The sequence below is a fragment of the Bufo bufo genome, chromosome 1 (genome assembly GCF_905171765.1).
Source record: "Bufo bufo chromosome 1, aBufBuf1.1, whole genome shotgun sequence".
Classification (NCBI taxonomy): domain Eukaryota; kingdom Metazoa; phylum Chordata; class Amphibia; order Anura; family Bufonidae; genus Bufo; species Bufo bufo.
In genome coordinates this window covers 44986899-45131077 of record NC_053389.1, presented here as the reverse complement: position 1 = coordinate 45131077, position 144179 = coordinate 44986899, and the positions used below count along the sequence as shown (strand labels likewise).

The following is a 144179-nucleotide window of genomic DNA, read 5'->3' as shown; positions in this document are numbered from 1 at the left end:
CACCGGTGCCCTGCTCAGTATATGGAGGGAACCATGGTCGCCTCGGATCCAGTCAGAAAACACACAGATACACAGCAATGTCTGCACACTTAGCTGAAGGGCTGCAGCCGCAGTGAAGACGGATCCAAAGACAGGCTGGCAATATCCGGAGTACTTGCTGCAGCAGAACACAGGTCCAGTGAAAGGATAGCATACAAGGGAAGATACTCAAGCAAGAGCTACAACCCAAATGAGAAATATAATCCACACCTACAATAGGGGGAGGGGGAATATAAAGGCAGGGGAATCAAACGGAGGAGGAACAGCTGGGAAGGAAACAGAAAACTCCTCCCAGCTCTAGTAGTGACATCATCACAGGGGTGGAGAAACAGAGCTGTGAGAACGTCCCAAAGCTCTGGTAGTGACAGGAACCCACTGGCAGTAAGCAGCTGACAGCCCAGAAACGCGGTACAAGTTTAGGGATAATCCAAGAGGGGTAGTCAATGTCCAATCCGGGTCGAGGCAGGCAGCGAAGGTTCAAAGGCGGAAGACAGTCCAAGGGTCAGTAACCGGGAAGGATACAAAGGAACAACAGGCAAATAGGAGGATCCGCAGGGAGGCTAGGTGTTCACCATAAGGTGGAATAACTCAGCAATGAACCAGAGCTCAGGCCAGGTCTTTATAGCTAGGGAAGGTAGGACCACCCCCTGGTCCCCAAGGCAACCAGGAGGCCTCCCTCCCTGGGAACCAATGGCAGGCGAGGAAGATGGAAGGTGTGTACTGGGAACCTCCCCCAGCAAGGCTCACACCTGACAGCCGGATAATGCAGGAACGCTATGCTCCCGGGGATGCGCGCGCAGCCTACGTACTGCGCATGCGCACACGCCGCGCGACTCGGGCACCAGGTGTTCTACCGAGCAGAAGGGGAACCCGTGCCCTGCGCCGTGCCCGCGGTCCCCGAGTAGGGGTAACACCACCTGCTTCCTGACAGAGCCCCCCACCAAGGAGCGGCATCCGGACGCGACCCTGGGATGGCCTCTCGGGGTGAGCCCATGCACCTTGGCGGCCGCATGGACATTCCCCGAGGGCTCCCAGGAACGCTCCTCGGGACCGTACCCCTTCCAGTTGACGAGATACTCCAGGACCCCACACCGGCGGCGGGAGTCCAGGATCTCCTGGACTTCGTACTCGTCATCGTTGTGGTTTCAACAAGAACACGTGGAATACCGGGTGGATTCCCAGGGAAGTAGGCAACCGGAGCTTGGCTGCAACGTTGTTGACCTTACTCACGATCTCGAAGGGACCAAGGTAAAGGGGTCCCAGTTTTCGGGAGGGACAGGACAGCTTGAGGTGCTGTGTGGAAAGCCACACCTTGTCCCCGTCTTTGTATCTGGGGAACTCTGTGCGTCTACGGTCTGTTGCGTTAGGGTCCGCCTCAGTTCTCGTAGGAGCCGGAGCCGTTGAGCCACTTCAGGCACCGGGACATCAAGGGGGAGATCCGGGAGAGTTGAGGGATGATAGCCGTAGTTGGCATAGAATGGGGAGAGCCCGGTGGAGGAATGAAGCTGATTGTTGAAGTAAATTCCGCAAAGGGGAGATGGCTCACCCTGTCGTCTTGCAGATGGGATATGTAACAGCGAAGGAACTGCTCGAGGGTTTGGTTGGTTCTTTCGGTCTGCCCATTGGACTGGGGGTGATAGGCAGAAGACAGGCTGCGAGTGATATGAAGGCTACGGCAAAACTGGGTCCAAAAGCGGGAGGTGAATTGCGAGCCCCAGTCTGAGACGATGGAATCAGGGAGGCCGTGCAACCGGAACACGTGTTGGAGGAACAACTTCGAGGTTTGTTGAGCCGTCGGGAGACCGGAGGTCGGAATGAAGTGGGACATCTTGGTACATCTGTCAACCACCACGATGATGGTGGTACAGGCTTGTGAAGGTGGTAAGTCCACAATGAAATCCATGGCTATGTTGCGCCATGGAAGGGTTGCCACTGGCAGAGGCTGTAATAACCCAATGGGTTTTGAGGTGGGACGTTTGTAGAGTGCACACACGGAACAAGACTCGATGAAGGAGCGTACGTCGGCTGCCAAAGAGGGCCACCAAAACCGACGTAGGATGCATTCCGTGGTGTTGCGCCTACCTCGGTGGCCTGCTGTGGGGTGGTCATGGTGATGCTGTAGTACAGGCAGTCGCTGGGAGACTGGGACATAGATCCACTGTTGGTGGTAACGAAGCTCCTGCTTCATTGGCAGATGGGCTGCCTCCTCTGGAGCTGGCGTGTTGGCCCGTCGGATCCTCTCGATCAAGGAGTGTTGGGTGGCTAGAAAGTATGCGGCTGGCAGGATCGGTTCCGGAGATGCAGGATAGGCCTCGGAGGAGCACATACAGGACAAGGAATCAGCCATGCCGTTCTTGGATCCCGGTCGATAGGTAATCTGGAGGCGAAAACGGGAGAAAAAGAGAGCACACCTGGCTTGTCGAGGACGCAATCGCTTGGCACTGCGGAGATACTTGAGGTTGCAATGGTCGGTGTACACCGCAACAGGGTTTTCGGCTCCCTCCAGCAAATGTCTCCATTCCTCCAGGGCATCCTTGATGGCCAGCAGCTCCCTCTCACCCACATCATAGTTGCGTTCGGCCCCGGTGAGTTTGCGGGAATAAAAGGCAACGGGATGGAGAAGCTGCTTCTCCCCTTGGACCTGGGAGAGAACAGCCCCGATAGCCCCCTCGGAGGCGTCGGTCTCCAGAAAAAATGGGCAAGAGGCGTCCGGTTGTACCAGTATAGGTGCCTGTGTGAACAGCCTCTTGAGGTGCTGGAATGCCTGTTGGACCGTCAGGGTCCATTCAAACAGGGTGTTGCTCCTGATCAGTGCAGTGATGGGAGCGCAGATCGCTAAAAAGTTCTGAATGAATCGGCGGTAAAAATTGGCAAAGCCAATGAACTGCTGCACCATCCGCCGATTGCGGGGGACAGGCCAATTCTGGACGGCCTGGATCTTCCTGGGGTCCATCTCCACTCGGCCTGGGGATAGGATGTAGCCCAGGAACTCGATGGACGAGACTTCGAAGGTGCTTTTTTCAAGCTTGCCATAGAGACTGTGGGTCCGCAGACGCTGGAGCACCGATTTGACATGCCGTTCGTGTTGTGGCAGTGATCTGGAAAAGACAAGGATATCGTCGACATATACCACAACATGGGTATCCAACAGGTCACGGAAGACGTCATTGATGAAGCACTGAAATGTGGCAGGGGCGTTACAGAGCCCGAAGGGCATGGCAAGGTACTCGTAGTGCCCAAACCGTGAGCGGAATGCTGTCTTCCACTCATCCTCCTCCTTGACACGAATGAGATTGTAGGCCCCCCGGAGGTCGATTTTGGTGAAGAAACGGGCATCCTTGACTCTGTCCAGCAAGTCGGGAATGAGGGGGAGCGGGTACCGGTTCTTCTTGGTGATGTCGTTCAGGGCCCGGTAATCGACACAGGACCGGAGACCCCCATCTTTTTTCCCCACGAAGAAGATGCCAGCCCCGACTGGAGAGGTCGAGGGACGGATGAACCCCTTTGCTAGGCTCTCCTCTATGTAGTCCTTCAGGGCCCTGGTCTCGGGTTCGGACAGATTGTACAGGCGCCCGTACGGCAGTGGGGCTCCAGGGAGCAGGTCACTGGGGCAATCATAGGGCCTGTGTGGCAGCAAGGCGTCTGCTCCTTTTTTTTTCAAAAACATCTGCATAGTCCCGATATTTGTCGGGTAGTCTGTGTTCAACGGTGCCCAGAACCGTAGGAGGGCTTGGAGCCGGAGACGCGTGAACAGGAGGACCAGAGGGGGGTGTGAAGGTGATGGAGCCAGAGGTCCAGTTGATCGTGGGGTTGTGTCTCCTAAGCCAGGGGATGCCCAGAATGACTGGAAACAAGGGGGAAAGCACGATGTCCCACACGATTTTCTCGAAATGGTAAATGCCGATGCGGAGGAACAAGGGATGGGATTCCATGGCCAGATCCTTGTCCATAAAACAGCTGCTTGCACCCGAATCAATGATGGCAGAGAGATCAATATTGTTGTTGCCCAGCTGCAGGGAAACAGGGATGGTGAGATGAGACGAGTTGTTATACATAGGTAGGTTAATGCATACCGTGGTTGTCTCCGGCCTACCTGTAGGTGGTTTGATGGGACAGTCCTTCAGGAAATGGCCCGGTTTTGCGCAGTATAAACACAGATGCAGGGTTCGTCTCCTGGTTCTCTCCACCGTGGACAGTGGACCCCAAACAGCCCCGATCTGCATCGGCTCCTCCTGGTTACCGTCTGCCGCCACAGGAACAGGAACCGGAAGGACTCCGACCAGCGCTCCGGTAGAGGCGGGGTCTGTTATCGCTCCTGTCGTCTCTCCCGGAAGCGGCGATCCAGGTGGGTTACGGAGTCCATCAGGCCCCCCAAGGAGCCCGACACCCCGATGCGGGCGAGCTCATTCTTGAGCTGCTCGGACAAGCCGATGCGGAACTGGTCAATCAAGGCCACCTCGTTCAAGCCCATATCCGGAGCTACCTCACTGAACTCCATGATGTAATCCTCCACTGGACGTCTGCCCTGGCGGAGGGTGCGCAAGGTACCCCTGGCGGTTGAAGAACGCAGGGGGTCATCATAAAGTCTTGCTGCGGCAAAGGACTTCCTCGGCTTGTAGGAGTTGGTGCGCCCAGGTCTGGGGAGGCCCTGAGAGCAAGGAGATTGCCGTGCGTACCTTGACGAAGTCCGTGGCATATGTACGAGGCTTCAGGGAAAACAACAGCTCACAGGAGATGATGAAGGAGCGGTACTTCCTCTGATCGCCTGAAAACCGCTCAGGGAGGCTGACTGACGGCTCGCTAGAGACCACTTCCAGGGTGCGCGCCGGCGTAGGGGGAGGCGAGGGTGGTAGCGCGGTGCGCTCTGCGATGCGTTGCTCCTGTGTGGCAACCCTCTGCAGCAGGTGCTCATGACTGGCCTGTATCTCTTGGAAGGCCTGCGTCATGAGGTTAAGTTGCTGGGTCAGGGCCGTCATGGGATCCACTGCTTCTGCGGGTTCCATGGTATAAGGCTAAGTTATTCTGTCAAACGTCCCAGGGAGCCAGTAGTGGGATGAGGAACCCACTGGCAGTAAGCAGCTGACAGCCCAGAAACGCGGTACAAGTTTAGGGATAATCCAAGAGGGGTAGTCAATGTCCAATCCAGGTCGAGGCAGGCAGCCACGGTTCAAAGGCGGAAGACAGTCCAAGGGTCAGTAACCGGGAAGAATACAAAGGAACAACAGGCAAATAGGAGGATCCGCAGGGAGGCTAGGTGTTCACCATAAGGAGGAATAACTCAGCAATGAACCAGAGCTTAGGCCAGGTCTTTATAGCCAGGGAAGGTAGGACCACCCCCTGGTCCCCAAGGCAACCAGGAGGCCTCCCTCCCTGGGAACCAATGGCAGGTGAGGAAGATGGAAGGTGTGTACTGGGAACCTCCCCCAGCAAGGCTCACACCTGACAGCCGGATAATGCAGGAACGCTATGCTTTCAATGCAAGTCAAGACGGATCCGTTTTGAATAAATAATGCAAACGGATCCGTTATGAACGGATACAAGCGTTTGCATTATCTGTGCGGATCCGTCTGGGCAGATACAAGGCGGATCTGCACCGAACACCAGTGTGAAAGTAGCCTTACAGATTAGGGTTGATAATCCACTTTGTTCACCAGCCATGGCAGGTGCCCCATCAGTAATAATCCCAGTAACTTTGTTCCAAGGCAGTTTCATGTCATCTATGGCAGAACTAACAGAAACAAATAAATATTTTTTGCAAATCTGACCAGTGTCACTTTAAATGGTGATAACTTTAAAACGCTTTGACTTATCCAGGCCATTCTGAGATAGTTTTTTCGTCACATATTGTACTTCATGACACTGGTAAAATGAAGTCAAAATTTTATTTTTTTATTTATAAAAAAATACCAAATTTACCAAAAATTTGTAAAACATTTCAAATTTCCAAGTTTCAATTTCTCTACTTTATACATATATAATACATAGTAATACATCCAAAAATAGTTATTACTTTACATTCCCCATATGTCTACTTCATGTTTGGATCATTTTGGGAATGATATTTTATTTTTTGGGGATGTTACAAGGCTTAGAGGTTTAGAAGCAAATCTTGAAATTTTTCAGAAATTTTCAAAAGCCCAATTTTAGGGACCAGTTCAGGACTGAAGTCACTTTGTGAGGCTTACATAATAGAAACCCCCCAAAAATGACCCCATTCTATAAACTACACCCCTCAAGGTATTCAAAACTGATTTTACAAACTTTGTTAACCCGTTTTTGGGCAATTACCTTGGGTAGGGTATGATTTTTGCGGGATGAGATGACGGTTTTATTGGCACTATTTTGGGGTGCGTGTGACTTTTTGATCGCTTGCTATTACACTTTGTGTGATGTAAGGTGACAAAAAATGGCTTTTTTTTTCACCGTTTTTATTTTTTTACGGTATTCACCTGAGGGGTTAGGTCATGTGATATTTTTATAGAGCAAGTTATTACGGACGCTGCGATGCCTAATATGTATACTTTTTTTTTATTTATGTAAGTTTTACACAATGATTTCATTTTTGAAGCAAAAAAAATCATGTTTTATTGTTTCCATAGTCTGAGAGCCATAATTTTTCAGTTTTGGGGCGATTACCTTGGGTAGGGTATGATTTTTGCGGGATGAGATGACGTTTTTTTTGGCACTATTTTGGGGTCTGTGTGACTTTTTGATCGCTTGCTATTAGACTTTTTGTGATGTAAGGTGACAAAAAATAGCTTTTTTTACACCGTTTTTATTTTTAGTTTTTTACGGTATTCACCTGAGGGGTTATTTCATGTGATATTTTTATATAGCAAGTTATTACGGACGCTGCGATACCTAATATGTATACTTTTTTTAAATTTATGTAAGTTTTACACAATGATTTCATTTTTGAAGCAAAAAAAAATCATGTTTTAGTGTTTCCATAGTCAGAGAGCCATAATTTTTTCAGTTTTTGGGAGATTACCTTAGGTAGGGTATGATTTTTGCGGGATGAGATGATGGTTTTATTGGCACTATTTTGGGATGCGTGTGACTTTTTGATCGCTTGCTATTACACTTTTTGTGATATAAGGTGATAAAAAATTGTTTATTTAGCACAGTTTTTATTTTACATTTTTTACGGTGTTCATCTGAGGGTTTAGGTCATGTGATATTTTTATAGAGCCGGGCGATATGGACGCGGCGGTACCTAATATGTATATATTTTTTTTTATTTATGTAAGTTTTATACAATAATATCATTTTTGAAACAAAAAAAAATAATCATGTTTTAGTGTCTCCATATTCTGAGAGCCATAGTTTTTTTTCAGTTTTTGGGCGATTATCTTAGGTAGGGTCTTATTTTTTGCGGGATGAGATGGCAGTTTGATTGGCACTATTTTGGGGTGCATATGACTTTTTGATCGCTTGCTATTACACTTTTTGTGATGTAAGGTGACAAAAAATGGTTTATTTAGCACAGTTTTTATTTTTTATGGTGTTCATCTGAGGGGTTAGGTCATGTGATATTTTTATAGAGCCGGTCGATACGGATGCGGCGATATCTAATATGTATACTTTTTTTTATTTATGTAAGTTTTACACAATAAGTTTTTTTAAAACAAAAAAAATGATGTTTTAGTGTCTCCATATTCTGAGCCATAGTTTTTAAATTATTTGGGCGATTGTCTCAGGTAGGGGCTCATTTTTTGCGGGATGAAGTGACGGTTAGATTGGTACTATTTTGGTGGGCAAATGCCTTTTTGATCGCTTGCTGTTGTACTTTTTGTGATGTAAGGTGACAAAAAAATGGTTTATTTAGCACAGTTTTTATTATTATTTTTTTACGGTGTTTATCTGAGGGGTTAGGTCATGTGATATGTTTATAGAGCCGGTCGATACGGACGCGGTGATACCTAATATGTATACTTCCCCCCCCCCCCTATTTTTTACCAATTTTTTTTTTACTTTATTTGGGGAAAATGACGTTTTTGTTTATTTTTACTTGAAACTTTTATTTGTTTGGGGGGGAAACTTTATTTTTTCAACTTTTTTTTTCATTTTATTTTTTGTCCCACTTTGGTACTTGAACTTTTGGGGGTCTAATCCTTTGCAATGCATTCCAATACTTCTGTATTGGAATGCATTGGCTGTATGAGTAATACAGTGTGTAATACTGTGTGTATTACTCATACAGCTTCCGGCCGACACGGCTCATACAGTATTACTCATACAGCGATCGCCGACACGGGGGGGTCACGGAAACCCCCCCGCGCTTTGAGCCAAGGTGTCTGCTCAATGATTTGAGCAGGCACCTTGTTCCGATCACCGCCCGCCGGGCGGTGGTGATCGGAAATACACATGACGTACCGGTACGTCATGTGTCCTTAAGTACCAGGACAACATGCCGTACTGGTACGTCATGTGTCCTGAAGAGGTTAAAGGGACACTGTCAGGCCTTCTGAGCATATTTAGATCTTTATATGCCCTCCTAGGTCTTGTAATAAGTTTCCAATTCATATAAGTATTATCCATGTGCGCATTGTAAAACGTAAAAAAATAATCTTTATAATCACCTGTCAATCAACTGTCCTTTGTGCCCAAGGGGCGTTCTTTGCGCCGCATTTGTGCCCAGCCGCGCCCCAACTGCCGGATCCTTAGAGACGCCCATCTCATTAGAATTCACTTCGCTGGGCGGGATTTTCCTGTCCCCGACATCCGGAGATCCCGCGCATGCCCATGATCCGGCAGTTGGGGCGCGGTTGGGCACAAATGCGGCGCAAAGAACGCCGACAGGTGATTATAAAGATTATTTTTTTGCGTTTTACAATGCGCACAGGGATAATACTTATATGAATTGGAAACTTATTACAAGACCTAGGAGGGCATATAAAGATCTAAATATGCTCAGAAGGCCTGACAGTGTCTCTTTAAGGCTCGGGAGGTCAAGTAGCTCTTCAGTCACATTCATTTTATCGTCCACCCCTCTCATAAAAATCAGCAACTGAGCTGTGTCGGAGATGTCCGTGCTTTCATCACAGGCCATTGAAAAGAAGTCAAAATCAACTCCTTTTGACGTTAACTGTCTCTTAATATCTGATGAAATTTCTTAAATTCTCCGTGCTACAGTGTTACGAGCCAGGCAAATGTTGGACAACTCTTGCTTCTTCTCGGGATAGATATTCTGCACCATTTTCATAACGCATTCTAAAGTCACCCTCAGCAAAAGATTTGCAATTTTTAGCAATTAACGTTGCCACCTCATAGCTAGCCCTTATAGCGTTTTCATTTGACTCACGGGCTCTTGTAAAAAAAATCGCTGTTGTGACATTAAAACAGCTTCAAGTTGCTTCACCTTGTCACTGCGGTCGCGCCCCGTTAGCTTGTCGTATATGTGCTGTGTCTCGACTGGTAGTGTCTCTTGACAGTGAATTCCTTATAAACAGCCACAGTCTCTTGGCATATCAGACAAACACAGCGATTCCGTATTTCAGTTAAAAAATATTCCACTTTCCACCTGTCCTGGAAGCGGCGTCCCTCACTGTCAACTTTTCGTTTCTTATTTGTAGTTGCCATTATAAAAATTGGCCAGAAGGGGAGAAGTTATGGAGAGCGTACAAGGAGCAGAGGGTGGAACAGCAAAGATACTGCTAAACACCATAACACAGGCAGACAATAGCAAGCTGTGCAATAGTAACACATCAGATATGGAATTATAGCACAGTGATGGACAGTGAGGAGTTAATGAAGGGTATGACAGCTTGCTATCACAGATTCCTATTATGCGCCCTTGCCTGCTTTATTATACATGTATCCTGAGTGCACAGCCCTGCCTGCCTATCAGTGTGTTTCTTTTCTTCTTCAATAGGCTCAATAGCCCTTAATGGTCGCCCTTGTGGCTGTGTGTGGAGGCGCAGGGAGAAGGAAAGCCCGAATATAGATCTTACGGACTTACGGCCCCCCCAGTGAGTCCCCGAACGCCGCTCAAGACTCCTTGGATCTCTCGCCGCGGGACTTGACATCATCAGCCGGCGCAGGGAGAAGGAAAGCCCAAATCTCGCGACGTCCGAGATCTCTAGAGATTTGGGCTTTTCTTCTCCCTGAGCCGGCTGATGACGTCAAGTCCCGCGGCCAAAGAACCCAGGAGTCCTGAGCGGCGCTCGGGGACTCACTGCGGGGGCCGTAAGATCTATACTTCGGCAACTTATCTGTGGGGCCTTATCAGTCCGGAACGCGGGCCGCAATTGGCCCGTGGGCCGGACTTTGGACATGCCTGGTGTAGGGAGTGTAATAGGAAGATGTTTATACAAAAAACTTTTCAGAGATCCAAAAGTCCTTTTAAGGACTATTGTGTGTGACAGCAGCAATATATATTTTTAGCGCATCCTGCGCTAAATACCGTGTAATAGGCCGCTGCGGACAGTTAAATTATTCGCACCACATCTCCTGTGTAAAGCGTGCGCATCCCTAAAATATCAGTGATATCCAGTGTACTTTTTCAATAGACGGTGTCCGCTGCAGACAGTGAGACTAGCTGCGCCACATCTCCAGTGTAAAGTGTGCACATCCAAAAAATATCAGTGACATCCGGTGTACTTTGTCCGTAGACGGTGTCCGCTTCTGACAGTGACCTTACCTGGGCCACATCTCCTGTGTAACGTGTGCGCTTCAAAAAAATGTGACATCCAGTGTACTTTGTCAGCTTTGAAACCATACTCCCCCCGGAACCCAAAGACTTTGGTTTCCCGGAAGCAACTCAGCAGGTCATGGGAATAACGCTGCTGGATCCCGGTTGGTCATCGTTTATGGTCGGAACTACGACGGTATCTGATCATCTTCGAACCTCCGACTTTCTTTTTAGATCGATGAAAACATTCTTGGCAAATGCTTTCGCTTTGGTTCGTCTTGCGCCGGTCCAAGAATTTCACCTCTAGCGGCGCAATACGGATGCCCCCGGCCGTCCCTCTGAATCACAGCCCCAGTTCCGAAAACCAACAAAATAGGACCGGAGTCCAATTCCATTATTCCTAGCTGAAGTATTCAGGCGACCCGGCCTTCTTGGAACACTGTACATTTTTTCAATGGTCAGCTAAGCAGCAGGCACGCTTCCATAATTTATTAAATGGTCAGCTCAGCAGCAGGCCCTTGCATATAATGTTTTAGAGGGTCAGCTCACCTGCAGGCCCTCACCTACCGTACAATCTTTTAAAGGGTCAGCTCACCTGCAGGCCCTCACCTAATTATACCTAATAGGTAAATTGCGCGCATGCTGCCTTGCTTGGATGTGGTAGCTGTAGTCGTTCCTCAGGCTCTCTCTCCGGAATCGAACACTGATTCCCCCTTACCCGTGGTCACCGTGGTTGGCGCTGAAAATAACATCGAAAGTTGATAGGGCAGACATCCGAATGGACCGTCGACGTCACGGGGACGTGTGATCGGCCCCAGGTTATCTAGAGTCACCAAAGCGGCAGCAGGCCCTCGCCCATAATGTTTTAGATGGTCAGCTCAGCATCAGGCCATCGCCTGTAATGTTTTAGATGGTCAGATCAGCAGGCCCTTGCTCCTAATGTTTTTGAGGGTCACCAGCAGGCCATCAATCCTAATTTTTCAAGGGTGTGTATGATGCCCTCCTTTATGTGTAATAAAGGGTGTATTGTAGTGACGGTTCCTTGTAAGTTTTGGAAGCCCTTTCTCTTAGTGCATAGGCTTTATGAGTGTAGGAGTCCCACTACCTGAACAATTGTACCACACTGTGAATGAGGCCCTCCTTTATGTGATATACAGATTATATCGGATGCCTCTTCCTTGTAATTTTTGGCAGCACTTGCACTTTATATAAAAGTAAATATACATTTTTCCTCTAAAATCGATTTTATCTTCGGTTTTGTGCGTATTTTTGTCAGTCTGTAAAAGTGGCGTACTACTCGGACAACATGGTTGCCAGCAGCGACCTGGGAGTCCAAGATGCATCCAGACATCCTCCCCATGCTGTTCCCGAACCATTTCGGTGGTGTTTCTGTCAATTTCTGACCTTTTCCTATGAACCAGGCACCCTCCCCTGTTCAGAGCAGGGGGTCCCTTTTTTAATGCTCGGGTTCTCCCATTGACTTCCATTATACTCGGGTGCTCGGTAGAGCACCCGAGCATCCCGATGTGCTCGGCCCGAGCCCCCGAGCACTATGGTGCTCAATCAACACTAATCCTGATGCATACTGAACGGATTGCTTTCCATTCAGAATGCATTAGGATAAAACTGAAGCGTTTTTTTTCCGGTATTGAGCCCCTAGGACAGAACTCAATACTGGAAAATTTTAACGCAAGTGTGCAAGTACCCGAAGAGAGAAAGGAGACGGCACGCCGTCTACTCAAACAGCTGATCGGCATGGGTGCCCCTACAGTACCCTAGTAGTAATAATTTAACCATAATGCTCCCAGTGGCTCTAATGTCCCCCTGTAGTGCTCCCCACTAGTTCGAATATATAATGCTCCCCCCCATAGTGCCAGTATATATATAATGTACCCCGTAGTGCCAGTATATAATACTCCTCCATTCCTCCCCAGTAGTGCAAGGTGTATATATAATGATCTCCTTCCCCCCTTCCCTGGTGCCCTCAGCAGTGCGGACATTTAATATAAAAAAAACAACAACACCTCACTCGCATTTCCCCCGCCGCTGTCTGCGATGTGTTGCTGCGTCCTGATGCATGCAGTCCCAATGACATCACCACTCCTGCTCCAGGTCTCATGTGATCATGTCATCATGCGAGACCCAGCGCAGGAGGTCGCATTGATGTCATTGCGGCTTCTTGCGCTGTTCTAATGCCTCACTGTCACGATCAGTGTGGGGGGAAACTCAACACTGAACACAGGAGAGAAGGGGAACGGTAACTGGGCCTGGAAACTAGGGAAGGAACAGGTCACCTCATAGACAACCCTAATCCAGGCCCTGACTATCTGTCAATATGAATAGACCTTGAAGGTAGGAATATTCATATGCAGGATACCTAGGCCCTGATTTCCCTAAAAGACCCTGGAATAAGTATAGAGCCAGAGACAACCCATTCCTCCCCAGATGGACGAATGGAAGTCTCTGTCTCAGGCCCAGATACAACAGCAGGGAATATAACAAATACAAACAAACGCGACACTTAACTTCTGTAGAGATGGAAGAACCGGAACACCAGAGAGGATCAACCACATAGTCAGAAGGGTGGGGTGAGACTATAAAGGGTAGAAGTGATGACCACTGAGTAACAGCTGAGAAAAGGAAAGTGGTCATTAACCCTATCATAACTGAATCAAGAGAACTCAAGGAGGGACCGTGACACTCACAGGCTTGAGACCTAGCAGCCTGAGGCTTGTGAAGTTGGACGGCTATGAGTGCACCCACCTTTATGGGTAGCGAAGTGACGCCCTAGGCGGATGACTACTCTCCCCTATCCATCGTCCGGGCCCTAAATAAGAGCACATTACCGCAGGAGGTATAACAGGAGAGGACTATAACTCCCAGCATGTCTAAGCCATTATTATTTAATATCAGAGCACATTACAGGGGGAAGTATAAGAGGATGGGACTACAACTTCCAGCATGTCCAAGCCATTATTATATAATATCAGAGTAAATTATAAAAGGGAGTATAAGAGGAGAGGACTAAAACTCCCAGCATATCCAGGGTGTTGTAATGTACCCTGATATTACATAATAATGGCCTGGACATGCTGCGAGTTGTAGTCATCTCCTGTTTTACCTCCTCTTGTAATGTACTCCGATATTACATAACAAGCTGGACATGCTGGGAGTTTTAGTCCTCTCCTCATACCTCATCTTGCAATGTACGCTGATATTATATAACAGGAGGTATAAGAGGAGAGGACTACAACTGGCACTTACATTGAATCCTTCACTTCTTCCCATGCATCACTGGTCTTCTTCTTCATTACTTTACTGCACTGCTTAGCTCCGCCTCTTGTTCTGGTCCCATGATGGTGAGGTAATCGCAGGTCCTTCATCCCCCTCTTCTCTGCTGAGCTCCGCCTCCTGCACGTGACATCATGGCAGGTCCTACAGCTCCAGTAGAAGATTGCTGCTGATGTCCGGAGCTGTCAGTATGCAGAGTAGCACTGTGGTAATGACTTGTATTATGTGTATAGGGAGGAGGCCTTACACTGCATTGTAAAGTGCAGCTTTTCAGCTGTCCGCTTCCAGGGACGTTCATCTGAACAGCAGCACTGAAGCAGGGGGCCCCTTAGAGGATGGGGGCCCTGGGCAATTGCCCAGTTTGCCCTCCCATAACGCCGGCCCTGCGGACAGCATGCATCTTTTGTGTCCCTATTAAAGTAAATGGGTCTGCATCCGATCCGCCAAAAAACTAAAATGTCCATTGAAGGGTTAAAAAATAAAAAAAAATTAACTCACCTCATCCACTTGATCGCGCAGCAGGCATTGTCTTCTTTCTTCTTCCTGCAGGACCTGCAAAAGGACCTGCGCTGATGTCATCGCGCTCACCATAGCCTAGCCAGCCAGGGAAGAATGGATATGCCCCCAATGTCTGAAGTGAGACAACCCCCTTTAATCTATTAATTGGTAACTTGTCCCATGCAGCCATATATTTCAACTTATGCGCCAAATAATAGCCCCTTAGATCTGGAAGAGACAAAGAGGGCATTTATTTTTTTTTCTAAATATTTTTTATTCAGGAAAACATTGATTAACAGCAGACAAATATAAAAAGAAAGACACTTGGCAGATACATATGTCATTTCCAGATACACGTACAATAGAGTGTCATATATTGCATAAGGTAATAATATTTTCCAATTTTCCATTTTCTCCCACCCACCTCCCCCCTCCCGTAAACTTTTATCACCCCAACTATGTGCCCCAACTTTCGGTCAAGTAAAAGAACTTTCCATCAAAGATGTCTGCCTCACGGTCGCATGCAGGCCTCTATATCTGTATCCTGAAGGAATCATGTGTACACCTCTAGTTAACGGAATTTACCATCACGGGGTATCTATTTCCAGTGCACCTAACGTCCCCTTTATCTGTTCTTCCAGATACCATTTAGTGTAGCGAAAGGGCTTCAGACCTCCTGAATTTCAATAGGAGTTAGAACGTGGCTGATAAATTTCCTCCACTTACTGAAAAAAAAGGATTTCGTGGATTTATCTTTATTGTTCTTAGCCTCGATTCATAATGCCCACTGTTTCATCTAAAGTTGGAATGGTGGGAAATATCCAGTGTCTCAATATCGTTTTTTTTACTGCTAATAAAAACAGATGAATACCTTTGACATGTGTGGAGTGAGTTATTTCCCCCTTAGTGTCCCAAGGTATAGTGAAAAATACAATGTAGTGGATTCAATTGTACTTCCACTCCCCAAATCTGTTTCATGAGTTCTAGCGCACCCCTCCACAGGGGAGTTAAAGACGGGCAGTTCCACAACCCATGTAACAGATTGGCCTTCTGGAGTTGACATTTTGGGCACCATCTAAGGTAGTGTGCTGGACCATCCCTATAAGACAAGTCAAACGCATATGTTGCTTTGTGCAAAATCCTAAAATGCATTTCCCTCCAGGTCTCATTTCCTGTCGCCTGCCTCACACGTTCCAAGCCTTCCCTTAACTTTGGGGTCAAATCATCTTCTTCCAGCTCAACTTCCCATTTCTGAAAAACTTTTGCTTCTATAGGAATCGAATGAGTATTTTGAATTTTCCGGTACAGATCTGAAAGAGACTTATTCTGAGTTCCCATTAGAGCATCAAACAAGACTCTCCTTTCCTGGTCACCCATGTCTAGTGACTGAGACCGGCAATAAGAATTCACTTGACTATATGGGAGAAAGTGTGAGGGAGGCAACCCGAACTGGGACCTGATATTCTCCCACGACAGTAACTCACTTCCCATAGGATTAAGCAACTGTTTCAGGGTAGTAATTCCTTTCCCTTTCCAGAGTGTAAACATTACAGATTGTCTCCCTGCTGGGAAGGCTGGGAGGGTCCATAGTGGCATGTATGGGGATAGATACATAGGTAATCGAAAAAGTTTACGAATCCCTCTCCACGTGGCCAAAGTGTCTTTCAGAAGCGTATATTTCCTCAAAGCCAGAGGAATGTCTCGGATTCTGGTGTGTAGAATAGCACTCAATTCCCATGGAGCGGCTAATTCCTTCTCCAAGGGGGTATTAGAAAAGTTTGAGGAACCAGATATCCAATCTCTAATATGTCTCCAGAGGGAAGCTAGGTTATAATTCCTGATATTAGGCATCTGTATGCCCCCCTCCCACTTCAATAGACAGAACTTCGCATATGCGATCCTCGGTCTCCTACCTCGCCATAAAAAGCGTGAGAAAGCCTTTTGGATCCTGGCAACATCCATATGTGATATCAGGAGAGGAATTGTTTGCATGGGATAAAGTAATCTAGCAAAGCTAACCATCTTCACTAGATGGGCCCTCCCGAATAGAGACAATGGCAAATTCATCCACTTATCAAGTTCTTCCTCTATTTTTCTGATTAGTGGACTATAGTTTAATTTATAAAGGGACAGCGCACTTCTACCTATTTTAATTCCTAGATAGGTCAAATATTGGGGGACTACCTCCACCTCCTGGAGTATAATTGGTGCGGTGCGATCTCTAGTAAATCCTTTTAAATATAGCAATTGACTTTTGCTCACGTTCACCCGATAGCCTGTCACCTCCCCAAAATATTGTAGGGAATCTAACACTTTATTAAGATCTGTTTCTGGAGAGTTTAGGAAGACAAGTATGTCGTCTGCGAAACATATAAGTTTAGTTTCTTTAGTTCCCACCTTTATCCCTTGATACACATCAGAATGTATCAGGAATCTAACTAAAGGTTCCAGGGCTAAGTTAAAGAGGAGCGGGGACAGGGGGCAACCCTGTCTCGTGCCCCTGTGGAGGCGGAAAGGCGTCGACAGAAAACCAGGCAGATGGACCTGGGCCATTGGGCCAGCATATAATTTATCTAGGAACGTCCGGAAAGGTCCTGTGAAGCCAAAGGCCTCCAACGTTTTCCAAAGCCAGTTCCAATTAACATTGTCGAAAGCCTTTTCCGCGTCCACAGACAGCAGAGCAGGGCAACCATCTGGACTCTGATTATAAAAAAGGTGATCTTGTATCGTTAAGACTGTTCTGATATTGGTGACTGCTGCTCTCCCCTTTGTAAACCCGACCTGGTGTGGTCCGATCAGGGATGGCATGAGATCAGCTAGTCTATTGGTCATTAGCTTAGTTATAATTTTAAGGTCCTGGTTAATTAGCGATATTGGACGGTAAGATCCCATCTGAGCAATATCTTTACCTGGTTTAGGAATCAGTTTGATATGGGCCAGCTTACCTGTAGACATAATGTCCCCCCCATGTAGACATGAGTCAAAAAGCTCCTGCAGAACTGGTGAGACATCTGCCGCAAGGGCCTTGAAGAACTCCGCCGGGAATCCATCCGGACCCGGAGCTTTCCCGTTACCAAGTGATTTAATGGTACCCTGGACCTCCCCTACTGTAATTGGCTTATTAAGGCTATTTAACATATCTTCTGAGAGTTTGGGGAGAGAGACATTAGCTAGAAGTTCTTCCGCTCGTGTCTGGTCAAACTCGTCTTGGGAATAGAGTGCCTCATAATATTTTCTAAAACATTCAATTATGTCTTTCGGGTTAGTGAGCTTTTTCCCTTCTTCATCTAAAATTGATTTAATGGCAGGGTTATAGCGTTGTGTGTTAATTAAGTTAGCTAGCATTTTACCTGCCTTATTGCCATATTTAAACAACTTGGCCGAGTGATAATCCATATGGAGTTTGACTTGTTGCTCTAGCTTGTAATCAGATGATTTTCCTATTTCATGACATAAAGTCATGATTTTATTAAAGACACGGAGGCGAGTATTGCTATTCTCCTTCTTTACTCTGACCAATAGCGGCAAAGAAAAAAATTAACATGTGACCAAACCCCTCCCCATAGTCCTAGTATAATAGGTAACTCCTCCTGTAAAACCTCCTCTTTCTTTGTAACAAGAGTCCCAAAAGTCCCAACGAAACTGGAAACCGAAACATTCCGGACATCACGGGAAGGAACCGCCAGTCATCTGGGCGCGAACCAGGAACAAACCGCAACGAAGTCTTGACAGAATAGTCCTCGTCCCGTCCACTTCAACGATCGGCTGGAACCGAAACTGCCGACCCTCCAAAACCTCATGCAGAACAACGAATACTGCTCAACATTTCAGTCTCAACCTAAAGGATGAAAAAATAGAGAGTGATAGGAGACGAATTGATACAGGATATCCAATCTACATGGTTGCGCAAAACCTACTCAGGAAAAACTCACAGAGTTAAAACATAATGCTCAAGACAAAGCAATCCATCAGACATGTAATCATAAATACTTACATAGGGAGGGAAAAATAAGGGAGGGCAATACTCGCCTCCGTGTCTTTAATAAAATCATGACTTTACGTCATGAAATAGGAAAATCATCTGATTTTATTACAAGACCCGGAGGCTCCTATTGCAAGTTCAAAGTCTAAGACACGTTATCAATGATGGAAGAAAACACATGAGGACTTGGTCTAAAATAAAACTCCCTGAACGTGGAGACACTGGACCAATCCGCCAACTTCAAAATGTCTTCAAGTCTGGCCCCAGAAACCGCCAACGAGGTAGCAGATGCCCCCCTAGCGGAATGTGCCGAAAAAAGAGAGACGTCCACGCCCGACAACTCCATGATCCACTTCATCCACCTCGCCAACGTGGGAGTAGTCACCGGAGCAAAAGGCCGAATCGTGGAAAGGAAGAGCTGCGGAAGCTCTCGAGATCTATAAGGAGAAGTGCGAACTTCATATTCCTTAAGGCACGCCACAGGACAAAGCGAAGGCGAAGCAGGAAAAACCGGATAGGAGACCGAGCGTATGTGGGTCTTAGTCCTCCTAGAAATGTCAAACGTGACCCCTTCCGGGGTGTAGGAGCGGGCATCATGATCCAGAGCCCTGACATCGGACACCCGCTTGCAAGAAATCAAACAGAGAAGAGTGACCAGTTTCGCAGACAACTGCCTAAGGGAGAGTTCAGAATTCTGGGGCCAAGCAGACAAAAAGGAGAGAACACGAGACACGTCCCAAGTGGTGGTGAACCTTGGTCTCGGAGGTCGAGACATACGCGAGCCGCGCATCAGCCGGCAGACCAAAGGGTGTTGACCCGCAGGCATCCCGTCAAAGCCTTGGTGAGACGCTGAGATGGCAGATCTGAACAGGCTGATGGTGCGATACGCCTTGCCCTGGTCGAAGAGGGAAGACAGGAAATGTAAAATCTCCGTCACAGGTGCTGAAATGGGATCCAAGTCCCTAGCCAAGCACCAGTCAGCCCAAAACCCCCAGGCTGATCTATAAGATCTCCTGGTTCCTGGGGCCCATGCGTTCTCCAGAAGGACTTTAGCTGTACCCGAAACTCCCGGGACCTCCCAGGGTCCCCTGAAATCCGTCACGCCAGCAGGCGCAGTGTCCCGTCCAGGAGAAGAGGATGTGGCTGGCGGCGAGGGTCGCGGAGGAGAGTCGGCGACGTCGGGAGAAGGCGAGGGATCTCTACCATCATCTCCAGAAGGTGGGGGAACCATGATTGGGAGCTCCAAAACGGGACCAGCAAGGTCAGTTCCGCGACACACCGGCGCACTTGAATGAGGGTCCGCGGAATCAGTTGGAACGGCGGGAACGCATAGAGGATCCCTCTGGACCAATCTTGGAGGAATGCATCCACGGCCTCGGCTTCCGGATCCGGGCGCCAGCTGTAAAATCGTGCCAGTTGCGTGTTCAGGCGCGAGGCAAACAGGTCGATACAGCAAGGTCCCCAAATCGACATCAAGGAGCGGAACACCATTGGATCTAACTGCCAGTCGCTGGAATCCGAAAGATGACGAGAGCTCCAGTCCGCGTGGATGTTGTGAACGCCCGGAAGGTATTCTGCCAAGACCACCAATTCCTTGGATAGGCAATAGTCCCAGAAGTCCTTCGCCAACCGTGATAAAATGGTGGACCGGGTTCCTCCCATGCCGTTGATGTAACGTACAGCTGACACGTTGTCCATACGCAATTGAATGCAGGATCTGGCCGTGTCCCTCGTGAAGCTCTTGATTGCAAAAGAGCCCGCCAACAGTTCCAACGCATTGATGTGGAACCCCGTCTCTATTTCTGACCAGCCTCCGCCCGTCGTGATTCCCTCGCAGTGAGCCCCCCAGCCCGATAGGCTGGCGTCCGAGTCCACCACGAAATCCGGGCGCTGACCAAAAATCGCCTTGCCGTTCCAGGCATGCAAGTTGTGGATCCACCAGGACAGCTCCTCCCTGGTTTCCTCGTCCAAGGGAATCCAGTCTGCGTAGGAAGCTCCCTTCCGTAGATGAGCGATTTTCAGGCGCTGGAGAGCCCGGTAATGGAGCGGGGCTGGGAAGACCGCCTGGATGGATGATGCAAGAAGGCCTATTATCCTCGCCAGCTGACGTAACGGGATACGGGGGGACGATCTGGCTCTGAGCAGTTCTTTGCGAATCGACCGAATCTTGGCCGATGGTAAGCTGAGGGTCCCCGCTGTGGAATCCACCATGAACCCGAGGAACTCCATCTCTCGGGATGGAGAGAGACAGGACTTCTCCCGATTGAGCAGGAACCCCAGCTCTGAGAGCAGGTCCATGGTCCAGCGAAGGTGGTCTAGTAACACCGAACGGTCCTGAGCCATGATCAGGATATCGTCCAGATAAATGATGAGGCGAACTCCCCGACTGCGGAGCCAGGCCATGGCTGGACGCATCAGTTTGGTGAAACACCATGGAGCCGACGAGAGGCCGAATGGGAGGCACGTAAACCGCCAAACGCTGCCCTGCCAAGAGAAACAGAGGAGATTTCTGGACGCGTCCTCTACCGGTACCGTAAGATAAGCGTCTTTTAGGTCCAATTTGACCATCCAATCGCCCATCTGCAGTAAATCTCGCAGTAAGTGGATCCCCTCCATTTTGAAATGGCGGTAAACGACAAACGCGTTGAGAGCGCGTAAATTGATGACGGGTCTCATCTGACCCCCCTTCTTTGCAACCAGAAAGATGTTGCTGATTACCCCGTAAGGGGGTCCCGGGGCTGGTTCTACTGCCCCCTTGCGGACCAGGTCCGACAACTCTGAGTCCACCAGAACGCGGTTCTGTTCTGACAACACCACCAGGTGTGGGAGAGAAATGGACAGAGGGAAAGACGTCAGTTCTATGTGAAAACCCCTGACCGTGGATAGGACCCATTGGTCTGAGGTGATGCGGGACCAGGCCTGAGAAAAGAGACGTAGTCTGCCCCCTACACAAGCATTTAAAGAATTGAAATGGGGCAGCGGTCTTACCGTAGGGGCGTCTGAAACCGGGTTGTCCTCTATATCCCCTGGATCTCCAAGGATTTCCTCTGGATGGAAAGAAAGGCGCAGGATCCCGCCTGTGCTCCTGGAAAGCCGGTCTTTGTGAGGAGCCTCGACCCGAGCCACGGGACTGGTACTGGGCGCGGCCGGACAGACGGCCCCTGAAACTGCCGGCCCTGGTAGAGACCCTACCATGGAAAACTCTTTTCATGGAACTTTGGGCCTTATCTAGGGCGGTGAAAGCGCCTACATAGCGGCCTAGGTCCTTGATGAAGGACTCTCCAAATAGTAGGCCTTGAGCCTCCTTTCCCGTCTCTGTCAGTGCCAGGTTTGCGAGTTTTGGTTCAATTTTGAACAAGATGGCCTTGCGCCGTTCCATGGATAGGGACGTATTCACGTTGCCCGTAATGCAAATGGCGCGCTGCACCCATTCGCGCAACTCTACTGGGTCTACCTGACCGCCCTCAGCCTTAGCTGACTCCGCCAGATCAAAAATCTTGGCTAGAGGGCCGAACACGTCCAGGAGCTTGTCCTGGCAGGAGCGCAGGGCTGACTCCAGGCCCTTACGCGGGTTCCAACCCGCTTTAGAAAGGAATTAGATCATTTTCGGATCCACAGACGGGGTATCGCAGACCTTGTTGGGGATGATCGGTCTGGGGCATTCCGCCCTGAGCTTATTGCGGGCCTCTCTGGATAGAGGGCACCGCACCCGCGCCTCCAAATATTTGGACACATGGTCCAAAGGTAGCCATTCCGCGGAACGCGGGTGATGGAGCGAGTCAGGGTTAAATAACGGGTCCCCAGAGGGGTCCACCAAATCTGCAGGAAGTGCGTCTGCAAACGATCTTTGAGTACTACACCCGGGTATCGGGTTAGATTCCATGACCCCGGAGGGGTCCTGCTCTGCCTCCTCAAAGGCGTCATCAATAGCCTCCTCCTCAGAACCGACCTCAGAGTCGGTAGCCCAATCCTGTTGTGCTCTAGCACATTTCCATTCTCGTGTGCGTTCTGCCTGACGCGGACAGGCTCTCTTGCGCGAACCAAGCGCGCCAACATTGGTGGCAACATCATCACCAGTCAAGGTTGTTCTGGAGGCATGCGGCCCAGGCCCGGCTGGTTTGGAAACCGTAACGGGCTGCGGCATACTAGAGGTAGCTGGATGGGCAGCTAGGGCCTGTGCAATGGACTGGGATATGACAGATGTCATGGATCTCATAGCTGCTGCAATGGCATTTGAAACAGACATCTGAAAAGCCTGAGATTGATTTGCCTGCATTCTGCCCTGATCAGTGTGCACAGAAGGGGTTAAATCAGCCAGAGGAAGTTCCTCCTCTGCTGAGCCCTGATCACTAATGTGGGACCTAGGCATCTTCTGGCCCTTGTATTGCCCCAACTTCCTGATCTTAGGATGTAATATAAGATGGGATGCCCCTATGGATTGTAGTTGGTGAATGGCAGGGGGATTTGCCCCAAGCCAACGGAGAAAAAAGGACAGCGCTGGAGGGAGAGGGAAAAGGTACAACCTGTCTGCATGCAGGAAAACGCTGGCAATGATGTTCTGAGCGCAAGTAACCGGAAGCGCCCGAAATCTCGCGAGATCTCGGGCGCCGCGCTCTGAAGCAGAGAGCCGGAGGCGGGAAAATCCCCCGACAGGAGAGAGATCAAAGTAAACGCCGCGTCAAGCGCAGCACTGGAAATCCCCTGCTCTGAAGACAGAAACAGGCGGGGGAAGAGCCAATATGAAGGGGAAGAAGCAATAAGTACCCGTATAGGGGTACAGGGGTGCCAGCAATATATATAATGCCTAAGAAGGGCTAAAAATAAGACCCATAAAGATATAGGCAACCTGTAGGGGAAAAATCCACACCACAAATAGAGCCAGCAGGCTCCCCCAAACAAAGCTTAAGAAACCACAAAAGCCTATAACTATATATGTATATATATATAACCCAACACAGTATAGTCACACAGTATAGTCACAGTAATGCTTTGAATGTACTTATCTCTGCGGTCAGCAGCAAAGAAAGAGGAGGTTTTACAGGAGGAGTTACCTATTATACTAGGACTATGGGGAGGGGTTTGGTCACATGTTAATTTTTTTCTTTGCTGCTATTGGTCAGAGTAAAGAAGGAGAATAGCAATAGGAGCCTCCGGGTCTTGTAATAAAATCGTAATTGTGTTTTGCTGTCACCCACTTAGTCCTATTTATGTCGGTTGGACTCGCCAAGTATGAAGTGTAAGCAGAGCGGACCTCATCGGTGGCATGCTGGAGCCCTAGCCATATTTTCCTTTTTTTCGCTGCTGTATATGAAATGATATTACTGCGAATAACTGCTTTAGCCGTATCCCACAGGAGGCAAGGATTATCACGATGGCCCGAATTATTGTCCAGGAATTCCCACCACCATCCTTTCAATCTATCTAAAAAATCATCATCAGACATAAGGTAGCTAGGTAAACGCCAAACTCTATCAGTGCCTCTGGGGGTGCTTTCTGCAATAGTGATGCACACCGGGGCGTGGTCAGATATCACCATATCCGTGATCTCAGCCTGAAGGACTTTTTTCGGCGAGGTCAAGGCATAGTCGATCCTGGACCACGACCGGTGAACATGCGAAAAATGGGTAAATTCCCTTTCTACTGGGTTCAGGAATCTCCAAATATCTATCAAACCTGTGGATTTAATAAGAGGTTCTAAAGAAAATCTTCCGCCCCTGATAGGTTGCGTAGATTGGAGCGAAGAGTGCGTCTGTTTCCTATCTTCCTCTAGATTATGCACTGCGTTCAGATCTCCCATAACTAAAATCTGGTTTCCTGCCTCCTGTAGAATCTGGCTTTCCAAGGCCCTAAAAAAGGGGGCCTGACCAGTGTTAGGTCCATATACATTGAATAGGTCTATTGGACCCGCGTCTGTGGACAGTTTAAGATGTATAATCCTGCCTTCTTCATCACATTCCGTAACGATAACATTATGGCTTACTCGCTTATGTATGAGAATTATCACCCCCGCTTTCCTACCACATGATGGGGATCCCATGACATGTCCTACCCAAAGACGTTTCATGCGCCATAGGTCAGCCTCCCCAGGTGCGTTTCCTGCAGTAATGCAATATCTGTTTCAATTTCTTAAGGTGTTTGAGGACCATCATTCCAAGTAACTATTTTCATAATTGGTTTCGAATAAAGGGTTTGCAGAGGGTATCACCTGGTGGAGGCCGCCCACAGTCACTTATGCTAAATAAAGACAGTGCAGAACATCCATGGAGCATGACCGTAAAAATGGCAAAAAACATTTCCCCCAACCTGTAAACAACAGCATTAACAAAAAACCATTGAGTGAGTATAACCCACATAAGTCCGCCATAAGGCACTTTAGACTTCACTTTTTTCGCACTGAACTGGTGAGTACATTCAGACTCTGTCCCGCCAGATTCCCTTCTGTGAAAATACATTTTACATATAACTCCACAACCCATAGATGAATAACCGACAAGACCCTCCACTCTGTTCTCCCCTCTGCTTTCACTTGAAGGTATATATCTAAATGACCATCTAGAAGGTAGTGGTATGGGAATAAACATAGTCCCGACAAGATCAGGTTAATAACTCACAAATTATGTATATTCATTTTTCCGCCATAGCTGTTTGTTATAGCAGATATCAATCCCAGTCTGATCGGGATACCTGGCTAAAGGCTTCGCCGGGCCTATTCTGAGACATGTCACCAGGTCTCGGTGATAATTGATCCCCAGAGCGTCTTCCCCTGGGTGAAGTACGGCCCCTGGGTGTTGATCTGGGCCTCGTGCAGTCCGAGAAGTCGCCGTCTTCTAAGGCCTCTGTCGCATCTCTCGGCGTTAAGTAGGTGTCAGTTCCTCCATTTTGTTTAAATACACGCAGTACAGCCGGATAAATGAGGGCAAAGTGGATTTTCCTCTGGACCAACTGTGTGCATATCTGGGAAAACGCTCTCCTTCTTTTAGCTAATTCCATAGAGTAATCGCCGAATAAAAGGAGCTTATTTCCTTTAACTCTGAGAGGTTGAGTCAGGCGTCTGTACTTCCCCAGGATGGCCTCCTTGTCGGCATAGTTGAGAAATTTAACAATGACCGGTCTCGGCCTGGATGGCTGGTTATCAACGCGTGGTTCTCTGGGGGGGCCAATTCTGTGGGCCCTTTCTACAGTAAGCGGCGACTCAAATCCCAACGCCTGTGGGAGTTCAGAGGAGCAAAAGCGCGCCAAATGATGTGCTGGGATATCTTCAGGGAGACCCACTATGCGAATATTGCTCCTGCGGAAGCGATTCTCCAGGTCCTCCACTTTATCTCACAGGGCCTGGTTAATACGAACTATGTCTCTTACTTGAGACTGAGTTTTGCAAAGCTCGTCTTCCAGGGTCCCTGTCCTTTGCTCTAATTCCCTAATATGGGAAGAGTTCTGTGCAATGTCCAGCTGTAACTGTTTCATAGTCCCAGCAATAGTGGACTCCAACGTGGCCTTAATATCTGGGGCCAGTATTTGCGCCACCCCCAATGCAATTTCCTTGCTAGGGAGCTCCAGCTCCTGAAGCTGCAGCGACTGCTGCGATTGTGGTGGCAATTCCCCACTAGACGAATCATCTGCCTCGGGGGGTAGGGGGGGCTGTGAAGAGGAGCGGGTTGTTCTCCGCTTACCCTCCGCCATCTTGTCAGATCGCGTCCGCGCCGATTCCAGCTGCAGGAGTGAAGAGGTCGTCAGTGGGGGGCCGTTGCGGACCAGGTATCTGTCCATGAGCCACCCGGTGCAAGGTAGGTAGCTGCGGTCCCGCTTCTGGTCCCGGCAAACCCCCGATATATAGCAGGGTGTACGGAGCTCCTCCACCGCACGTCCTTACATGTGCGCGCCGGAACCGGAAGTCCATCAAGAGGGCATTTTTACTGCAAGGGGGCACAAAGAGGGCATTCTTACTATAAAGGGGGCACAATTCATTATGAGGGAGGTACTAAGGCAACGTCACTACTGTGTGGAGGACACTAAGAGGAAAAATGACAGTAAGGGGGCACTAACAGGGCATCCTTACTGTGTGGGGGCACTAATGGGGCATCCTTACTGTGTGGGGGCACTAATGGGGCATCCTTAACTGTGTGGGGGCCTTGGGCATGACTACACTGACGGGGCACTAAAAGAGCATTTTTACTGAGCAGGGGACACTAAGGAGGTAGACCTATTTTAAGGGTGCTCAAAGGAGTGTTCTTCACAGTGTGGGGATGTAATTACCATGTGCCACACAAAGGTGGCACTGTTACAGAATTCGGGCAAAAAGGAGACTAAGGCCTCTTTCACACTTGCGTTGTCCAGATCCGTCGTGTACTCCATTTGCCGGAATTACACGTCGGATCCGGAAAAACGCAAGTGAACTGAAAGCATTTGAAGACGCATCCGTCTTCAAAATGCGTTCAGTGTTACTATGGCACCCAGGACGTTATTAAAGTCCTGGTTGCCATAGTAGTAGTGGGGAGCGGGGGAGCAGTATACTTACAGTCCGTGCGGCTCCCGGGGCGCTCCAGAATGACGTCAGAGTGCCCCATGCGCATGGATGACGTGTCCATGTGATCACGTCATCCATGCGCCTGGGGCGCCCTGGCGTCACTCTGGAGCGCCCCGGGAGCCGCACGGACGGTAAGTATACTGCTCCCCCGCTCCCCACTACACTTTACCATGGCTGCCAGGACTTTAGCGTCCTGGGAGCCATGGTAACCATTCAGAAAAAGCTAAACGTCGGATCCGGCAATGCGCCGAAACGACGTTTAGCTTAAGGCCGGATCCGGATTAATGCCTTTCAATGGGCATTCATTCCAGATCCGGCCTTGCGGCAAGTGTTCCGGATTTTTGGCCGGAGCAAAAAGCGCAGCATGCTGCGGTATTTTCTCCGGCCAAAAAACGTTCCGTTCCGGAACTGAAGACATCCTGATGCATCCTGAACGGATTTCTCTCCATTCAGAATGCATTAGGATAAAACTGATCAGGATTCTTCCGGCATAGAGCCCCGATGACGGAACTCTGGGCCGGAAGAAAAGAACGCAAGTGTGAAAGAGCCCTAAGCTGGATCGGGCGGGGTTAGAGGCGTGGCATGGTGTAAAAAAATTAATCGCCACGTACACAGAAATTGTCCGTCTTTGTTTTTTTTTTTTTATAACAGGGGAGGTAAGTATCACCTAGATCTGTGTGAACACTGAAAGGCTCTGCACAAGTTGCGACTCCGGGTCATACACTGTATATGTTGGAGAGAGTTCCCCTTTAAGCGTGTGCCTTTCTGGTTGCTTTATAAACCAGTTGTTTCCTGTGGAGGATACGTGCTCCCATGAAGGGTAGCAGAGTCTTTATCATCATCCATAAACCATATCAAACATTGGGTTAATGTGTAAGCCCTGGTTGATAAGGACCTTCGCTTCTGGGCTGGGAACATTTGAGCTCAGCTGCCTGAATTCCCCACAAGGAAAGAAAGATACGAGGAAACCTGAGATACAGACGCTCAAGAACCCAGCATGGAGGCTCCTCTGGATCTTGGTCCTACTGGCACTGAGGAGGCAGAACCTGAAATCATTCAGACTTTGCATGGATGGTCAACCTCTGGTGCACCACCGGGGCCTGATGTAGCGGAGACGGAACCTGTGGAAGACCAGCAGCCATCGCTCCATGACACAGACCCATCATCATGTTCATCCCCCACCAATGGGCCTGACTCTGGCCTCACCGACATGGACTGCCCCATCTGTTTCAGCAGATATGACAACTGTAGGGTTCCCAAGGAACTGTCCTGCAAGCACAACTTCTGTGCGGTCTGCCTTAAACTGCTGATCTGTAATGAGGTGGGCACCTGGCGGATCGTTTGCCCCATCTGTAGGGCTCTTACCCCGGTTTTTGGAGGACTCGTATGCACTTTGCAAAACCAGGAGTCTCTTATGAGCAGGCTGGAGAACCCTAAGCCCAAAGTCGAGGTCCTTCAGCCTCCAGAGGTGGTTTTAAGACTGGACGGCCATAGCCAGTGTGACCCAAGGGACGACGAACGGCATGGGAACCTGAGAATCGCGACTAGGAGGCTCGTCATACTATTGCTAATTTTGCTCATTGTTCTCATTATCATCATGCAGTTTCTCTACACGGGGATCATAAAATGGGTTCTTGGCTTCACCCTCGGCATTGTCGTCATTATCACCGTCCTGCTCTGCTTCAACCCGAACTGCAGGATGAGCTTTCCCTGGGCGGCCAATCAACAAAATGGACAATGACGTTGCCTCAACTGTGTGAAGTATAGACTGAAACGCGCAGGGTTAGAGACATGGAATGAAATGCATTGCGTTAATGCACAGACTAAACCGCGTTAGGTCGATGCTTGGACTGAAATGCATTTGCACGATGGACAGACGACATTAGGCTGATACACAGCCTTCGATGGGGGAGCATGCCACATCGACTGACATGTGATACATGCACAAACTGAAATGCGTGAGCTGCAAAATGTACCTTGTATTGACTGTGGCACAATCGAATTGTCTACATTAGGACTGCACTCATTCCCCCCAAACCTCAAGATGGGTCTGGTGGACAGTCACGATACTTCTGTCTGGGTGAAGCAAGGGTTGAAATGCATCATACATTGGTAGAGAGGTAAAAAAGGCTAATGCCTAGACTGAAACGCGTGAGTGTAAAGTCTGCCTTGCTTGTTTAAAGAGAACCTGTGAACTCTCCTCCCTCTTTAAAATAACAATGCTGTAGCATCTGTTCTTATGACTCAGTGTTGAGTTGTTCCTTTGTTATTCCTACTAGAAGCAAACAGTCCAGATGCAATGAAGGTCCCCATGGGTTCTACCAATTGGGGTGTGTTCCTGCACAGTGGATTGGATAAATGTCCGACTGTGCAGGGATAACCCCCCCCCCCCCACTTCAACTGGTACCACCCATCTGGACCTTTATTGCAGACTGCTAGCAATTCATTCAAAACTTCTAGCAGGGCACAACATAGAGTCATAAGAATAGAATTATTATTACCCGGTGAATGCACGCGGTTACTAAAACATACAGCAGAGGGGACGGGTCCTCTTTAATCCTGTGCAAATATATTGGAGAAGCCACATAAATATGTGTTTATTTAATAAAGGCATGTATATACTGTAACCATAGCAACCAGCGACGCTATAAGCTGCCCGGGGATTGGTTGTTTCGTTTTTTTCCCCGGTATAGTGTCATTTTGTATTTTTGTGTATTTTTGTATTTATTCAATAAAAGATGCCAAATGCATCCCCTCCCGTTTTGTGTATACAGCTCCTATGCAAAGCTAAGTGTCTCCATGGTAACACACAAGCTGTGTGTAGCCTAGTCCTGGGCCTGCTTTACGTTTAGTAGGGAACAGACGGAAGGGGCTCTGGGTGCCGTATACTCCCATAGGGAGCCGTGCATGTCCCTCCATATAACGCCATATGGACGAGGCATAGCAAGATGAATATAGACAGGGAGAAGATGGTCGCGGAATGGGGAGGGGAACTGAATTCGTGATTTGGTGTTGTTTGGCCGACAGCTATCACTCCTGATCCCCTATACACTTGCATCCTCGGCCATTCGGGAATGATAGCTATCAGCCGAACAAGTAAGAAAACGTATCTCCCTGAGAGCAAAAAGTCTGGGCGGTTAAATTCCAACATGCCCTATCCCTATTCCCCTCCCCAACATGTGCCATCAGGGGGGAGTCAAGAGGTTAGATGTACATCCTTAGGCCTCAAGCAGGCGGCCTGTGCCCGTATTCCGGCCCGCAAACAGCGGGTCCGCAATATAAGGGCACCGGTCGCTTGTGCACCACATCACAGATACAGACCCATTCACTTGAATGCGTCCAGAATCCAGAAGGTCGGTGCGGAACGGAGGCACGGAACCCCACGGACACACTACCGAGTGCTTCCATGGGTTTTCTCTCCGTGCCTCCGCACCGCAAAAAAGTAGCGCATACACTACTTTTTTTGCGGTGTGGACCCCATTCAAGTCAATGCATCCGCATAACGCGGCCCTACGGTCGGGTGTCCGTGCATTGCGGACCCTGCCGGCACATGTTCGTGCGCCTGAGCCCTAAGTTCTGGATTTTTTTTTTATTCAGGATTCTAGTAAAATGTGTCGAAACCCTTGGCAGGAGCCATAGCGGCTTAAAGGGGAATTCCGGTTAGATTAAGTTAACCCCTATCCACAGAATAGTCGAATAACTATCAGGATAACTACTCCTAGGACCCCTGCCGCTCACGAGAACGCTCCCCCCCTGCAATGAATGGAGCGGCCGGTCACAGATGTGCGGGGCCGCTCCATTCATATCTATGGGAGTTACGGAGAGTACAGTGCTCGACTATCTCCGGAGCTCCCATAGAAATGAAGCAGCGAATGCCCGCTCTGGTCCTTGCAGGGGGTATGGGGTCCCATGATGTTTCGCTGTGCCTAAGACATGTGACCGATTCGCTGTACTCGACTATCTCTGGCTTTTCCCTAGAAATTAATGGAGCGTTCTTTTCTGACCAGCCGCTCTGACCATTTCAGGGGGGGCTCCATTGGTTATGGGGCCCCCGTTCTTGTGATTTTTGGGGTACCCAGCGGTAGGACCCTCACCGATCCTGTGGATAGGGGATAACTTTCTATAACTGAAATACCCCTTTAATGTAATTCAAGTCTAGGGAGTTGCAAAAACCTCATACAGCTTTTTGCTGGATTTTTTTGCCACTTCCGAAACACAGCACAGCCGTGTCGTGGGAGACAGCACCCTAATCAGTCCGTTTATTGATGCCACGACTCCAGCATCCCGATCACAGCGTCAGATTAGTTGCACCAAACACACAGACATTGTCTCCATGTTACACCGTCCTCCTGTCTGTACCGATCTCCAATGTAAAACCTGCAGAGCGCGCCTGTAGCGACACCCGTTACGGTAATGGCGACTATCGCTAGAGAGGAAGATCTGACAGATGTCTGACCGATGTGGAAGGCTTCAACCAGTACGGACATTTCTCTCACTGACTGTTGCCAGAAATCATCGTCTTCTATTGGTTTTACAGAACCAACCAGTATGATAAACTGGAGCAAACTGGGCTCCTGCATAGGGCAGCAGGGTTCAGGGGCAGCAGTAAAATAGATGGTTGGATTTTTTCAGGCTTCGTGGTTATTTGCTTCTCCATAAGAGCTTATTCATTACACTTGTTCACACAGGAGGCCGGGCCAGCATTGTAGCTGCAGCTTATATTAACCCCTTCCTGACGGACACTGGGTCTTTAACCCCTTAAGGACACAGCCTTTTTACACCTTAGGACCAGGCCATTTTTTGAAAATCTGACCAGTGTCACTTTAAGTGCTGATAACTATAAAACGCTTTGACTTATCCAGGCCGTTCTGAGATTGTTTTTTCGTCACATATTGTACTTCATGACACTGGTAAAATGGATTAAAAAAAATAGTTTTTTTTGCACCAAAAAATACCTAATTTAACAAAAATTTGGAAAAATTAGCAAATTTTAAAGTTTCAGTTTCTCTACTTCTGTAATACATAGTAATACCCCCAAAAATTGTGATGACTTTACATTCCCCATATGTCTACTTCATGTTTGAATTGTTTTGGGAATGATTGTTTTTGGGGATGTTATAAGGCTTAGAAGTTTAGAAGCAAATCTTGAAATTTTTCAGAAATTTACAAAAACTCAATTTTTAGGGACCAGTTCAGGTCTCAAGTCACTTTGCGAGGCTTACATTATAGAAACCACCCAAAAATGACCTCATCTAAGAAACTACACCCCTCAAGGTATTCAAAACTGATTTTGCATACGATGTTAACCCTTTAGGTGTTGCACAAGAGTTATTGGCAAATGGGGAGGAAATTTGAGAATTTCATTTTTTTGTCTAATTTTTCATTTTAACCCATTTTTTCCACTAACAAACCAAGGGTTAACAGCCAAACAAGACTGTATCTTTATTGCCCTGACTCTTCCATTTACAGAAACACCCAATATGTGGCCGTAAACTACTGTATGGCCACACAGCGGGGCGTAGAGGGAAAGGTGCGCCGTTTGGTTTTTGGAAGGCTGATTTTTATGGACTGGTTTTTTGACACCATGTCCCATTTGAAGCCCCCTGATGCACCCCTAGAGGAGAAACTCCCTAAAAGTGACCCCATCTAAGAAACTACACCCCTCAAGGTATTCAAAACTGATTTTACATACGTCGTTAACACTTTAGGTGTTGCACAAGAGTTATTGGCAAATGGCGATGAAATTTGAGAATTTCATTTTTTTGCCTAATTTTCCATTTTAACCCATTTTTTCCACTAACAAAGCAAGGGTTAACAGCCAAACAAGACTGTATCTTTATTGCCCTGACTCTGCTGTTTACAGAAACACCCAATATGTGGCCGTAAACTACTGTACGGCCACACAGCGGGGCGTAGAGTGAAAGGTGCGCCGTTTGGTTTTTGGAAGGCTGATTTTGCTGGACTGTTTTTTTGGCACCATGTCCCATTTGAAGCCCCCCTGATGCACCCCTAGAGTAGAAACTCCATAAAAGTGACCCCATCTAAGAAACTACACCCCTCAAGGTATTCAAAACTGATTTTACAAACTTTGTTAACCCTTTAGGTGTTGCACAAGATTTAATGGAAAATAGAGATACAATTTCAAAATTTCACTTTTTTTGCAGATTTTCCATTTTAATATTTTTTTTCCAGTTACAAAGCAAGGGTTAACAGCCAAACAAAACTCATTATTTATGGCCCTAATTTTGTAGTTTACAGAAACACCCCATATGTGGTCGTAAACAGCTGTACGGGCACACGGCAGGGCGCAGAAGGAAAGGAATGCCATATGGTTTTTGGAAGGCAGGTTTTGCTGGACTGTTTTTTTTTACACCATGTCCCATTTGAAGCCCCCCTGATGCACCCCTAGAGTAGAAACTCCAAAAAAGTGACCCCATTTTAGAAACTACGGGATAGGGTGGCAGTTTTGTTGGTACTAGTTTAGGGTACATATGATTTTTGGTTGCTCTATATTACACTTTTTGTGCGGCAAGGTAACAAGAAATAGCTTTTTTGGCACCGTTTTTTTTTTTGTTATTTACAACATTCATCTGACAGGTTAGATCATGTGGTCATTTTATAGAGCAGGTTGTCACGGACGCGGCGATACCTAATATGTATATAATTTTTTTTATTTATCTAAGTTTTACACAATGATTTCATTTTTAAAACCCAAAAAATGTTTTAGTGTCTCCATAGTCTAAGAGCCATAGTTTTTTCAGTTTTTGGGCGATTATCTTAAGTAGGGTCTCATTTTTTGCGGGATGAGATGACGGTTTGATTGGCATCTATTTTGGGGTGCATATGACTTTTTGATTGCTTGCTATTACACTTTTTGTGACGTAAGATGACAAAAAATGGCTTTTTTTACACCGTTTTTCTTTTTATTTTTTTACGGTGGTCATCTGAGGGGTTAGATCATGTGATATTTTTATAGAGCCGGGCGATACGGATGCAGCGATACCTAATATGTATACTTTTTTTTTATTTATGTAAGTTTTACACAATGATTTCATTTTTGAAACAAAAAAAATCATGTTTTAGTGTCTCCATAGTCTAAGAGCCATAGTTTTTTCAGTTTTTGGGCGATTATCTTGGGTAGGGTATGATTTTTGCGGGATGAGATGACGGTTTGATTGTTACAATTTTGGCGTACATGCGACTTTTTTGATCACTTTTATTACCTTTTTTGGGAAGTAAGGTGGGCAAAATTTCAATTTCATCATAGTTTTTTATTTTTTATTTTTATGGTGTTCACCGTTCGGGTAAAGTAACATAACCGTTTAATAGATCAGGTCGTTACGGACGCGGCGATACCAAACATGTGTAGGGAATTTTATTTGTTTCATTTTTTATCAGTGATAAATGTGTTTTTTGATTTTTACTTTTTTTTCACTTTTATTCACTTTTTTTTGACCCAGACCCGCTTGGTTCTTGAAGATCCAGTGGGTCTGATGTCTGTATAAGGCTACTTTCACACTAGCGTTCTGCTGTCCGCTCGTGAGCTCCGTTTGAAGGGGCTCACGAGCGGAGCAGAACGCTTCCGTCCAGCCCTGATGCAGTCTGAATGGATGCGGATCCGCTCAGACTGCATCAGTCTGGCGGCGTTCAGCCTCCGCTCCGCTCGCCTCCGCACGGCCAGGCGGACAGCTGAACGCTGCTTGCAGCGTTCGGGTGTCCGCCTGGCCGTGCGGAGGCGAGCGGATCCGTCCACACTAACAATGTAAGTCAATGGGGACGGATCCGCTTGAAGATAACACAATGTGGCTCAATCTTCAAGCGGATCCGTTCCCCATTGACTTTCAATGTAAAGTCTGAACGGATCCGCTCAGGCTACTTTCACACTTAGAAAATTTTCTAAGTTTTAATGCAGACGGATCCGTTCTGAACAGATGCGAACGTCTGCATTATCGGAGCGGATCCGTCTGATGAAACATCAGACGGATCCGCTCCGAACGCTAGTGTGAAAGTAGCCTAATACAGTACAGAACAATATATATTGTACTGCACTGTATTTTACTTACACTGAACAGATCTATGCCTTTCAGCACAGATCTGTTCAGCACCATGGACAGCAGGACGCCTGAGAGGCGTCCTATTGCCATGGGAACCTTCCCCGTCTGCTCAGAACTTCGCAGACGGGGAAGGGTAAGGAGGGGATCTCTCGGGGGGCTGTCTGGGGGCTCTCTCCCTCTCCATCGGGGGGCTGCAAAGGCACAGCAGCCCCCCGATGGGAGAGGGAGGGAGCTCCCTGCGCTGTTAACCTTTTCCATACAGCGGTCCGTACGGACCGCTGTATGGAAAGGGTTAAACGGCTGACATCGCATCGCAGATGTCAGCCGTTTATACCAGGGTGCCAGCAATGTGCTGGCACCCTGGTATACCCACTGAACACCAATGAATTTTCAAGGGGAGGCGGGCGGGGGATCGCGATCCCGCCTGCCGCACCGCCCGCCTCCCGCACCGCCCGCAACCCTCCCCCTGCACCTCCCGCCACCATAAAAATCATTCGGGGGTGCAGGGGGGGGTGAATAAAACTTTTTTTAGGCATATAAAGTTTCTGATCCCTGCGGTCAGGGACCGCGGGGACCAGAAACTGCAGAAATCGCAGCAAACCGCAGGTCTGAATTGACCTGCGGTTTGCCGCGATCGCCGACATGGGGGGGTCACGGGACCCCCCCCGCGCATTTAGCCTAGGTGCCTGCTCAATGATTTGAGCAGGCACCGGGTTCCGATCACTGCCAGCCGCACGGCAGTGATCGAAAATACACAGGGCGTACATGTACGCCCTGTGTCCTTAAGTACCAGGGCACAAGGGCGTACCTGTACGCCCTATGTCCTTAAGAGGTTAAAGATGGCGTGCGCTCGCTAGCACAGTGGCACCCAGGGCTAATTTCTGCGATCAGTGATGACTGCAGCATCTGAAGCAGCTTTCCCCGAGAGCACCTGGCTCCTGGGGCCTGAACGGCTTTCCCGCGCTGAGATGGGGGAAGCCATTCGTTCTGTGTAATAGTCCGGGTCTCTTTCAAGAAGTCCAGCCTATTACAGCTGTAGTTCTTATGGAGGCCTGCAGGTGGGGAATCTGCTATACATTGCAATGATAATTCATTGCAGTGTAAGGCCTCTTGCACACGACCGTATGCCTTCCGAGATATACGGTCCGTGTACATATGTCCTGGAGCGGCATTGATCGTGCACACGGGAGCGCACAGCATCATAGATTACAATGATGCTGTGCGCATCGGGCCGCCCGCAGGACTATTATCCTGCACTCATAAGATCATATGAGTACGGGACAATAGCCTCGCAGGAGGCCCGACGTCCACAGCATCATTGTAATCTATGATGCTGTGCGCTCCCGTGTGCACGATCAATGCCGCTCCAGGACATATGTACACGGACCGTATATCTCGGAAGGCATACGGTCGTGTGAAAGAGGCCTAAGGCAGAAGCATTCTGAAGATAGGATGTTAAGGTACCCTGGGGGGGGACTTAAAAAAAAAGGAAATTAAAAAAAAAAAATATAAACATTCAGAAATAGCTAATAATAAAAAACATCATTAACACCGCCGCGTCTGTACTATTAAAATATAAACATATTTATTCCATACTGTGAACGCTATAATGGAAAAAAATTCTAAATGGTTGATTCACAGTTTCCTTTACCTTGCCCAAAAAAAGGTAATAAAAAGTGATCAAAATGTCAAACACTCTCGGAAACATTATCAATAAAAACTACAGACCGGCCCTTAAAAAATTAGTTATAGGGGTCAGAATATGGCGATGCAAACCAAAAACTTACTGTGATGCCGTACAAGGAATGGGCATCGCAGTGCGCATGCGCCGGCCGACGGACTGAGTGCACAGGAGCGGGATCTCGACGAAACAACAAGTTAGTAGATAGGCGGTCAGGGGGGAAGCGAAGAAAAGGCTGAGCTAGCAGGGCACCTACGAGGGTAACGCCGCCCCTGGGCACTTGCGAGCCTCCATTTGCATATGCTACTAAGAAGTTTTTTGCTGGTTTTATAAGTCCAGGATTGATGCTAAAGGTAACGTTTTTATTAACTGTAAGGATGCTAGAAAGCTATGGGAAGGGTTACAAAGGTGAAATGTTGATGACGGACTCCCTTTAAGCTAACAATCTGAGTTTACACGTTTTTATAGCCTTAGCTGAATGACAGCAGTCTTTGCAAATGGTTTACAGCTTCAGTCTTGAGCTATTGACCATCCATTCCCTTCACTTATACAAGTGTCTCTAGTCCTGCAAAAAAACATATTTACTTGATCAGTTATCAGTGAGCGGCGAGGTTAACCACGGGCGTCGCGTTCCCTGTAACAGCGGAACACAACACAATGGAAAGTATAAGTATCGCCGCTCCTTAACTGTGCGTTGCGTGCCATATAGTGAAGCACATGAAAAACAAGCTTCTTCGCGGTCACTTAACGTGTTCGTTTTGCGGTAACGTGACGCACTGCATGCATTGGCCTTTATTTTTACAGTAGAGAAGTACCGTATTTTTCGCAAAAGTGTGGGAAAAAATAGCAGTGCGTCTTATGGGGCCGGCATCTGTCTCTGTAATGGCAGCGGGGCCCGGTGCAGTCACTGTATTCTACTACACCGGGCCCCGCTCTCTGTAGTATACGGTAATCATATCTAACTTGTGGGTATTGTTAAATTATTCCAATCATCTTAAATCTAGCGCTGTACTACTTACTACTAACTTCTTGGCAGTCAGGAGGCCGGGCGAGCGGGCGCTTGTAGCGTAGCTCACTACGTCACACGCCTGCTCCGCCCACTTTATGAATGAAGCAGGCACCGGGCCCCGCTGCCATTACAGAAACAGATGCCAGCCCCCATTCAATGCACAGGGACACTGTTATGGGGGAGATCTGTGGATGACACATAAGATAAGATGCTATATATGTTTCATCCGCAGATGCCCCCCCCATAACAGTGCCATCCACAGATGCCCCCATAACAGTGCCATCCACAGATGCCCCCATAGCAGTGCCATCCACAGATGCCCCCATAGCAGTGCCATCCAGAGATGCCCCCATAGCAGTGCCATCCAGATGCCCCCATAACAGTGCCATCCACAGATGCCCCCATAACAGTGCCATCCACAGATGCCCCCATAATAGTGTCATCCACAGACCACCATTAGTTCAAAACCCACCAAAAGCACACCTTTTGGTTAAAAATATATATTTTTTTATTTTCCTCCTCAAAAATCTAGCTGCGTCTTATAGGGCGAAAAATACGGTAATTAATTATAACTTTTTGTGAATTGGGACATTTAACCTCAGTGACCAAGCACATTTTTTTAAAATTGCATTCCAAGGGCTAAAACTTTTTTGTTTTTTCATAAATGTACTTGTAGGAGGTCTTATTTTTTGCAGGACAAGTTATAGTTTTTAATACACCATTTTAAGTACATGTAATGATTGATTAAAGCCAGCCGTTTAGCTAAAACCCCCTTTGTTTACGTCAGTAAAAACACGTATGGGTGGTCACTAAGGGGTTAAGGACACATGACGTACCGGTACATCATGTATGGTTCCGATCGCCGCCGCTCGGCGAGGATGACCCCACTTTCCTGTTGTCATCCGCATCCTCCTCATCATCTAGCGATGATGATGAGCCCCCAAGGCGGCGGAGATGCCGCCAGGCGGAGCAAGGGGACTGCCATGTTAGGGACCCTGTGGCCCACCCTAGTACGAGCAGCTCTGGGGGTCGTACTAGTTTTCCGGGCCACCAGTTAAATCCACCGGAGGGAGCACCCTGCCGGTGATCTTGTCTGGTGTAGCCCAGAGCGATACGAGCCCGTGATTCCTGATTTTGCAGGCCAATTAGGAATCCAGATTTCCACAGTGGGCCTCGCTGAATATGACTTTTTTAGTCTTTTTTTCAGTGACCCACTGGGAAATCTAATGGTGGAGCAAACAAACCTATACGCCCAACAGTTCGTTGCTCAACACCCGGGCTCCTTTTTGGCCAGGCCCGGTGGCTGGATGCCGGTCAGTGCAGCCGAGATGAGGACGTTTTGGGGCCTCGTGCTGCATATGGGCCTAGTCAAGAAACCTAGTGCCAGGCTGTACTGGAGTGGGGGCGTCCTCTACCAGACCCCACTTTACAGTACGGCCATGACACGCTCCCGGTTTGAGGCCATCCGGAAATGTCTGCATTATTCCGATAATGCAGCATGTCCCCCCCGAGGTGATCCTGCCCATGACCGTCTGTATAAGATACGGCCGGTCATCGATCATTTTGGGGACAAATTCATGGAGGCCTATGTACCTGGAAGGGAGGTCGCAGATGATGAGTCTCTTATTGCGTTCAAGGGGAGACTCCTTTTCCGCCAGTATGTTCCCTCTAAGCGGGCGAGGTATGGCGTGAAGCTATATAAAATTTGTGAGAGTACCTCAGGGTACACTTACAAATTTCGTGTATACGAGGGGCGAGATTCCCGTATTCAACCCCCAGAATGTCCCCCCACTCTGGGTGTTAGCGGGAAACTTGTGTGGGACCTTATGTACCTATTGCTGGATAAGGGTTACCACCTGTACGTGGATAACTTTTATACCAGTATCCCCTTGTTCCAGTCCCTCGCCGCCAGATCCACGTCCGATTGTGGGACCGTGCGGAAAAATCAACGCGGCCTCCCTGCCCTCCCCCTCCAGGTACCTATCCCCAGGGGTGCGACCCGTGCACTTACCAGTGGAAACCTGTTGCTGGTCAGATACAAGGACAGGAGGGATGTCCTTATACTGTCCACAATTCATGGTAACGGCATCACCCCTGTCCCTGTGCGAGGTACCGCGGCAACGGTCCTCAAGCCCGATTGTATCGTCGACTACAATCGGTATATGGGAGGAGTTGATCTCTCTGATCAAGTCCTCACGCCATATAATGCCATGCGCAAAACCCGGGCATGGTACAAAAAAGTTGCGGTCTACTTGGTGCAGGTTGCCATGTACAACTCTTTTGTACTATCCCGAAGCGCTGGCAGCACAGGGACATTCCTCCAGTTCTATGAGGCAGTCCTCAAGGCCCTGATCTTTTCGGACCGGAAAAGAGCAGGCCGGAGTACCTCGGGAACTGGAGGCGCCCGGATCGTCCCTGGCCAACACTTTCCAGGTGTGGTCCCCCATACTGGAAAGAAGGGACGAACCCAAAAAAGGTGCAGAGTGTGTCACAGGAGGGGGATACGGAAGGACACCACCACTCAGTGTGACACGTGCCCCGATCATCCGGGCCTCTGCGTTATCGATTGCTTCAGGGAGTATCACACTTCCATGGAGTACTAAATTTATATCCCAATGTAGCCACTGACATCGGATAAAAAAACTGGTTCTCAGACTTGAGACACCGAAAAAAATTGTAAAAACTAAAATAATTTATTAAAAGTATACAAATTAGGTATCTCAGCATCGGTAATAATCTCCTCTATAAAAATACCCCATGACCTAACCCCAGGATAGTATATATCCTGGGGTTAGGTTAATATAGGATAATATAGTCTAAAACCTAAATAATTGTAAAAAAAGTAGACTTATTAGGTATCGCCGCGTCGTAAGAATCTCCTCTATAAAAATACCCCATGACCCCACCCCCCAGATTAACACGGTAAAAAAATAATAATAATATAAAAACGGTGCTAAAACCGCTATTTTTGGTACTTTTCCATTTCAATACGTTTTTTCCGGTAACAAAGCAAGGGTTAACAACCAAACTAAAGTTAATATTTATTACCCTGATACTGAAGTTTACAGAAATGCCACATTTGTGGTCGTAAACTGCTGTATCAGTAAAAGGGAGGCCGCAAAAGGAAAGGACCGACATGGTTTCTGGAAGGCCGATTTTGATGGCCTTTTTTATTGACACCATGTCCCTTTTGAAGCCCCCCTGATGCCCCCCTAGAGTAAAAACTCCCTAAAAGTGACCCCATCTAAGAAACTACACCCCTCAAGGTATTCAAAACTGATTATACAAACTTTATTAACCCTTTAGGTGTTCCTCAACAGTTAATGGCAAATGGAGATGAAATTTCAGAATTTCAATTTTTGGTAACCTTGCCTCACAAAAATGTAATATAGCGCAACCAAAAATCATATGTACCCTAAAAATAGTCCCAACGCCACCTTATCCCGTAGTTTCCAAAATGGGGTCACTTTTAGGGAGTTTCTCCTCTAGGGGTGCATCAGGGGGGTTGAAACAGGACATGGTGTAAATAAACCGGTCCGTAAAAATCAGCCCTTCAAAAACCAAACGGCGCACCTTTCACTCTACGCCCCGCTGTGTGGCCGTACAGTAGTTTACGGCCACATATTGGGTGTTTCTGTAAACGGCAGAGTCAGGGCAATAAAGATACAGTCTTGTTTGGCTGTTAACCCTTGCTTTGTTAGTGGAAAAAATGGGTTAAAAGGGAAAATTTGGCAAAAAAATTTAATTCTCAAATTTCATCCCCATTTGCCAATAACTCTTGTGCAACACCTAAAGGGTTAACGAAGTTTGTAAAATCAGTTTTGAATACCTTGAGGGGTGTAGTTTCTAGAATGGGGTCATTTTTGGGTGGTTTCTATTATGTAAGCCTCGCAAAGTGACTTCAGACCTGAACTGGTCCCTAAAAATTGGGTTTTTGAACATTTCTGAAAAATTTCAAGATTTGCTTCTAAACTTCTAAGCCTTGTAACATCCCCAAAAAATAAAATATAATTCCCAAAATGATCCAAACATGAAGTAGACATATGGGGAATGTAAAGTCATCACAATTTTTGGGGGTATTACTATGTATTACAGAAGTAGTGAAACTGAAACGTTGAAATTTGCAAATTTTCAAAATGTTTGGTAAATATGGTATTTTTTTATGCAAAAAAATTAACTTTTTTGACCCAATTTTACCAGTGTCATGAAGTACAATATGTGACGAAAAAACTATCTCAGAACGGCCTGGATAAGTCAAAGCGTTTTAAAGTTATCAGCACTTAAAGTGACACTGGTCAGATTTGCAAAAAATGGCCTGGTCCTTAAGGTGAAATAGGGCTGAGTCCTTAAGGGGTTAAACTTGCTTTTTTTAAATTTATTTATTTTTATTCCAATTTAAATCTAGTAGGAGTTGGAGTTGGTTCATTTTTTGCCGACTCCGACTCCAGGTACCCAAAATTGCCTCCGACTCCACAGCCCTGGGCATATCGCTAGGATATGCCCCCATTGTCTGATAGGTGCGGGTCCCACCTCTGGGACCCGCACTTACGCCGAGATCTGAGCGGGGGCTGGAGGACCAGCCACCACCATAGAAGTGAATGGTAGCGCACTGTGCTTGCACGACCACTGCTCCCATTCATAGAAATGAATGGAGGGCGCCCTCCTCCACTTTCGGGTCCCCGCACCTATCAGGCAATGGAGGCGTATCCTAGCGATATGCCCCCATTGTCTGAGATAGGAATACCCCCTTTAAATGACACCATTAGAAAGTACAACTCATTCCGCGGCTACGTGAATGGAAAAATAAAAAAGTTACGGCTCCGGGAAAGCAGGAAGTGAAAAACAAAAAATGGAAAAAAAATCGCCCGTGGCACAAAATTATGATTAAATTATTTTAAAAAAACTCAAAATATGATCAAACGCCCCCGAAAACCGCTTCCTCTTTTTTGTAGTTCTTCTAGGGTAAGATGGCGGCCCTGCCAGGGACGGAGATAAATAGCTTGTAGTAACTGAAGGATGCCTGCGGTTTATTATGCAAACACCGTCAGGAGCCGTGACCACCTGTCCCTGCCGGAAGTGTCCCGTATCCATAGCAACCGTCTCCGCCTGGGCTCAAAGTCCGCCTGCCAGCTCACTGCGTAGCTTACGCCTATTCTGGGAATCGGCGTCACCTAGGCAACGGACGGATCTCGGGACAGGGCCGCGCGCCGCGCTACGCCAGTTGCCTAGAGTTTAGGCTGATTCCGTAGATGCGGCCTGCCTTGCGTGTCCGGCAGCAGCTCGGGTGAGGAGGGTGTTGTGTGATATGATGGGGGTAGTAGTAGTTTCTGTGTGTGTTGTAGTGCTCGGGTCATACAGGAAGTGACGAGGAGCAGCACTAACATCTGGCGGGGAGTCTCTTCGTAGTGGTTGGGTGGGGAGATGCACTGTACAGGGCTGGGTATACTTCTAGTACAGAGCTCCGCCGTATAGGGCTGTGGTAGGCCAGATTTGGCCCTCTGGGCCATGCTGGGAGTTGTAGTTGTTCAGCTTTTGGAGAGCTGCAGGGTTGTGCGCCTCTAAACCAATCAGATCGCTGCTTTCATTGCCCAAAGGGAGTCTGAGAAATGAGAGCTGGAATCTGATTGGTCCTAAAGCTGGACATACACGTCGGCTGCAGCCAATCATGTGCATGGAGGCGAGGATCGGGCAGGTTGGAATTCAGCTGCCCGATTCTTATGTTCTTGAGGCGTCCGGAAGCAGCGTCCCCCCCCCTCCCTCAGTATGCATGCTCGGCCGCGCCAAGCATGCACATGTGTAAGGGAGGATCAGGAGAGAGAGCCGGATCATCGTTCAGATAACGCACATGGTCGTATTTGGGATCCGTAATCGTCCCATTCGTTTCTATGCGGTACGCAAATACAGATGTCCATGTGAGGAGGGCTTGAAGTGCTGCAATCTGGCGTCAGCCCTCGTGATGCCCGTATTTATCTGTGATTATGCTGCTGTATCGCCCTATAGTGCCCAGATAGATGAACGCTATATGGAGAAATGAATCAGGACACCTCCACATTAGGATAGGGCTACACAATGAGTATTTATCGCGTGACATACTTTATAATGCCGGTCTATGGTGTCACACTGCGACACGGCAGTCGCGAAAAAACCCAGTCACAGTGCAACACCGTAGACTAGCGTTACAAAATATGTCGTGCGACACATGTTGCAGAGTAGTACCCTATGTGTCGCCATGTAGCCCTATCCTTAGACCTACAGGAGCTCTTATGACCCCCCCAGTCTAAATCCACAGGCATTAAAGGGGTTGTCCGGGTTCAGCCTGACCCCGGTCACAGCCCGATCTGCACTCATTCACCATGAATTAGTGGAGTATCGGAGGTTTTTAAGGGCTGCTAGGTGGAGGCTCCCACCCAGCAGTGTCCCCGGTGACGTCACCAGCTCTAATGGGCCGTCTTTAGCGCTGCCCTAGTTTGTAAAACCAGGCTAGGGTTGCATTGGGTATCGAATTATCGATACCCAATCAATACTTTTGTACCGTTATCGATTCGATACCTGGATTTGCCATTTACTCTACTGCGCAGCCCAGTATCAGAGAACATGGAGTGCGCTGCTCTCAGCGTGCCCCATGTTCCCTCAGCAGCACAGGAGAGAAGGACACAGTGTCTCCCTCCCCCCTGTGCTGCCACCAATGAGAAAAGAGAGGGAAGGAGGAGGGGAGGGGCTATGGCCACTGCTGCTGCCAATGAGAAGAGAGAGGAGGGGAGGGGCTATGGCCGCTGCTGCTGCCAATGAAGATAACTAACGGTTATTACAAATCCAGGAGGCGGGTGCCGGCTGCAGAATCACATAGCTGGCACCCGGCCTCTATGACAGGGAGCTGCGATCACCTGAGGGGTTAACTGCCGCGGATCACAGCTCCCTGTCATACAGGTCGGGTACCGGCTATGTGATTCTGCAGCCGGCACCCGCCTCCTTTATTTGTATTAATGGTTTCAAAACATTGGTGGCGCAGTGCCCCCCCTCCCCTCAACTCCCCCAGTATTAAATCATTGGTGGCAGTGGCCACAGAGTTCCCCTCCTCCTCCTCATTAGCGGCAGTGGCAGTTGTGATCGGAGCCCCAGCAGTGTAATGGCGGTGCTCCAATTGGTTACCATGGCAGCCAGGATGCTACTAATGCCCTGGCTGCCATGGTAATCTCACTGCTGCTGTGTGCACTATGCACAGGGCAGCAGGGAGACTGAAGTCCTATTCATCCTGATAGAACTCTATAGGGTGAATAGGACAAGGGATTAAAAGATCCCAGGTTCTAGCCCATAAGGTGGGAAATGGTTATTAAATAAAAAGTAAAAAAAAAACAAACACCAAAATATTAAGTATAAATCACCCCCTTTCCCAATTTTACATATAAAATATATAAACAATACATAAATAAACATATTACATATCGCCACGTCCGAAAAGTCCAAACTATTAAAATATAAAAAAATATCTCCTAAATGCCGTAACAGAAAAAATTAAAATAAAAACCACATGATTCCCCATTTTTTTGTCACTTTGTCCCCCCCAAAAAATAGGATAGGACTGTTCAATTATGGGCTGGACGTTCCATAAAATTCGGAATGCACGCGGCTTTTTTCGTGTTTTATTTTTTTCGCATGATATCGAGTATCGCAACACTTTATGGTATTGAATTCGAATCAAAATTTTGGTATCGTGACAACCCTAGCTACGGCAGCGCTAAAGACCGCCCATTAGTGCAACGCCAGATCTCAAGAAAATTCCCTTGTCCTGCGCGATACAGTGCGGGGCAAGGGGGAGCATCGGGGCGTGAAAAGCTCTGATGCTCCACTCATTCATGGTGAATGAGCGCAGATCGGGTTGTGTCCTGGGTCAGGCTGGATGTTATACACCTGTGGTAATGGCAGACTGCAGGGCTCCAGACTAAAAAACAATATCAAGGAGCCATTGGCTCCTAACCTGAAAAATGTAGGAGCCAAATTAAAATTTTTAGTCGCCAAATTTAAAATACATATAATTACGATATAATAAAAAAAAAACAACCCACATGTCTTAGGCTACTTTCACACTAGCGGTAGGACGGATCCGACAGGCTGTTCACCCTGTCGGATCCGTCCTGCCTCTATTTTGTCGTGCCGCCGCTCCGTCCCCATTGACAATAATGGGGACGGGGGTGGAGCTCTGGCGCAGTTGGCGGTGAGAGGACGCCGGACTAAAAAGTCGGACATGCAGTACTTTTAGTCCGGCGGCATTTTGTCGTGCACTGCCGTGCTGCGCCGGAGCTCCGCCCCCTCCCCATTATAGTCAATGGGGACGGAGCGGCGGCGCGGCGAAATAGCGGCAGGACGGATCCGACATGGTGAACAGCCTGTCGGATCCGTCCTGCCGCTAGTGTGAAAGTAGCCTTACCTAGGGTTGTCACGATACCAAAATTTTGACTCGATTTCAATACTATAAAAAAGTATTACGATACTCGATACCACGTGAAAAAAATAAAACGCCAAAAAAAGCTGAGTGCATTCCAGATTTTATGGAACGTCTGGACCATAATAGAACAGTCCTAACCTAATTTTTGTTGGCACAATGTGACAAAAAAATTGCAAATTGCAAGTTTTTTTTTTTCTGTTACGGCGTTCACCGCATAGGAGATATTTTTAAATATTTTAATAGTTCGCACTTTTTCGGGCGTGGCGATATGTAATTTTTTTTATTGTTTATATATTTTATATGTAAAATTGGGCAAGGGGGTGATTTAAACTTACCATAATATTTTGGTGTTTTTTTTTTTTTTACTTTTTATTTAATAACTATTTTCCCCCTTAGGGGCCAGAACATGGGATCTTTCATCCCTTGTCCTATTCACCCTGATAGATCTCTATTAGGGTGAATAGGACTTCACACTCTCCCTGCTGCTCTGTGCTTTGTGCACACAGCATCAGGGATGTTACCATGGCAGCCAGAACTTCAGTAGCGTCCTGGCTGCCATGGTAACCGATCTGAGCCCCAGGCTTACACTGCTGGGGCTCCGATCGGAACTGCCACTGCACCACCAATGATAATACTTGGGGGAAGGGGGGGTTGGGGGCGCACTGCACCACTAATAATAATAATACTTGGGGGGGGCGCACTGCACCACCAATGATATCTAATACCTGGGGGGGGGCGCACTGCGCCACCAATGATTCTGCTTTATAATACTGGGGTGGTGGGGGGGTTCATTGCACCACCAATGAATATAGTTTATGCTTAATACAAACGCAGGCTGCGCTGGGGGTGCCGGCCATATCCCATACCCATGCCACACCTGAGGGGTTAAAAGTGGCGGATCGCAGCGCGCAGTCATAGAGGCTGGGTGCCAGGTATGGGATATGTCCGGTACCCGCATGGCAGCCTGCGTTTGTATTAAGCATAAACGATATTCATTGGTGGCGCAGTGGCCATAGCCCCTCCCCTCCTCCTCCCTGCTATCAGCCCATTGGTGGCAGCAGCAGTACAGGGGGGAGGGACTGCTTCCTTCTCCCCTGTGCTGTTGAGGAGAACATGGCGCGCGCTGACAGCAGCGCGTGCCATGTCAGTAATGTGAAAGCTGCAGAGGTCTAGGCGCAAATGGCGACAAGACTACAAAGTCTTGTCGCCATTTAGCAATTCTAGGTCGCATTTGCGACCATTTTAGTCGCCATCTGGAGTTCTGCTGTGGTAATGGCAGACTGCATGGTTAGGGGCTGGATGTTATACACCTGTGGTAATGGCAGACTGTATAGCTGGGGCTGGATGTTATACCATGTGGTAATGGCAGACTGCATGGTTAGGGGCTGGATGTTATACACCTGTGGTAATGGCAGACTGTATAGCTGGGGCTGGATATTATACCATGTGGTAATGGCAGACTGCATGACTGGGGCTGTGTCACGGCTGAGGATGGGGGAAACCCTCAGCCGTGCGATGCCAGAAGATGTATGGTCGCTGCTTGACCAGGACGACAGAATTAGGGAGCTGGTCACCTCCTAGCGCGTCCCTAATACTGACCCTGACTCCTAGCTGTATGAGCCGACCCTGATGGTGGGAGGGCTCATACACCGGAAACCTTGGGGTCCCTACTAGCCCTCAGGGTGGCCCTGAACTAGGAGCAGGGTAAGACGACCTGTTCCTCCTGGATACGGAGGAACAGGAGTCTCACTGGCCAAGCTGCAAGGAGATGGGGTACATAAACAGACCTATGGATATGGCAGGAGAACAACTCTAGTTCAAACCTACCTGCCACAGCCTTGCTGACTGGATCCCGTGCTCACAAGCTGATGTCCAGACCATACATAAATGGACACAGCCAACACACACAGGAACCCAGATCCATAGCTGCATTAAACATGAAAGTAAAGCAACATCAACTTAACATCACATATAAACATTTATGACCACAAGGGTGGCCCTCACTGGCAGATGGTATTAGAGACCAGGAGGATGCCTCCAGCTTACAAACAAGGCTGGAGTACCCCTCAGCTTCAGGTCTCCACTGAGGCTTAATAGCCCATGTAGCCACACCCACACAGACACACCCAGTGTTCACACAAAGAAGGGAGTTAACCCTTCCTACACCAGATAAGGGAAGACAGCCACTAAAAGGGGAAGTGTACTCATAACATAAATCCCATGCACACCAAAACAACAAAAGTGCACACATACAAACACAGGTGCCTGGTGCAACCGCATGCACTTTACAGCAAGCTGCCTTACACCAGCTCAGGCTGCTATACTGCCACATACATTATGTTGCCAGCGGCAACTACAGGTGAGGCAACATACTACAGCCCTCACCTGTGATTGACAACCAGACAAGACCGCAGGCAACTGCATGCGGTTCCAGGAGTCACGGCCATGACCATGGTCGTGACAGGCTGAATGTTCTACACCTGTGATAATGGCAGACTGTATAGCTGGGGCTGGATGTTAAACACCTGTGGTAATGGCAGACTGCATGGCCAGGGGCTGGATGTTATACACCTGTGGTAATGGCAGACTGCATGGCCAGGGGCTGGATGTTATACACCTGTGATAATGGCAGACTGCATGGCCGGGGGCTGCATGTTATACACCTGTAGTAATGGAAGACTGCATGGTTAGGGGCTGGATGTTATACACCTGTGGTAATGGCAGACTGCATGGTTAGGGGCTGGATGTTATATACCTGTGGTAATGGCAGACTGCATGGTTAGGGGCTGGATGTTATACACCTGTGGTAATGGCAGACTGCATGACTGGGACTGGATGTTATACACCTGTGGTAATGGCAGACTGCATGACTGGGACTGGATGTTATACACCTGTGGTAATGGCAGACTGCATGGCCAGGGGCTGGATGTTATACACCTGTGGTAATGGCAGACTGTATAGCTGGGGTTGGATGTTATACACCTGTGATAATGGCAGACTGCATGGTTAGGGGCTGGATGTTATACACCTGTGGTAATGGCAGACTGCATGACTGGGACTGGATGTTATACACCTGTGGTAATGGCAGACTGCATGACTGGGGTTGGATGTTATACACCTGTGGTAATGGCAGACTGTATAGCTGGGGTTGGATGTTATACACCTGTGATAATGGCAGACTGCATGGTTAGGGGCTGGATGTTATACACCTGTGGTAATGGCAGACTGCATGACTGGGACTGGATGTTATACACCTGTGGTAATGGCAGACTGCATGACTGGGGTTGGATGTTATACACCTGTGGTAATGGCACTGAATGAGACACCTGAATTCAATAATTAACGTCTTATATTTTACCCAGAATCCCTCAGCATGTTGCCCTGTTCTGTCTCACATTTTAGATGGAACCTCTGATGCAGATGTGAACATGGCCATGTAGTTTCCTAACCTCTTGTCCTGATGGTTAAGATGTGTCAGTCTAGACGTAGGCTGGTAGGGCTGGAACTGAGGGCCGGAGTCATTTTGGCGGCGGGGCATGAGCTTCTCCCCGCTACTATGCCGGCAGCTGAGCTGAGCCTGCATGAGGAGTGCTGGCTCCGCCCACAACCGGTTTTTAAAGGCACCTGTGGCGGGACGCTCACAGGCTTCTCTGGATGTGCGATGTGGAGGGACATAGGCTGGGTAAGCGCTGTTTTCCCTTCCTACAGGGTCTAACTTACACCCCTCATCCTCCTTCCTGGCACCAGGGTTGTCATTATGTCCGAGCACAGACCCCAGGCCCCGAAGCACGCAAACACTTCTGTGCGGAATTATGCGTGTGCGTCGTGTCGCACAAAGTTTCCGTCCGCTCAGTCAGATCCCTTCTGCTCTGTGTGTGCGGCTCCACCGTCCATCGGCTCGGCCCCGGACCCGATCGCCCCTGCGGCCCAGCCTATGGTAGAACCACAGTGGGCGTGTTCCCTGTCAAGGATAATACAGAATGTCTCCAATACCAAAAAATCTATTGTGGAAATATTGGGGCGTTTGTCGGCAAGGCAGTCCTCTAACTGGTCTGACTCTGCGGATCAAGGGGCTCATGCCCGTCGCGGCCGTTCCGCAAAATGGGCCAGAACATCCTCCCCCAAAAGGGTGTCTGTGTCTCCAGTTTCCTCGGCCTCTCCTCCTCCTACTAGGGAGTCTCACTCCTCTGTGTCCTCCGTGGAAGAGGCATGTTCTGAGGAGAGAGGGTCAAATGAGGATGTGGCCTCTCCTGAGCGTCAGTCGTCCAAATTGTCCTCTATGGTGGACAATCTTATTACAGAGGTTATCGAGACGTTGCAGGTTGAGGACCACCTTCTTCGGCCAGCTCGGGTTTTTCCTTTAGAACAGGGGTGCACAACGTTTCCTGGTTTGGGGCCACATTTCCAGACTGAACCAATGACGAGGGCCGAAATTAAAATTTAAATGTGCATTAACAACTGAAATATTGTACTTATGGCATTTTGAACACACATTATATACCATTAATGTCTAGTTACACTTCCAGGACTCCCATCTAATGGGAGAAATACATGAAAAATGCATGTTACCAGATGGTTGGAGGCCGCACAGAATAGTATCAAGGGCCGCATGTGGCCCCCTGCTTTAGAAGGTCCCGTCGCTCGCACAAGTGTTTCCCCAACCATCAGGATTTTGATTCCTCTCTTTCCAAGGAGTGGAATCTTCCTGATAGACGTTTTGCTTTGCCAAAACACTTAAGCGTCCTTTATCCATTTCCGGAGGATTTGACTAAGAAATGGTCGTCCTCACGTATAGTAGACCCGCCGGTTTCCTGCTTGGCTAAGCATACTACCTCGCCAATGGCGGATTGGGCTTCTTTCTCTGATATCAGGGATAAGAAACTGAAAGCGTTTGCAAAGTCTTCCTTTGAGGCAGTGGGCATAGCTCTGCAGCCGGTGTTTGCCTCTACTTGGGTGAGCATAGCTATGGGGGAGTGGGCGGATAATTTGCGTCAGGGTGTCGCCTCGGGAGTCCCCTCTGGGGAGCTGGCCGATATGGCTCTGCAGCTTTCTCATGCCATTGTGTATATTTGTGAAGCCTCTTTGGACGAGGCCAGGCTTATGACTCGCTCGTCAGCCCTGTTGATGGCTATTCGTCGTACCCTATGGCTATCCTGCTGGGCGGCTGATAATGCTTCAAAGAGGACCCCGGACGGCCCTCCTCTTTACTGGCAGCAGACTGTTTGGTAAGCGCCTGGACGAAATAATTTCGGATGCTACAGGTGGTAAGAGCACTCATTTACCACAAAACAGGGGGCAGTTTAATAAGTCAAAAAAGCGGAAGCCTTTTTTTCGCCCCTTTCTGAGTTTCTCCAGCCCTAAGAGGTCGGCCTCGGATCAGAAGCGCAAGCCTTCCTTCAAGCCTCACCCTTACTGGCGTCCCCGTCAACAGGGCTCCAAGTCCTATAACCCGAGGAACTCCGCTGCATGACGGGCGGCTTCCGGCGCCCTCCGATCGGGTGGGCGGCCGGCTTGATTTGTTTTGGCATGTCTGGCTGGCTCACATCTCAGATGCGTGGGTGAGAGAGGTCATTGCAGAGGGCTACAAACTGGAATTCAAGTCCTCCCCTCTGTCCCGGTTTTTTCAGTCATCGCCTCCGACATCTCCCGCTGCCGCAGATTTTTTTTTCCAGGCAATTCGCACACTCTTGCGGCAGGGAGTGATTGTTCCGGTTCCTGCGCAAGACCGTTTTTGAGGGTTTTACTCGAATCTCTTTGTGATTCCCAAAAAAGAGGGGACGGTCCATCCTGTTCTGACCTCAAGGCACTGAACTGCTTCCTTCACATCCGCAGTTTCTGGATGGAGTCCCTGAGATCGGTCATTGCATCCGTGGAACCGGGGGAGTACCTATCCTCGATAGACATCAAGGACGCTTATCTTCATGTGCCCATCTGCGTCAGTCATAAGAGATTTCTCCGGTTCGCAGTGGGTCCATTTCACTTCCGTTTATAGCCCTTCTGTTCGGCCTGGCCACGGCTGCCAGGGTCTTTACGAAGATTCTGGCGGCATTCATGGCCCTGCTCTATGCCAGGGGGATCGTAGTGATCCCTTACTTAGACGACATCCTGGTAAAGGGTCAGTTTCGGGTGACAGCGGACAGCCTGAGCATAGTCTTGGACACCCTGGAACGCTTCGGATAGGTCCTGAACAGACAGAAGTCTTGTCTGTATCCATCGCAGCGGCTGACTTATCTGGGCATGGTGCTCAACACATTTCAGGCCAAGGTGTTCTTGCCTCCGGAGAAGCTGTCCGCTTTTCGTCTTCAGGTTCTCTTCTTGTTGCGGCCAGGTCCTATTCCCATTCGTTGCTGCATGCAGTCTCTGGGGCACATGATCTCTGCCTTCGAGGCAGTGCCCTATGCTCAGTTCCATACCAGGACTCTTCAGCGAGCCATTCTATCCATCTGGGACCGTTCCCCAGCCTCGCTGGATACGCCCATGCGTCTCTCTGCTTCAATCCGCCGGGCTCTCAGATGTGGTTGGCCTCTCCGATGTTGACATTGGGTCGCTCGTTCCTTCCTCTCCGTTGGACGGTGTTAACAACAGACACAAGCCTCAGGGGTTGGGGCGGGGGGGGGGGGAGTCTTGGAAAATCTTTCCGTTCAAGGAGTAAGGTCATGCGAGGAACGCTCCCTTCCAATCAACGTTCTGGAGCTGAGGGCATTGGTCTCTCTCTGCGGCATTGGACTGACCTTCTCGGGTTCAGTCCGACAATTCCACGGCAGTGGCTTACCTCAATCACTAGGGCGGCACCCGTAGCCCGGCAGCCATGGCGTAGACGGCTCTGATCCTCAGCTGGGCGGAGAACCATGTTCTGGCACTGTCGGTGTCACTGTGGGGAGTGGGGGAAACCCCCCACCGTGCGGTGTCAAAGGGTAAAAGGGAATCAGCCTGGCCAAAAGGAGTAATAAGGAAGCAGGTCACCTCCTACAGCGTCCCTAATCCTCTCCCTGACTCCTCACAGTATGAGCAGACTCCGATAGTAGGACGACTCATACTCAGGATTCATAGAGACCCTAAGTCGCCCTGGTAATTCCTCACCAAGGAGCAGGGAAGAGACGACCTGTTCATCCCAGTAATGGAGGAACAGGAGTCTCTATCTGAGGCCAGGCTGCAAGGAGAGGGGAACACATACAGCATATGGAGATGGCAGGTAAGCGAAACCAATAACACACCTGCCACAGACACACTGACTGGAACCCATACACAAGTGCTGCTGTCCACACCAACATTAAAGGACACAGCACACACCACAAACCACACAGGAACCCAGGACACCCATAGCTGCAATAAACATGAGACAGGGGAATGTCTAGCAAACAAGCTGGACACCAAACACCACCAGACATGTAACACCAAACTAGACATACCAACTCCCTGAAAATTACCCACTCCATACAAATAGGGACAGGAAGGGAAGGAGACACCGGGATAACATTGATGACCACAAGGGTGGCCCTCACTGGACAGATGGAACATCCTGGACTGGAGCAGAGCTCCAGCACCAACAACAGCTGAAGTACAACTGACTCCAGCCAGGAAACCACAGAAGATATAAGCCAAGTGACAACACCCAGTCAGGGAGTTAACCCTTACAGCAGCAGACAGAGGGAGGCTACAACTTAAAGGGGAAGTGCTCACACAAGCATACTAAACCAACAGCATGCGTGGCAACCATGTCACGGCAATCACCCGCAAGTGTGGCAACAGTGTCACAGCGGAAACCAAAGGCCGTGACAGTCGGCAGTTCACTTTCCCAGCGTCGACAATTGGATCGCCGACTTCCTCAGCTGGGAGCGTCTCGATCCTGGAGAATGGGCTTTTTACCCGCAGGTCTTTCGAGCTATCTTTGAGAGGTGGGGTCGGCCGGACGTGGATCTCATGGCCTCCCGCTTCAACAACAAGGTCTTTCTCGTGGCCCCCGATTGGCCATGCCGGGTGTTGCATGCGTCTCTGGTCACCCTCCTCGCCGACGAACCCTGGCGTCTTCCTCTTCAGGAGGACCTCCAGGCGCAGGGGCCGATCTTCCACCCGAATTTAGGGTCGCTACATTTAACGGCATGGCTGTTGAAGCCGCCGTATTAAAGACTCGGGGGTTCTCTGATGCCGTGGTCCAGACCATGATTCGGGCCAGGAAACCGTCGTCTTCCCGGATCTACCACCGGACCTGGAAGTCCTACTTTGGTTAGTGCGAGCAGCGTCAGCTGTCTCCCGTTCGGTTCTATTTGCCGCGACTCTTGGCTTTCCTGCAGTCGGGCATCGACTTGGGGCTTGCACTCACACCCCTTGCAAGAGGCAAGTGTCGGCTCTCTCAATTCTTTTTCAGCAGAATTTAGCTTTGATTTCCGCGGTTCAGACTTTTCTGCAGGGGGTGGCGCATGCTGCGCCCCCTTTCCATCCTTTGTTGGATCATTGGGATCTTAATCTAGTGCTCAACGCTCTCCAGTCCGCACCGTTTGAGCCTTTGCAGCAGGTGTCGCTTGGCTTCCTGTCTTACAAGGTGGCTTTTTTGGTGGCAATCACTTCTATCTGTAGGGTTTCGGAACTCGCGGCTCTGTCATGTCGGTCGCGGTTCCTGATCTTCCATCAGGATAAGGTAGTCCAGTTAAGTCCTTCCTTCCGAAGGTGGTGTCGGTATTCTCCCTTCATTTTGTCCGGACCCGTCCCATCCTCGGGAGCAATCGCTCCATTCTCTGGATTTGGTGCGGGCCGTTCGAGTCTATCTGAGGCATCTTTCCGGCAGACGGATTCCCTGTTTGTTATTCCAGAAGGTCCTCTGAGTGGCAGGAGGGCTTCTTGTTATGCCCACCCCTGGGACTGCTCTGTAACGTCCCAAGGTCCCCCAATGATACGGATGAGAAAGTTTTTGTACTTACCGTTAAATCTTTCTCTTCCGTTCATTGGGGGACACAGCTCCCACCCATTCTCTTGTTTATGGGCCGTTTCTGGCCTATGTGATTCGGGGTTGTACATAGTTTGGTTTTCTTTTTGTCTTGCTTCTCCTACTGCTTTTGCATTAACTGATTTAGCTTAGTCCCTGTAGGAAGGGTATAGCTGAAAGGGAGGAGCTCACACCTTTGTGCTTAGTGTCCGAAAAAGTAGAAGGATTTTGACTGTTTTGTCGTGGGGCAGGCATTTGCTCCAAATTTCCGACATGTTTGTGCCATTTTTAGAGTGGTTTGCGTCAACCCCGGCAGTTTACATTTACTAAGGGGCGGCCAGATGTTTTTTTTGGGTGGAGCCACATTTTTGGCCAGATTTATCATTGCAACCTTTCTTAAAGGGGTTATCGGAGACTATAAAAAGCTCCTCCATATGCCGGGCCCCTCACAGTGAATATAACTACCCCGCTCCCTGCGCCGCTCCTGGTCCCCGCACTGCCGCCGCTGCTTCTCCCCATGCGCGGATGAAAACATCCGCTGTCGGGGGGGGGGGGGGGGGTGGGAGTTTGGGATCCTCCCTATCATCGTGGATGTCCCCGTCACCGCCTGCCATTGGCTGCTCCCCCCCCCCCGACACCGGATGTTTTCATCCGCGCACGGGGAACAGCGGCGGTGCGGGGAGCCAGGTAGGTATATTCCATGAGAGGGGATCGGCATATGGGGGAGCTTTTTATAGTCTCGGATAACCCCTTTTAAAAGATTGCTCCTGTCCCCTGGAGGCGTACAAACTGACGGAGCCTTGGTAATAAATACTACTAGAGTTTAGACTAAAACGTCCATAGGTATTCCGTGTGAGAAATGTAACAAACGGCGTGCAATATGTAGTAAATTTGTCACAAACAAAATGGCTTCAAACCAAGCAGATGCTCCAAAAGAGCAAAAAGTCGCATCTTGATGCAATCCCCCCTTGGGCTTCATTCACATGACAAATGGGCATCACACAGGTGTTTTCAGAACCATTGCAGTCTATGGGGTTATTCACATGGCCGTTTTCTTAATAGCCTTCCAAAAATAGGACATCCTATTTTTGTCCGTTTTCTCGGCTAGACAGACCCCATAAGGGGACCGTTTTTTCATACTGGGGGCACTAAGGGCCATTATTTATTCTGATGGGGCACTATGGGGGCTATTATTCATACTCAGGGACACGATGGGGGCCATTTGATCTCCAGGGGGCACTGTAGGGGAGCTTAAAATATACTAAGTGCACTGCAGGGGTTGGGATGTAACATAGTAACATAGTTTATAAGGCTTAAAAAAGACATTTGTCCATCCAGTTCGGCCTGTTATCCTGCAAGTTGATCCAGAGGAAGGCAAAAAATAACTGTGAGGTAGAAGCCAATTTTCCTCACTTTAGGGGAAAAAATTCCTTCCCGACTCCAATCAGTTATCAGAATAACTCCCTGGATCAACGACCCCTCTCTAGTAGCTATAGCCTGTAATATTATTACGCTCCAGAAACACATCCAGGCCCCTCTTGAATTCCTTTATTGTACTCACCATCACCACCTCCTCAGGCAGAGAGCTCCATAGTCTCACTGCTCTTACCGTAAAGAATCCTCTTCTGTGTTTGTGTACAAACCTTCTTTCCTCCAGACGCAGAGGATGTCCCCTCGTCACAGTCCTGGGGATAAATAGATGATGGGAGAGATCTCTGTACTGACCCCTGATATATTTATACATAGTAATTAGATCTCCCCTCAGTCGTCTTTTTTCTAAAGTGAATAACCCTAATATTGATAATCTTTCAAGGTATTCCAGTTATTACTTTAGTTGCCCTCCTCTGAACCTTCTCCAGCTCTGCTATGTCTGCCTTGTTTACAGGAGCCCAGAACTGTACACAGTACTCCATGTGTGGTCTGACTAGCGATTTGTAAAGTGGTAGGACTATGTTCTCATCACGGGCATCTATGCCCCTTTTGATGCAACCCATTATCTTATTGGCCTTGGCAGCAGCTGCCTGACACTGGTTTTTGCAGCTTAGTTTGCTGTTCACTAAAATTCCTAGGTCCTTTTCCATGTCAGTGTTACCCAGTGTTTTACCATTTAGTATGTACGGGTGACTTGCATTATTCCTTCCCATGTGCATAACCTTACATTTGTCAGTGTTAAACCTCATCTGCCACTTCTCTGCCCAAGCCTCCAATCTAGCCAGATCCCTCTGTAGCAGTATATTGTCCTCTGTAGTATATATACAGTATACTGTCCTCTGTAGTGTATATACAGTATACTGTCCTCTGTAGTATATATACAGTATACTGTCCTCTGTAGTGTATATACAGTATACTGTCCTCTGTAGTATATATACAGTATACTGTCCTCTGTAGTATATATACAGTATACTGTCCTCTGTAGTGTATATACAGTATACTGTCCTCTGTAGTGTATACAGTGGGGGAAATAATTATTTGACCCCTCACTGATTTTGTAAGTTTGTCCAATGACAAAGAAATGAAAAGTCTCAGAACAGTATCATTTCAATGGTAGGTTTATTGTAACAGTGGCAGATAGCACATCAAAAGGAAAATCGAAAAAATAACTTTAAATAAAAGATAGCAACTGATTTGCATTTCATTGAGTGAAATAAGTATTTGAACCCTCTAACAAAAAAAGACTTAATACTTGGTGGAAAAACCCTTGTTTGCAAGCACAGAGGTCAAACGTTTCTTGTAATTGATGACCAAGTTTGCGCACATTTTAGGAGGAATGTTGGTCCACTCCTCTTTGCAGATCATCTCTAAATCCCTAAGGTTTCGAGGCTGTCTCTGTGCAACTCTGAGCTTGAGCTCCCTCCATAGGTTTTCGATTGGATTAAGGTCCGGAGACTGACTAGGCCACTCCATGACCTTAATGTGCTTCTTCTTGAGCCACTCCTTTGTTGCCTTTGCTGTATGTTTTGGGTCATTGTCGTGCTGGAACACCCATCCACGACCCATTTTCAGTTTCCTGGCAGAGGGAAGGAGGTTGTCGCTCAGGATTTCACGATACATGGCTCCGTCCATTTTCCCGTTTATGCGAATAAGTTGTCCTGTGCCCTTAGCAGAAAAACACCCCCAAAGCAAAATGTTTCCACCCCCATGCTTGACGGTGGGGACGGTGTTTTGGGGGTCATAGGCAGCATTTTTCTTCCTCCAAACACAGCGAGTTGAGTTAATGCCAAAGAGCTCTATTTTGGTCTCATCAGACCACAGCACCTTCTCCCAGTCACTCTCTGAATCATTCAGGTGTTCATTGGCAAACTTCAGACGGGCCTGCACATGTGCCTTCCTGAGCAGGGGGACCTTGCGAGCCCTGCAGGATTTTAATCCATTGCGGTGTAATGTGTTTCCAATGGTTTTCTTGGTGACTGTGGTCCCTGCTAATTTGAGGTCATTAACTAACTCCTCCCGTGTAGTTCTAGGATGCTTTTTCACCTTTCTCAGAACCATTGACACCCCACGAGGTGAGATCTTGCGTGGAGCCCCAGAGCGAGGTCGGTTGATGGTCATTTTGTGCTCCTTCCATTTTCGAACAATCGCACCAACAGTTGTCACCTTCTCTCCCAGCTTCTTGCTAATGGTTTTGTAGCCCATTCCAGCCTTGTGCAGGTCTACAATTTTGTCTCTGACATCCTTGGACAGCTCTTTGGTCTTTCCCATGTTGGAGAGTTTGGAGTCTGCTTGATTGATTGATTCTGTGGACAGGTGTCTTTTATACAGGTGACTAGTTAAGACAGGTGTCCTTAATGAGGGTGACTAATTGAGTAGAAGTGTCTAACCACTCTGTGGGAGCCAGAACTCTTAATGGTTGGTAGGGGTTCAAATACTTATTTCACTCAATGAAATGCAAATCAGTTGCTATCTTTTATTTAAAGTTATTTTTTCGATTTTCCTTTTGATGTGCTATCTGCCACTGTTACAATAAACCTACCATTGAAATGATACTGTTCTGAGACTTTTCATTTCTTTGTCATTGGACAAACTTACAAAATCAGTGAGGGGTCAAATAATTATTTCCCCCACTGTATACAGTATACTGTCCTCTGTAGTATATATATACAGTATACTGTCCTCTGTAGTATATATACAGTATACTGTCCTCTGTAGTGTGTATATATACAGTATACTGTCCTCTGTAGTGTGTATATATACAGTATACTGTCCTCTAGTATATATACAGTATACTGTCCTCTGTAGTGTGTGTATATATATATATATATACAGTATACTGTCCTCTGTAGTATATATACAGTATACTGTCCTTTGTAGTATATATACAGTATATTGTCCTCTTCCGTGTTAATTATGTTACACAGTTTAGTGTCATCTGCAAAAATTATATTTTACTGTGCAAGCCTTCTACAAGATTATTAATAAATATATTGAAGAGAATAGGGCCCAATACTGACCCCTGAGGTACCCCACTAGTGACAGTGACCCAATCTGAGTGTGTACCGTTAATAACCACCCTCTGTTTTCTATCCCTCAGCCAGTTACTTACCCACATACAGACGTTTTCTCCCAGTCCGAGCATTCTCATTTTATATACTAACCTTTTATGCGGTACAGTGTCAAATGCTTTGGAGAAGTCCAGATATACGACATCCATTGATTCGCCGCTGTCAAGTCTAGAACTTACCTCCTCATAGAAACTGATTAAATTAGTTTGAGATTAACGATCCCTCATGTAGCCATGCTGATATGGTGTCATTTGCTTATTTTCATTGAGATCCTCTAAGATAGCATCTCTTAGAAAACCTTTAAACAGTTTACCCACAACAGATGTTAGACTTACCGGCCTATAGTTTTCGGGCTCTGTTTTTGGACCCTTTTTGAATATTGGCACCACATTTGCTATGTGCCAATCCTGTGGGACATTCCCTGTCAGTATAGAGTCCTTTACTAACAGAAATAAGGGTCTGGCTATGACATTACTTCTCTTAGGATACCGAGGTGTATGCCATCTGGTCCTGGCGATTTGTCTATTTTAATATTTTTAAGACTGCGCTGTTCTTCTTCCTGGGTCAAACAGGGCACTTTTAATGGGGAATTAACTTTTACATTCTGCATTTCATCTGACAGTTTATTTTCCTCAGTGAATACAGTGGAGAAAAAAATATTTAACAGCTTTGTTTTCTCCTCGTCGCTCTCTGCGACTCCCCCCTCACTACTCTGTAGAGGGCCGACACCTTCAGATTTATACTTTTTACCATTTATATAATTGAAGAACATTTTAGGGTTAGTTTTGCTCTCTTTGGCAATTAATCTCTCGGTCTCTAGTTTGGCTGCTTTTATTTGTTTTTTTACATATTCTATCTTTTTCCTTATAGTTTTTCAGTGCTTCCTCGCTGCCCTCCTGTTTTAGTGATTGAAATGCTTTCTTTTTGTCATTTATTGCTTTCTTTATATTTCTATTTATCCACATTGGTTTCTTCTTGTCCCTTAACCTTTTATTCCCATACGGTATGTACCTCTCACAATGAAATTTTAGGATGCTTTTAAAAATATCCCATTTTGTGGCTGTATTTTAATTTTTGAGCACTTTGTCCCAGTTAGTTTGGCCTATGGCCTCTCTTAATTGGCTACATTTAGCTTTTTTGAAGTTTGGTATTTTTGTTCCTCCCTGAAGAAACGCTCTTTTGAATGACAATTGGAAGGTTATTACTTTATAGTAGGGCTGCACGATAAATCGAAAAAATAATCGAATCGCGATAATCGGCAAATGCGATATGGCGATTTGGCCGACCCGAAAATGCCGTGATTTATATATGAAGGGGCCCCGTGCACATAACTGGCTTTGCGTGTAAAGTATTTTACTAGTGTGTGAAACAATCTCTCTCCTATTGATAACATGGCCGCCTCTGTACTCACTGTCACTATGAATGCACGGCAGCGAGCAGGCCGGCCGGCGCGTGACTGACATCACTTAGTAACGCTCCTGCTTCCTGAAGTGGGAGGAGCGTTACTAAGTGACGTCAGTCACGTGCCGGCCGGACACCTCGCTACCGCTCGCTGCAGTGCATTCATAGTGACAGTGAGTACAGAGGCGGCCATGTTATCAATAGGAGAGAGATTGTTTCACACACTAGTAAGATACTTAACACAAAGCCAGTTATGTGCGCAGTTTAGGACACATGAGGGGACACATAGGACCATGAGGGGGACCAGCATAAGATGCTATATGTCTTATGCTGCCCCCCCTCATGGCCCTATGTGTCATAGCACACATCCCCCATAACAGCGTCCTCCACAGATCCCCCATAACAGTGCCATCCACAGGTCCCCATAAGTGTCCTCCACAGATCCCCCATAACACTGTCCTCCACAGATCCCCCACATAACAGCGTCCTCCACAGATCCCCCACATAACAGCGTCCTCCACAGATCCCCCACATAACAGCGTCCTCCACAGATCCCCCACATAACAGCGTCCTCCACAGATCCCCCACATAACAGCGTCCACCACAGATCCCCCATAACAGCGTCCTCCACAGATCCCCCATAACAGCATCCTCCACAGATCCCCCATATAACAGCGTCCTCCACAGATCCCCCACATAACAGCGTCCTCCACAGATCCCCCACATAACAGCGTCCTCCACAGATCCCCCATAACAGCATCCTCCACAGATCCCCCATATAACAGCGTCCTCCACAGATCCCCCACATAACAGCGTCCTCCACAGATCCCCCACATAACAGCGTCATCCACAGATCCCCCATAACAGCGTCATCCACAGATCCCCCACATAACAGCGTCCTCCACAGATCCCCCACATAACAGCGTCCTCCACAGATCCCCCACATAACAGCGTCATCCACAGATCCCCCACATAACAGCGTCATCCACAGATCCCCCACATAACAGCGTCATCCACAGATCCCCCACATAACAGCGTCCTCCACAGATCCCCCACATAACAGCGTCCTCCACAGATCCCCCACATAACAGCGTCCTCCACAGATCCCCCACATAACAGCGTCATCCACAGATCCCCCACATAACAGCGTCATCCACAGATCCCCCACATAACAGCGTCCTCCACAGATCCCCCACATAACAGCATCATCCACAGATCCCCCATAACAGCGTCATCCACAGATCCCCCATAACAGCGTCATCCACAGATCCCCCACAACAGTGTCCTCCACAGATCCCCCATAACAGCGTCATCCACAGATCCCCCATAACAGCGTCCTCCACAGATCCCCCACATAACAGCGCCATCCACAGATCCCCCATAACAGCGTCATCCACAGATCCCCCATAACAGTGCCATCCACAGATCCCCATAACAGTGCCATCCACAGATCCCCCATAACAGCGTCATCCACAGATCCCCCACATAACAGCGCCATCCACAGATCCCACATAACAGCGCCATCCACAGATCCCCCACATAACAGCGTCCTTCACAGATCCCCCACATAACAGCGTCATCCACAGATCCCCCACATAACAGCGTCATCCACAGATCCCCCACATAACAGCGTCCTCCACAGATCCCCCACATAACAGCATCCTCCACAGATCCCCCACATAACAGCGTCCTCCACAGATCCCCCATAACAGCATCATCCACAGATCCCCCATATAACAGCGTCCTCCACAGATCCCCCACATAACAGCGTCCTCCACAGATCCCCCACATAACAGCGTCCTCCACAGATCCCCCATAACAGCATCATCCACAGATCCCCCATAACAGCGTCATCCACAGATCCCCCACAACAGTGTCCTCCACAGATCCCCCATAACAGCGTCATCCACAGATCCCCCATAACAGCGTCATCCACAGATCCCCCACATAACAGCGTCCTCCACAGATCCCCCATAACAGCGCCATCCACAGATCCCACATAACAGCGCCATCCACAGATCCCCCACATAACAGCGTCCTTCACAGATCCCCCACATAACAGCGTCATCCACAGATCCCCCACATAACAGCGTCATCCACAGATCCCCCACATAACAGCGTCCTCCACAGATCCCCCACATAACAGCGTCCTCCACAGATCCCCCACATAACAGCATCATCCACAGATCCCCCATAACAGCGTCATCCACAGATCCCCCACAACAGTGTCCTCCACAGATCCCCCACAACAGCGTCATCCACAGATCCCCCATAACAGCGTCATCCACAGATCCCCCACATAACAGCGTCCTCCACAGATCCCCCATAACAGCGTCATCCACAGATCCCCCACATAACAGCGCCATCCACAGATCCCCCATAACTATGTCATACCCAGCCGCGTCAGCGGCTCATATGGGAAAATCCAAGCAAACAGACCTCTAGCACAATTCCCTTAAAATATCGCATCGCACATCGTTATCGCAATTTCTAGGGCCCTAATCGCAATCGCATAAAATTCCCATATCGTGCAGCCCTACTTTATGGTCACTATTTCCCAGGTGTCCCCCAACCTGCACGTCTGTTCTTCTGTCAGGTCTATTGGTTAATATTAAGTCCAGTATGGCCGTCCCTCTAGTCGGGTCCTGAACCAGTTGGGAGAGATAATTGTCTTTGGTTATTGCCAAGAATCTATTTCCCTTATGACATATACAAGTTTCAGTTTCCCAGTCTATATCTGGGTAGTAGAAGTCCCCCCATAATAACCACCTCATTATGATTTGCCGCCTCGTCTATCTCGTTTAGTAGTAGATTTTCTGTGGACTCCGGTATATTAGGTGGTTTATAGTAAACTCCTATTAGTAATTTATTGTTGTTTTTAGCTCCATGTATCTCTACCCATAGTGACTCCACATGTTCATGTCCCTCACTTATATCTTCTCGGACTGTGGGCTTTAGGCTACTTTCACACTAGCGTTCGGAGCGGATCCGTCTGATGTTTCATCAGACGGATCCACTCCTTTAATGCAGATGTTTGCATCCGTTCAGAACGGATCCGTCTGCATTAAAACTTCGAAAATTTTCTAAGTGTGAAAGTTGTCTGAGCGGATCCGTTCAGACTTTACATTGTAAGTCAATGGGGAACGGATCCGCTTGAAGATTGAGCCATATTGTGTCATCTTCAAGCGGATCCGTCCCCATTGACTTCCATTATAAGTCTGGACGGATCCGCTCGCCTCCGCACGGCCAGGCGGACACCCGAACGCTGCAAGCAGCGTTCAGGTGTCCGCTCACTGAGCGGAGCGGAGGCTGAGCGCTGGCAGGCGGATGCATTCGGGACCGCTTGTGAGCCCCTTCAAACGGAGCGCACGAGCGGACACCTGAACGCAGGTGTGAAAGTAGCCTTAGACAGGACTTTACATAAAGGCAGACCCCTCCCCCTCTCCGGTTTTGATGATCCTTTCTAAACAGACTGTAACCCTGTACATTAACAGCCCAGTCATAGCTATCATCTCAGTTATTCCCACTGTCATAGCTATCATCCAGCCATGTCTCAGTTATTCCCACTGTCATAGCTATCATCCAGCCATGTCTCAGTTATTCCCACTGTCATAGCTATCATCCAGCCATGTCTCAGTTATTCCCACTGTCATAGCTATCATCCAGCCATGTCTCAGTTATTCCCACTGTCATAGTTATCATCCAGCCGTGTCTCAGTTATTCCCACTGTCATAGCTATCATCCAGCCATGTCTCTGTTATTCCCACTGTCATAGCTATCATCCAGCCATGTCTCAGTTATTCCCACTGTCATAGCTATCATCCAGCCATGTCTCAGTTATTCCCACTGTCATAGCTATCATCCAGCCATGTCTCAGTTATTCCCACTGTCATAGTTATCATCCAGCCGTGTCTCAGTTATTCCCACTGTCATAGCTATCATCCAGCCATGTCTCAGTTATTCCCACTGTCATAGCTATCATCCAGCCATGTCTCAGTTATTCCTACTGTCATAGCTATCATCCAGCCATGTCTCAGTTATTCCCACTGTCATAGCTATCATCCAGCCATGTCTCAGTTATTCCCACTGTCATAGTTATCATCCAGCCGTGTCTCAGTTATTCCCACTGTCATAGCTATCATCCAGCCATGTCTCTGTTATTCCCACTGTCATAGCTATCATCCAGCCATGTCTCAGTTATTCCTACTGTCATAGCTATCATCCAGCCATGTCTCAGTTATTCCCACTGTCATAGTTATCATCCAGCCATGTCTCAGTTATTCCCACTGTCATAGCTATCATCCAGCCATGTCTCAGTTATTCCCACTGTCATAGCTATCATCCAGCCATGTCTCAGTTATTCCCACTGTCATAGTTATCATCCAGCCGTGTCTCAGTTATTCCCACTGTCATAGCTATCATCCAGCCATGTCTCAGTTATTCCCACTGTCATAGCTATCATCCAGCCATGTCTCAGTTATTCCCACTGTCATAGTTATCATCCAGCCATGTCTCAGTTATTCCCACTGTCATAGCTATCATCCAGCCATGTCTCAGTTATTCCCACTGTCATAGCTATCATCCAGCCATGTCTCAGTTATTCCCACTGTCATAGCTATCATCCAGCCATGTCTCAGTTATTCCCACTATGTCATAGCTATCATCCAGCCATGTCTCAGTTATTCCCACTGTCATAGCTATCATCCAGCCGTGTCTCAGTTATTCCCACTGTCATAGCTATCATCCAGCCATGTCTCAGTTATTCCCACTGTCATAGCTATCATCCAGCCATGTCTCAGTTATTCCCACTGTCATAGCTATCATCCAGCCATGTCTCAGTTATTCCCACTGTCATAGCTATCATCCAGCCGTGTCTCTGTTATTCCCACTGTCATAGCTATCATCCAGCCATGTCTCAGTTATTCCCACTGTCATAGCTATCATCCAGCCGTGTCTGTTATTCCCACTGTCATAGTTATCATCCAGCCATGTTCTCTGTTATTCTCACTGTCATAGCTATCATCCAGCCGTGTCTCAGTTATTCCCACTGTCATAGCTATCATCCAGCCATGTCTCAGTTATTCCCACTGTCATAGCTATCATCCAGCCGTGTCTGTTATTCCCACTGTCATAGTTATCATCCAGCCATGTTCTCTGTTATTCTCACTGTCATAGCTATCATCCAGCCGTGTCTCAGTTATTCCCACTGTCATAGCTATCATCCAGCCGTGTCTCAGTTATTCCCACTATGTCATAGCTATCATCCAGCCATGTCTCAGTTATTCCCACTGTCATAGCTATCATCCAGCCATGTCTCAGTTATTCCCACTGTCATAGCTATCATCCAGCCATGTCTCAGTTATTCCCACTGTCATAGCTATCATCCAGCCATGTCTCAGTTATTCCCACTATGTCATAGCTATCATCCAGCCATGTCTCAGTTATTCCCACTGTCATAGCTATCATCCAGCCGTGTCTCTGTTATTCCCACTATGTCATAGCTATCATCCAGCCATGTCTCAGTTATTCCCACTGTCATAGCTATCATCCAGCCGTGTCTCTGTTATTCCCACTATGTCATAGCTATCATCCAGCCATGTCTTAGTTATTCCCACTGTCATAGTCCTCCTCACACATCACTAATTCCAGCTCCCCAGTTTTATTAGTCAGGCTTCTGGCATTAGTGTACATACATTTGAGAGGTTTATGTATATTTTTTACCCTACACCTTTCCTTCTGAACTGTTCTAGTCCCTCCTTCCATTCCTCCCCCAGTCCCACCACCTTGCCCCCGGTCTCTATCTGCACTATCTTCCCCTCCTATAATGTAATTACCCTCCCCCCCCCCCCCCCCCCCAGTAAAAAAAAATTAAAAAAGATGAACTACATCTGTTTTTAAGGACTGTGCAAAAAGACCATTAAAAAACAGATAGACGGCCAGAAAATGGCTGCGCACATAGATGCAGAATGGCATTGAAAAACGTACAGTGTGCCCATTTATAAAGGGGTCATCCACCTTTTTCTTACTGATGCTGATGACCTATCCAAAAGGTAAGTAGGAAAAATGCGGATAAGGCCTCATGCATACGACCGTGCCGTTTTTTTTGCGGTCCGCAAACCGCTGATCCGCAAAAAACGGAAGCCACCCGTGTGCATGAGGTCTAACCCCTTTAATGCACACTTACGCGGTCTGGTTCTGCACCCCACAAGCCGGGTCACTGATCATTTCAGAATTAAGCTACTTTCACACGACCGTGCCGTGTATTGCAGTCTGCAAATTGCGGATCCGCAAAACAGATGCCGCCCGTTCGCGTTCCGCAACTTACGGAACGGGCGGCCTATTATAGAAATGCCTATTCTTACCGGCAAAACGGACAAGAATGCGGGCAAGAAACGGGGTGCTGTCCGCATCATTTGCAGTGAATTTTTTTGCGGCTCCGATGAGGACCAAAACAACAGTCATGTGAATGCAGCCTTAGGGCTCATAAACACAAACGTATTTTCTTTACGTGTCCGTTCCGTTTTTTTTATGCAGAACCATTCATTTCAATGAGTTCGAAAATAAAAACGGAAGTTACTCCGTGTGCATTCAGTTTCCATATGTCCGTTCCGCAAAAAAAAAGAAGAACATGTCCTATTATTTTCCGCGTTACGGACAAGGATAGGACTGTTCTATTCCAGCTGTTCCGTTCCGCAAAATCTGTATTTTTTGCAGATCCTTTTTTTGCGGACCACAAAATGTTATACGGTCATGTGCATGAGCCCTTATATTGAGGCCACATGATTGATATTATTATTTTTTTCTAGGCTGGACTTGGGCTCCTTGGCTAAGCTTTTTCCATTCTATCCTGTATTTGCAGTTGAGCTGACGGCGTTCACGCCATGCAGGACGAATCGGGCGGAAGCAGCAGCGCAGTCCTGCCGGGGAGGTCGCTGAGTGAACCTGCGCGATTCGCCTACGCTGGGCTGTGCGGCCTGTCCCTGGCGCAGCTCTACCCAGAGGAAGGACAGAGGTAATTGCTGTATAATTTCAGGTGCGCGCTCCCGCAGTCCATCCACTGCCCTCCGGGGGGTGCTGTGTGTTCTCTATGGTCAGCTCTTTGCCCTCTGTACAGGGAGTTCTGCAGGAAGTTTGTGGAGGATCTGGTGCAATGGCTGGACCTTTGCCCTTCAGTCATCCCCGCCATGGAGGCGTTCGCCAGTGGCCTGGGCGGAGAAGGAACGGACACGTTCAGTCAGGTTCTCCTGGAAGATTCGGCCATAAAGACCAACCCGACCATAATCATTCAGGTAGCAACACAGTGCCAGTCTGTGGATCACATTATGTGAAAATGTCGTCCATTCCTATGCCAATAAAGCTTTACTGTTGTATAATATATTCTTTGGTTTAATTCCTCATCATTTCACCATCCCTGCTTACTGTGATTGAATGGAAACAGTCCTGATCACATCCAGAGCCCGAAAACCTGTCCTAGTTACACATCTGGGGGTTTTGTTACAATTGTACCCAGCAGTTCTCTTTGAGAAAAACAGCCAAGACTACACTGATACATTGTAGCAAGGCCATCAGCTGTGGGAGTAGCTTTTGATGGGTCATAAAAAAAATGACACTCTTGATTCCTAATATCCTGGCACTCTTTTAGGTGCCGTTGCCTTTTCCTCGTTAGCTTGGAGAAACCCGGCATGTCTAAAGATTTGTTTCATGAATGTAATGTCAGAAGTTCAGTGAAGACTGACACCAGAACAAAGCTGGTGGGCTGGGGGTTGTGTAAGTAGATAACAGTGCAGATTAAAGGGCATCTGTCAGCAGTTTTGTACCTATGACACCGGCTGACCTGATACATGTGCTCTTGGCAGCTGAAGGCATCTGTGTTGGTCCAGTGTTTATATGTGTTCACATTGCTGAGAAAAAAGTTTTATTATATGCAAATGAGCCTCTAGGAGCAACGGGGGCGTCGCCATTACACCTAAAGGCTCTGCGCTCTCTGCAACTGCTGCGCCCTCTGTATTTGGCAGGGGCCAGGCAGTGTAAACGTGATCACACCTGGTCCTGTCAATAAAGTCCATCAGTTCCAGAGAGAGCAGAGCCTCTAGGTGTAATGGTAACGCCCCCGTTGCTCTTAAAGGCTCATTTGCATATATTAAAACATCATTTTTCTCCGCAATGCGGGCACATAGGAACAAGGGACCAACACAGATGCCTTCAGCTGCCAAGCGCACATGTAACAGGTCAGCCAGTGTCATAGGTACAGAACTGCTGACAGATGCCCTTTTAAAGGAGTTCTCTGGGAATTAAGAAAATGAAAATACTTTAATATTACTTTATAATAAATATATTCCCAAATACCTTTCATTAGTAGTTTTGTCTACGGAGCAATCACTAGGAGAAATAAAATGGCCGCCGTCCTACCAGTGCACAAAGAACCTGTCCTGATCACACAGGACAAGTTACTTCACAACACTGAGGTAAAGAGCTGCCTCGTCCTCCTCTCTGCGGGAATGGAGTTCATGAGGAGACATGAAGTAGCGGGTGGGGATGTGGATGATAAGCAGCACTTGTATGCCGTCTCCATTACCACAGCCTGTCCTGTCCGTACTTCGTCTGCTCTGAACTAAATTCCCCAGAGATTCAGCTAAGGTTCAGCTGTATTCAGAATCATAATCCCTGACAAGTAGAGAGGAGGAGGAGGAGGATGAGGCAGCTCTTTAGCTCAGTATTGTGAAGTAACTTGTCCTCCTGTGTGATTAGGACAGGTTCTGTGTGTACTGGTAGGACAGCGGCCATTTTGTTTCCCCTGATGATTGCTCCCCCGACAAAACGAGCCAGAATATATAATGAAAGGTATTTGAAAATATATTTATTATAAAGTAATATTTACATATTTTCATTTTCTTAATTCCTGGAGAACCCCTTTAAGTATGGACACTGTCATGGCAGCCATTAGTGGTGGTCACCGAGAATGTGTAGAATGTGGCAGGTTTTGGGGCTGCTCATCCCAGATGCTGACCTCTCGCCTTATATTTTTTTTCAGGATCTGGTGTCGTTCTGCCTGCGAGATGGTGAGTTGTGAACGTTTGATATCCAACAAATCGCCCTGCACTCCTCCATCTCACTACTGTGTCAGTCTTCTCGCTGAGCCTCTCACTGATGGGCCGCTGACGTCATTGAGCGGTAACTGCGGCCGCTTGTAAAACACGCCACCGACACCGGCTGCTGCGGCTGAGATTGTGTGCGGTTTAAATGCTAATTCCAAAAAAGCCATCTGTTTTATCTGATGAAACTGCCGTCGTATTTTTATGCGTCTCCATAAAGTGAGCCGCAGCCGACGTGTGATGTCATCCAGTCAAGGACAAGGCGCTCGCGTCAGTCCTACGGCAAAGGAAGAATGGCTCCTACAAGGGTGAGTCAAAAATGATCCGCACACTGGCTGTAGAATCTATTTGTATCGACATGTTTTCGACATGATCTCCCCGGTCCCTGCTGCGCAGTTGTGTGAACGTGTTACGTCAGTTCATTTGTGGCTGCGGCGGTGCGTGAAACAATGGCGGCCACACTTCTGATTTGCACGAAAGAAGAAGCAGCATGCTGTGGCGCTCTGAGGGTGCCTATATCTATAGAAGTCTTTGCGCACAGTATGAAGAAAGGGTTTAGTCGCGAAGGACTGTGCATTAATGGACAGAGAAGGCCGCACAATTGTCAGCCATGAAGAAGGAGCCATGACCGACAACATTGAGGTGAACTGATTCTGCTGGACAGCCGAGCGACGAGTGGATTACGAGGCCACGAATCACGTCTGATGATGAGGTGAAGACAGCGGGGCATTCGTGGCTCACAGCTCAGCCCAAAACTTTTTTAATGAGGGAACACGAATGGCTGATGGACCAAGTTTATTGAAGAGCATCGAGATTCTGTCCAAAACTGATGGATTTGTCTTTTTCTGAAAGCGGAAAAAGATAAATTCTACAGCCAGAGTGCGGACAATTTGTGACTCAACCTCCTGTAAAGTGCTCATATCTTAGGAGTTTTACATACAAATAGGGCAGAATTTAGAAGTGAAACGATTCTACTAAATCCGAATTCATCCCGATGTTATGAGAGAGACGGAGAGGGCCTAGTATTCTACTCTTGTGACTCGCCAAATATTTGAAAACACATGTAATGTAATCATCCTTCATTGATAACATGTCATACAACACACAACATCTGACATCATTTATAGACTAGCGGCAATACAGGACAGAAATAATCCTCCCCAGCCAGAACCGGTCGGCATAGTCAAGTCTCAAAGGAGTGTGCAGCATATATATGGCGCTTGGCACCAAGGTGTCAAGATATTTGGAACTACATCTAATCCTCCGTGTTGCTACAAACAGTATTGCACAATCCCACAAACCTAATGCCTGTCAGTCATTGCAAAGAATCTCAGCAGAAAAGAGCTTAAAACAAGCAAGACAAGGCAATAAAAGGGTTACAAACGGTTTTGCAAAAATAGCTTAAAAAGGAGAGACATATACAGACCAGGAGCCAAGGGGGAACACCAACCCCGACGCGCACTTCGCCTCGCTTCCTCTTGGGGGCGTACCCTACCGTCAAAACCTCATGCTATTTATACCCCATCTAGTTGGTCAGTTACACATATTGCCTAATTTGAATGACACCCATCTGTGAGGGCGAGAAGGAGTCCCAATTTGCTGACACTATCGCATCTATTCCCAAAGATGGGAGACTGTTCGCGATCACGTGACTAGTCCGATCACGTGACTCGCAATGTCGAGATGACAAGCGGCTGTTAGGTATTTTTTCTTTATGCTCAGAAGGGGCGGATCGGTTGCGAACCGGTCACAATAGAGTCTCCCTGCAAAGCCGTCGATGTTTGAGGTGAATAACGCGAACTCCCACATCCGCATGATATCACTGGCGCCATAATAGTAAAGGGCAACCTGCCCGTATCCCTCTTTGGGAAATATTATGTATTCTATTTAGATAGCGAGATAGATTAAGGGATATTCGGAATACCATCTTAGCGGTAGTAAAAATCAGTTTATTAACCCTCACATTACCCATAAAAACACTATTGATCCCAAGGTGCGTTTGCCCGTACAATCCCCATATGGAGACAATACATTCATCACAGTATAATGATAACGTGCCTGAATGAGTCCTGATTCATGATTACAGAATATATAATACATGACATATGCAGATTTCATATAATATATAAGTAACAATCTTGCAATAGGTGAATTACATGATGACTAGAATAAAATACCTTATCAAAAAGTATTATAAAATATGAATTGCAATAAATTAATAGGAAGCAAAGTGAACCACAGTTACAATGAAGACAAAAAGTGCAAAACAAACAAAACCTGGTGCCCATATGGGCCGTATATCTCTATATTACATATAATCACTAAGCAATTTTAAAAGAGCATAAGCCACATTGTTCCCCACTATCCAAATACGACGTCATCATATTCAAGGATTGTCATCCTAATAACGTTCCTAATAGCCAAGGCACTCCTAACTTGTCACAGGTGGTCATAGGTTAGTATCACGAAAATATGGAAAGGCAACCAAAGACCAGGTTTCTGAAACATAGCAAGAGCGGTTAGTCAGGAAGGTACCAAACTTGTTAAACAGTTAAAAACATTACAAAAATTCAGTAAAACCACAACTGTTAAAACCATAATTATATGCGTCAATCTCCGGCCCGGGTCAGGGGGCCACCACCGAGCAAAACTGTTGCCCTCCTTACTATCATGTCTGTTATGTTCAGAGAAAAGGGGAAAAACTATTGCCCTCATTTAATCCCAATGGGGCAACTTTATTTAGAGTAAAGATCCACTTTGTCTCCTGTTGGCAAAGTATCTTCCTCCAATTCCCTCCTCTAGGGGAGATCATCACCCGATCGATGCCTCTGAACCGCAAGAGGGATCCCTCAGAATTATGTTTTTCTTTGAAATGTCTTGGTACAGTCTGTAACTGGGGGAGATCCTCCTCATCTTTGGCTGCCTCAATAGATAGGACATGTTCCCTAATCCTCCTCCTGAGTCGTCTTGATGTCGTTCCAACATAAATTTTAGGTTACATGGGCATATGGCTTAATATATTACACCCACCGTGGTGCATGTTATTGGGTATGTTCTTTTATATTCCCTATTTTGTGCGGAATCTCAGACGTTTTTTGCCCTGTTCACATTTGCCACATTCTTTATTACACCAGGGTATTCCCATTGTTCCAAAAAGTCCTGGTTCTCTGCGGACATAGTGACTCTGGACCAGATGGTCCCTAAGATTCTTGGCTCTACTCTTGGTTTCTGGGCAATGTATATGCATTGTCTGGGGGGGTACTGTTTCTCATTACGGAGAGCTTCTAGTATGTGTGCAGAGTATTGTAGACCAGGCAACACTGCTCTGGGTTTCTGGGAAAGAGATTCAAATTAGCTTTCCTAAGCCTATCTGATGCTGACAGGTGTGAGATGTACTCATTTTTATATATTTTTCCCAGAATCCCAGAGGAGCATTTACTGGCTTAGGCCCCTTTCAGACAAGCGAGTGTCGCATAGCATTATATTGATTTATGATGCTATGTAACCCTTATAGTTCTGGAATGTATTGGATAACAGACAGCATTATGTCAGTGTTATCCAATACATTCCAGAACTGTAAAGGTTATATAGCATCATAAATCAATATGATGCCATGTGACCCCGTCAGTGCTGGAAGTTCAGGATGGGTGCTGCGCTGCGAGTCCACAGCGAGACACTTGCTTGCCTTACAGTACTCCTATTCGGCGCCCTATATAACGAGAGATAGTACCCCAACCAAGGCCTCTCAGGCAGTCAAGCAAATTTTCTTTGTTCAGCTCTGTTAAAGGGTAGTTACCCAGAAAGAGCTATGTTACTGGTATGAGTCCGTTTGGAAAGGAGACTAGCTTTCGTGTCTCTTTTCCAGAAAGGGATTATGTGGGGGTCACAATCACAGAAATAGATAAAAATCGTATTATGAAAAAGCACTGATTGAACAGTTTGAGGCTACCACAAGGGAAATTCTTATTATGAAAAAAGCATCAATTGAAAACTTTGAGGCTACCACCAGGGGGAAATGTTATTATGTGTTATTCTGCCGTGTGTTTTGAGCCATGTACGGTATATCTGTCAGCAGAGCGCCCACAATGCACTGGGATGAAAAAATGCTTTCTTCTAACAGCGCCACTCCTCTCCACAGATTGTTTGTGGTATTACAGCTTAGAATCAGTCACCTCCATGAAACTGCCCTGCCATACCTAATGCAAGCCACAGATGGACGTGGCACTCTTTCTCTAAGGTCCCTTTCACACGAGCGAGTGAAGTGAACGCATAGCACCCGCACTGAATCCTGCCCCATTCATTTCAATGGGTCTGTGTACATGAGCGGTTTTTTTTCACGCATCATTTCTGCGTTGCGTGAAAAATGCGGCATGTTGTATAGTCTGAGTTTTTCACGCAGCCCTGGCCCCATAGAAGTGAATGGGGCTTCAGTGAAAAACGTATCGCATCCGGATGCAATGTGTTTTTTACTGATGGTTGCCGGGAGATGTTGTTTGTAAACCTTCAGTTTTTTTTCACACGCGTGAAAAACAAAATGCATCAAAACGGATCGCACCTGCGAGGAAAAAAATGAACGCAATCGCAGACAAAACTGAGTGAACTTGCTTGCAAAATGGTGCGAGTGTCACTGAACGCATCCGGAGCCAATCCGTATCATATGTGTGAAAGAGGCCTAAGTCTGGTTTAACGCCAATATCCTGGACAGATCCCTGTGATGCTGGGTCATCAGACTCACAGTCGGCCAGAACCTGCCTTAGAGGTACAACTATGCACCCGTATTTTGCAAAGCGGTCAACGTTTTCTAAGGATTTATTCACACGTAGTGATTTTATTTTTATTTTTTTGCTGCAGTTTTTTGTGGCTAAAATGAAGCAAATTGCTACAAAGAAGTGAAGAAACCTCAGTTCTGAACAACCCAGTGATTTTTCCATTTAAAGGGGTAGTCTCCTAAACACCACCTCTTGATTGTGAATGTCACAGAGGGGTTCTCCGGCTCAGGGACCTTGTTTTGAGTTGGAGCCCAGAGCCGCTGACAGATTCTCGTGGTTCTTGCCTGTCCTCGTATTACACGGTTGGACATTACAGTGGAGGTCAGACATGGCTCCTTCCAGCTTTGAGCAGCACTCATTTATCAAAATTGTCTTGATGTTTGCGCAGGTTACTACGACTCCCGGAGCCGAGTACTGATCTCCCACGTCTCCTGGTTGCTTCGTGTCCCACCGGAAACCATGGAACTGAGCGAGGACTCCATGATGAAGAGTCTGAAGAAATATACAGAGGAGCCCTCAGAGTAAGTACTGCTATAGCAGCTAGCTGAGCCCTACACATGAGGTGAGAACAGTTGTCTGACCGCTATCTCTCCTGACCCCTCCGACACGCGCTCGCTTGGGGCTCGGCTGAGCATGCATGTGTTCCGAGTGGGAAGAGTGAAGTAAACCACTGGTGGTGGCTTATTTCCTTCAGAACAAATGGCTTTGGCGTGACCTGTCTGATCCTTATCCTCCCCGACATCTGCCATCAGAGGACAGTTGGGGGGGCCCCATATACATTGGGTGGTCGCTGAAATCAATAGGTTCGGATGACATTAATCCAATGTGTGGGGCAAGCTTTAGGGTATAGTCACAAGTGGCCGGTTTGCTGTAAAAATATTTGTGGCTAAAAATGTCTGCCGCGTGTGAATTCCCCCTTAGTGTGGGTTCACACAGTAGTTCTTAGCGGTGCACTTTTGCATGTTTAGTAGTGTTTTTGCAGCATTTCTTGTGGTAAAAAAAAGCTGTTCCAGATGTTGGCTGAAGGTCGAAGGGCCCGTTCACACTGCGTTTTTTTCCCCCATGAAATTATGACGCGGACAACCAAGCCAAAGTTCTACCGGCAGCCGCGTCCTTTCTGCCTCACATTCTTGTCAGTGGGAGACAGCACTGAAGATCATGGAGAGACCGTCGCTCCGTCATCTTCAGTGCTGCCCCCCATTGAAAACAATCGGAGGCAGAATAGACGCGGCCACCGGAAGTATTGCCGCAAAGAAGTCATTGTACAGGGATGGGGAGTAGATAAGCTGTGACATCGCCTATTGTGAATGGTGGGTCCTGTGTAATCTGTGCAGATGTGATATCTGTCATTGTAATCCTGCCTGTGATGATGATGAGATAGCTGCTGAAAAGTTACCTGTGCAGAACAGGAAATCTTGACCTATTATTCAGCACAAAAACTGCAGCATTATATACATTTTTTAATACGGATAGCAACATGGAAAATAAAATAAAAAAACTCACAAAAAAAAATGCTTAGTCTGAAAATGTTATTTATACCATAGGTCATTTTCTGATGACACATTCCATTTAAAGGGGTTATCCAACCCCTGAAATTCTGCACAATACGACCGGGCTCCTCACACACAATCTAATTACCTCCTCCCCGCTCCGCTCCTGGTCCCCGCATGGCCGCCACTGCTTCTCCCCGTGCGAGCATGAAAACATCCCGTGTCGGGAGGGGGCCAGCCAATGGCAGGTGGTGACGGGGACGAGCCTCCCTAGCATTGCGGTTGATGCTAGGGAGGCTCGCCGCCTGCCATTGGCTGCCCCCCCCCCACCGACATCGGATGTTTTCATCTGCGCACGGGGAGAAGCAGCGGGGACCAGGAGCGACATGGGGGCTGGGAAGCAAGATAATTACATTGTGTGTGAGGGGCTTGACATACGGTGCAGCATTTCAATGGTTGGATAACCCCTTTAGGGTCCATTCACAAGCCCGTAGTGTGTTTGCGGACCCACGGTTCCGCAAAACAAGGACAGCAGCAATGTGCGTTCCACATTTTGCGGACCGCACATCACCGGCACTAATAGAATATGCCTATTCTTGTCCGCAATTGCGGACAAGAATAGGACATGTTTTATTTTTTTCGGGAACGGAAATGTGGACCCGGAAGTGCGGGTCCGTAATTCGTGCAGCCCCATAGAAATGAATGGGTCCGCAATTCTGTTCCGCAAAATGCGGAACAGAATTGCGGACGTGTGAATGGACCCTTAGGCCACTTTATTTTAGTGATTTTTCTTTATATGTAAATAATGACCCGCAGAGTGAGGCCTTCACACACAAATTAACTTTGCCTTATTTTTTGCCGCCAAAAAGCTCCATAAAAACACATTTTTTATGGTGTTAAGATGTGTAAACTGCATTTTTTTTTTCCTTATGGAAAAGGGCATGAAGAAACGCTTGAAAAAATGCCATTGCTTTAGCATGCAAATTTTATTTTTTTAAAGCGATAAACACAAAAAAAATAATTACAAATTTGATAAAAATGAAGGCATGTCCTGTGTCCTGTGTGTCCTATTACCCACAGACCTTCAGCTAACGTGTGGAGTTGGCGTCTTCACCATTCTAAATCCACCATGAAATTGATGTGTAAAAAATGGTTCTTAGAGGGTGGGAGTGAAAAAACGGAAGGGGTTAAAAGTCTTCCCCAGGGTTTTACAACTCATGAAATGTAATGAGCCCAGGGCGTGCTGCAGCAGGTCAGGTCCTGGCCGAGGTCCTCATGTGTTTACAGAAAAGCATCCCGCTATCTGGTGTTTTTGCCTTTACTGACTGGTACTATTGATCTGAGTGATGATTTATGGCGCATTGTGGGGAGATGTGACGAGGATGGTGAGATAAATCACACAGCTTTATCACAGACGTTAGTTACCATCACCCCAATAACTGCGCAATAATGAGGGCATAAGGACAGACACCACTGTGTTACAGGTATATAATGATTACTGTGCTATTATACCGTCCAATAACATTGTCTCTACTCACTTTGCTGCCATACAAGGAGCCGCCGCCAGGTACGTAACTGCACGACTGTTTCTTCATATCTTATGTGTCTACGTGACTTGGCCTTAAAGACCAACTCCAGTCAGAAATCAAACTCTTCTACCTCATTCACATGCATATTCTAATCCATAGGGGGGCAGTATTATAGTAGTTATATTCTTGTACATAGGAGCAGTATTATAGTAGTCATATTCTTGTACATAGGAGCAGTATTATAGTAGTTATATTCTTGTACATAGGAGGCAGTATTATAGTAGTTATATTCTTGTACATAGGAGGCAGTATTATAGTAGTTATATTCTTGTACATAGGAGGCAGTATTATAGTAGTTATATTCTTGTACATAGGAGGCAGTATTATAGTAGTTATATTCTTGTACATAGGAGGCAGTATTATAGTAGTTATATTCTTGTACATAGGAGCAGTATTATAGTAGACATATTCTTGTACATAGGAGCAGTATTATAGTAGTTATATTCTTGTACATAGGAGGCAGTATTATAGTAGTGATATTCTTGTACATAGGAGAAGTATTATAGTAGTTATATTCTTGTACATAGGAGCAGTATTATAGTAGTTATATTCTTGTACATAGGAGGCAGTATTATAGTAGTTATATTCTTGTACATAGGAGCAGTATTATAGTAGTTATATTCTTGTACATAGGAGGCAGTATTATAGTAGTTATATTCTTGTACATAGGTGGCAGTATTATTGTAGTTATATCCTTGTACATAGGAGGCAGTATTATAGTAGTTATATTCCTGTACATAGGAGCAGTATTATAGTAGTTATATTCTTGTACATAGGAGGCAGTATTATAGTAGTTATATTCTTGTACATTGGAGGCAGTATTATAGTAGTTATATTCTTGTACATAGGAGGCAGTATTATAGCAGTTATATTCTTGTACATAGGAGCAGTATTATAGTAGTTATATTCTTGTACATAGGAGCAGTATTATAGTAGTTATATTCTTGTACATAGGAGAAGTATTATAGTAGTTATATTCTTGTACATAGGAGGCAGTATTATAGTAGTTCTATTCTTGTACATAGGGGCAGTATTATAGTAGTTATATTCTTGTACATAGGAGCAGTATTATAGTAGTTATATTCTTGTACATGGGGCAGTATTATAGTAGTTATATTCTTGTACATGGGGCAGTATTATAGTAGTTATATTCTGTACATAGGAGGCAGTATTATAGTAGTTATATTCTTGTACATAGGGGGCAGTATTATAGTAGTTATATTCTTGTACATAGTAGGCAGTATTATAGTAGTTATATTCTTGTACATAGGAGCAGTATTATAGTAGTTATATTCTTGTACATAGGAGCAGTATTATAGTAGCTATATTCTTGTACATAGGAGCAGTATTATAGTAGTTATATTCTTGTACATAGGAGCAGTATTATAGTAGTTATATTCTTGTACATAGGAGCAGTATTATAGTAGTTATATTCTTGTACATAGGAGCAGTATTATAGTAGTTATATTCTTGTACATAGGAGCAGTATTATAGTAGTTATATTCTTGTACATAGGAGGCAGTATTATAGTAGTTATATTCTTGTACATAGGGGGCAGTATTATAGTAGTTATATTCTGTACATAGGAGCAGTATTATAGTAGTTATATTCTTGTACATAGGGGCAGTATTATAGTAGTTATATTCTTGTACATAGGAGAAGTATTATAGTAGTTATATTCTTGTACATAGGAGCAGTATTATAGTAGTTATATTCTTGTACATAGGAGGCAGTATTATAGTAGTTATATTCTTGTACATAGGAGCAGTATTATAGTAGTTATATTCTTGTACATAGAAGGCAGTATTATAGTAGTTATATTCTTGTACATAGGAGCAGTATTATAGTAGTTATATTCTTGTACAGAGAGGGCAGTATTATAGTAGTTATATTCTTGTTTATAGGAGGCAGTATTATATTAGTTATATTCTTGTACATAGGAGCAGTATTATAGTAGTTATATTCTTGTACATAGGAGCAGTATTATAGTAGTTATATTCTTGTACATAGGAGGCAGTATTATAGTAGTTATATTCTTGTACATAGGTGGCAGTATTATTGTAGTTATATCCTTGTACATAGGAGGCAGTATTATAGTAGTTATATTCTTGTACATAGGAGCAGTATTATAGTAGTTATATTCCTGTACATAGGAGCAGTATTATAGTAGTTATATTCTTGTACATAGGAGACAGTATTATAGTAGTTATATTCTTGTACATAGGAGGCAGTATTATAGTAGTTATATTCTTGTACATTGGAGGCAGTATTATAGTAGTTATATTCTTGTACATAGGAGGCAGTATTATAGCAGTTATATTCTTGTACATAGGAGCAGTATTATAGTAGTTATATTCTTGTACATAGGAGCAGTATTATAGTAGTTATATTCTTGTACATAGGAGAAGTATTATAGTAGTTATATTCTTGTACATAGGAGGCAGTATTATAGTAGTTCTATTCTTGTACATAGGGGCAGTATTATAGTAGTTATATTCTTGTACATAGGAGCAGTATTATAGTAGTTATATTCTTGTACATGGGGCAGTATTATAGTAGTTATATTCTTGTACATGGGGCAGTATTATAGTAGTTATATTCTGTACATAGGAGGCAGTATTATAGTAGTTATATTCTTGTACATAGGGGGCAGTATTATAGTAGTTATATTCTTGTACATAGTAGGCAGTATTATAGTAGTTATATTCTTGTACATAGGAGCAGTATTATAGTAGTTATATTCTTGTACATAGGAGCAGTATTATAGTAGCTATATTCTTGTACATAGGAGCAGTATTATAGTAGTTATATTCTTGTACATAGGAGCAGTATTATAGTAGTTATATTCTTGTACATAGGAGCAGTATTATAGTAGTTATATTCTTGTACATAGGAGCAGTATTATAGTAGTTATATTCTTGTACATAGGAGCAGTATTATAGTAGTTATATTCTTGTACATAGGAGAAGTATTATAGTAGTTATATTCTTGTACATAGGAGCAGTATTATAGTAGTTATATTCTTGTACATAGGAGGCAGTATTATAGTAGTTATATTCTTGTACATAGGAGCAGTATTATAGTAGTTATATTCTTGTACATAGGAGGCAGTATTATAGTAGTTATATTCTTGTACATAGGTGGCAGTATTATTGTAGTTATATCCTTGTACATAGGAGGCAGTATTATAGTAGTTATATTCTTGTACATAGGAGCAGTATTATAGTAGTTATATTCCTGTACATAGGAGCAGTATTATAGTAGTTATATTCTTGTACATAGGAGACAGTATTATAGTAGTTATATTCTTGTACATAGGAGGCAGTATTATAGTAGTTATATTCTTGTACATTGGAGGCAGTATTATAGTAGTTATATTCTTGTACATAGGAGGCAGTATTATAGCAGTTATATTCTTGTACATAGGAGCAGTATTATAGTAGTTATATTCTTGTACATAGGAGCAGTATTATAGTAGTTATATTCTTGTACATAGGAGAAGTATTATAGTAGTTATATTCTTGTACATAGGAGGCAGTATTATAGTAGTTCTATTCTTGTACATAGGGGCAGTATTATAGTAGTTATATTCTTGTACATAGGAGCAGTATTATAGTAGTTATATTCTTGTACATGGGGCAGTATTATAGTAGTTATATTCTTGTACATGGGGCAGTATTATAGTAGTTATATTCTGTACATAGGAGGCAGTATTATAGTAGTTATATTCTTGTACATAGGGGGCAGTATTATAGTAGTTATATTCTTGTACATAGTAGGCAGTATTATAGTAGTTATATTCTTGTACATAGGAGCAGTATTATAGTAGTTATATTCTTGTACATAGGAGCAGTATTATAGTAGCTATATTCTTGTACATAGGAGCAGTATTATAGTAGTTATATTCTTGTACATAGGAGCAGTATTATAGTAGTTATATTCTTGTACATAGGAGCAGTATTATAGTAGTTATATTCTTGTACATAGGAGCAGTATTATAGTAGTTATATTCTTGTACATAGGAGCAGTATTATAGTAGTTATATTCTTGTACATAGGAGGCAGTATTATAGTAGTTATATTCTTGTACATAGGGGGCAGTATTATAGTAGTTATATTCTGTACATAGGAGCAGTATTATAGTAGTTATATTCTTGTACATAGGGGCAGTATTATAGTAGTTATATTCTTGTATATAGGAGGCAGTATTATAGTAGTTATATTCTTGTACATAGGAGGCAGTATTATAGTAGTTATATTCTGTACATAGGAGCAGTATTATAGTAGTTATATTCTTGTACATAGGAGGCAGTATTATAGTAGATATATTCTTGTACATAGGAGCAGTATTATAGTAGTTATATTCTTGTACATAGGAGGCAGTATTATAGTAGTTATATTCTGTACATAGGAGCAGTATTATAGTAGTTATATTCTTGTACATAGGAGGCAGTATTATAGTAGATATATTCTTGTACATAGGAGGCAGTATTATAGTAGATATATTCTTGTACATAGGGGCAGTATTATAGTAGTTATATTCTTGTATATAGGAGGCAGTATTATAGTAGTTATATTCTTGTACATAGGAGGCAGTATTATAGTAGTTATATTCTTGTACATAGGAGGCAGTATTATACTAGTTATATTCTTGTACATAGGAGGCAGTATTATAGTAGATATATTCTTGTACATAGGAGCAGTATTATAGTAGATATATTCTTGTACATAGGAGCAGTATTATAGTAGTTATATTCTTGTACATAGGAGCAGTATTATAGTAGTTATATTCTTGTACATAGGAGGCAGTATTATAGTAGTTATATTCTGTACATAGGAGCAGTAATATATTAGTTATATTCTTGTACATAGGGGGCAGTATTATAGTAGTTATATTCTGTACATAGGAGCAGTATTATATTAGTTATATTCTTGTACAGGGGAATCGCATGCACGATTCCCCTTGATGAGGCTGCTGCCAGGACACTGCGCGGGCCCGGACATGTGTAACATTGGCGCATGCGTGAGATTGCGGCGCACTGCGAAAAAATAAAGCTGAGGAGATGAGTGAATAATTAGCAGCGGGGCGACGCTGGGCTCCAAGATAAGGGGCGCGGCTGGGGTCGGCCAGAGGGACAGCCCCTTGGGTACCTTATGAAGGTAATTAGCATATAAATAAAAGAGATTTCTATCAAAAATGAAAGGACAGGTGGGGGTAAAACTAGTATATTTTTATTTAGATAAAGGAGACTGAAATGATGATATGAACAGCTGACAGAATCCCTGTGTTGTTGTTGTGTTTCCTCCTCTTTTTAGTTGATACATTGCCGTATACTCTCTATTATATAGCTGTTTGGAGACTCCCCCTGTAAATCCTTTGTTTGCTCCCGGTACATTTGTAACTTTTCCTTATTCTCATAACTCTTTGGCGTTGGAGGATTTCGCGCTGATCCCCGCCCTCCTCCCGTGTTATTGTGTTTGTCGACTCCTGACTGCGCGTCTTTTCGAAGGCGTCCTGTGATTGTAATTATTCTGCTTGTCGTTGGCTTCATTTGTTTGTACACAGGAGCTGAACAGATTGTTCACGTCAGGAACGCTCCTGCAATAATAGCAGCCATTATTATCGCCTCCGTGACTCTGAATGTGTTCATTTGCAAAGGTTCTTCACCCGAGGACCGTGTCACTTCAGCAGTGAACTGGTTAAACTTCCCCTCAAACAGGAAACAAGTCGTCAATTCTTGGGAAAGCTGGGTGGCAGCCAGTGTTTCATATTTGTTATAACTAACGATCCGCGTTGTATTTCAGGTCAGTGCAGGCATCTCGCAGGAAGAAGGAAAGTCGGAAGAAGATGAAGAGATATCTGCTCATAGGTCTGGCCACTGTGGGCGGAGGGACGGTTATAGGTGAGGGTCATAATGCTCCGCCATCTTGTCGTGGTTACTTCCTGTGACGTCTCTCACCTATTCTACCTCCAAAAACAGGTTTGACCGGGGGACTAGCAGCTCCGCTTGTAGCCGCGGGAGCCGCCACCATCATTGGAAGCGCTGGGGCTGCTGCTCTGGGGTCCACCGCTGGCATTGCTATCATGGCGTCTCTCTTTGGGGCAGCGGGAGCCGGGTTGACAGGTCAGTGGCAATCATCGAAGAAGTGATCAGAGTGATGAGAGACAGGCCCATGGATGCTACAGTTATTGTATCCTATGTAAAATATTGAAATGAATGCCCCCCCAGATTTAAAGAGGTTTTACAAGATTTTTTAACTGATGACCTATCCTCTGGATATCTGATCAGTGGGGGTCCGACATCCGGGACCCTCGCCGATCAGCTGTTCAAGAAGTCACCGGAGCTCGCATTAGCGCTGCTGCCATCTCGTAGCTTTGCCTAGGTCATGTGACATCACGTTCATTCATCGGTCACATGGCCTAGGCGCAGCTCAGTCCCATTGAAGTGTATGAGGCTGAACTGCAATACCAAGCATGGCCACTATACAATGTACGGCGCTGTGCTGGGTAAGCTGAGAGAAGGCTGCGGCGCTACTGTGAGCCCCGGCGTCTTCTGAAACAGCTGATTGTGGGGGTCCTGATTTTTGGACCACCGATAGGTCACAGTTAAAAAATCCCAGAAAACCCCTTTAAGGCTCTTTATCTGTTAGTTAAGTGATCAATCTGATTCTCACACGATGGCATTCTCCTTGTCTCAGGTTATAAGATGAAGAAACGTGTTGGAGCCATAGAGGAGTTTGAGTTTTTACCACTGACTGGTGGGTTTCAGCTCCACATATGCATCGCCATCACTGGGTGGCTCTCCACTGGAAAATATGGTGAGCACTGTTTTTTTTTTTTTGACCGTGCAGCATCTGGACGAGATAGGTGGACCCTATGTAATGTCTTAATATCCTGATTAGGGAGTTTTGCTGCCCCGTGGCAGAGTCTGCTGCACGCTACTGAACAGTACTGCCTGGCATGGGAGTCTAAATACCTCATGGAGCTCGGAAACGCACTGGATACCTTACTCAATGGTTTTGTGAATATTGTGGCGCAGGAAGCCCTGAAATACACCATCTTATCAGGTAAGGCCACACTGTGTCTGCAACTGGCCAAATAAAATGGGTTTCTGTGTACATATCCTGTACTGATCCTGAGTTACCTCCTGTATTATGACTTCCTGTATTATGCTCCAGATCTGCACTCACTATTCTGCTGGTGCAGTCACTGTGTACATACATTACTTATCCTGTACTGATTCAGAGTTACATCCCGTATTATACTCCAGAGCTGCACTCACTATTCTGCTGGTGCAGTCACTGTGTACATACATTACTTATCCTGTACTGATCCTGAGTTACATCCTGTATTATACTCCAGAGCTGCACTCACTATTCTACTGGTGCAGTCACTGTGTACATACATTACATTACTTATCCTGAGTTACATCCTGTATTATACCCCAGAGCTGCACTCACTATTCTGCTGGTGCAGTTACTGTGTACATACATTACATATCCTGTACTGGTCCTGATTACAGCCTGTGTTATACTCCAGAGCTGCACTCACTATTCTGCTGGTGCAGTCACTGTGTACATACATTACTTATCCTGTACTGGTCCTGATTACAGCCTGTATTATACTCCAGAGCTGCACTCACTATTCTGCTGGTGAAGTCACTGTGTACATACATTACTTATCCTGTACTGATCCTGAGTTACATCCTGTATTATACTCCAGAGCTGCACTCACTATTCTGCTGGTGGAGTCACTGTGTACATACATTACATTACTTATCCTGTACTGATCCTGAGTTACATCCTGTATTATACTCCAGAGCTGCACTCACTATTCTGCTGGTGGAGTCACTGTGTACATACATTACTTATCCTGTACTGGTCCTGATTACAGCCTGTATTCTGCCTTGTCTCCAGGCATAGTGACAGCCCTGACATGGCCGGCCTCCCTCATCACTGTGGCCAGTGTCATTGATAACCCCTGGGGTGTCTGTCTCAGTCGGTCTGCTGAAATAGGAAAACATCTGGCACATATACTGCTGAGAAGGCAGCAGGTGAGGAGGGGGCAGGAGAAGACGTGTGTCTGTGTAGTCGGGGAGTGAAGGATCCTTCGTGTGCACAGAGGCGTCCGGTGGTTTTCTATTTTATTTGTCAGTCTCTTTCATATGTTTTCCCTACATCTTGCAGTCTTTTTCATATCTTTTCCCCCACATGTTGCAGTCTCTTTCATATGTTTTCCCTACATCTTGCAGTCTCTTTCATATGTTTTCCCTACATCTTTTAGTCTCTTTCTCACTTGCTGCTTTGTCTCTTTCTCTCTTTCTCTTATGTGCTTTGGGCTTTTGTAAGACAGAAAGTTCCCCATGGCCACAAGGCATGGGCGAGTGTCAGAATGAGAGTGTGACCACGGGATGATGTGAGACTGCAGCAACTGAGATAAAGACAGTCTGCCATGTCTTACTGTCTCGTCATACACATTAGATAACTGTCACTTGTGCAGCCACCAGCTCTCCCGACGCCCCCATACACATGCACTCTCGGCTCAGCCAAGCCTCCCTGTGCTTTAAATGTAAACAAAAGGATTGGACATGTTTAAATCCATCTGCCCGATCCCAGTCTGACCAGACGTCTTATGTCGGGGGGGGGGGGGCCCCCATACACATTAAATGATTGGCTGCTTCTGCCTAAATTGGGGTTAATGTCCCTTCCTGGCCTACCTCTTCTGCTGTCTCTTTTATCACCTGTCATCCCATACTCCCTCTCTTTCTCTCTCCTCCCTCCTTCTTTGTGCATGTCTCTCCGGTTGTCTCTTTCATCATGTCTCGTATTGCTATTGTCTTTCTGCATGTAACCCTCCGTGGTCCTGCCAGCACCGTGCACACTGCAGGACATGTCTCTCTATGCAGATACACGCGGGAAGGCCTGGTGAATCACTGCCTGTATGAGGGGGGTCACGCACCTGCAGTTGGGGGGGGGGGGGGCTGCTTCTTCCTCCGACATCTTGCACGCACTTGATTTCATTTCTTGACAGCCGTCTCTTTAATGACCATATGTCCTCTTAGCTGAAAAGCGATGATCGCAGTGCGGAGTGCGGATTAAACCCGGCTACTTCATCACGCCACTTATGCTCAGCAGCAGCCTGGCACGTCTCCGCTATTCTCTGTGTAGGCACTTAGTCAGGCACAGCTGTGTGGGTGGCAGAGAGCCCATCGGCTGGTGTGATAGGGCCCCGGAGTCACCTCGGGGTGGGGTGGGCCCGTGATCACTTTATTCATTCGTAGTGAGGCAGAACCACGAGGGTCATAGAAATGGAGGAAATTCACACTTTTTCATCTCCAAGTGCTATGCAGAAGTTTATTCTGCAACGTCATTATAATTTACGTTCTGATTCCTCACCATTTTTAAGAGCTCTAAAAGCTGTCAGTGAATAGAAAAATTAACATTTGCATCCAGAGGCTTAAAGGGCATCTGTCAGCAGTTTTGTACCTATGACACTGGCTGACCTGTTACATGTGCACTTGGCAGCTAAAGGCATCTGTGTTGGTCCCATGTTCCTATGTGTCCGCATTCCTGAGAAACGTGATGTTTTAACATATGCAAATGAGCTTCTAGGAGCAACGGGGGCGTCGCCATTACACCTAGAGGCTCTGCTCTCTCTACTTTGATTGACAGGATCAGGCAGTGTAAAAGTGATCACGTCTGTCAATCAAGGTGCAGAGGACGCGGCGGTTGCAGAGAGAGCGGATCCTCTAGGTGTAATGGCAACGCCCCCGTTGCTCTGAAAGGCTCATTCACATGTATTAAAATATCACACCATTCTGGGGATGACTAATACTTAAAATATTTGTATATTTTTATAGTACGGGCATTTTTGCACGTGGCAATGCCCATGATGTTAATTTTATAAATTATTTAGGTATTTTTATTTTGGGGAAACAGGAGTGATTTAAATTTTTTTTTTTTTTATATTTTTAAATAATTAAAGTGGGCTAGAAAACTATCACAAGCAATAATTAGATTTGCTCCATAGACTCCAGTGCATTAGCATTGCACAGTGTTCCTAGAGAGTCCGGCTTGTGTGCTGCAGCCCTGTACTACCGTCCTTCCCTCACTTGCCGCGGAGGAGACCGAGGATGTCAATCACCTTTACAAGGGCGTGCCAAACGGTGAGAGGACGGAGCCTCTAGGTGCTGCAGCAACGCCCCACTATTTGCATATTATAAAAGTCATTATTTAGCGCGAACGGCGGCAGGCAGGGAGATATAAGTCATACAGGTATGTTCTGCTGTCATAAGCACATCGCTAATCTCAGCCAGGTACGTAACGATTTTTCTGATGACAGAAACCCTTTAATAAATGCCCGGCTGTTTAGTCTCTGATGCTTCCCACCAGTTTTTATTTACTCTGCTGCCGAGATGTGGCGCCCCACTTCCCACACGATAGTCGTAGCCAATCACTATAAAACCCCCATGTGTCATGGAATAAAGAAGATGTAAAAATTATTTTACTAGCCTAGGAAATTAAAAAAAAGTTCTGGCCGGTCTGCCATCACACATGCGTCATTTTCCTAAAAGTTCAGAATGCTCTGGTCATTAAAGGGGTTCTCCGGATGTGATATTTTTAATAACTGATGCTCAGAATTGGTCGTCAGTATGATAGGTGGGACTCAGATTCCCAGTGTCGCTGTTGAGAAGCTGTTTGAAGACTGGTGATGTCACATCTAGAGATGAGTGAATTTCATATTTTGAAATTAGTTTGCGATTCGTTTGGTGGTAAAAGCAGAATTGCGTTGTGGATTCCGTTACCACGGACCATAATGCAATTCTATGACGGATGCCTTTGCAGGGGAGGACTCCCTAGTCATCCCCCCCTTCAGTTTAGTACTTCATAGATGTGAATGATGGGTGCAGTTGTCAATCATCACATTGACAGTAACACAGTTGTTCTGGTCTTTCAGGGACGGCGGCCGGTCACACTTATCGGCTTCAGCCTGGGGGCCCGGGTCATATACTTCTGTCTGCAGGAGCTGGCACAGGAGGCAGGTAAGAGCCACAGTCATCCGAGGAGCCACCCCGGAAAGCTGGATGACAGTCCCTTTTGAGTTCTGTTATGGTGATCATTTTGGTTATCACCCAGCTTTCCTAGGACCCAGCTTACATATCACTGTATATCTAGGTAGATTTGTCATTCCGGAGTCTAGCAAAGCTGAGTGACAGGGCTGAGGCAGCCATATTGGTTATCACCCAGCTTTCCTAGGACCCTGCTTACATATCACTGTATATCTAGGTAGATTTGTCATTCCGGAGTCTAGCAAAGCTGAGTGAAAGTGCTGAGGCAGCCATATTGGTTGTCACCCAGCTTTCCCAGAAACAGATATGCTGTTCCATAAGTATTAGTGATGTATGGCATTACTATGGAATAGTGCAGCAACCTTCGGCACTCCAGCTGCTGTGAAAGAACAACTCCCAGCATGCAAACATGCTCAGCTCTTCTTCTAACTCCCATGGAAGTAAATGGAGCATTCTGGGAGTTGTAGTTTCAGAACAGCAGGAGTGCCGGAGGTTGCTGATCCCTGGAATAGTAAATGGAAAAGCTGGATTATATCCCCTTGGCAGGTGCTGAAGGGATCATTGAGGACGTTGTGCTGCTGGGAGCCCCCGTAGAAGGCGATGTGAAAAAATGGAAGCTGTTCACACGCGTTGTAGCCGGCCGGATCATCAATGGCTACTGCAGGTAGACCCTATGACATCACCTCCCCCCCCCCCGGCATGCTTATATAAGTGTGTGTGTATAGATATACTATATACCAGGCATGCTCAACTTGCAGCCCTCCAGCTGTTGTAAAACTACAACTCCCACAATGCCCTGCTGTAGGCTGTTCGGGCATACTGGGAGTTGTAGTTTTGCAACAGCTGGAGGGCCGCAGGTTGAGCATGCCTGCTTATATACCTTAGAATCAAATAAAGAAATGTATCCCAGCGCACCATAAAATCCCTCTGCACGGAACAGAACAGACCAGTCTTTGTCGTATACACAGAAGAAAAAGTTCCAGCATCCGGGATAAAAAGTTGGCAACTTCTTTATTAAACTTCGGTTACAATCCAATTAAACAGACATGATCTCCCTCCACTGCTCGGTTAACATGTTTCGGACCAGCCGGGTTCTTACTCATAACCTGAGGTGTGGCTTGGCTTTCGGGGTAAAATAGCCCAAATCCTCCAATAGAACATAAAAAGGGAGGGGATAGAAAGTGAAGATGGGGGGGGGGGGGGGGGGGGAAAGGTGGATGAATCGGAGGACAAAGGCTTAACCCATAGAAAGCCAAACCAACCAACCATTTGTAAGATGCATCATTTAACACCCACGTGTGTTGACTTGAAAAGTGAACTGCAGCAGCGAAAGGTTGCAGTAATCTACATCGATGCAATGGAGAAAGCAATATAAATGGTCAATGCTAAAATGAGCTAACAAACTCCATAGAAATCACATACATCAATTGTAGAGAAACCGCCCAGTGTGAACGTACCCTCTGCACCCCCATGCAGAAAACCCTTTAAAAGCTCAGCAAAATGCTAACAAATGGTTACAAAGGCTTAGCATTGTAAATCAGCAAAAACAGGAAGAAAAAGACAATCTGGAAACCAGGAAAAATAAAAAGATAAAAAAAATAAAATGTTTTTTAATTTTTATATATATATATATATATATATATATATATATATATATAAAACCAAAAAACAAACCAAACGTAATAACATTATTGATTCTTCTCAGAAATATTCCGTTCAATGCTGATACAAATACATGAGCTCTCTTCTAAGAGTGAGTCCCATAGGATGCCGTGTTTTCAACATAAAAATCCAGTATGTCTCCTGCAGGAGGATTTTAGGTTTGATATCGCCTCCCCTTGGCGGAGAGAGCACTTTTTCAAAGGCGTCTGTACGGAGACTATCTGTTCTTCTACCATGTTCATTGGCTGCACTAGATACACCAGTAGCTCGGGGGTCAGTGATGTAAGTGCTCCCGGAATCCAGCCTTGAACTTCCTACTTGTGCTACCAATATACATTCTATCGCAGGCAATGCCCTCGGTGATATAGATTACCCCCTCTGTGTTGTGGTTAATATATCTTCGTATCGGAAAGCTCTCTAAATGGGAAGAATCCTCAAATACTCTGCTCTGTTGGGCAAACTTACAGGTTTTACACCTTGATATTTTAACCACGTGTCCCGTGTAGACTTGTATGTGACTACTGATGGAGACAACCTGCTGGATACAATTCTGCAGCCACCCCTGAGGATATCCTGCAGAATACTGTCCTGATACAGAATCGGTAGACGCCTGTGAACTGCCTCTTCTATTTGGGACAATTGCTTACTGTAAGTAATCACCAGATTGGGTCTATTTTGTTCCAGTTTCCTGTTTGCACCCGATGTTCTAGTTTGCGATCCAAAGAGGAGATCCCTTCTATTTTTGTTGCATGCAATATTATAAGCTCCGGATAACATCCAGTGGGCATAGCCTCTTTGTTTTAAACCACTCCATATAACCTGGCATTCCCTCTGGAATGAGTCCTCCGTACTGCAATTTCTACGTGCCCCTATACATTCCCCCACGGTATGGATTTCATTGTGTGTCTAGAATGATGACTGGTAGCTTTTAAAATGGTATATTTACGATAAGTCTCTGTACAAATACACTCATTCACAACCCCAGTCAGCTTCAAATCCAAAAAGCATATAGTGCATACGTCCATAGGCCGGGTGAACCAGCAAGAGCAAGAGGGGCGCGGCAAGTGAGTTTTAACCCCTCAGAAACGGATAGTTCCGAAATTACTAGTGACAAGAGTCAGCGGAAGATTGAGAGGTGGAGTCCCAGGAACAATCAAAGACACTTGTGAGACCTTCGTATTATAGGAAATTAAAAAATAATACAAAGTATGGCAAACAACCAAAAAAAGACGAAGGAGGGGTGGGGGAAAACATTCAAAGAAAACCACACACAATGACAACCAGGCAACAACTGAAATAATTAGGGAAGGGTCAGACCAGTGTTCACATGATGTAGTCAATTTATCGCAAGCCTCTCTGACACAGGAACAATTACCGTATTTTTCGCTATATAAGACGCACCCGATGATAAGACGCACCCCAGATTTTTCATCAGACCTCATATCAGCCCACTCAGAGCCTTATCAGACCTCAGATTAGCCCATTAGACCCTTATCAGACCTCAGATTAGCCCATTAGACCCTTATCAGACCTCAGATTAGCCCATCAGACCCCCATCAGGCCTCAGATTAGCCCATCAGTACCCCCAGACCTCAGATTAGCCCATCAGTACCCCCAGACCTCAGATTAGCCCATCAGTATTCTCAGACCTCAGATTAACCCATCAGTACCCCCAGACCTCAGATCAGCCTATCAGTACCCCCAGACCTCAGATCAGCCCATCATTACCCCCAGACCTCAGATCAGCCCATCATTACCCCCAGACCTCAGATTAGCCCATCATTCCCCCCAGACCTCAGATTAGCCCATCAGTACCCCCAGACCTCAGATTAGCCCATCAGTACCCCCAGACCTCAGATCAGCCCATCAGTACCCCCAGACCTCAGATCAGCCCATCAGTACCCCCAGACCTCAAATCAGCCCATCAGTACCCCCAGACCTCAGAATAGCCCATCAGTACCCCCAGACCTCAGATTAGCCCATCAGTACCCCCATCAGACTAAAATAAAAAATCATCTTACCTGTCCTGCGTCGCGGCTCCTCTTCAGCTGTTGCGCTCCCATCTTCGCGGTCACATGACTGCATGCAGCATCAGGTCATAGTGCGCGCACTACGTCCTGACGCTGTACGGGGGGGGGGGGGGGTACGTCTTATAAAGCGAAAAATACGGAACTGTTTTATCTCTGGGGTTAAATTTCGTTCTCAACTATTTTGGACATTAACAAGTTTATACGTAATCCAACTCTCAGGAGGCATTTTTTGGGGATAGATGTTAATAAACGGGTGGAATTTAGTGATATTGAACCTGTGGTTTGTCTTTTCAGGAGCAAATGGCTTTAGTTAACTTGGTTGAGTTACAGATGGAGAATTCTTGCTCTCAGCATTCAGTCTCGGGACAAGATCTCACCATTACAAATGTACAATATTACCCATTAAAGCCCCGCTCAGAAAGCATGGATGTGTTCCAGGAAGTATTGGAGAGGGAGCTCACTACCATTTACAACAGTGGACGTGGTGGTGGTGGCTCTAATCTCCCACGTGACCAGAAGGAGGCTTTGAAACTATTAGAAGACCGCTCAGATCTTGTAATAAAAATGGCAGATAAGGGACGGTCTGTAGTTATGATGGATAGGGAGACCTATTGTCAGCAGATGGAAGAATTGTTGTTGGATGTCTCCACTTACAAGAAGCTAGGGAGTAACCCCTTGGTCAATTACCAGAAGGAACGTTTCATCATTCTGGACAAGGGGAGAACACAAGGTTTTTTAAATGATAATAAATATGATTTCCTGGCAGTGAAGACACCCACAACTCCAATCATCCATGCCCTCCCTAAGATACATAAAAAGTCTATCCACTGTCCGGTATTGGATCACTGTTGGAAAGAATGGGGGAGTGATTGGACACGTGGATACAGCCTTTTGTCAGGAGAATACCTGGGTATTTAAAGGATACTTCTGATGTACTCAGAGCGTTTTAGGACATGGTTTGGGCTTCAGATTACAAATGGTTGACGTTGGATGTGATTTCTTTGTACCCCTCTATTCCTTATTCATTAGCATTGGAAGCAGTAGAATATTATTTGCACAGATATAGCAGCCATTCGATGGAGCATACTGACTACATTGTAGAGGTTACGTCTTTTCTTTTAAAACCTCATTATTTTTTGCTTTGATTCCAAATTTTATTTGCAAATTAAAGGTGTATCCATGGGAGCGAGATTTTCACCGTCTTCGCGTATTGGGAAGAACAATGTATTTTTTCTGTGGCCAACGATTTTTCTGGGCACGTTGTCTGGTACGTCAGATACATCGACGATGTGTCTGCCGTACCAGACTTTGTAAACTCTGTGAACAACAATCCATATTCCCTGAGGTTCACCCGGCCTATAAACGTATGCACTATATGCTTTTTGGATTTGAAGCTGGGGTTGTGAATGAGTGTATTTCTACAGAGACTTATCGTAAAGATACCATTTTGAAAGCTACCAGTCATCATTCCGGTGGGGGAATGTATAGGGGCACGTAGAAATTGCAGTACGGAGGACTCATTCCAGAGGGAATGCCAGGTTATATGGAGTCATTTAAAACAAAGAGGCTATGCCCGCTGGATGTTATCCAGAGCTTATAATATTGCATGCAACACAAATAGAAGGGATCTCCTCTTTGGATCGCAAACTAGAACATCGGGTGCAAACAGGAAACTGGAACAAAATAGACCCAATCTGGTGATTACTTACAGTAAGCAATTGTCCCAAATAGAAGAGGCAGTTCACAGGCGTCTACCGATTCTGTATCAGGACAGTATTCTGCAGGATATCCTCAGGGGTGGCTGCAGAATTGTATCCAGCAGGTTGTCTCCATCAGTAGTCACATACAAGTCTACACGGGACACGTGGTTAAAATATCAAGGTGTAAAACCTGTAAGTTTGCCCAACAGAGCAGAATATTTGAGGATTCTTCCCATTCAGAGAGCTTTCCGATACGAAGATATATTAACCACAACACAGAGGGGGTAATCTATATCACCGAGGGCATTGCCTGCGATAGAATGTATATTGGTAGCACAACAAGTAGGAAGTTCAAGGCTGGATTCCGGGAGCACTTACATCACTGACCCCCGAGCTACTGGCGTATCTAGTGCAGCCAATGAACATGGTAGAAGAACAGATAGTCTCCGTACAGACGCCTTTGAAAAAGTGCTCATCCCGCCAAGGGGAGGCGATATCAAACCTAAAATCCTCCTGCGGGAGACATACTGGATTTTTATGTTGAAAACACGGCATCCTATGGGACTCAATCTTAGAAGAGAGCTCATGTATTTGTATCAGCATCGAACGGAATATTTCTGAGAAGAATCAATAATGTTATTACGTTTGTTTTGTTTTTTGGTTAAATATCATTATTTTATTTTTTTTAAAAACATTTTTTTTTTTTTTTCTCTTCTTTTTCCTGGTTTTCAGATTGTCTTTTTCTTCCTGTTTTTGCTGATTTACAATGCTAAGCCTTTTTAATCATTTGTTAGCATTTTGCTATTTTACCCCGAAAGCCAAGCCACACCTCAGGTTATGAGTAAGAACCCGGCTGGTCCGAAACATGTTAACCGAGCGGTGGAGGGAGATCATGTCTGTTTGATTGGATTGTAACCGAAGTTTAATAAAGAAGTTGTCAACTTTTTACCCTGGATGCTGGAACTTTTTCTTCTGTGTACAGTCATGTGAAAAAATTAGGACACCCTTTGAAAGCATGTGGTTTTTTGTAACATTTTTAATAAATGGTTATTTCATCTCCGTTTCAACAATACAGAGAGATTAAAGTAATCCAACTAAACAAAGAAAACTGAAGAAAAGTCTTTTCAAGATCTTCTGTAAATGTCATTCTACAAAAATGCCTATTCTAACTGAGGAAAAAGATAGGACACCCTCACATGTATTCCCTCTTAAATTGCTCAGATCTCACACAGGTATATCACACCAGGTGCACATAATTAGTAGATCGTTACTCTGCATGTTGAATGAGGCTTGCCCTATTTAAACCTCAGACATTTAGTTTGGTGTGCTCCTGACTGTTGAAGTGAGAGTGAGCACCATGGTGAGAGCAAAAGAGCTGTCAGAGGACTTCAGAAAAAAGATTGTAGCAGCCTATGAGTCTGGGAAGGGATTTAAAAAGATCTCAAAAGATTTTGAAATCAGCCATTCCACTGTCCGGAAGATAGTCTACAAGTGGAGGGCTTTCAAAACAACTGCCAACATGCCCAGGACTGGTCGCCCCAGCAAGTTCACCCCAAGAGCAGACCGCAAGATGCTAAAAGAGGTATCAAAAAACCCTAAAGTGTCATCTCGAGAACTACAGCAGGCTCTGGCTACTGTTGATGTAGAAGTACATGCCTCTACAATCAGAAAGAGACTGTACAAGTTTAACTTGCATGGGAGGTGTGCAAGGAGGAAACCTTTGCTTTCCAAGAGAAACATCGAGGCCAGACTGACATTTGCCAGCGATAAAGTTGACAAAGACCAGGACTTCTGGAATAATGTTCTTTGGACAGATGAGTCCAAAATTGAATTATTTGGACACAACAGCAGAGGACATGTTTGGTGTAAACCAAACACAGCATTCCAAGAAAAGAACCTCATACCAACTGTGAAGCATGGAGGTGGAAGTGTCATGGTTTGGGGCTGCTTTGCTGCAGCAGGACCTGGTCAGCTCACCATCATAGAATCCACGATGAATTCTACTGTGTATCAGAAGGTGCTTGAAGAACATGTGAGACCATCAGTTAGAAAATTAAAGCTGAAGCGGAACTGGACCATGCAACATGACAATGACCCAAAACATACTAGTAAATCAACCAAAGATTGGCTGAAAAAGAAGAAATGGAGAGTCCTGGAATGGCCAAGTCAAAGTCCAGATTTGAATCCCATTGAGATGCTGTGGGGTGACTTGAAAAGGGCTGTACGTGCAAGAAACCCCTCAAACATCTCACAGCTGAAAAAGTTCTGCATTGAGGAGTGGGGTAAAATTTCCTCAGACCGATGTCGAAGACTGGTAGATGGCTACAAGAACCGTCTCACTGCAGTTATTTCAGCCAAAGGAGGTAACACTCGCTATTAGGGGCAAGGGTGTCCTATCTTTTTCCTCAGTTAGAATAGGCATTTTTGTAGAATGACATTTACAGAAGATCTTGAAAAGACTTTTCTTCAGTTTTCTTTGTTTAGTCGGATTACTTTAATCTCTCTGTATTGTTGAAACGGAGATGAAATAACCATTTATTAAAAATGTTACAAAAAACCACATGCTTTCAAAGGGTGTCCTAATTTTTTCACAAGACTGTATATACCTTATACATATGTGAGTGTGTGTATAGAAATACTATATACCAGGGGTGGCCAACCTACAGACACAAAGAGCCAAAAAAACAACAACGTATGACTACAAGGAGCCACAAGCTACACATTTACACACAAGTCACCGTATTTTTCACCCTACAAGATGCACCTAGGTTTTAACAAAGAAAGATAAGAGAAAAAATATATATTTTTCATCTGATCTGAGGTCTGATAAAAATATTTTTTTCATTAGCAGAGAAAAAAAGAAAAAATATATTTTTCATCAGACCTCAGATCAGACTCCTAAATCAGATCCCCAATCCTCATCTGACCTCCAAATCAGACCCCCAAAATAAGACCCCAATGCTCGGATCAGACAACACAAATCAGACCCTCAGTGCTCAGATCCCCCCCCCCCATGCTCAAATCCCCCCCTTGGTCAGATTCCCCCCCCATGTTCAGATCTGACCCCCCCCATGCGCAGAGCTGACCAACACATTCTCAAACAAGACCCCCCCACGCTCAGATCTGCCCCCCACGCTCAGATCTGCCCCCCCATGCTCAGATCTGCCCCCCCCCACGCTCAGATCTGCCCCCCCACGCTCAAATCTGCCCCCCGACGCTCAAATCTGCCCCCCACGTTCAAATCTGCCCCCCCACGCTCAAATCTGCCCCCCATGCTCAAATCTGCCCCCCCATGCTCAAATCTGCCCCCCCACGTTCAAATCTGCCCCCCCACGCTCAAATCTGCCCCCCCATGCTCAAATCTGCCCCCTCACGCTCAAATCTGCCCCCTCACGCTCAAATCTGCCCCCCCACGCTCAAATCTGCCCCCCCACGCTCAAATCTGCCCCCCCACGCTCAAATCTGCCCCCCCACGTTTAAATCTGCCCCCCCACGCTCAAATCTGACCCCCATGCTCATATCGCCCCCCAATGCTTAGATCACCCATGCTCTGATTCCCCCCATGCTCAGATTTCCCCCCTTCTCAGACCTGATCCCCCCATGCTCAGAGCTGACCAACACATTTTCAAACAAGACCCCCCCCCATGCTCAGATCTGACCCCCATGCTCAGATCTGACCCCTCATGCTCAGATCTGACCCCCCATTGCTCAGATCAGGACCCCCCGTGCTTAGATCAGACCCCCATTGCTCAGATCAGGACCCCTCCGATGCTTAGATGAGCCCCCCATTGCTCAGATCAGGACCCCCCGTGCTTAGATGAGCCCCCCCACGCTCAGATCTGCCCCCCCACGCTCAAATCTGCCCCCTCACGCTCAAATCTGCCCCCCACGTTCAAATCTGCCCCCCCACGCTTAAATCTGCCCCCCACGCTCAAATCTGCCCCCCCACGTTCAAATCTGCCCCCCCATGCTCAAATCTGCCCCCCCTCGCTCAAATCTGACCCCCCACGTTCAAATCTGCCCCCCCCATGCTCAAATCTGACCCCCATGCTCATATCGCCCCCCAATGCTTAGATCCCCCATGCTCTGATTCCCCCCATGCTCAGATTTCCCCCCTTCTCAGACCTGATCCCCCCATGCTCAGAGCTGACCAACACATTTTCAAACAAGACCCCCCCATGCTCAGATCTGACCCCCATGCTCAGATCTGACCCCCCATTGCTCAGATCAGGACCCCCCCGTGCTTAGATCAGACCCCTATTGCTCAGATCAGGACCCCTCCCATGCTTAGATGAGCCCCCCATTGCTCAGATCAGGACCCCCCGTGCTTAGATGAGCCCCCCATTGCCCAGATCAGGACCCCCCCCCCCCTTCATGCTCAGATCAGAATCTCCCATGCTTAGATCAGACCCCCATTGCTCAGATCAGGACCCCCCATGCTTAGATGAGCCCCCCATTGCCCAGATCAGGACCCCCCCATGCTCAGATTAGAACCTCCCATGCTTAGATCAGACCCCCATGCTCAGTTTTATAATTCAAAAAAAAATCTCTTCCCTCTCCTGCTCAGGCACTGGGCTCCTGCTCGGGCCCCTGCTACTCTGCAGGTCTGACACGCTCTCCACTGTGACCTGATGAGCACAACGTCCGGTCATAGTGCGGGTCTCCACGTACTACGTTCTCACACTGCGTGCATCAGGACGTAGCGGAGAGTGAGCTGGAGCTGCAAAGTAGCAACAGAGCCCAATCAGGAGAAGACGTCTGAGCCTGGGGTGGAGAGTGATCCGCCTGACTGCTTCCCGGCTCCACCGCTATAGCCACGGGTTGGCCACCCCTGCTATATAGCTTTATACATATGTGAGTGTGTGTATAGATATACTATATACCATATACATGTGTGTTGTTTTTCACTCCCTCTGAATCATCTCTTGTTCGCTGCAGAATGAATAATGCGACAAATAATTACCCTGATTAAAGAAACCCAAGAATAGATCTGAGCACAGAGATTGTGGGGGAGGATTGTGACGCTGATGTCATACATTCCTGGGCGGAAAAAGATATGATGATACTGATATATTATATAGTATGCCAGGTGCCCTGCCCACTGATTCTGCACAGTATCTCTTTTTAGTCCAACAATCCCTAACAATCACATTAAACCCTCCCGAAAATGTCACTTTTTTAATTGGTAGACTTCTAATTCACGTCTGCAAAGCTCAGGAGCTTTGCGTGCAATTTAACCCCTTAATGCCGTAACTAAGGCTACTTTGACATCTGCGCTTTCCCTTTCCGCTATTGAGAGCCGTCATAGGATCTCAATAGCGGGGGAAAACGCTTCCGTTTTGTCCCTATTCATTGTCAATGGGGACAAAACTGAACTGAACGAAACATAATGCACCAGAATGGGTTCCGTTCCGTTTGGTTGCAATGTAAGTCGTCAATGGGGACGGATCAGTTTTCTCAGACACAATAGAAAACGGATCCGTCCCCCATTGACTTACAATGGTTTTAGAGACGGATCCGTCATGGCTTCTTTAAAGATAATACAACCGGATCCGTTCATAATGGACTCAGCCGGTTGTATTATTATGACGGAAGCGTTTTTGCTGATCCATGATGGATCCAGCAAAAACGCTGGTGGGAAAGTAGCCTAATTCTAATCCCCTTTAAAGTGGTATTTCCATCTCAGACAATGGGGCACATCGCTAGTCTATTACCCATATAGGGGTGGGTCCCACCTTTGGGACCCGCACCTATCTCGTAAAATGAGCAGGCAAAGTGAAGGAGAGCACACCACGCTTGCGTGGCCACCGCTTCCATTCACTTCAATGGGGCCGACAGAAATAGCCAAACCACCACTCGGCTATTTTCGGCGGCCCCATAGAAATGAATGGAGGGTGGTGCGCCCTCTTTCACTTTGCTCAGCTCAGTTTATGAGAAAGGTGGGACCCGCACCTATCAGACAATAGGGGCATAGACTAGCGATATGCCCCCATTGTCTGAGATGGAAATACCACTTTAAAGGGGCTGTCCAAGGTTTATAACCTCGGGCAGCCCCTATAAATGTGCTAAAATAACGAAAGAATCTATACTCGCCCCTTTCCTCCCCTGCGCTCCTGTCTTCCCGGATGCTGTTTGTTTTCCTGGCTGCAGCGGTGACGTTCCATGCACACAGGTCACTTCTGCTGCCAGTCACTGGACCCAGCAGTGACAATCCTGTGCATTGCTGAGGACAGTGAATGGCTGCACGGAACGTCAGCCCCATTTACGTCTATGGGGCTGAGCTGCGCCTAGGCCACGTGACTGATGAACGTTTCATCACTGCCCCAGGGAAAGCTGAGAGAAGGCTGCGGCCCTACTGTAAGCGCCGCTGCCTTCTCGAACAGCTGATCAGCGGAGGTCCCAGGTGTTGGACCCCCATCGATCACATACTGTACTGTCCAGAGGAGGCACTTTCCAATGTATTGCGACTGTTCATATTCCCTCCTCATTTTTCCATCACATTATACACACTAGATTGTAAACTTATCCTCAGGATAGGTCATCATTATCAGATTGGTGGGGGTCTGACCCCTGGCACACCCCCCAGTCCGCCATATGAAGAGGATGTGGCGCTGGGGCGAGAGCTGCGTCCTCTCCAGTGTTTACCTGCGCACCGTCTAGACCGTGAAGGTGATGCAGTGTCATTACAGCTTCTTCTTCTGTCCACTCGAATGAGACGGAGCAGTCGTAATTACAGCGCCACCCGCAGGTAATTCTGGAGAGGATGCAGCACTCAGACGAGCGCCTCAACCACTGGAAACCGCTGATCTTCCGTATTTATAGAGGAGAGCGCACACCAGGGATTGGAAGGAGGCTTCATGTCTACACCAGTGGTATCCGTTATACATCAGTGCAACGTGTCGGGCCGTTTTATTTGGTGCCCTTTTTCCATCTGATGAAAATACAGGAAAAAAAAAGTTCTGAGAACAGCCGCCGGGGCCTTCATCGGGCTGTTCATGCTCAGATTGTCCGGCATTGGAAGCGCGCTTCAGGAGAGGCGGCCGGATCTATGGTCGTGCGCAGTAGGCTCCGTAGTGGCCAACCCCTTCAAACAGCTGATCGGCGTGGGTGCTGATCTGATATTGATGACTTATCCTGAGGATAGGTCATCAGTATGAAGCTACTGCACAACCTCTTTAAGGGTACTTTCACACTAGCGTTTAAGTTTTCCGGTATTGAGATCCGTCATAGGGGCTCAATACCAGAAGAAGAAAAAAACGCTTCAATTTTGCACCCGTTCATCGTCAATGGGGACAAAACTGAACAGAACCGAGTGCTCAGAAATGCATTCCGTTCCGTTTAGTTGCGTTCCCAGACCGGAGAGCAAACCGCAACATGTTGTATTTTGCTTTCCGTCCTGGGATGCGGAGCCCAATGCAAGTCGATGGGGACAGATCCGTTTTCTCTGCCACAATAGAAAATGGATTTGTCCCCCATTGACTTGCATTGGGAGTAATGCCGGATGCGTCTTGGCTATGTTGAATATAATACAACCGGGTCTGTTCATAACGGATGCAGACGGTTGTATTATCAGTAACGGAAGCGTTTTTGCTGAACCCTGCCAGATTCAGCAGCAACGCTGGTGTGAAAGTAGCCTAAGGAGAGATGTCTAAATCCATATGCAGTGAGCTCCCCCTAGTGGTGTTTGCAGGTATCCAGAAATGTTTGGGTTGTGTGAAGGGAAGCAGAAGATGTGGTGCTCTGTAACGATGGAGCTGTGACCTCACTGACTAAGCACAGACTTTAGACCTAAATGTTACGTTTTCTATCCTGACATGTCACCTGTTCTTGTGGCAGAGGCGACTGGCTGCTCAGCTTTGTGTACCGCAGCTCTTCTGTGAAGCTAAGTGTGGCCGGATTACAGCCCGTGGACCTGGATGACCGCAGAATGGTTAATGTGGACCTTTCTTCAGTGGTAAGTGCCGCAGACACTTATGGGGATTATTTCTGACCGCCGAAATCTCTGCAGTTGTGAATACGCATAATTAAAATCAGCTGACCAGTGATTGGTGCCATTACCGGGAAGGTATGTTCCTAAGAATGTTTGTTCCCGATAATTGACCCGTATAAAGCTGCTTCCTGTCACCTGATGATCAAGCGAACGCCAGTAATTCTCTATGGGGGCTGATACAGAAGAGATAGTCGCTGCATGTAAATGCTACTTGCACCTGCTCTGACAAGCAGGCAATTATCGGGAATGATCAGTTCGTTCCGGATAATTGCCTGCTGATTCGGCCTGTGTAAAGAGGCCTTTACTAGGGCATGTGTCTGATAGGTGGAGGTCCAACATCTGTGTTGAGAATGTGGGTCCTGTGTCCCCCTCCCCTTATAAATGGAGCAGCGGTTGAGCTTCCACGCTGCCGTTGATCTCTAGCGCTGTCCTTGCCTATCTCCATCAGTCCCATAGAGATGAGTGGAGCAGCAGCGGGCATGCTGACTGCTGCTCCGTTCATGTGTGGGGGGCACAGAACCCCTGTTTACGTTATTCGTGGGGTTCCCAGCAGTCAAACCCCCACCAATCAAACACTTCTCCCCTATCCTTTGGATAGAGGATAGGTTTAAATCTTGGGACGTCACCTTTAGGCACAGGTCGCAGCTGCAATCAGTGACCCCAGTTTAGCTGACTTGTCTCAAGTAGTCTAATACGCTGTCACATTTGTAGGCTCTGCCTGCTTTTCTGTCTTACGTGCTTTACACTGCAGCTCTGCTTAGATGTTTAGGTGTACAACTCATTAGGAAATTAGAGCACACACACTGACGTTTTCTTACAGACTTATCTATATCTAAATGACATATAGAAGTCGATAATCATCCAAACAACCACTCACAGTCATTGGCGAGTGTGAACAGCGATCGAACGACAAACAACAATTGCCTTCTTTTTGTCGCATCTTTTTTTTCGCTGATCTAAAAAAAAAAAATTGCCGTCGCCACATTTCCCCAGGTATCTGCCTGTCACCGGTAACATAAACTGCATGGGGGGGACGATGGTATTACAACAAAAATCGCGATTATTGTATGATGTGTGACAAAAAACAAGCGCCGATCGACCTGCCATATTGTAGGTGAGCGCTTCTTATGGGCAGTTTGCCTGCCTGCGTGGGCTCTGTGTACAGTGTTAATTCCCAGCGGTAAGTGTCGACCACAGTCCTAGTGTGAAATAATGTATATCGCGTGGTGTACATTTTTGCGGTGGCCTGTGTATTAAAGGGCAGGCCGCTGTGTTTGCGACCAGTCCTGTCCGTCAGTCTCCATTGTCTAACACTGCATGTGCAGTCCATCTGCGGTGTCATCCACAGATGAACGGGACTGGTCACATGACACCCTATCAGCGACCATCTTTGGACCGGAGCACACGGCAGCGTTAAGTAGTCAGTGCAATACACAGGGATTATGCGCCATCATCGCCATCGATCTATGACTAATCTCAGGCGTCTTTAGCGCATACACTATTTTCTCACATTACCGGTGAGATGTTGATGCCTTCGCTCTTCCATAATCCCAGCTTCCCCAGGCACGAACGCCATGTTTCTTACTCTTCACCCCCCCCCCCCTCCTCATCTTTATATCGAGCGGCTTTGCTTGGAATCTCAGTCAAATGTAATTATTTCTGAATCCACTTCAGTTTCTCTCCCGTATACAGAGATGTTAATAAGGCTCAGGATTAGTCCAGCACAAAAGGACGAGCGTGTACGAGCGGCCTCTTCACCGGCCCTAATCCCCGTGGAGAGTGAGTACCGGAAGAGAACTGAATTATCGTTGTCAGTCAGTGCCGCAATAGAAAACAACCCCCCCCCCCCCGTAAATGCAAGTCCTGGAGTCAGGTTGTTAATGTATTCAGACAATTCTTAATTGTGTAGCTGGGTGCCAACAACTAGCCCCCTCTTTTCCACTGTTTAAAGGGGTTGTCCTAAAATAGGGAGCTGTCTCTGACATTCCCATAGAGAATTAATTCTGGAAACTTGGGACTCCAATTCTTGTGGTCGGTAGGATGCTAGAAGTCAGACATCCATATCTTGTATCAAAATGGTATGCTGGGCCCCACCACTAATAAAACCAAACCTAAAAAGGGTTTTATCCACATGTATACACAGAGTTCCCCTTAAAGGGGTTATCCAACCCTTGTAATTTCCCCAAAATGCCCGGGCACCGTATACAGGTTGTACTTACCCCACTTCCCGGCACTCGCGTCGCTCTTGATGCCCGCACGGCCACCGCTGCATCTCCCTGTCGCGTGGATCAAAACATCTGGCAATGAGGGGGGGGGGGGGTCGCAGCCAATAGCAGGCCGAGACAGGACAGAGCCTCCCTAGCGTCACCCTCGATGCTAGGGAAGCCTGTTCCCATCGCGGCCTGCTATTGGCTAACGCTGGATGTTTCGATCCGCGCGATGGGGAAATGCAGCGGTGGCCGTGCGGGCATCAGGAGCGACGCGGGTGCTGGGGAGCGAGGTAAGTATAATAATAATGGGTAACTAAAAACACTACAGGATAATATATAGGAAAATCTCCACCCACAGCGCAGTTCATAATAAAGCCAGTGAAAAGAGGTCCATGATTACCGATATCTCAAGTGCAAAAAGAAAATTTAAAAAAAGTACACGATAAAGTTAAATAAGGTGAAAAAGTGTCATGTAACATCACATGTGCAAAATAAAGTGCAGTATTTTGTATGTGATGTTACATTGTGACTTTTTTTTTCACCTTATTTAACTTTATCATTTTCTTCTTGTACTTGAGATATAATCATGGACCTCTTTTCGCTGCCTTTATTATGATCTGCGCTGTGGGTGGGCATTTTCCTATATATTATCTCCACTTCCCTTGTAGTGTTTTTTTTTGTGATGCAATAAAGTTACCTATTATTTTACTTCTCGGTGTGCATCCGGTTTTTGGCATGTACTTGCATTAAGGGAAAATGTATATCTTGGGACAACCCCTTTAAACCGTTCAGAACCAGGGTAATCAGTGTTCAGGACCAGACACAGTAGAAAGTTTTTATTTTTTTGCGGGACTAAAGCCCGTATTATACCTGCCGATTTTTCATATGAACCCTCATTAGCGATCATCTTGCAGTGTAATACTGCCGCCGATTGCTCAATGAACAAGCAAACTCTCATTTATCCGGCAATCCAAATCTTTTGAAATGTAAAAAAAAATAATCCATTTGCAGGCGGCAGATAGTGCTGTCTAATCACGATCTTCTGCCGGCAAACCACTGTACAGCATGGGGACGAGCAATGGCATAGCGATCGCTCCTCCTCATGCTGCGATCTTTTCCGCTAGCGAGCAGGCGATTGCTGGGAGCAAATGCTTCTCTCCCGACAATCGTCTGCCACGTCGGGCTGTGTAATACATGTAAGATATTGATGACCTATCCCCACAATCAGATCGGTGGGAGTCTGACACCCGACACAGTGGACGGAGTCGGAATCAAAAGGCTATAGTTTCTGGGTCAGACCCCCACTGATTTTGACATTAATGACATATCGTAAGGCTGGGTCATCAATATCTTAGTCCCCGAAAACCCCCTTAATGTGATCTGCATTAACTTGTTCAACAGCTATAATTTTTTTTTTTATTTGTTGGACTAATAATGTGTTTTTCAGGAATAATTTTTTTTTTTTTTTAATTATATATTTTTATTTTTTTTATTTTTAGTGTACATTTAAAAATTGTAAAAAAAAAAAAAATCTGCTTTTTGTACATTTTGCTATTGTCTTCAGGTTACCGTATTATATGACCATAAAATAGACCTTTTATTTGGGTTAATCATGGTCTCCTCTAGCGGTACAAGAACGATTTGCATGGAGAAAGTTCTTGTGGGGTGGATTTATTTATTTATTTTTATTTTATTATTTTATTTTTGTTTAGCTTTTTTATTTTTGGGGAACTTTATTACTATTCTTATTTTACCCTGTTACAAGGGAAATCCTGTTAGGACTGTGCTGGGTGTAGTTAGGGCTGGCAGTCATGTGACTAGTCACATGATCACCAGGACCAATGGAGGCCTCGGTTCTATACACATGGCTCACTGAGCGCCATGTTTAAGCCAATAGAGAAGACAGAATCACTGAACACTGCTTCTGTCTTCTCTCCAGGGCACCCCACTGTCTTACGGGACCCAACACTCACACGGCGGACGGGCGTTAAGTGGTTAGATAGGAAGAATTGCAGTTTAGGGTTCTGGGAATGCTAGGTAACTGGCCATACTGGTTGCCACCCAGCTTTCCCAGAAGCAGATGTAGCTAAGAATTGGGAGAATAGAATTTGCATAATTGTACATCAATGTCTCTGTGTCACCGTCAGCAGACCTGATCTGAGACTAATGCACAGATGTAGCAGGGCTGAGATTATTCGGGCCCGCACTGTGCCACGTAAAAACACTCGTAACAGGAATACAGCAAAATGACACACTAAACTCTGCTACATCTGCGTGCCTGGGGCACATACAGCACCTCATCCAGATACAGGTATTGTCAGCGTCTTTCTGATCACGTATGAGACAAGCTGCTGGACAAAGGATGGAACTCGACAGCCGCCTCCATCTTCTACACATCGTACATCAAGGGGCATCAGCGTTGATCTGAGATTTGGTGCCTGAGGGCACAAGACTGACAGGGAGTCTACAGGCTTTAAGGGGTTTTCCTGCATAGACATTGCTAGCCTGTCCCTTTAAGACAGATGCATGAAGGTGCAGGAGAGCAAAGGACCCCTGACCACCCCATGGAGGCGCCCTACAGAGTATGCGGAGAAAGAACTTATCTAATGTGTTGTGGAGCCGGGGCTGTCGCCAAGCTCTACCAGCCTCTAGATCAGGGATGCCCAAGCCGCGGCCCTCCAGCTTCTGCAAAATTACAACTACCAGCATCCCTGGATAGCCTACAGCTATTAGGGCATGATGGGAGTTGTCGTTTTGTAACAGCTGGAGGGCCGAAAGTTGAGCACCCTTGCTCTAGATCAGGGATGCTCAACATTCGGCCCTCCAGCTGTTGCAAAACTACAACTCCCAGCATTCCTTAATAGCTGTAGGCTGTCCAGGCATACTGGGAGTTGTAGTTCTGCAAAAGCTGGAGGGCCGCAGGTTGAGCATGCCTGCTCTAGATCATCAGTAAAGGAGTGATCTATGCATCAGCACAAAGCTAAGGTGTGTAATGGCAGACATATTAGTTACCGGACAGCTTTTCCTGAATCTGAGGATATTCACAGGGGAGATCTTGAGGTTAAGGCCTCATGCACACGGCCGTTATTTGGGTCCGCATCCGAGCCGCCGTTTTTTGCAGATCGGATGCGGACCCATTCACTTCAATGGGGCCGCAAAAGATGCGGACTGCACTCCGTGTGATGTCCGCATCCATTGCTCCGTTCTGTGGATCCGGAAAAAAAATAGAACATGTCCTATTCTTGTCCTTTTTGCGGCCAAGAATAGGCATGTCTACAATGGGCCGACCGTTCCGCAAATTGCGAAAAGCACGTGGGCGGCTTCCATTTTTTGCGGATCCGCGGCTTGCGGACCGCAAAAAACGGAACAGTCGTGTGCATGAGGCCTAAGTAAATATTCATCTTTGAACATCACGTCACACTTTACATAAAGAATTAGGCTAGGGCTACACAGCGTCATGTGTCGCGTGACATTTTTTGTAATGATAGTCAATCCAATAGTCCATCCATGTTGGATAGGTCATCAGTATCTAGTCGACCCCAGCTGTTTTAGAAGGAAGCGGTGCCCCTGTGAGCACCACGGCCTTTTCTCAGCTTTCCTAGGCCGAGTGACAACACATTCAACGGTCACATGGCCTAGGAGCAGCTCAGCCCCATTGAAGTGAATAGGGCTGAGTGAGATACCATGCACTGCCCCTATACAATGGACGGCACTGTGCCTGGTGACCACAGAGAAGGCCGAGGAGCTAACAGGAGCGCCAGTGACTTCTCAAAACTGCTGATCAGTGGGAGTCCCGGGTGTTTGGGAGACCTCATCAGTTATAAAATCCTGGAAAACCCTTTTAATCTAAACCATGTAGTCAACTGTGTACATATATTACTTATCCTGTACTGATCCTGAGTTACATCCTGTATTATACCCCAGAGCTGCACTCACTATTCTGCTGGTGGAGTCACTGTGTACATACATTACTTATCCTGTACTGATCCTGAGTTACATCCTGTATTATACTCCATAGCTGCACTCACTATTCTGCTGGTGCAGTCACTGTGTACATACATTACTTATCCTGTACTGATCCTGAGTTACATCCTGTATTATACTCCAGAGCTGCACTCACTGTGTACATGCATTACATTACTTATCCTGTACTGATCCTGAGTTAAATCCTGTATTATACTCCAGAGCTGCACTCACTATTCTGCTGGTGCAGTCACTGTGTACATACATTACATTACTTATCCTGTACTGATCCTGAGTTACATCCTGGATTATACTCCAGAGCTGCACTCACTATTCTGCTGGTGCAATCACTGTGTACATACATTACATTACTTGTCCTGTACTGATCCTGAGTCACATCCTGTATTATACTTCAGAGCTGCACTCACTATTCTGCTGGTGCAGTCACTGTTACATACATTACATTACTTGTCCTGTACTGATCCTGAGTTACATCCTGTATTATACTCCAGAGCTGCACTCACTATTCTGCTTGTGCAGTCGCTGTGTACATACATTACTTACCCTGTACTGATCCTGAGTTACATCCTGTATTATACTCCAGAGCTGCACTCACTATTCTGCTGGTGCAGTCACTGTGTACATACATTACATTACTTATCCTGTACTGATCCTGAGTTACATCCTGTATTATACTCCAGAGCTGCACTCACTATTCTGCTGGTGCAGTCACTGTGTACATACATTACATTACTTATCCTGTACTGATCCTGAGTTACATCCTGTATTATACTCCAGAGCTGCACTCACTATTCTGCTGGTGCAGTCACTGTGTACATACATTACTTATCCTGTACTGATCCTGAGTTACATCCTGTATTATACTCCAGAGCTGCACTCACTATTCTGCTGGTGCAGTCACTGTGTACATACATTACATTACTTATCCTGTACTGATCCTGAGTTACATCCTGTATTATACTCCAGAGATGCACTCACTATTCTGCTGGTGCAGTCACTGTGTACATACATTACATTAGTTATCCTGTACTGATCCTGAGTTACATTCTGTATTATACTCCAGAGCTGCACTCACTATTCTGCTGGTGCAGTCACTGTGTACATACATTACTTATCCTGTACTGATCCTGAGTTACATCCTGTATTATACTCCAGAGATGCACTCACTATTCTGCTGGTGCAGTCACTGTGTACATACATACATTACTTATCCTGTACTGATCCTGAGTTACATCCTGTATTATACCCCAGAGCTACACTCACTATTCTGCTGGTGGAGTCACTGTGTACATACATTACTTATCCTGTACTGATCCTGAGTTACATCCTGTATTATACTCCATAGCTGCACTCACTATTCTGCTGGTGCAGTCACTGTGTACATACATTACTTATCCTGTACTGATCCTGAGTTACATCCTGGATTATACTCCAGAGCTGCACTCACTATTCTGCTGGTGCAGTCACTGTGTACATACATTACATTACTTGTCCTGTACTGATCCTGAGTTACATCCTGTATTATACTCCAGAGCTGCACTCACTATTCTGCTGGTGCAGTCACTGTGTACATACATTACATTACTTATCCTGTACTGATCCTGAGTTACATCCTGGATTATACTCCAGAGCTGCACTCACTATTCTGCTGGTGCAGTCACTGTTACATACATTACATTACTTGTCCTGTACTGATCCTGAGTTACATCCTGTATTATACTCCAGAGCTGCACTCACTATTCTGCTGGTGCAGTCACTGTGTACATACATTACATTACTTATCCTGTACTGATCCTGAGTTACATCCTGGATTATACTCCAGAGCTGCACTCACTATTCTGCTGGTGCAGTCACTGTGTACATACATTACATTACTTATCCTGTACTGATCCTGAGTTACATCCTGTATTATACTCCAGAGCTGCACTCACTATTCTGCTGGTGCAGTCACTGTGTACATACATTACTTATCCTGTACTGATCCTGAGTTACATCCTGTATTATACTCCAGAGCTGCACTCACTATTCTGCTGGTGCAGTCACTGTGTACATACATTACATTACTTATCCTGTACTGATCCTGAGTTACGTCCTGTATTATACTCCAGAGCTGCACTCACTATTCTGCTGGTGAAGTCACTGTGTACATACATTACATTACTTATCCTGTACTGATCCTGAGTTACATCCTGTATTATACTCCAGAGATGCACTCACTATTCTGCTGGTGCAGTCACTGTGTACATACATTACATTAGTTATCCTGTACTGATCCTGAGTTACATTCTGTATTATACTCCAGAGCTGCACTCACTATTCTGCTGGTGCAGTCACTGTGTACATACATTACTTATCCTGTACTGATCCTGAGTTACATCCTGTATTATACTCCAGAGCTGTACTCACTATTCTGCTGGTGCAGTCACTGTGTACATACATACATTACTTATCCTGTACTGATCCTGAGTTACATCCTGTATTATACTCCAGAGATGCACTCACTATTCTGCTGGTGCAGTCACTGTGTACATACATACATTACTTATCCTGTACTGATCCTGAGTTACATCCTGTATTATACCCCAGAGCTACACTCACTATTCTGCTGGTGGAGTCACTGTGTACATACATTACTTATCCTGTACTGATCCTGAGTTACATCCTGTATTATACTCCATAGCTGCACTCACTATTCTGCTGGTGCAGTCACTGTGTACATACATTACTTATCCTGTACTGATCCTGAGTTACATCCTGGATTATACTCCAGAGCTGCACTCACTATTCTGCTGGTGCAGTCACTGTGTACATACATTACATTACTTATCCTGTACTGATCCTGAGTTACATCCTGGATTATACTCCAGAGCTGCACTCACTATTCTGCTGGTGCAGTCACTGTTACATACATTACATTACTTGTCCTGTACTGATCCTGAGTTACATCCTGTATTATACTCCAGAGCTGCACTCACTATTCTGCTGGTGCAGTCACTGTGTACATACATTACATTACTTATCCTGTACTGATCCTGAGTTACATCCTGGATTATACTCCAGAGCTGCACTCACTATTCTGCTGGTGCAGTCACTGTGTACATACATTACATTACTTATCCTGTACTGATCCTGAGTTACATCCTGTATTATACTCCAGAGCTGCACTCACTATTCTGCTGGTGCAGTCACTGTGTACATACATTACTTATCCTGTACTGATCCTGAGTTACATCCTGTATTATACTCCAGAGCTGCACTCACTATTCTGCTGGTGCAGTCACTGTGTACATACATTACATTACTTATCCTGTACTGATCCTGAGTTACATCCTGTATTATACTCCAGAGCTGCACTCACTATTCTGCTGGTGCAGTCACTGTGTACATACATTACTTATCCTGTACTGATCCTGAGTTACATCCTGTATTATACTCCAGAGCTGCACTCACTATTCTGCTGGTGGAGTCACTGTGTACATACATTACATTACTTATCCTGTACTGATCCTGAGTTACATCCTGTATTATACCCCAGAGCTGCACTCACTATTCTGCTGGTGGAGTCACTGTGTACAGACATTACTTATCCTGTACTGATCTTGAGTTACATCCTGTATTACACTCCAGAGCTGCACTCACTATTCTGCTGGTGCAGTCACTGTGCACATACATTACATTACTTATCCTGTACTGATCCTGAGTTACCTCCTGTATTATACTCAAGAGCTGCACTCACTATTCTGCTGGTGAAGTCACTGTGTACATACATTACATTACTTATCCTGTACTGATCCTGAGTTACATTCTGCATTATACTCCAGAGCTGCACTCACTATTCTGCTGGTGGAGTCACTGTGTACAGACATTACATTACTTATCCTGTACTGATCCTGAGTTACATCCTGTATTATACTCCGGAGCTGCACTCACTATTCTGCTGGTGCAGTCACTGTGTACACACATTACTTATCCTGTACTGATCCTGAGTCACTGATTGCATATAAATATAAATCTCGGCATTACCCTTTTGAGGTTTCTTCCTCTGAGCACAGTTGGGGCATGCCCTGTGTGTGGATGGCTGCTCTCGGCTGTCGTTTCCCATTCATTTTCCCTCCTCCTTCCATCTTATACTTTTCTCGGCTCCTCGGTGTGGGTTGTGAGAGAGGAGCGGGCTCGTACAGATGACCCCCGGGGTATTATAAATAAGTCATGTAACCCCGTCAATCTCATCTCCATTTCTCGGTTCTAGATGCCTGAGAGGCGCTTCCCTGGGGACGTGCTGCTATTTACGCTGTGCAGGCGCTTCTGCGCAGCACTGAGGGATCTGAGCTAGCATATAGAGGCAGGCCTGACATACAGAGGGACCATTAACGGCACGGCGAGTGCACCACACGTTCCAGGTGATAAAAGCTTTGTGCTTCCGAGAGGTGTGAACTGCAGCTTCTTCGTCTTGCATTACTGGCAGCCATGTTATTCACCAGCCGACGTGGAGCATGCTGGGAGTTGTAGTTCTGCCACAGGTTGGAGATCACTGCTCTAGGTCCTCATCTTATGTTCCCAGCCGCCATGGGACTACAGGTCTCAGCCAGCCTAGCTGATTCTATCTATTCTAGAACCTCTTCCATAGTATATATAGACACCGTACAGTCCTTCCCGGTTCCTGTGGAACTACAACTCCCAGCAATGCCGCTCACGGCTGCCTTTACCTATAATTAGTGAGATTCCTTTAGTGTTGATTTTTCCCTCCTCTGTACATTTCTCTGCTGTGAGTTAATGAGAGGCGCGGACGCCCCGCAGCAGATAATTGGCGCGCCGCCCCCACCTGGCAGAAATTAATTACACCTCCAGGTTAAGCGCTGACCTGCTGTCCTTTTCACAGTCCCTCGGGAGAGGAGCAGGTCTCCGGGTGTTTAGGGGGGGGAGAGAACAGCTGCTCTGCACAATGCAGCAGCGCCGCCCCCCGTAATTACCCGCGGGCGCACAGTTCACTGCCTTTTGTTTTCTACTGTTTGCTGTTGATTTTCTTCTAGTTTTCAGATTTTTCCGCTTGTGACGGCTTTGTATTCCCGAGCCCTCAGCGCCGCCTGTCAATGGCCTGCAGCTGCGGCAATGGGACAGCACCGCCGGAAAACAAAGCTCCGTAATCGCCGCCAGCGGCCTCTGCATGCCCATTGCTGAGAGTGGTTAGACTTGTCTTCTGTCTTAAAGGGGAATAGACCCCTAATACGCCCGTTATGGAATTGCATTGTTAGCAGTTAGCCTTTACACGCTGCAACTAAAAATATGTTCCGTTCAACTAAATGGGAGTTGCAAAAACTCTGCCAAAACAACCCCATTCAGATGAATGGAACTGATTTTCAGTCGCAGAATTTTCAGCAAAAATCTTCCGTGTGTGAACGCCCCCCTTATACATCTCTGTTACCGGGGTCAGGAGGAGAGAGTTGGCAGGTCGGCTACGAGGAAGCCACATGGGGGGCGGGCAGCAGGGCCAGTGAGACGATGCTCTGAGGAAAGCGGTCGCTCGCCCTTAAAACGGAGTCCTAATTCAATTCCATCTATGAGGAAATCGCCAACAATGTAATTCCCTAATGCAGGTTTTAAAGGTCCTCTGCGGTGTTCCTGCTTCTGTGGCCACCATTATGATTTCCATAGTGGTTGTCATAGGCTTTCTGATTAAAGGGGGGGGGTTGTCAGCGGCCATATTGGCAGTCCCCCAGCTTTCCTCGGATCAGATGTCAATTTAGTGAGGGTTTTTAATTTAAAGGGGACACGCCCTATATAATCATCGTATAATGGCTGCTTTACTGATGTTCACGTCTCTTCCCCACCCCCATAGGTGAACGGACACCTGGACTACATGAAGCAGATGGACACAATTCTGAAGGCCGTGGGCATTAAGACTAAGGAGTGTCGGCTGGAGGAGCAGAACAACGGACTTCTCCACGCGCCGGGGGGATTCCTCGCTCCGAGCACTGAGCTGGCAGAAGAAACACGCAGCGAGGAGGACGTTTCACCATGGGACTGGGAGCCGGTCACAATGGCAGCTGACTTACCCCATACTCCCTGCACCCGGTGCGGTACCGCGCAAGCGGAAGAAGCGTTTTGTAGAGACTGCACTAACAACAACATAGCCGCTAAAGATCCAGACGAGAGCGGCAGAGAAAACGGGAGCGGCACTCTGCACCCTCTTAAAGAGACAGAACACGACCCAGGGTTCAGCTGCAGTTCTGTAGGGTGATCCAGACTCCCATGTGTTAGATACTGTGATACACGGAGACTGTCCGTGACCCGTCACCAGCAGCAGGCAGGACGGCTGACAGGCTGCCCCCGGTGATGTATCCTCCCGGAGGTAAAGCTGGTCACATGATGCTGTGCTGGGAATTTAGCACCGCTGCCTGATAAGTGAAGGGGGCGCACAATCCCCTGCTGCCATTAAAAAGTGTAGAAAAAAACGCATCCATAATCCGCCCTCTTTATAATATCGTATTCGGCCACAGGGGCTCAGAACAATTGTCACCCAGCCTTCTATAGAATCCGCTGAGTCTTTATATTTCTTTATTTTACTTTTTGTCTTTATTTTTTTTCTATCTATCTATCTATCCATTCCTCAACAGTGAAATTGAAACACCAAGAAGGACAAGTTGTAAGCTTATGCAAAACGAGGAAGTAGTAGATGTCGCTAAGATCTGCAGATTATGAAATTTTCCAGCACCTAGCTCCAATTTCTGGCATGTGGGGGGGGCATAAAAGCCAGATTGAAATCTGTTTTTTAAACACTTGAAATCTCAAAAATCTGATCAAGATATGTGGAATGATTGTACGATGCCTCCTGTTGTGTGTCTCGGTGGAGAACATCTGCACGGAGGGGTCGTCTGATTAGAAGAATGGCGTGTAGTGATCCATCCTGTACTGAACTGGATGTAACATCCCAAGCCTAAGGCAGCAAACAGTGACTACACAAACCATCAGAAGGCACCTACACAACATTGGACTATGAGCCAGGCGTCCAGCTACAGGTGATCCACTGACCTCACTCCACCGCGACTATCATGGTGCACAGCAAGACGTCAATGGAGGTCTGTCCTCTTCAATGATGAGATCTACCTTTGTCTCAGATGCAGTGATAGCCGGATTTTGGTCTGGAGACCATTTGGGCAACGCCATGAAGAAGTCTTCACAAAGGAACGTCACACCGATCCTACTCCTCGGATTATGGTGTGACATGGCATTTCAAGTACTCGAACAGATCGGCGTTTGGGCTCATTCACACGGCCATTCCGTGTATTGGGGGCCGCAATTTGCGGTTCCAATTACGGGCGTCATCCGTGATCCGTCTGCACCTTTTTGCGGTGCGGACAGGGCCGGTGCAAGGATTTTTGCCAACACAAGCAAAGCTACATTTTGGCGCCCCCCTCGCAGCTCACCTGGCCCTGGATCCGTCTGCAGCAGCTGGCTTCGCCTTTGTGTGGTCCTGGTATATTCTCATTGCTTCAGACAATCGCTGGTTTGAGGACCGTATTTTTCGCCCTCTAAGACGCACCTAGGTTTTAGAGGAGGATAATAAGAAAAAAAAAAATACATATATACAATATAAGCTCCCCATGTCAGCCATCATGTCTCCATGTCAGCCATTAGCCCCCCATTTCAGCCATCATGCCCCCATGTCAGCCATCAGCCCCCCATTTCAGCCATCAGCCCCCCCATGTCAGCCATCAGCCCCCCATTTCAGCCATCAGCCCCCCCCATGTCAGCCATCAGCCCCCCCCATGTCAGCCATCAGCCCCCCATTTCAGCCATCATGCCCCCATTTCAGCCATCATGCCCCCATGTCAGCCATCATGCTCTCACATGTCAGCCATCAGTGCAAATAAAATAAAAATAACTTGCCTCTCCTGCTGCTGGACGTCGCCGCTCCTCACCACCAGCGCTCTCTCTCTCTTCTTTCTGGTTCTCGGCTGTCAGCTGTGAAGGCTGAGCACAGTGAGGTCACATGGCGCGCAGCCCTTTACAGCAGACAGGCGAGCGGAGGACCAGGAAGCGGTGAGTACAGATCCTTCCCTGCTTCCCGGTGCTAATGAAGCGCTTCATTAGTATTTGCCCTTTAAGAACCAGGGGCAAAAAATACGGGGTATTTTAAAAAAAAAAGTAAAATCCCGCCCCCCCCCCCCTTAGCGCCCTAAGGCAGCCGCTTGGTCTGCCTTATAGCGTCGGGCCTGGGTGCGGAGGCGCGGACAGAAACCCCACGGGATCGTTCCACACAGACCTTCTGGTTTGCGCACCTATTCAAGTGAATGGGTCTGCATCCGTGATGCGGGGTGCAAACGGCCGGTGCGGGCACGACCAGGCAACGGCCGTGTGCATGAGCCCTTACATTGATTTGGTCCTGGAACCAGTGATAGTCATTTCTCCACAGTGTCCCAGAGCTGTTTTTCATCAGGACAATGCCAGTCCGCATGTTCAGCTTGCTGCTGTGGGCAGCCTGTGTGGCCTAAACGTGCTCCCAGGGCCTGCAGCATCTCCGGACTTACTGCCGTCAAGCACATCTGGGATGTCATCACGTCAGCAGCGGATCTTGATGATTTGCGTGCTCAAGTACATTCAGCGTGGCAGAACATTCCGCGCGTGTATTTCTGAACGTGGCGCTCACACTCCATACTGAATAAATCGAGCTGTTTTGAATATTTTGTTTCCATTTTTTGTCATTTGCATATCATTAACATGTCTATTGATCCTAAGATTTCCATAATTCCACGACCTTCCCTTCTCAATGTATTTTTTTTATTTATATTTTCATTTTTATTATTTGTACTTTACGTTTTTTTTACTGGTACTTTTTTTGTTTGTTGTCCTACTCTCCCAAAGGGGTTTTGCGGTTTGCATCAGCATCCTGTATCATTTATGAAGGCAGCTGTAATTTTGTAGTGTATTTCTTTTCCCGTTATTGCCCCATGTTCCGTTCTGGGCTGTGATCACATGACCATGTCCATGCAGCTCTTTCTTCTATCCTGTGATGTCATGTCCATGGGCGGGGCAGTGAAAGGGGAGTGTCTATGTAACTAGCTGTGTGGGAGGAGCTATAAACTATATGGGCACGGTTAGGGGCGGTGCTGGAGCTGTGGCAGAGAAAGGAGAAGAAGTGCATCATGGGTTTGGTTGGATCCAACAACAGGAAGTGCTGCATACATGGTGAAAACGGGTCAGGAGAGTCCAAATTGAAAAAGAAAAGGTATGAAGAAGATGTACAGTACATGAGGTAAGCACCTACATGAGCATGTCTGTTAAAAACCATAGTAATCCCTATGAGTAAGGCCTCATGCACACGACCGTTTTTTTTTGCGGTCCGCAAAACGGATTTCCGTTGTTCCGTGATCCATGACCGTTTTTTTCCACCGACATGAAAAGTGAAAAAAGTCAAGTTTCCATTGAAAATGATAGGAAAAACGGACACGGATCACGGACGCGGATGACTATCTTGTGTGCATCTGTGATTTTTCACGGACCCATTGACTTGAATGGGTCCGTGAACCGTTGTCCGTGAAAAAAATAGGACAGGTCATATTTTTTTCACGGACTGGAAAAACGGATCACGGACGCGGAAGCCAAACGGTGCATTTTCCGATTTTTCCACGGACCCATTGAAAGTCAATGGGTCCGCGAAAAAAAAAGGAAAACGGAACAACGGCCGCGGATGCACACAACGGTCGTGTGCATGAGGCCTAAGACCTACTCTTACACAAAGCTGGACTGGCCTTTTAAGTTGTAAATTGAGTTTTTTCCCGGGAATTTGCCCTTTAAGGACTCAATCTTCTGTACTAGGAATACCTGACATTTATCTAATGTCATCGAGCTTGTTCCATCACTGCCAGTGGCGAGGACGAGCGCTCTCCCCTCCCCCACGCGCAGCTCCTCAAATATCACTGAATTTATTAGAAAAAAAATATTACAGAAATTACTGTACAAAATGTCACCAGTGAAGCCCCAGGACGGGATCAGGGACGGGACCCCCGACGCGGTTCAGGGGCCAAAGTGACCTCAGATCGTAGCTGTACTTTAAGGAAAACGCAGATTTTGAATCCTCAGGTAAATTCCGCCTAGTAACATCTTGTCACTCCAGAGCTGCATTCATAATTCTGCTGGCTTCCTGTTTTGAAAGCAGCCCATTGTGGGAGCTTATATGTTAGCTAAGCTGATTGGAGCTAAGCCACACCTGTTGCTAGGGGCAACCAGCAAAACTTTGAAATCAGCTGCGGATGTGATTGGAGAAAATAAATAAAAAAAACAGCAAGAACAAGAAAAACAGTAAAGCAGAATATTTCCATACTCACAGTGTATTATTAGATCCGAATATGTGATAAACGCAACAACAGTAACAATCAGAATCTGTAAACAAATAAATCAGATGGCGCTGCCCCCTATGGACAAGAATTAGTACACGTGCAAAAACGGCTTACACTTGTGTCCCTGAGTCTCCATCTTCTGTGCAGGTAGTCCTATAGACCCCCCTTTAAAATGTCAGTCTTCACCGCAGTTCTGGAATTTTGTTTGTGAACCAGGAGGCTCAGGATGAACTTCCATATGGCCACAGAGAGCAAGAGGAAATAGAATATAAAAGGTGGAATATAAAATGGGGGGATGAGGGGGTCCGTGTTTACAATTTGGCTCAGTCCATGGGCGTGTTCAGCTGGTGGACCTGCATCTCTTGCTCCAGGTCAAAGAGGTTGACGGAATCGGCGGCAGTGACGGGCAGCGGGTCGGTGCTGTGGTCTTTATAGTTCTGTAGAAAGTGCTCGTTGCCCAGGGTGGCGGAGTATAAGGAGTCCGTTTCCCCGCGCAGGGTCAGGACGTTCCTCAGCGAAAGTCCCAGGCGCGGGGCGCTATTGGAGTTGCGCACGGACAGCGAAATGACTCTGGAGCGTCGGAAGCAGGGCAGGTACTTCCCCATGGCACGCTTGAAGTCTCTCATGAAGAGGGGGTAGATGATGGGGTTCATGGTGCTGTTACAGTATCCGAGCCACGTGAGGACGTCAAACAAGCCTGGGGGGACGCAGTCACAGACGGCCTGCATGGCACAGCAACAGGACGGTCACTACAATGGGCACAATGTACAAGATGCCATCACATCATTTCTATAGGTGCCCTAGTAAAGGGGGCGTGACCTGTGAACCGTTTAAAGGGAAACTGCCTCCAGCACCAACCCCTTTATATAAGAGTTTCTCATAGATGCACCAATAATACTGGTACAATGGCGCCAACAAAATACCCTGTGTTGTGCCAATCAGAAGCTTTAAAAATTATTATTTTTTCTCAAGCCCCTCCCCTCTGTGTCAGTGGGAGGGATCACATGACACCTGAGGAGGAGCCTTGAGTTAATGCAGCCATGGGGTGGAGCTCAGTCCTTCTGACCTAGAGAGGATAGTTACTAGATGGCGCCCCCTAGCTCAACCTGTACAAGTCATCCCCTTAGTTTTGTCTGTTTCTGGGAAAGCTGGATACAACCAATATAGCTGCTATTACAGATCGCACAGGGGTTGTCACTCAGCTTTCCCAGAACCCTGAATGGCCTACAAGGGGCTGTATCTTGGCATTCAGGAGTCTGGAAAAGTAGTGGCAACCACTGAAGCTGGTGAATACACCTGCTGACTGTGTACTATGGAAGTCCCCTCCGCAGAAGCTCCTGCAGGGGGTGTCACACAGCTCTCCCTGCATCCTGAATGGCGGTACAGGAGCAGTGTATCCACATCTGCTATTCATAGTTTGTGTAATGGGAGCCCACCCAACTTTTCCAGAACCAAATGGAATTCTTCGCTACGCCAGGACTTTTTCTGGGGATTTGTGGTTGTACTGCTCACATTTCATGAATCCATCTTACCTGAACCATGTTGGCGACAAAGAATGGAAGCCAGGCCACGAAAAACATGCCCAGTAGGATGCCCAGGGTGAGGCTTGCCTTCAGAGCCTTTTTACTGTGCTTGGTGACAAACTTTTTGCCCTCCATGACCGGCACTGCCAACACCTGGGGGGACAAATGAGGCTCGGTTAGGTCATCGGTGACTGAAGGTAAGGGTCCACGGCCTGCCAGTCAGCGGATGCGTTCACCATTCTCTGCTGCACTGCATCCCAGCGCTTGCATCTCCCATCATTCATGACACTTAAAGGGCATCTCCCTGCAGATGACACTGGCTGACCTGTTACATGTGCACTTGGCAGCTGAAGGCATCTGTGTTGGTCCCGTGTTCCTATGTGCCCGCATTGCTGAGAAAAATGATGTTTTAATATATGCAAATAAGCCTCTAGGAGCAATGGGGGCGTTACCATTACACCTAGAGGCTCTGCTCTCTCTGCAACTGCCGCGCCCTCTGCACTTTGATTGACAGGTCCAGGTGTGATGACGCTTTCACTGCCTGGCCCTGTCAAAGTGCAGAGGGCGTGGCATTTGCAGAGGGAGCAGAGCCTCTAGGTGTAACGGTAACGCCCCCGTTGCTCCTAGAGGGTCATTTGCATATATAAAAACTTTTTTTTTTTTTTCAGCAATGCGGGCACATATGAACACCAGCCCAGATGCCTTCAGCTGCTAAGCGCACATGTAACAGGTCAGCCAGTGTCATAGGTACAAATCTGCTGACAGATGCCCTTTAAATCATACGTATGAGGTGCTATTCTAGAAACAGCGCCACTCGCGACCATGGATATTACCGGTATTACAGATTAATCGTATGTACTATCAGCCTTAGGATAAAAGTGGCACTGTGTCTGGAAAAAAATATCAGACTGTTTACAGCAATGAGGAAACCAGTAGTATTGTGAATGCAGATCCGGAGGTGACTAGAGCGTAATACATGCTGCTTACAGAGAATGTGATGTTATACAGTAGTGAGAAGATAATCATATTTTGAAGTTCAGGTTGGGGTATATGCTGAATTGCGTTATGGATTCCGTTACCACGGACCATAACGCAATTCCATGACTGAATGCACAACGGGATGCCTTTAGAGGAAATCCGTTATTCATTCCGTCATAATAGAAGTCTGAGGCCAGCATAACGGAATCCATAACGCAATTCAGCTTATACCTCAACCCGAACTCAAACTTCAAAATAATCCCTAATAATCAGTAATAAGGTGTGATATAATATAACAAGTTCTCTATTTCCATAGCCTGTTGCGATCCAAACCATCGACATACGCTCTGATTAGCCGCACATCAGTTATTGCGGTCAAATCCCCTGGCGCTGCGTCCGCACTGACATGTTAAACTGCCAATCTTCCGTCTGTCACTGAATTGCAGGCACATCTGCAGCGGAGCTCTCCAACCACGAATATAGGTCAAGCTGCTGGAGATCAGCGTCTCAGGTTTGGTTTCATGTCGGCAGCTCTAAATTTCACCCGTGACAATGCCAGGCGACAGGATGGCGGCAAATGGGCATTGGTGGGGCTCAGACTGTGTCACGTCCCATTAACCAGATTGTAGGATGAAACCGCAGGCAGCTCTCTAATGTAATCTAATTAAAATTGTCATCATTTTCAAGATCTCTGCTTGCTGCTAGTCAATGGGAATGCTTTTCTTTACATCCAAGTTGCATCTAGTCTAGACAGAGCAGACATCTCTTCATTCGTTACAATGTATCAGTGCCGATATAAAGTATCCGCATACCATTGTCATAAACGTCCAACTGTTTGGAATGGTGTTTTGGCTTCTGAATCTGAATGTTATAAAAATGTTTCCATTCACTGATAGCAAGAAGAGATCTTGAAAATAATGGGAAGTGACCAATACAGATGCACCTCTGCCTCTGACACACTTGGCTCTTCCATTTCAGCTAGTAGATGTCAGGATATTACTGCATCCACCGGCTGCTGAATGTGAAGACCCCTCTACCCCCCCCCTTCCATGGTCAACTCATGAAGCCCATTTAGGCTGGGTCTACACGACGACATTTGTCGCCTAAATGGGTTTCATGAGTTGACCATGGAAGGGGGCGGCAGAGGGGTCTTCAAGATGGATTTTTCTGCGACTGTGTCGCGTTGCAGTCGCAGCATGTCGCATTACGACACCATAGTAGACTATCATTATAAAAATTGTTGCGTGACATTGGTGCGACAAAATGTCGTCGTGTAGACCTAGCCTTAATAACAAGTGGATATCTCCTTTAAGTCCACAAAGGGACTGATTTTGTGGTATGAACTTAACCTGATTTTCCTAGTGGGATAGGAATGGAGCACTCTCCAATCATAGCTGCTGCTGCAGAGCATCTCCCCCTGCTGTCAATACATTGCATGGACACATCAGCGCTATGGATGACTTCACTTTCCCTGTACATAAAGGGAAAGTTTTTTCAAAACCCGTTTAAGGAGAGGGGGGGGTCTGAGTTTATCAATATCAAATCAGTGGCTATTTGAAAGGTCAGGTAATTGCTGCAGCCTCTGCATTATTTGCATGGCACTGCACCATTGCCCTGTTCACATATGTGGCTGGTAAAGCGGGGTTCCAAGTCTATATGTATATCAATGGATTTAGTTGTCAGTGGATCCCTTAAATCAGGGCATATGAGCTGCAACCTCCCAGGAAGGCATTTAGTGGGTGCAGCAGGGCCCGTATTTTCTTTTTTATTATTATTTGTTCTTTTTTTTATACACATACTGTAATTGAAATTGAAGTTTAATCTGAGCCGAGGCAGCGTGGAGTTTATGATGAATGTCTCAGTGTGTCATAAGAAATCAATCTGGAAAAAGTCAGGGGCATGGAAACCATTCTGCAGATAATAGCTGCTCCCCCTCCCCCCTGGCACACACAGAGTTGGCACCATTTACCCTGCAGCAGAGGGTAGAGGGGTGTGGATGTTTTATGCATGCGTGGTGGGCTGGAGCCAAGCCTGGCAAGAGACTGTAGCCCACAGTTCTCATGTTCAGGACTGGAAACATATTACCACGAGGTTGGGGGGGGGGAAACATGTGACTCATCCCAGCGGCTGTTCTGCAGTCACACTCGTGCGGTCACAGCAGAACCAAAGAGCTGTGCATGAGAGCAGGCGCAGCGCTCACTAGCCATGGATGAATCAATCTGCCCTATTTGTGACTACTGCTTGAAACATTTTTGCCACCCAGGGGCTTGACAACAGCTTGTCGATATTTCCTAGGTGCTGGTATATTCGACTCCTGCTTGGCATAGTGTACAAACTATACATTAATGATGGCACTACCCGCAGTGACCACAAGGGGCCACTGTTTGAATGATGCATTGCCATCTAATGGCCATAGCTGGTCATGCGGTCATTTATTATTTCGAGCTCACGGTCAGTGTTTCAGAAGATTTAATTATTTCCTGGTTAGAGAGGAAACAATATTGTTATTACACGTCATAAAGTATAATGATTCACTAACATTAAACAGACAAAACAGCATTGTTTCCATCATGATATTCAAAGTGTACAAGCTGCAACTCCACACGGATGGGATTTCCGGGTCCTCATCTGCTAGGACAGGGATGGCCAACCTGAGGCTCTCCAGCTGTTGCCAAACTACAACTCCCAGCATGCCCAGACTGCCTACATCTATTATCCTACAGCAGGGCATGGTGGGAGTTGTAGTTTTACAACAGCTGGAGAGCCGCAGGTTGGCCATGCCTGTGCTAGGATATGCCACCAATGTTACAGAGGTGCAGGTTGGCTATTTCCAGAAGTCCTACAGTGGTAAATGAAGAGGTGGCTGTGCATGTGCGGTGTGCTCTCCATTCACTGATATGGGACTTACAAAAAAAGCCCAGGGCTCTCACTCCACTATTTTTGAAACTCCTATAGAAGTGAACTGAGAGCATGCTGTGCATGCGGGGAGCATTCTCCGTCACTTTGGGGGCCCCTATCTGATGTAGCACCTATCTGATGCACCTATACCACCAGAGAAAGAAATCAGTATACCCCTTTAGCTCGCTCTAAATCGTAAACCATTGTTATTTCAGTATCTGTTCAGCGATTCCAATATTCTTATCCTTAGCACTAAATTACAAACACAGTATGCCATGCGTCCTTATTCTGTATATATGGACACTGCACAGTACCACTTCTCCTGTCCTGTATACCGGGTGTAATTCTCAGTATCTGCTCTTATTCTGTATATATGGACACTGCACAGTACCACTTCTCCTGTCCTGTATACCGGGTGTAATCCTCAGTATCTGCTCTTATTCTGTATATATATACACTGCACAGTACCACTTCTCCTGTCCTGTATACTGGGTGTAATCCTCAGTATCTGCTCTTATTCTGTATATATGGACACTGCACAGTACCACTTCTCCTGTCCTGTATACTGGGTGTAATCCTCAGTATCTGCTCTTATTTTATATATATATACACTGCACAGTGCCACTTCTCCTGTCCTGTATACCGGGTGTAATCCTCAGTATCTGCTCTTATCCTGTATATATGTACACTGCACAGTACCACTTCTCCTGTCCTGTATACTGGGTGTAATCCTCAGTATCTGCTCTTATTCTGTATATATGGACACTGCACAGTACCACTTCTCCTGTCCTGTATACTGGGTGTAATCCTCAGTATCTGCTCTTATTTTATATATATATACACTGCACAGTGCCACTTCTCCTGTCCTGTATACCGGGTGTAATCCTCAGTATCTGCTCTTATCCTGTATATATGTACACTGCACAGTACCACTTCTCCTGTCCTGTATACTGGGTGTAATCCTCAGTATCTGCTCTTATTCTGTATATATGGACACTGCACAGTAACACTTCTCCTGTCCTGTATACTGGGTGTAATCCTCAGTATCTGCTCTTATTCTGTATATATCGACACCGCACAGTACCACTTCTCCTGTCCTGTATACTGGGTGTAATCCTCAGTATCTGCTCTTATTCTGTTTATATCGACACCGCACAGTACCACTTCTCCTGTCCTGTATACCGGGTGTAATCCTCAGTATCTGCTATTATTCTGTATATATCGACACCGCACAGTACCACTTCTCCTGTCCTGTATACTGGGTGTAATCCTCAGTATCTGCTCTTATTCTGTATATATGGACACTGCACAGTACCACTTCTCGTTAAAGTTTACACAAGTCACAGCTATGGGTCACTGGCTGGCAGTTGTGGGGATTTGCACTCACCTGCGCATGGTCTTCAGACATGTTGGGCACATTTGTCGTCAAAGAAGCCACCTGAACTGCCTGCTTTCTGGCTGCCAGCAGGATCCTGCAATAGGTAAATGATATGGCCGCTGATGGTAGAAAGAAGGTCAGACAGGAGGCGATCAAGGCATACGGTAAGCTGACCAGCAGACGGCACTGCTTCTCCTCTGACATCGCCGTCAAGTTGGACGATTGCAACTCAAAGTCTGGCTCATGCCAGCCCATTTCAATGGGCAAGAAAGAAGCTAGAGCCGCTAATGTCCATGTGGCCAAAATCAATCCCAGGGCTCTACAGGATGTCATCCTGAGCTTGTACTTGAGCGGAGAGATAATGAGCAGGTACCGGTCCAGACTGATGACACACAGGTTGAGTATGGATGCACTGCAGCACATTACATCAAAGGAGTACCAGATGCAGCAGAACACATCATCTAAGACCCACCTCCCATAAAGTTCATTCAGCATAGCTGGTGGCATCACCACCAGTCCCACCATGAGGTCCGACATGAAGAGAGACACCAAAAAATAGTTGGAGGTGTTCCGAAGGGACCTTTGCGTAAAGATGAGTAGGATAAGCAGAGAGTTGCCCAAGGTGGTAAGAAAGATAATAAAGCAGAGGAAGGCTGCCATCCAGATCTGTCGCCCATTGGGAGATGCCCCCTCCACCTCTTTACTATAGAGTCCATTCCAATGTTCACCCATTTGGTGAGCCATGAAGAATTATCCTACCAAGACTTGACCAGTGCATATGTCTACTCTTCGAGTGTTTCGCCATCGATCCTAGACCTTTTCCACCATGCCAACTGTGTTCTTGTGCTATCTTCAACATTCCCACCCTAGCCCCATCTTAAGTTGTCCCTTCTCCACCATCCGAACTGTATCTTCTCACCTATTCTGGTCCTATCTTATCTTTTCACTTTCTCCACCATACAGATTCTAGTCCCATCCTCTCACCTTCTCCACTACTCTCCAGCCCTGTCTTATGTTTTTAACTTCTCCACCACATGATTCTGACCTCTTTACCACAAGAATCTTGCTCCTGTCCTATCCTCTTAAGTCCTCCACCATCCTGGTCCTGTTCTATCTTCTCACTTTCTCAACTATCCCAGTCCTGTCTTATCTTTTTACCTTTTTTACCACCCATATCTTGGTCCCATCTTATCTTCTCTCTGTTTCCACCATTTGGATCCTTTCCTTCTCACCTTTTCCATAATCCAGGTCCCGTCCTATCTTACCTTCTCCACCATCCGGATTTCTTCTTATCTTTTTGCCTTCTCCTTTCTTTGGACCCCTTCCTATCTTCTCACAATCTCCACCATTCCAGCTTTGCTTTCTTTCTATTTCATCCACTTTATCTTATTCTTCTCCACTTTTTTTTTTATTTTGTTAGTTCTGGATGAGTCTTTGTCCTCGCCGTCCTACGTCTTCACGTCTCTAATAATAATCTCCTCTCGGTAGTTCCTTCCCTGTAATTACTCTGTTTTCCTGCAGTTTATTGTGTCTTCCCCTGTCTCGCTGTCACTTCTCCTCTCTCAGACTCTTTTCATCGTCTCCGCCATGCCTCCCCCTCCTGCCGGAGCAGCTACGCTGGCGGAGGCTATTTTAATCACATGTAACAACCTTCGGGTGCAGCAAATGTGAGATGTGTACAAGTGAGTGGTGAATGAGAAGCTATTGACAAGGAGGATATGGGAACTCAGGGTCCCACCCCCTTCTGAGCCCCTTCCCCCCTCACCAGGAAAAAAAAATCTCATCATTTCCTGGAATAATTGACTTTTCCAACGAAACCAAACACCACTCAATGCCAACCAGATGCCAACGCAGGTGACTGCAGCAGAGGCTAGGTGCATCAAATGTTCCTCAACAAGTTGCAGCTCTAGAGGGGTTAACATATGGAATAGCGCCCCCTTCTGAAAAAATGTAAATTACAGAAATGTTGGGTCACAGTGATGTTCAGGGAAACAAATCTACAGGACTGAAAAATGAGTTTAAGGAGCGCAGAAGCAATTTCTAATCTCATTTGTAGCAGGTAAGCCTTATACCATATAACATACACCCAGCAGCTGTAGAACCGCATAATACAGACCTCAGCTGCTGCGGAACCTCATAATACACACCTCAGCTGCTGCGGAACCTTATAATACAGACCTCAGCTGCTGCGGAACCTCATAATACACACCTCAGCTGCTGCGGAACCTCATAATACACACCTCAGCTGCTGTGGAACCTCATAATACAGACCTCAGCTGCTGTGGAACCTCATAATACACACCTCAGCTGCTGTGGAACCTCATAATACACACCTCAGCTGCTGCAGAAACGCATAATACACACCTCAGCTGCTGCGGAACCTCATAATACACACCTCAGCTGCTGTGGAACCTCATAATACACACCTCAGCTGCTGCGGAACCTCATAATACACACCTCAGCTGCTGTGGAACCTCATAATACACACCTCAGCTGCTGCAGAAACACATAATACACACCTCAGCTGCTGCAGAAACGCATAATACACACCTCAGCTGCTGTGGAACCTCATAATACACACCTCAGCTGCTGCAGAACCTCATAATACACACCTCGGCTGCTGCAGAACTGCACAAGACACTTTCTGCTGGACACAGAGCAGTAATGAGGAGACCATCACATTCCAGCAAAAAAAAAAAGCTCCAACCAGAAACTCCGGAGACTGAGGATGTAGTGCTGGGAGCTCCCCATGGTGCTGAAACCAGCTCCACTCTCATCATATATTAGAATTTTATCCCACTGCTGCCACCAATGTGACAAACCACCCGCCAATCCTGTCGTACTATGCCACAGCTGCCATACAGGTCTCGTCCACTAGAGACTTCTGGAGGCGAATCCACTGTGAGCACAGCAGACGTTTAAGATTGGTTGGTGTGCCCATACATGATACAATCCGAAAAATTATCGATTTCACGCTGGAAATCAGACTAATCTGCTGCCACCACTCTTCGTATTGAATCGGGGCGAAGAGACCCCGGCTAGCTATTCCTAAAGGGAAGTTAGTTTTATTCTAAAAACTATACACTAAAAATATATACGTTAAAACTGACAGATAAATATACCGGCCAGACGAACAGATGGGTTGGATAGAAATAGGTAAGAGGTGGAAGGGAATAGAATGTCTGTAAGTTCAGAATTACAAGGTATCAAACCTGCAATACCCTTATTTTGTTTCTCTTAATGAGAGCACTAAACTAATTTTATCAAAGGCACCTGCCCAGCTAATACTTCTCACAGCTGAGGGGTTGTTACAATTTGGACAATCCACTGTGAGCTAAACAGCAGCAGCACAAATCTCTCCTGTCCTAACATTTTGTTACAATGTATCAGTACAGGTAAAATGTATCAGCTGTGAGAACGATTAGGTCTCTGCTGGTCTTCAGCCTCTGGATGTAAACTGTCAGCAAGCAGAGATCCTGAAAATGGTGAGGAATAAAAACATGAAAAATAACTATAAATATTTATTATAAAAATAACTATATTATATAATGTATATATTATAAAAAATAAATATTTTTCATAAAGGGGTTGGCCACGATCAGGAGAGATAAATGTACCCCCACCCATTACAATACAGGGGTCCACAAGTCCATTGTGTGAATGGAGCAGTAGGGTGCATGCGTGATCACCGTAATTCACTCCAATAGTAGTGAGGGGAGCAGAGGTCGCGCGTGAACCCCCCAGTCTCAGGGTTCACACCCTGCTGGTGATAAATGTGGTTCACGGATCAATACCTTTAAGCATTATTTACATGGGACTAGGCCTGCCTGGAGTTCTCCGTTAAGGCCTCTTGCACACGAACGTGTGCGCTCCGTGGCCGTGCCACAATGCATGAACACCCACCGTGGGGCAGCCGCAGCAGATCGCGGACCCATTCACTTTAATAGGTCCGCGTTCCGGCCGTTCCGTAAAAAAGATAGGACATGTTCTATCTTTTTGCGGAACGGAAGTACGGGACGAAACCCCACAGAAGCACTCCGTAGTGCTTCCGTAGGGTTCCGTTCCGTGCTTCCGTTCCGCACCATTCCACATCTCCGGATTTGCGGACCCATTGAAGTGAATGGGTCCGCATTCGTGATGCGGAATGCATACGGAACGGGGCCCGCGTATTGCGGATCCGCAAATGTGGTTTGCAATACGGCCACAGAGCGCACAAGTTCCTGTGCAATAAGCCTAAGCGCGGAGCATCAGGCATTCCAGTGGCGTCTGCTCCGTGGCATCTAATTACTCAGGATCTCATTATCTCCTCCAACTCATTACAAAGCTCTTCTTTCGAGGACGGATCCTGTAAGTGGTAATCACACAACTGCGCCCCTCGCCCTGCACGATGCCGCATCGTCCGCTGCTCGCTTCTTACATTGTCCTGGACAACACATCCTTTTCTAAACAGCACAGATGTGGCTGCCTGATGTTTCTTGCTGCATAACTCAGTAGATTTGCTTTTCAGGAGCCTTAGAAAGCTGGGTGAATGAGCTGCTAAAGGACCATACCATCTATAATTACACATTTGGCGGCACTATGGCAAGCACCATATAGCAGCTTAGAAAATGTACACATTTGTCTGGACCTGCAGTCCGCGCCTCGTACTCCAGTGATTAACTAAAGAGAAATGGGAGGTGAAAAAATGTGCCTAAGGCCTCTTTCACACTTGCGTTGTTGGGATCCGGCGTGCACTCCACTTGCCGGAATTACACGCCGGATCCGGAAAAACGCAAGTGTACTGAAAGCATTTGAAGACGGAGCCGTCTTCAAAATGCTTTCAGTGTTACTATGGCACCCAGGACGCTATTAAAGTCCTGGTTGCCATAGTAGTAGTGGGGAGCGGGGGAGCGGTATACTTACAGTCCGTGCGGCTCCCGGGCGCTCCAGAATGACGTCAGAGCGCCCCATGCGCATGGATGACGTGATCCATGTGATCATGTGTTCCATGCGCTTGGGGCGCCCTGACGTCACTCTGGAGCGCCCCGGGAGCCGCACGGACGGTAAGTATACTGCTCCCCCGCTCCCCGCTACACTTTACCATGGCAACCAGGACTTTAGCGTCCCGGCAGCCATGGTAACCACTCTGAAAAAGCTAAATGTCGGCTCCGGCAATGCGCCGAAACGACGTTTAGCTTAAGGCCGGATCCGGATCAATGCCTTTCAATGGGCATTCATTCCGGATCCGGCCTTGCGGCAAGTGTTCAGGATTTTTGGCCGGAGCAAAAAGCGCAGCATGCTGCAGTATTTTCTCCGGCCAAAAAACGTTCCGTTCCGGAACTGAAGACATCCTGATGCATCCTGAACGGATTTCACTCCATTCAGAATGCATTAGGATAAAACTGATCAGGATTCTTCCGGCATAGAGCCCCGACGACGGAACTCTATGCCGGAAGAAAAGAACGCAGGTGTGAAAGAGCCCTAAAACGGTCGAGAACTCCCTAGGGACATCTGCTGGTTGGATGATGTACTGCGGCTGGAGACCCCAAGTCACAATGAGGAGGGTAATATGAAGAAACACATTTTCATTCAAGGGGTGTGTATACTTTTGCAAGTTTTTTAATTGATCCAGTGCCTCTAAGAGGAAAAAATAAATAAAAGTAAGCAACTTCCGACATTCTACCATTCTGTGTCTATAGCTCCAATGCAGGCGTGTGTGTCTCCATGGTAACAGACTACCAACACAAACCCTATGTAGTCGGCTCCTTCTGTCTAATCCATTGCACATCTACCTACAGACAGTAGCAAACACAGTGTATTTAATCCCATAGGCTTCCATGAAACATCAGGAGCTGGCCTTTTTTTGCCAAAAAAAAAACAAAACTTTAGCCACCAAAAACCACACACCCCTCAAACGCCAGAGAAAAAAAAACTTTTTGTGGCGAGTTTTGATGCAGTTTGTTTGAGCCAAATCCAGAAGTGGATCCAGCAGGAAGGAGAAATACAGAGGAAGGACTTGGCTCAATGCTGCATCAAAAACTGCCACAAAAAGCTGTGTGTGACCTCACGCAAGGGGCGGACTGCGAACTTCAAGTGGCCCTGGAAAAAAAATAAAACTGAGAGTGGCCCCATGTCATAGGCGGATCCAAATTGACAGAAGGCAGGCAGTAAAAGTAGGATAGGCAGGGCCAGCAGTGCCTTAGTGCAGCACAAAATACAGCCCCAGCAGAACCAATACCACAGTGCTAGGGTTGTTTCGATACCAAAATTTTGATTCGATACCATGCAAAAAAAATAAAACACCAAAAAAAGCTGCGAGCATTCCATATTTTATGAAACGTCCGGCATATAATAGAACAATCCGATCCTATTGCTTGGGGGGACAAGGTGACAAAAAAAAATGTCGAATCGCGCAGTTTTTATTTTTATTTTTTCAGTTACGGCGTTCACCGCATAGGGCATTTTTTAATATTTCAATAGTTTGGACTTTTTAGACGTGGCGATATGTAATATGTTTATTTATTTATTGTTTATATATTTTATATGTAAAATTAGGAAAGGGGGTGATTTATACTTAAAAAAAAAAAAACACCAAAATATTTACTTTTTATTTTTACCTTTTATTTAATAACCATTTCCCCCTTAGGGGCTAGAACCTGAGATCTTTTCATCCCTTGTCCTATTCACCCTAATAGAGCTCTGTTAGGGTTAATAGGACTTCACACTCTCCCTGCTGCTCTGTGCACACAGCAACAGGGATGTTACCATGGCAGCCAGGGCTTCAGTAGTATGCTGGCTGCCATGGTAACCGATTGGAGCCCCAGGATTACACTGCTGGCACCTGAGGGGTTAACTGCCGCTGATCGCAGCTCCCCTCCAGCACCCGCCTCCTGGATTTGTATTAAACGTTTACTTTCATTGGTGGCGCAGTGCGCCCGCCCCCTCTCCTCATTGGTGGCAGCGGCAGCAGCAGCACAGGGGGGAAGGAGAGGCTGCTTCCTTCTCACCTGTGCTGCTGAGGAGAACACAGAGCACGCTGAGAGCAGCGCGCTCCATGTTCTCTGATACTAGACTGTGCAATAGCGAAGCCTAGTATCGAAAAAAGGCAAATCCCGGTATCAAGGTCGCTTCCAGACAAAAGTATCGATTGGGTATCTAAAATTTGATACCCGAAACAACCCTACACAGTGCAGCATTAAATACTGCCACCTGTGTTGGAATATTCAACCGTATCACCATCCCGAGGATGGTGATACAGTTAAATTCAGGAGGGCACCTGTGGATGCAGGCCAGGGGCATACGTACCTGTTGCTCCTAGCATTAATTAATGCTGAGAGCATCAGATCCGTATGTATAGTGATGGCCGAACATTGGCCGGGACGTTTTGCGAACGCGATCAAATGTTCGTGAACCACAAGTTCGCGGCGGGCCCCATTCACTTTAATGGCAGGCGAACCTGAAAAACCTTCAGCTCATATTTGAAGCCACCAAATACGTAGAAGTGCACAAATAGTCCCACAACATGGACAGTGACATACTAGAGGGGGATCAATGACAAAAATTCCAACAAAAAATATGCATCTTAATCAGGGGACATTATGCGTCTTAAAGGGAAATTCTCTGAAATGTGCTCTGCTGGAGCCTAGAAAAATGTTATTTTAGGCCACGGCAGTATGGTCCTTAAAAGTTAGGCATTCACCTGACATAAAAGAAATTCTGATTATGTGGCTAGAGGTACATTACACGGTCAATGGATAAAAATTTTACTATAGGCCAGTGGACTACAGGCCCCAAACATTAGGCATTCACTGGAGAGAAAAGATCAAGTGATTATGTGGCCGGATATTACACAGTCAATGGATATAAAATATAAAATTGGATTGAAAACATGGCTAACGAAATCCCCCCTCTTGAAAAAAAAACCCTAATGATAATACTTGAAATTGGATAACACGTGGTCGTCACTGGTGTTGAATTCCTCCGAGGCCCAAAACATTAGGCATTCACCAGACAGAAAAGGCCTTTTATGCCGCTGTATTTACCTAAGACAGGGACCATTATTTGTTCTGGATGGTGGCGGATATTTCTGGGCTGTCATGAGGAAATTCAATTAAATGTGGTCGTCACATGTGTTGAATTCCTCTGAGATCCATGCCTTATTCATTTTTAGTGAGCTAGGTGAGTGCGCTTATCGGTCACGATCCACCCTGCTGCGCTGAATGGACAGGACACTGGACGAGGGGCAAGCCAACAGTTCCATGGCAAATTGTGCCAGTTCTGGCCACAGGTCAAGCCTGCACATCCAGTAGTACAGGGGTTCCTCGCTTCTCAGAACGTCCACATTGGCCGTTGACCCGATGTAGTTGGACACCTGTCGGTTTAGGCGTTCACTGAGGCTGGATCCGGAGGGCGGCTGTTGATGGGTTGGCTGCAAGAATGATCTCATTCAAACCGCCCTCTTCTTGCATGCGCTGTTGGATTGGTACTCGCAACTGTTTCTCTGTGAGTGGAAATTCCCGCAAAAGCAGAATGCAGCATTCCTCAAAGCAAGGCCTGGAAGTGCTGCATTCTGACAGCCTTCTGTGATGCTGGTAACATGTCTGCCATTTTGTGTTTGTACTGGGGGTCTAAGTATGTTGCCACCCAGTACTGGTCCTTGCCCTTTATGCTTTTTATATGGGGGTCCCTCTTAAAACACTGGAGCATGAAGGCCCCCATTTGCACTAAAATGGAAGCGGTGGAGCGTCCTAGCTCCTGCTCATCATCCAGAATAATGTTGTCCTCGGTCTCCTCCCCCCAGCCACGGACAACACCAGGGATCCCAGAAAAGTTTAAAGAATGCTCTTCTTGATCCTTCTCCGCACCATCCTCCTCTGACTCCTCTTCAGACTCCTGCTGACTTTTCTCAGATGGAGTAGCCCCCCTGGGAATTCATCCAGCATTGCGACTTCCTCATCTTCCTGCTCCTGGACGGCTTGATCAATGACACGACGCAATGCACGCTCCAGAAAGAAGGTACGATGTCATTGATGGCGCCCTGGCTGCGACTGACCAGTTTGGTGATCTCATCAAATGGGCGCAGAAGTCTGCATGCGTCGAGCATGAGCAGCAACTGGCGCGGTGAAAAAAAAACAAGCTCCCCAGAACCTTTGCTGCCGCAGAGTTCGTACAGGTAGTCGTTAACGGCACGTTTCTGCTGGAGCAGCCTATCAAGTATAAATCAAGGTGGAGTTCCAGCGCGTCGGGCAGTCACAAATCAGACGTCTGATGGGCAGGTGGTGTCGTCGCTGAACGTCAGCAAGGCGAGCCATGGCCATGTAAGATCTTCTAAATAGTGATGATCGAGCACCTTAGTGCTCAGGTGCTCTGCCTGAACACATCGGGATGCTCGGGTGCTCTACCGAGCACCCGAGTATAATGGAAGTCAATGGGAGGACCTGAGCATTAAACCAGGCACCCCCTGCTCTGAAGAGGGAAGGGTGCCTGGTTCAGATGAAAAGTTCAGAAATTGATGGAAACTGTTCGGGAACAGCATGAGGAGGATGTCTGGATGCATCTTGGACTCCCAGGTCGCTGCTGGGAACGATGTTGTCCAAGTAGTACGCCACTTTTACAGACTGACACTAATACGCACAAAACCAAAGATAAAATCGGATGTAGAGTAAAAATTGTTAGGAAACATTCTTTCCTGTATATTTACTTGTATATAAAGTGCAAGTTCACCCAAAAATTTGGTGATTTTCGGAACTGGGGCCATGATTAAGAGGGACGGCCGGTGGCATCCGTATTGTACCGCTAGAGGTGAAATTTTTGGACCGGCACACGACGAACCACAGCCAAAGCATTTGTTGCCACGAATGTTTTCATTAATGAACAATTAAAATTGGAGGTTCGAAGACGATCCCACAGGCGATTCGGCGGCGTTATTCCCATTACCCGCAGAGCATTTTCTGGGAAAACAAACTCTTTGGGTTCCAGGGGGAGTATGGTTGCAAAGCTGAAACTTAAACTAATTGACGGAAGGGCACCACCAGGAGTGGAGCCTGCGGCTTAATTTTACTACGCACGGGAAGCCAGGACACGGAAAGGATTGACAGATTGATACCTCTTTCTCGATTCTGAGGGTGATGGTGCATGGCCATTGTGAGCAGGTGGATCGAGACGATTTGTGGGGTTTATTCCGATAACCAACGATACTCCTCCGTACTAAGTAGTTACGTGACCCCCGGTGGTGAGGATTGTGTTGACCAGACTCTTGGATAGTGAGACTGGACTTTTAGGTGAGGGCCTGCTGGTGAGCTGACCCTGTAAAAGAGTGTAGGTGAGGGCCTGCTGGTGAGCTGACCCTCTCAAACATTATGTGCAAGGGCCTGCTGCTGCTTTGTTGACTCTAGATAACTTCTGGGTGATCGCACGTCCCCGTGATGTCGACGATCCATTTGGATGTCTGTCCTATAAACTTTCGATGTTCTTATATGCGCCTACCATTGTGACCACGGGTAACGGGGAATCAGGGTTCACTTCTGGATAGGGAGCCTGAGTAACGGCTACGGCTACCACTTCCAAGAAAGGCAGGCGGGGGCGCGCAAATTACCCACTCCTGACTCAGGGAAGTAGTGACGATAAATAGCAATACAGGACTCTTAAGAGGCCCTGTCATTGGAATGAGTGCTAAAAAATTACAGGGAATGTCATAGGTATTTAGGATGACGTTATACAGGAGAGGTACCACAGGTGATGACACTGTTCGCAGTGTCTAAGGCAAAGGTACAATGTATCTGACAGAAATACGAGGGCCTGCAGGTGAGCTGACCCTCTAAAAGATTTCCGCTGAGGGCCTGCTGGTGAGCTGACCTTCAAAAAGATTTCCGCTGAGGGCCGGCAGGTGAGCTGACCCTCGAAAATATTTCTGCTGAGGGCCTGCTGGTGAGCTGACCCTCTAAAAGATTTCCGCTGAGGGCCTGCTAGTGAGCTGACCCTCTAAAAGATTTTATTTTTTATATCTGCACACTTTACACAGCAGATGTGGCGTGGATAATTTAACTGTCTGCAGCGGACACCGTCAACTGAAAAAGTATGATTGATGGCCTGCTGGTGACCCTCAAAAACATTAGGGGTGAGAGTCTGCTGCTGAGCTGACCATCTAAAACATTATGGGTAAGGGCATGCTGGTGAGCTGACCCTCTAAAAGATTTTTGCTGAGGGCCTGCGGGTGAGCTGACCCTGTAAAAAATTTAATGAGAGGGCCTGTGGGTGAGCTAACCCTGTAAAAAATTATATGAGAGGGCCTGCGGGTGAGCTGACCCTATAAAAAATTATATGAGAGGGCATATATATGAGGGCATTATATGCGACGAATAAGCATATTGATATGATGGAAGAGGAGGAGGAAAAAAGGAAGATTCAACCATATACCCTTTTTTGTGGTGGAAGGGGTGCATGGGAATACAGAATATTCAGTACATTATAAACAACACATTTAAAGTGCCTTTATGTTCATCCGCTTTCCTCTGGTGGAGTCGAGAAGTCAGAGGCAATCCAGGCCGTGTTAATTTTTATAAGAGTCAACCTGTCAGCATTTTCAGTTGACAGGCGGATACGCTTATCTGTTATAATGCCACCAGCAGCACTAAATACCCGCTCAGACAAAATGCTGGCGGCAGGGCAGGCCAGAACCTCCAAGGCGTAGAGCGCCAGTTCGTGCCACGTTTCTGTCACGAGGGTGTCAAGACCCACGCCGGACTCCGTTATACCCGGGGTCAGGAAGTCACAGCGGTTGGCTGCGCGCTCTATGTAAGATAGGGCTGTTTCCTTATGGTAGCTTTCTGGGTTTGTTTTGCAACCCTTTTTGGCTCACTCAGGGATCCGTAGCTCCTTCTCCTCAGCTGTTCCTTGTCCAGCACTCCCAACCTCCTTATATTCCCCTCTCACACTTCTCTGGTTGCCAGATATAGAGCTTCCTGCCTGGACTTCTATACTGACCTTCTGGAGCTGTGTTGCTGCGTTCTCTGGTTGTTGGTCCAGAACGTTACCCTCCGGATCCCTGTTGGACCTTTGTGGTCTGCTGTGGTCGCCCACCTGGGTGTATGTGTTTGTCTGTATTGTCTGTCCTTTCCCTGGTGTTTCCCTCTTAGTGTCAGTGGTGCGGACTAGCGATCCCACCGGCCCGTTCACTATCTAGGGCTCATTCTAGGGAAAGCCAGGGTTTAGGCACGTGATCGCCGCATGGGTGAGGAACCCGTCTAGGGACGTCAGGGCAGTCAGGTGCCAGCCGCAAGGTGAGTCAGGGGTCACCACCTTTCCCTCTCCCTTGGGCAGGGCTTTCCCTTTTCCCTCCCTGTGCGTGACGCCGGTCATTACAGGTTTCCAGCTTGGACACCCAGTAGTTGTAAGGCACTGAGGGATCACTGAGGACACTGACACAGTCTGCTACGTACTCCTTCACCATCTTCCAAAATTTTTCCCTCCTTGTGACACTAGGCCACACATAAGGGTGAGGGTGCTGGCGGGATGTCATGAAACTGTCCCAGGCCTTGGAGAGTGTTGCCCTGCCTCTGTTGGAACTGCTGTGTGTTCCCCTTGTCTCCCCTCCTCGGTTACCCAAGCAACTACGTACTCTGCCACCAGCGTTGTCAGATGGAAAAAAATTTGCAATTTTTCAACAAGGACCTTCTGGTATTGAACAGTTTTGCTCGTCTTATCCACCTGAGGAATTAAAGATGACAAGTTCTCTTTGTAGCGGGGGTCAAGGGTGAACACCCAGTAATCCGTGTTGTCTAAAATGCGAATAACGCGTGGGTTGCGGGAAAGGCAGCCTAACATGAAGTCAGCCATGTGTGCCAGAGTACCAACAGGCAAGACTTCGCTGTCGTCATCAGGAGGATGACTGTCCATCTCCTCTTCCTCTTCCTTCTCTTCTGCCCACCCACGCTGAACAGATGGAATTAAACTTCCATGGGTACTACCCTCTGTAGCGGAGGCAACTATGTCCTGCTCCTCCTCCTCATTGTCCAATTCACGCTGAGAAGACAGACAGAGGGTGGTCTGGCTATCACCCTGTGTAATGTCTTCTTCCCCCATTTCCACCTCTTCCACATGCAAAGCGACGGCCTTAATTGTGAGCATTTGAGTAGACACAGTATGGGATGGTTACGCTGATAATAACGTTATCGCCGCTCACCATCTGTGTTGATTCCTCAAAGTTTCTTAAAACCTCACAGAGGTCAGACATCCATGCCCACTCCTCGCTTCTGATTAGAGGAAGCTGACTGGAAAGGCGACGACCATGTAGCAGCTGGTATTCCACTACTGCCCTCTGCTGCTCACAAAGCCTGGCCAACATGTGGAACGTGGAATTCCAGCGTGTGCTCACGTCGCATAACAGCCGGTGAGCTGGCAATTTCAAGCGCTGCTACAGCGTTGACAGACCGGCTGAAGCTGTCGATGACTTGCGGAAATGTGCACACACGCGGCACACCTTCACCAGTAGCTCAGGCAAATTTGGGTAGGTTTTGAGAAACCACTGAACCACTAAGTTTAAGACGTGGGCTAGGGTGGGATGTGTGTCAGGTTGCCGAGCTCCAAAGCCGCCACCAAGTTACGGCCATTATCAGACACAACCATGCCTGGTTCTAGGTTGAGTGGCGAGAGCCACAGATCAGTCTGGTCTCTTATCCCCTGCCACAGCTCTGCGGCGGTGTGCTGTTTGTCACCTAAGCAGACCAGCTTCAGCACAGCCTGTTGACGCATCCCCACAGCAGTGCTACACTGCTTCCAGCTACCGACTGATGGCTGACTGGTGCTGCACGCGGATAATTCAGAGGTGGAAGTGGAGAAGGCAGAGGAGGAGAATTGGGGGTTGGAGCCACTAACGTAGGTGCTGGCGGAAACCCTGATCGATGTAGGGCCCGCAATCTTCAGCGTCGGTAGCACCTGTGCCATCCCAGGGTATGACTCGCTCCTGGCCTCCACAACATTCACCCAGTGTGCCGTCAGGGAAATGTAGCGTCCCTGCCCGAATGCACTTGTCCATGTGTCCGTGGATAAGTGGACCTTCCCAGTAACTGCGTTGGTTAGGGCACGTGTGATGTTTAGGGACACATGTTGGTGTAAGGCGGGCACTGCACACCTTGAGAAATAGTGGCGGCTGGGGACAGAGTACCGCGGGACGGCCGCCGACATCAGGCTGCGGAAGGCCTCAGTGTCCACAAACCTAAATGGCAACATTTCCAGGGCCAGTAATTTTGAAAGGTGTGCATTTAGTGCTATGGCCTGTGGGTGGGTGGCTGGGTATTTGCGCTTGCGTTCAAATGCCTGGGGTAAGAACATTTGGACGTTGCTCTGGGACAGGGAAGTGGATGTGGTCGCTGATGGTGCTTGCGAAGGTCCAGGTGCAGGGAATGAGGGATCCTCGCCTGCACCTTCAACAGGAGATTGGCCAGCACGTACCGTAGGGGAAGAGGAGGCAGTGTTGTGACCCGCAGACACAGATTGTGGACCCAGGCATTTGTCCCACTTATCACGGTGCTTGGATGCCATGTGGCGGATCATGGTGGTGGTGGTGAGGTTGCTAGTGTTCACGCCCCGGCTCATTTTGGTGTGGCACAGGTTGCAAACTACTATTCTTTTGTCGTCTGCACTTTCCTCAAAAAAGCACCATACTGCGGAACACCTACCTCTTTGGCAAGGGAGATTTACGCAAGGGGGTGCTCCGTGGAACAGTTGCGAGCCTGTTTGGTGTGGCCCACCTTCTCCCTTTTGCCACCCCACTGCCTCTTCCAGCCTGTTGCGGTGCTGCAGATCCCTCCCCCTCTGTACTGCTCTCCTCGCTCGGCTTGTTGCCACCTTCCCAGGTTTAGTCAGTGACCGCATCGTCCACCAAGTCCTCTTCCACTTCCTCACTCTGATCATCCTCCTGATTTGTTGACCCAACCACAACCTCAGTGATTGACAACTGTGTCTCATCCTCTTCATCAACCTCTTGAGACAGTAATTGAATTTGACTCAATGGCAACTGTGTCTCATCATCATCCACCTCATTACACACTAATTGCCGTTCCCCACCATCATCTTCTTGTGACTGTGGATGCTGTAGAGGTTGGGAATCAGGGCACAAGATCTCATGTCCCTCTTCAAATGTGCTTGGCGAGAGGGCCAAATCAAGTAATGGCGATGAAATGAGCTCCTCAGAATATCCGAGTGTGGGATCACTTGTTTGACCAGACTCTCCATGGTGGGAGGAAGTAGGATCAGGGTGAGGATTCTGTTGACCAGACTCTTGGCTACTGAGACTGGACTTGGTGGAAGACAGGGTGGTGCTTAACCGACTGGAAGCATTATCTGCTGCAATCCAACCGACCACCTGGTCGCACTGGTCTGACTTCAAGAGTTTTGTCCTGCGACGCCCTGCAAACTGGGACAGGAAGCTAGGTATCGTGGATGATTGTTTTTCTTGTGCTCTGGCAGCAGGCACAGTTTCAATGTGCCCAGGGCCACGGCCTCTGCATGATCTATCAGCATCACGTCCACTTCCCTGTCCCTTAATGCTCGCCTTCTTCATATTAAATGTTATATGCACGCTTGACACACAAGATGTGGCACAGATGTCACAGTTCACAGCAAGCACAGTATATGGAAAAAGTATGGAAAAGTATGGAAAAAGGAAAATAGATTTCACTTATATTTTTTTCTATCTCTGGCCCTGACACACACAAGGTATTGCACAGATGTCACAAGTCACTGCAGACCCGCCGAGAGCATATCACTCCCGCTCTTAATGCCTTGCACTGGCTCCCCGTCCAACAACGGGTGATGTTCAAGATTGGATGCTTCATGCTTAGGGTATTCCATGGTGTCGGGCCCTTGTACCTGCGATGTAAATTCACCAGGTACACCCCGTTGAGGACATTGAGGTCTAGTAACTCTGCGAATTTTAACATCCCGCAAGTTAACAAGATCAGATGTGGAGGTAGATCCTTTTCGGCTCAAGGGGCCAGATTTTGGAACCACCTACCTCTGGCCCTGAAAATGATTCCCAGTCTTTTCTCATTCAGACGTGCACTGAAAACCTTACTTTTCAAACAGGCGTTTGATCTTCCTATATAACACTTATTTGGTTTATATAATTTTGGGGGTTTTCTTAAATCTTAGTCTACAAATTCACGGTTGGTAATGTTCTTTTATTTTAAAGATACTTTTTCCACACGTTTATTAAATTGTTTTCTTCACATTCTCTATATCTCGTCCGAACCCCTTGAACCTTGAGATCCCCTTACCTTCCTCCCCTTTTTCTTGACTCTCCATTTGATAAGTGCTAGGAAATTGGTCTCTGGAATATGTGCCTTATTCTCTAGGCCTTTGTGGCCCATGGCGAAGTGTCATGCCTTCTTTTTTCCTCCCTGTTGAATTAGTCAGCTAAGCGCATCGAGGCCCGAAGGGTAAGACTGCGTGTACACAAGACTATACATCATCATCAGACACCCTTCTATAGGAAAAGTACGTAAAAGTATGGAAAAAATATACTAGATTTCACTTATATTTTTTCTATCTCTGGCCCTGACACACAGAAGGTATTGCACAGATGTCAGAAATCACTGCAAACACCCTTCTATAGGAAAAGTATGGAAAAGTATGGAAAAGTATATGGGGGGGGGGGGGGGGGAATTGATGGCTATATTATATTGCTGCCACCACACACAATAGTGCTTAAAATGACTTTTGGTTCTTTGAAACGTTTTTCAACTAAATAGATTGCGATCACACTCCCTGCACTATCTGTCCCTTCCTAAGCGCAGCTCTCCCTGATAAATAATGAGCCGAACACGCTCCATCAGGTTCTATATAGCACCCGATTACGTGTCCCAGCCAGCCAATCACTGTATTGCCAGTAACCAACAAGGCTACGGCATTACAGTGATGGCAGTACTTACCTGCACGTTTATTGGCTGCATAGCAGCCGCGAAACGTGCGGGGAGGAGACTTCGAGCATGGCGCTCGAGCACATGCAGTACTCGGCCAAGTACCGCCATGTGCCGAGCATAGCGATGCTTGAGCCGAACATCTGTTCGGCCGAGCATGCTCGCTCAATACTACTTCTAAAATGGTCAGAGATTTTCCTGGCCTGCTGCAAGACGTCCTGGACCCCGGGGTATTTGGCAACGAATCGCTGCACGACTAAGTTCAGGATGTGTGCCATGCGCGGCACGTGTGTCATTTTGCCCTGTTTGGGCTCAGCAGATTGGGGTGCAGCGGAAGAGGTGGTCGCAGTGGAAAAGGAGGAGTCAGCCGAGGTGGAGACAGAGGATGGAGTAGGAGGAGAAGAAGAGGCAGGCCTGCATGCAATCCGTGGCGGTAACACCAAATCCACACGGGTGCCACGGGTTACATGCTTGATGGCCGTGAGAAGGTTTACCCAGTAGGCAGTAAAAGTTATGTATCTTCCATGCCCGTGTTTGCTAGACAATGTGTCTGTGGTCAGATGTATCTTGGCACCGACACTGTGTGCCAGAGATACATCCACTTGCCGCTGAACGTGGCCATATAGTTCAGGGATGCCCTTCTGGGAGAAATATTTCCTTCCGGGGACCTTCCGTTGCGGTGTGCCAATGGCCACTATTTTTCCAAAGGCCTCCGAGTCCACCAGTTTATATGGCAGTAGTTGGTAAGCTAGCAGTTCCGACAAGCTAGCGGTCAGCCGTTGGGCAAGAGGGTTATCCGGCCTGATCATCATTTTACACTCGAACATTTGGGCAACGGAAGCCTGCCTTTTGCCAGATGAATGCGACGATGACACAGTGGAAGGTGGAGTAGAGGACAAATGGGAGGAGAGAGGAGAAGAAGAGGCAGGAGGTGGAGCACCAGGAGTGTGTCTTTGTGGGTTCTGACGGTGTTGCTCCCACTGGGCTCGGTGATGGGAGGCCAGGTGCCTTCTTAAGGCGGTCGTCCCTAGGTGAGTGTCGGGCTTACTGCGACTTATGCATTGACAGCACAGGCTGCAGATGGCAACACTATTGGCTGCAGATGGCAACACTATTGTCAGCAGCTGACACATTAAAAAAAGCGGACACTGCGGAGCCATGTGCCGGTGTCCTGGGAGCACAAGATTTGACCATGCATGGTGGATGGCTCGTTCCAGATACATCAGCAATCTGCTTTTTGCCTCCTGTGCACTGTAAGTTCTGCCTGCTTCTCCTCCTTATCTGCTGCTCCGTCTCTCCCTCTGAACTCCCCTCCTCTTCCTCTCTTCTGGGCACCCACATGACGTCCATCGTCACCTTCACCACCACTGACATTAGAGATCTCAGAGTAGGCAGTAACAGCGGGGACCACCCTCCTTGGGCTGATCTGGGTACTGTCGTCAGACTGCTGGGTGGCGACCGTTGATACCTCCTCTTCCTGATCCGATGCCAAGAATGGCTGCGCATCGGTAAGGTTTTGGAATGGATGGGAAAATAATTCCTCTGACTCGAGCAGAGGGGATATGGTGGTGGTGGTGTCTTTGGGGGTGCACACAGCAGAGTGAAGAGGGTG

General features: G+C 46.9%; 3 protein-coding genes across 4 annotated transcripts; 2 read left to right on the top strand and 1 right to left on the bottom strand.

Annotated features, from left to right (window-relative positions):
• Positions 1 to 27964: 27964 nt before the first annotated feature.
• On the top strand, positions 27965 to 28998 carry LOC120986348 (E3 ubiquitin-protein ligase RNF186-like). Its single transcript, XM_040414909.1, has one exon. The coding sequence runs from the start codon at positions 27965 to 27967 to the stop codon at positions 28706 to 28708; it is 744 nt and encodes a 247-aa protein (XP_040270843.1). The 3' UTR covers positions 28709 to 28998.
• A 13859-nt stretch (positions 28999 to 42857) lies between these two features.
• Positions 42858 to 120294, top strand: TMCO4 (transmembrane and coiled-coil domains 4). Of its 2 annotated transcripts, XR_005777330.1 has the most exons (16): positions 42858 to 42995; positions 67834 to 67986; positions 68089 to 68263; positions 70006 to 70033; positions 75224 to 75356; positions 83719 to 83816; positions 83895 to 84038; positions 84613 to 84732; positions 84817 to 84981; positions 85831 to 85967; positions 88871 to 88955; positions 89529 to 89646; positions 102211 to 102328; positions 114395 to 114893; positions 119484 to 119488; positions 120282 to 120294. XR_005777330.1 is itself a non-coding variant. In XM_040422429.1 (14 exons), the coding sequence occupies exons 2-14, from the start codon at positions 67856 to 67858 to the stop codon at positions 114794 to 114796; spliced, it is 1854 nt and encodes a 617-aa protein (XP_040278363.1). In that variant the 5' UTR covers positions 42858 to 42995; positions 67834 to 67855; the 3' UTR covers positions 114797 to 115891. The 2 variants fall into 2 exon arrangements, 1 of the variants encoding a protein (XP_040278363.1); XM_040422429.1 differs by lacking the exons at positions 119484 to 119488; positions 120282 to 120294 and having other exon boundaries at positions 114395 to 115891.
• On the bottom strand, positions 119195 to 126664 carry HTR6 (5-hydroxytryptamine receptor 6). Its single transcript, XM_040422437.1, has 3 exons — positions 125682 to 126664; positions 120428 to 120571; positions 119195 to 119617 (listed from the first exon to the last, which is right to left on the bottom strand). The coding sequence occupies exons 1-3, from the start codon at positions 126414 to 126416 to the stop codon at positions 119219 to 119221; spliced, it is 1278 nt and encodes a 425-aa protein (XP_040278371.1). The 5' UTR covers positions 126417 to 126664; the 3' UTR covers positions 119195 to 119218.
• Between the last annotated feature and the right edge of the window lie 17515 nt (positions 126665 to 144179).

Bases quoted from the DNA above. Each gene is read 5' to 3' on its own strand.
- LOC120986348 (XM_040414909.1), top strand. From the start codon at position 27,965: ATGGAGGCTCCTCTGGATCTTGGTCCTACTGGCACTGAGGAGGCAGAA.
- TMCO4 (XM_040422429.1), top strand. From the start codon at position 67,856: ATGCAGGACGAATCGGGCGGAAGCAGCAGCGCAGTCCTGCCGGGGAGG. The intron at 84,733-84,816 runs GTGAGCACTGTT...TATCCTGATTAG, and splicing joins GCTCTCCACTGGAAAATATG to GGAGTTTTGCTGCCCCGTGG. The intron at 88,956-89,528 runs GTAAGAGCCACA...TCCCCTTGGCAG, and splicing joins GGAGCTGGCACAGGAGGCAG to GTGCTGAAGGGATCATTGAG.
- HTR6 (XM_040422437.1), bottom strand. From the start codon at position 126,416: ATGGCTCACCAAATGGGTGAACATTGGAATGGACTCTATAGTAAAGAG. The intron at 120,572-125,681 runs GTGAGTGCAAAT...TTGTCCCCCCAG, and splicing joins TGTCTGAAGACCATGCGCAG to GTGTTGGCAGTGCCGGTCAT. The intron at 119,618-120,427 runs GTAAGATGGATT...TGTGCCATGCAG, and splicing joins TTGTCGCCAACATGGTTCAG to GCCGTCTGTGACTGCGTCCC.